At 36.6% G+C, this 144,179-nt stretch overlaps 3 protein-coding genes across 9 annotated transcripts; 2 read left to right on the top strand and 1 right to left on the bottom strand.

Annotated features, from left to right (window-relative positions):
- Nucleotides 1–6,095: 6,095 nt before the first annotated feature.
- On the bottom strand, nt 6,096–6,563 carry LOC131146651 (uncharacterized). The gene has a single exon (XM_058096385.1). The coding sequence runs from the start codon at nt 6,561–6,563 to the stop codon at nt 6,096–6,098; it is 468 nt and encodes a 155-aa protein (XP_057952368.1).
- Nucleotides 6,564–19,542: 12,979 nt separating this feature from the next.
- On the top strand, nt 19,543–20,548 carry LOC131146652 (MLO-like protein 3). The gene is made up of 4 exons (XM_058096386.1): nt 19,543–19,616; nt 19,734–19,907; nt 20,021–20,078; nt 20,184–20,548. The coding sequence occupies exons 2-4, from the start codon at nt 19,755–19,757 to the stop codon at nt 20,546–20,548; spliced, it is 576 nt and encodes a 191-aa protein (XP_057952369.1). The 5' UTR covers nt 19,543–19,616; nt 19,734–19,754.
- Nucleotides 20,549–20,983: 435 nt separating this feature from the next.
- Nucleotides 20,984–112,799, top strand: LOC131146093 (uncharacterized). 7 transcript variants are annotated; one of them, XM_058095389.1, is made up of 21 exons: nt 20,984–21,430; nt 21,540–21,668; nt 22,054–22,221; nt 22,315–22,398; nt 25,280–25,330; nt 27,244–27,300; nt 27,382–27,464; nt 36,141–36,264; nt 36,343–36,402; nt 41,930–42,175; nt 42,458–42,541; nt 42,674–42,821; nt 46,112–46,239; nt 57,510–57,557; nt 58,068–58,198; nt 58,438–58,520; nt 73,354–73,457; nt 73,886–73,956; nt 103,912–104,174; nt 104,757–104,917; nt 106,604–106,840. In XM_058095389.1, exons 1-20 carry the CDS (start codon nt 21,152–21,154, stop codon nt 104,915–104,917), a joined length of 2,502 nt encoding a protein of 833 aa, XP_057951372.1. In that variant the 5' UTR covers nt 20,984–21,151; the 3' UTR covers nt 106,604–106,840. The 7 variants fall into 7 exon arrangements, with proteins under 7 accessions (XP_057951372.1, XP_057951370.1, XP_057951374.1 ...); XM_058095387.1 differs by having other exon boundaries at nt 103,912–104,213; nt 106,604–106,718; XM_058095393.1 differs by having other exon boundaries at nt 21,293–21,401; nt 103,912–104,213; nt 106,604–106,718.
- Nucleotides 112,800–144,179: the final 31,380 nt, after the last annotated feature.

Consider the following 144,179-nt stretch of genomic DNA (forward strand, 5'->3'; position numbering starts at 1 on the left):
GCCAACATGCATTTAGTATACAGAAAATAACCAGTTTACTAAGCAGATAAACACATTTATGAAAACATTCTTATTTTACACTCACACACACAATAAGCCGAGGATAGGGAAAATTACCCACTCATACAAGCAGCTTCCCTCTGCTCTAATATCATTACTGCTATCGAGGTACTCACCTTTCTCAGTAAGCCCTCGAAGTTATCTCATTAATTAACTATATTCACATAAATTAACAGATATGCATATAAGACACTCCCTGTGACAAACACGTCACTTACATTCCCTTGACAAGGGTTGTGTGGCCCGAAGGCTGGACTAATGTCCTTGGGGATCCACCCAGACAGTAGTCATCTATACTCTCCGCTAACATACTCCGCGAGTACACGCAGCTCCAACTTTTGGTCTGATTGCCCTCACCCAAGGGTGCATTCACCTCACGTAGACAAATCGGAAGGTCACCCTACATCTCTCAACATAGGTGTGGGCGCACACGGTCACATAACAAATATCTAACAACGGTACCGTGCTCACACTACACTGGTTCCCAGGGTTCCTAAAACATATCATACAATTTAAATAATAGAAAATATCATTTAAAATATCATTTCACATATATTTCTTGTTATTCCAAAAACCCGGCCCCCGACCAAAAAAACAATTCGGCATATAGCCTTCAAATAAAACTCGGCCCTCGGCCATCAAATAATAATCATGACCCTTGGCCAACCAAACAATACCCGGTCACTGGCTGTTAGTTCAAACCCCTGCATTTCATAAACAGTTCCAGTATTTTCATAAGCATTTTCAATATTTTTTTCGCAACAATTCTAGTATTTCTCAAACAATTCAGTATTTCAAAATCTCAAATCTAGATATACAATAATCCATACAAATTAAATCATCTGCCACACAAATTTTCACATTTTAACATATCCATATAAATAAATAAACTTTCCACCGTTCATTTTATTTAAAAATACCATACCATATATCCTACGTTTGTAAAACTCATTTTGAACGGTTGGTTTTCAAAATAACCTTTAAATTCCCAAATAAATAAATAAATATATAAATTTACACCTCTATAAATTTATATAAACATAATAGTTAAATGGATTCAAATTTCATAAAATTACTGGCTTAACTAAATCCCCTTACTTGATTCCTGAAAAAGCCCGCTAATACCCCAGCCTAAGCCCCAGACGTTAAAAAAAATCCCTGAGCCCTGAAATTCAAATTTCACTATATTATTCGTCACAATCCCTAGAACAATTTTCCCTATGTTCTGAATACCCTAAATAGCTTAATAAAAGCCTAAATTATTAAACTTACTCCCGATTTAGGATTGGTACCCCGGAACTCCAATTCGAAAACTCGCTCCGACTAGATTGTAAAGAATCTCCCCACGAGTCTCCTAACAATTTTTGTTTGTTAATGGGGCTTATAATTTAAAAGAAATTGAGGTAAGTTTGAGATTTGGCCTTACCTCAAGAGATATGTCTACACCGCTCTCACGACAAATTCGCTTTAGTAGAAATGTTGGTGGCGGCGAGCAGAGTCCAACGGTATTTTTAGATTTTTGATCAGTCGAATAACGAAGATGAGATGGAGGAGAGTGGGAGAGAGGAGACCAAGAACACGTTGAGACACTGTCTCTGCGTAGAATGAGAGAAGAAGAAGAAAAGGAAAAAAAAAATGTTTCCTAAAGGATTGATCCTTCAGGATAACCTTAACTTATATATATATATATATAAAATATATTATATTATATTATTATTATATATTAATAATAATAATAATAATAATAATTTTATTTATTTATTTATTATTTTAAAAAAATTTTAATTTTAATTTTAATTTAATTTAATTTAATTTTAATAATAATAATTTTTTTAATTTAATTTCTTTAATTTTTTTTTTTTAGGATGACTATATTCTCCCCTCCTTACAAAAATTTCATCCTCGAAATTTGTTAACTATTACCAATTATCTCCTTAATTCACGATCCCTATCTATAGAAGAGTCGGTAGCCACCCACATAGCGGTTCTGCCCTAAGTTTATTAACTACCCTCACTTATGGCGGAGGAATACCGTAGTTACAATGGTGCCTTTGGGAAATTACAATAATATCCATACAAATTTTCCCAAAAACTATCCACAATTAAAACTATACAAAACTAACCACACAACCTACTCTAATCCCTCTTTATACAACCATACTCTTACCAGTCTGGCACTAGTCCTCGCTGAACAGCTATGGGTACTTCTGGCATATCTCCATTTCCAACTCCCAAGAAGCCTCCTCAACTACATGATTTTTCCACAGCACCTTCACTAACAGTATATCCTTAGTACGCAGTTCCTATATTTTCCGATCCAAAATCTGAACTGGTACCTCCTCGTATGCTAGAGTATCCCCGATCTCCAAAGACTCATAACTGATCACATGTGAGGGGTTTGGAATGTACCTCCTCAACACGGACACGTGAAACACGTCATGTATCCTAAACAGCGCTTGGGGTAGTGTTATCCTGTACGCCGTCGAACCAATCCTTTCCAAAATCTCGAATGGCCCAATGTATCTAGGGCTCAACTTGCCCTTCTTTCCATACCTCATCACTCCCTTCATCGGAGCAATCCTCAAGAATATCATATCCCCTATTTCGAATTCTAGCTCCCGTCGGCTCGTATCCGCATAACTCTTCTGCCGACTTTGGGCTGCTTTAATCCTTTACCTGATAAGTTCGACCTTTGCAGAGGCCTGCTGAACAAGTTCTGGTCCCAAAATCTGCCGCTCGCCTACTTCATCCCAGTACAACAAAGATCTGCACCGACGACCATACAAAATCTCATATGGTGTCATTCCAATGCTGGTCGGGGGACTGTTATTGTATGCAAACTCAACCAATGGCAGATATCGGATCCAACTGCCCCCAAAATCTAACACACATGCTCGTAGCATATCCTTGAGAATCTGAATGGTTCGTTCGGACTGTCCATCCATCTGAGGGTGAAATGCAGTACTGAAAGTGAGTTGAGAACCCAACGCTCCCTACAAACTCTTCCAGAAACAGGAAGTGAACTGCGGATCCCGATCTGAAACGATGGACACGGCCATGCCATGTATTCTGACTATCTCCTGAACATAGAGTTCTGCTAACTTATCCATGGAATAACTGGTTCTAACCGGAATTAAATGGGCAGTCTTCGTCAATCTGTCAACCACTACCCATATGGCATTCTGCCCATATAACGCTGAAGGCAATCCCGATACAAAGTCCATCGAGATATGCTCCAACTTCCATGTAGGGATGTCCAATGATTGAAGTGGTCCCGCTGGCCTCTGGTATTCTACCTTCACCTGCTGATATGTCAAGCACTGACCCACAAATTTAGCAATCTCCCTCTTCATGTTACTCCACCAGAACATTTCTCGCAAGTCTCTATACATCTTCATGCTACCTGGGTGAACGGTATAGAGAGAGCGGTGAGCTTCCCCCATAATCGTCCTCTTTATTTCTGCGTCATCTGGCACACACAATCTAGTGTGAAATCTGAGAACTCCATCCTCAGCAACATTAAAGTCTGTGTGCTACTCATCCTGTAACTTTTCTACAATCTCCACCAACTCTGCATCTTTTAACTGATCTGTTCTGATTCTTTCCCATAAAGTCGGTTGAACCACCATACTAGAAATGAGTGCCTGATGATTCCCTTCTACCAAATCTACACCCAACCTCTCCAGGTCCATCACGATATGATGAGAAGCCATAACTGCTAAGGCTGACGTACCCCCAGATTTCTGACTCAATGCATCGGTTACCACGTTCGCCTTTCCTGGGTGATAGCTAATGGTGCAGTCGTAATCCTTTATCAACTCGAGCCATCTGCGCTGTCTCATATTCAACTCCTTTTGGGTGAAGAAGTACTTGAGACTCTTATGGTCAGTAAAGATCTCACACCTTACACCATAAAGGTAATGTCGCCAGATTTTCAATGCAAACACAACTGCTGCAAGCTCCAAGTCGTGCATAGGATAGTTCTTTTCGTACTCTTTCAACTGGCGAGACGCATATGCAATAACTTTTCCTTACTACATTAGAACACAACCAAGTCCCCTTTTTGATGTGTCACTGTAAATTACAAATCCACCCTCACCTGATGGAAGGGTCAACACTGGGGCAGTGACTAGACGCTGCTTCAATTCCTGGAAGCTCTGCTCACATTTGTCGGTCCAGTCAAATTTCATATTCTTCCTCGTGAGTCGTGTCAAAGACCCTGATAATCTGGAGAACCCCTCGACAAATCGGCGGTAGTATCCGGCAAGACCTAGAAAACTTCTGACTTCCTGCACGTTCTTTGGCCTTGCCGAGTTAACTACAGCCTCCACTTTGCTCAGATCCACTGAAATCCCTTCCTTGGTTACCACATGACCTAGAAATGCAACCTGCTCTAACCAAAATTCACATTTCTTAAGTTTAGCAAATAACTTCTTTTCCCTGAGCACCTGAAGTACTAGTCTCATATGAGACTCATGCTCCTCAAGGATCCTTGAGTAAACCAAAATATCATCTATGAACACAATAACAAACTGGTCTAAGTACTCGTGGAATACCTTGTTCATCAAATCCATAAATATTGCTGGAACATTCGTCAACCCGAATGACATAACCAAGAACTCGTAATGGCCATACCGAGTCCGAAAAGCAGTCTTCGATACATCATCTGATCTAACCTTCACTTGATGATATCCAGATCGCAGATCGATTTTAAAGAAAATCTGCATACCCTGAAGCTGATCAAACAAGTCGTCAATTCGGGATAATGGATACTTGTTCTTCACTATTACCTTATTAATCTCTTGGTAGTCGATGCACATCCTCATCGACCCGTCCTTCTTCTTCACAAACAACACTGGTGCACCCCAGGGTGATACACTCGATCTGATAAACCTCCTGTCTAGAAGCTCTTGTAGTTGCTCCTTTAACTCCTTTAATTCAGCTGGAGCCATTCTGTATGGGGCTTTGGAGATTGGTGTTGTACCTGGGATCAAATCAATTGCAAATTCCACCTCCCAATCAGGAGGCAATCCTAGAAAATCCTCTAGAAAAACATCAGAGAACTCCTTTATCACTGGGATATCTTCCAACTTGAGTTCCTCCTTTGGCACTTCCTTCACCATTGCAAGGTAACCTTGGCATCCCCCCAAAAGTAACCTCTTTGCCTGGATAGCCGATAGGATCCGTGGTCCTGAACGCACACACGACCCAACAAATACAAACTCCTGCTCCCCAGGAGGTCTGAATACCACCTCCTTCCTACGACAGTCAATGCTCGCGTTGCTGGATGCTAGCCAGTCCATGCCCAAAATAATATTAAAACCATGCATATCAAGGACTATCAAATTAGCAGGCAACACTCTCTCCTGAATCTCTAATGGATAATCCCTGATCACCTTACTACATACTAACACTGACCATGTTGGTGTGCCCACTACTAACTCTGTCTCTAATAGTTGAACCTCTAACCCACATAGTTTAACAAACCCCCGAGACACAAACGAGTGGGTTGCACCTAAATCAAATAATACAATGGCACTATCTAACAGTATGGAAAAAATACATGTCACCACATCACCGGCGTTCTCCGCATCACCTGGCGTAAGGGAGTATACTCGCGCCTGAGCCGCACCCCATTGGTGACCACCTCAGGGTGCCTGGTTACCTCCTCAATACTGTGGCTGTGGCGGCGCGTAGTTCAATACCGCATGACAATCTCGCATCTGATGTCTCACCTCTCCACACCAGTAGCAAACAACTGATCCTCCATTGCACTCACCCCAATGCCTCTAATGGCATCTGGAACAGATAGGACGTTGGGGACCCCCCTGATGACCTCGGTACCCCATCTCCTATTGCTGGCCCGAGAAACTGCCAGGCCGCTTCCATGAGCCCTGGCTAATACTGGTTTGAAACCCCTGAGGCAAGGGCCTCTTCTTCTGGTTCACCACTCTCTCCCCCTCCTGAATGCTGGCCTCAACCGCCATGGCCCGATCTACCAAATCAAAAAAGCTCTGAGTCAATAACGCCACCACTTATGCGCGTATACTCTGTCTTAGTCCCCTTTCAAACATCCGTGCCTTCAGCGGCTCATTCGGAACCATGCGTGGAGCAAAACGGGACAACTCCACAAACTTGACCGCATACTGCCGCACAGTCATGGGCCCCTGAGTCAGCTGTAGGAATTCTTCAACCTTAGCTGCGCGGGTGACAGCGGGGAAATACCTGTCGAAGAATACCTCCTTGAACCGGCTCCAAGTGACAACCTCCGGTTCTGGGCGCTGCTCTTCCACCATTTTCGCCGATCGCCACCATCTCTTTGCTTCCCCCACTAGTTTGTAAGTGGCATACTTCACCTTTTGCTCCTCAGTACACTCTAACACCCCCAACAGCTCCTCTATTTCCTGAATCCAATCTTCGGCTACGATCGGGTTCGGTCCACCTGCAAATGCTGGTGGGTTTGCCTGAGTGAACTGCTGAAATGTGCAACCCCTATTAGCCATTGGCTAATCCTACTCTCTAGAGTCCCTCTTATTTTCCTTTTTAGCCTGCCGCGCAATATTTCGCAGCACTGCTGAAGCATCAGCATCATCCTCGCTAGAGGTATCTCCTCCAATCACAATATCTTTTCCCCTAGAATCCATCCTATAAAATGGGACATACTCCGACTTAGAAATTTCACATTAAACATAATTAATGCAAATATGGAATGATGGAATTGATATAATATACAGGTTCTAATTAAATAATTTATATTCTAATTCTATCACAAAAACATCGATGTAAAAATCTTCATCCTAGCGTTCACTTCACACACATACCCACTCATCTTAACATTCCTACCTAAATTTTCTGAGTTCTAGTCCCTCAACCCAGAAACGAAATCATCGATGGATTTACCATGGTTTTCTGAAACTCATGACTGATTCAGAAAATCGTAAAAGTCCATCAAAAGATTTCTGCCTCCAAGCTCTCAGGCCAAAACTCATCTTAACCTACCCAATCTTATCCCTATCTTATGTCAACCTATACTCTGGTAATTATCAATCCTCAAAGTCTACAAAACCTAACAAACCTAGGCTCTGATACCACCCGTAACAACCCCGACCCGTCACGTGGGCCCGGAGTGCTACTTTAGTGATGTCAGTGTACCTGATACCTTATTCATCAAATATAAAATACACATACGTAGCGGAAATAAAATATAAAATCCTCAAATTACATTACTAGAGTTCTAATTATCTTTATACACAAATATATCCATTTTCACATAATTACATCCTATAAAACTAAACAAAAATAAAATCTCTATCTACACACTACCTACATAAAATTCACACCACTAGCACGGCTCCTCTAGCCTACTAGACCCGATCTATAGGATTTCCTGAAAAGACAGTTTGTAAAGTAAGGAAGAGGCACAACTCAGTAAGGGAAAAACTAAGTTAATGTCAGTGTGTGGCCAACATGCATTTAGTGTATAGAAAATAACTAGTTTACTAAGCAGATAAATACATTTATGAAAACATTTTTATTTTACACTCACACATACAATTAGTCGAGGATAGGGAAAATTACTCACTCATACAAGTAGCTTCCCTCTGCTCTAGTACCATTACTGCTATCAAGGCACTCGCCTTTTTCAGTTAGCCCTCGAAGTTATCTTATTAATTAACCATATTCACATAAATTAATAGATATGCATATAAGACACTTCTTGTGACAAACACGTCATTTACATCCCCATGGCACGGGTTGTGCGGCCCGAAGGCTAGACTAATGTCCTAGGGGATCCACCTAGACAGTAGTCATCTATACTCTCCGCTAACATATTCCGCGGGTACACGTAGCTCCAACTGCTGGTCCGATTGCCCTCACCCAAGGGTACATTCACCTCACGTAGGCAAATTGAACAAGGTCACCCTACACCTCTCAGCATAGGTGTGGGCGCACACGGCACATAACAAATATCTAGCAACGATACCGTGCTCACATTACACTGGTCCCCAGGGTTCCTAAAGCATATCATGCAATTTAAATAATAGAAAATATCATTTAAAACATCATTTCACATATATTTCTTGTTATTCCAAAAACCTGCCCCCAGCCAAAAATTCAATTCGGCATATAGCCGTCAAATAAAACTCGGCCCTCTAGCGTCAAATAATAATCATGGCCCTTGACCAACCAAACAATACCCGATCACTGGCTGTTAGTTCAAACCCCTGCATTTCATAAACAATTCCAGTATTTTCACAAGTATTTCCAGTATTTTTTTCACAACAATTCTAGTATTTCTCAAACAATTCAGTATTTCAAAATCCCAAATTCAGATATATAATAATTCATCCAAATTAAATCATCTGCCACATAAATTTTCACATTTTAATATATCCATATAAATAAACAAACTTTCCACCGTTCATTTTATTCAAAAATACCATATCATATATCCTACGTTTGTAAAACCCATTTCGAACAGTTGGTTTTCAAAATAACTTTTAAATTCCTAACTGAATAAATAAATAAATATATAAATTTACACCTCTATAAATTTATATAAACATAATAGTTAAATGGATTCAAATTTCATAAAATTACTGACTTAACTAAATCCCCTTACCTGATTCTGAAAAAGCCCACTAATACCCCAGCCTACGCCCCAGACGTTAAAAAAAATTCCTGAGCCCTGAAATTCAAATTTCACTATATTATTCGTCACAATCCTTAGAACAACTTTTCCTAAATTTTTCCTAAGTTCTGAACACCCTAAATAGCCTAATATAAAAGCCTAAATTATTAAACTTACCCCCGATTTAGGATTGGTACCCCGGAACTCCAATTCGAAAACTCGCTCCGACTAGATTGTAGAGAATCTCCGCACGAGTCTCCTAACCATTTTCGTTAATTAATGGGGCTTATAATTTAAGAGAAATTGAGTTAAATTTGAGATTTAACCTTACCCTAAGAGATATGCCTACGCCACTCTCACGACAGATTCGTTCCAGTAGAAATGTTGGTGGCGGCGAGCAAAGTCCAACGGTATTTTTAGATTTTTGATCAGTTAAATAACGAAAATAAGATGGAGGAGAGTGGGAGAGAGGAGATGAGGAACACGTTGAGACACAGTCTCTACGTAGAATGAGAGAAGAAGAAGAAGAAAAGGAAAAAAAAAAATGGTTCCTGAAGGATTGATCCTTTAGGATAACCTTAACTTATATATATATATAATCTATTATATTATATTATTATTATTATTATATTATATTAATAATTATTATTATTTAAAAAAAAGATTTAATTTTAATTTTAATTTATTTTATTTTATTTTTAATAATAATAATTTTTTTAATTTAATTTAATTTAACTTTTTTTAATTTCTTTAATTTTTTTTTTTTTTAGGATCACTACATTTACGATCAAACAACTCCCACTTGTCCTCGTTCATAGATGCTGACTTATCCTTTAAAGGTAAGTGCAACTCCTTCCCAAACAAATAATCTTCAATCTGCATCTTCTATAAGCCGAAATTGTTGTCGTTAAACATTTCGATCTTTGAGCTCTTTTCGTTTGACATCTTGATTCGCTAATGTAGAGATGAAATTAACTCAAATGGATAGCACGGTTGGATCCAAAACGGTCAAAAACCTTAGAAATGATTCAAGTCGTTCAAAAAACGGACCCAAAATAACTCTAAAAAACCTAATCAAAGATCATGTCAAACCTGGTCAACGATGCTGATGTGGCAGGTGCTATTAACGTGGCGCTGACGTGGATGGTGTGGGGCCCACTGCTGACGTGGCACTGTAGAACCCCCTTCCTGGCAGATTCTGTGGGCCCCACTGTGGGCCCCAAAAGCTAGCTCATGGGGTGAGACTTTCCCTCACACTTAATAACTGACCACCAAGCCTCTTCCACAACCAATGTGGGACAAACCCCAATAATCTCCCCCTCACACATCAGGCTCCAAACTCCTCACGAATTGGGTTCAGGCTCCAAACACCGCACGAATTGGGCTCACCAAATTGGTGGCACCATATGCCCAGCATCCCAAGGACAAACGATGGGCTCTAATACCACATGTTAGGACCCTGTGAGCAACCAGAAAAATTAAGACACCAGAAATTTACGTGATTCAGTCAAAATTGACCTACGTCCACGGAGCACACCACAATTCACTTAAACCGCCGGAAAAGAAAATACAATTCTCTCAAGCCTCTCTTCTCTCTTCCTCACACTCTCTTCTTCCTCTCTTCGCTCTGTGTTTTTCATCTCTCCACAACTCCTCTATTTATAGGTAGCTTGGAATCAATCACAATAAATTACAAAAAATAAAATTTAAGGAATTATATTTATCAAAATTAAATGGCTGCGGATAACATCTCCAGCTTACAGCTCACGCGCCTCCAGCTCAATTCACACGTCTCTAGCTCAACTTACGCGTCTCCTGGCTCCAGCACAACACCACCTGTGAAATAGACCCTATGTACTCACCATTATCTTTTTTCAATTTAGAGATGTGGTTCCCGGCAGAATTCCTTTTTAATAAGGCATAAAAGAATTTTGAGCTTCTGTCACTGTTATTCAAAAATCTGGTCTTAAGTTGTTGTCGAAGAAAGCTTCTGCTTGCCTTCTCAAGCCTTCCAGCTTACTCCCTCAAAGCCACAACAACCCTTTGTAATTCAATATTCTCAAGATCATCATGGAGGCACTTCTAAACATCCACCAGATCATTACAAGCTTTCACAGCTGTACTGGAAATATGGGAAAAGTGTAGTTGATTCAGCTCCTTTAGAAGGCCTTTAAGAGCTTTTAGTTTCATAGCAAGCCTATACAATTTGTACCCTTCCACTTCACTGGTCCATGCCTTGCTTACCACTTCCTGGAAATTGCAGTGGTTGCTCCGCAAATTAAAGTATTTAAATGGATTCTCCCCAAGTCCTCCTCTTCTAGTAAAGTGATTATACATGATGCATAATCTGAATAGATGTCAGGTAGTTGAAACAGCACGTGAGTCTATATACCAGTCAAAGACCATTCCTTATTTGCCATCGCCCTGTCAAGTTTACTCCAAGTCCTTCCATTAGTCCAGGTAAGGAAGCTGCCAGATGAGTTTAGATCATTTAGCTCACATTCATGAAAGCATTCCTTCATATCCTTAACATCATAAGCACATACTTCCTTCCCATTTCTCCTTTCATTTGGGCTCAGTACATTATTAAAGTCTCCTAACAGAATCCAGGGGCCTTTATTGTCCTTTAAGAATTTATAGAAAGATTGCCACATCAGTCTTCTATCAACTATTGTATGAAATCCATATACAAAGCTTACATAGAAGCTTTTGTATGAAATAAGGCATCTGATAGAATAGTGGATAACTTGAGGGTTGCATTCTACCACTTCTAACCTTACCTTCGGTGGGCTCCATATCACAGCAACTCTTCCTGCAACATGCTGACTGAAATTATTATATTAATTCCAATTTGCAAAATTCTTCTTCATCAGATCTTCTAATTTATTGGGAGACAATTTGGTTTCTAAAATTCCAATTGCATCCAGATTATTCTTTTTTAATGAGGTTGGCAACCCCATTATGTTTCAGGGGTTATTTAAAACCCCTGATGTTCCAGCTGGCCACCTTCATTTTGCTTTAGAAGGGGTTTTAACCCGTTCTCAAACTTCAGAGGATTATACTGAGTATTCTTACCTTTTTTTCTTTTTCACAACTGTAGTAAATCCCTCCTTTTTTTTCTTTACCTTTTACAGCTTGCTCCACAGACTCCTATTCAGACCCTTTTCCATTCTGTTTTTCATTGCCCCTACTGCATTCATTGATCTTTGCTTCTTTGTCATGGTTAGGCTCCCGGAATCCAATAGGTGGTTTGCATGTTGTATCTTCCTTTGGATCCATCTTACCACACTCTGATGAGACCTCCTCAATCTCTTTATCAACATAGCTAGGAGTGCCTTTGCTGCCCTCTTCTAAGTCCTCTGAAGGATCCTCCTCAACAGAATCTGACTTATTGGTACCAACATTTGCTCTGACATCTTCCCGATTAGGAGCTTCACATTGTAGCCCATTACTGTTACCAATACCCTCTTTCTCCTTATTCCTCTTTACATTGCTGGTCCCTGTCTTTGTCCTTTCAGTTTCTGAAATTTGTACAACTCTTTTAGGTTTGTATTGAAGGCCTGCGGGCTTTTTTGGGGCTTCCCTAGTGTTACAGAAGGCTGCAGAATGTCCCAAAGCCTTGCATTTAGTGCAAAATCTTGGTAGCCCCTCATACACTATCTCCTGGGTTATTTCTATATCATCTGGCAGCAGAACATTCACTTTGTATTTAATGTCTTTAGAAAAGTCCACTTCAACCATTGCCCTAGCATAGGAGATCCTAGCTCTATTTGTAGTGAGTTTATCAATACACAGCGGCCTCCTAATCTGAGAACATATTCTCCCTATTGTGCTTGGATGACACAACTCAAAAGAAAGGTCCTTCAATTGAACCCATACCGGAACAATAGTTCTCTGCTCAATCCCAAACTGGGAAAATCTAGGCATTCTCTTTAAAATAAGAATTCTTCCATACATATTATAAGGTCCATTTATAAGTACCTCATTGGCATCTTCTTCTTTGAGGAATTTGAACACGATCCACCCTTTACCATGCTGTGCAGAAACAAACTTAACTCTCCAAGATCCCATCAAATTTTTTAGAGCCTCTTTACCAGGAAATTTGCCCGTGATATACCCCACTAAATGTTTGTTCACAATACCTTCGGAGCTGTACATCTCAACTTCTGAAATCTGAACTTTCTCTTCACAGGCATCAAACACTGGCAGAGGACCACAATTGGCAGGGTCTCTATCTTTTTGCAAACAATTCTGACCATGGAACCTTTTTATTGTTCATTATGATCATATTATCGTCATGGCTATCAGATAACTTTTGTTCACTCACCTTAGGGACAATGGGATTTTTATCAAAACCTTTATTAGTTTCAGGACTCAGAGCACATGCTCGAGCCATGGCCACAACGTTATAGGTATCATTCAAGTCCATTTCATCTAACTCAGAGAATGCCTCATCACCCCATTGAATCCTCTTTGGATTCTCCGCTACACAGCACTCCTCTTCTTCGTTTCTAGAGGAGTCAGAATTTGATGAATCCATTACCTCCATCGAGCCTCTGTTAGCCATCAGTGAACTCCCATCCTTCCTTTTATTTGCAACCTTTACATCTTCGTCCTGGTTCCGATCACCCAGCACACCCCTTGTATCTCGAGGAGCCCCCCACAGCATCTCAGAAGATTTCATTCCGCTCGAAGAAGCTATGGTTCTCTGTGAAGCCAGTTTTGATAGTCTTTCGAACACTGCCATTTTTTGACCATGATTCTTTTTACTCCACTTGTTCTAGTTGCCACCTTTGATTGCTATGAATTTCAAAGCTAGGTTCCTTTCTTCCTTCCTCTCATCTTCTCTGGAAACCTTATCTGCAACCCTAGGATGACCCATGGCTACACAGAACCATACAAAATTCAAAATGACTTGGGCGGGAAATTGTACTCAACAGATCCTCGATGCACCCGAATTGATTAGGGTGTTAAACTCCTTCTTCGATCATACAAGAAGCTTTAGAAATTGTATCAATGGTCTGATTCAGCCTCAACTCCAAACGATTTCTGAATCTCGAAGCTTCACGAAAAAACAACTCCTTTCCTATTTCTCGGGTACAGCAAATCTGCACTCACAGTCTATAATCAACCCATTAACTTCAGGATATCCTACACAAGAATCCAATTCAACCACAATCACAGTTGATTGTGAAAGAATCACACAACGACGAAAGAAATTAGCCCTACAATCTCAATCCACGGACATGCACCTTCTAGCTTCTCTCTCTAACAATTTCATACATCATATTATTTAAATCCAATACAACTCAAAACTCACTCCAAATATGAGATGTGCGCGTGTGTTTTTTTTTTTTTAAGAAAACACTTTTTATAAGTATTTGCATCAATAAGTAAGGTTTAGTTTATACTAATATAAGTATTTATTTTCAAAAGATACTTTCTTAAACTAATTTTTTTTATATAAAAATAAGTATTTTTATAAAAAACTTCTCTAAAAAATATTTATCTAAAAAAATACTAAAACTAAATAATCTCAAATAACTTTTTGATAATTTTTTTCCAAATAAATACTTTTTTTTTTCCTTCCCGACAACCCTAAATCGGGAAATGAAACAACATGTACACAGAATGAGTAAATGTCGAGAATGCTATAAAAGAACGATTTTTTTCCCAATTTATCTTTTTTTTTAAAATATATTAAATAACACATTTTTTGGGAAAATAATTTCTGGAATAATTATGACGTAATCTCGTTACTTCAAATAGAGCGCTACTTGAAGTAGCGAGATTTGTCACGTGTCATTCCGAGAATTATTTTCTAAAAAAAAAGTGTTATTTAATATTTTTTTTTTAAATGATAAAAGGGGGAAAAACTCGTGACACGAGATCAATTGGGCAAGCAGATTGAGTCAAACTTAAGAGAGAAAGAAAAAGAGAAAGAGAATAGACAGATAGTACCTGTTAAACAGATTAGCTGCCAACTGTGATTTAGTTAGATTTACAACATATTAATGTAACTTAATTTAGTTTGTTATTCTTTTAGTTTGTTAGTTTTTTTTTTTTCAGATTCAGTTATATATTTTCGGTTGCTGTAATATTTTTGATGAGAAATGAGATTCAGAATTTTCTCTCTCGCTCAGCAGTTTCTTCACATTCAGAATCTCTCTTCCTCGTTCAGATAATTCTTCACATGGTATTAGAGCTTTTAGAGAAATTCTTTTCTTATGGCTTCCTCTGCAACTCCTTCGGATACTTCTTGTTCTCCTATTAACTCCAATGTTGATCCGAGCTCAAATCCTTATTACTTCCAAAGCAGTGATGGTCCAAACCTGCATCTGGTAAATAAGGTTCTTACTCAAGACAACTTTCAAACATGAAGCATGTGTGTAACAATGGCACTGAGCGCCAAAAACAAGCTGGGATTCATTAAGAGAACCCTGGAAGTTCCTCTCTCTTCTGATGTGAATTATACCACCTGGAAACGAGGTAACGACATTGTGAAATCATGGATTCTCAATTCACTGTCTGACGATGTCTATTCCAGTGTGATGTTCATCAAATCAGCAAGGGATATGTGGATTGAACTTGTAGATTGATTCTCCTTGATTAATGGACCTAGGATCTTCCAGCTACAGCAATCCATTTCTAATTTGACACAAGGTCAGATGAATATTGTTGATTACTTCACACAATTAAAGTCTTTATGGGATGAACTGATGAGTTATAGGCCAATTCCTGAAACATCTCCTGCTTCTTTGAAAATCTTGGTTGATTATCAGAATCAAGATTATGTAATGAAATTCTTGATGGGCCTGAATGAGTCATATGGTCATCTTAAAAGCCAAATCCTTCTAAGCAATCCCTTACCTCCTATAAACAAGGTGTTTGCATTGCTCGTGCAAGAAGAGAGGCAAAGGGAGATTAGTTCAGTGATTATTACTGAACCAACTGCTATGCTAGGAAGAGCTACAGGAAATCAAAGAAATAAACAGAGTTATGGGAAGAAAGACAAACCTGTGTGTTCCCACTGTGGACTTCTAGGACACATGGCTGAAAAATGTTACAAATTACATGGGTATCCTCCAGGCTATAAGTCAAGGTACAAGCCCAATGCTCCTTCTGCAAATCAAGTAATCTTGACAACCAACACTGAGCAATCTAGTGAAGTGCAGCAACTTCCATTCACTAAAGAACAACTTAGGCAGATTATGGCAATCATGCATCCTTCACCTGAAATACAGCTACAGCCCTCAGTTGCTCAAGTTATTGGACCTTTCACCCACAGTACAAGATCTTTTTCTGAAGATCATCTCTTCTCTACAATGACAGGTATTCCTTCTTGTTCATCTGCTGTTTGCACTCAAGGCAGAAAGCAAATTAGTCTCACATGGATTATTGACACCGGAGCCACTGATCATATGGTAAATTCTGTCCATTCTCTCACTACTATAACAACTTCCATCAACACATCTGTGAAATTGCCTACTAGTGCTCTTGTTCCTGTTACACACATTGGAACAATTCGTTTAACATCTAATTTGCTGCTCATTGATGTTCTTGTTTTTCCTTTTTTTGCTTATAATCTAATCTCAGCTAGTAAACTTCTTAAATCCATTTCTTGTTGTATCATTTTTCATGGCAAATATTGCTTCATACAGGACCTACAAAAATGGAGGATGATTGGATTGGGTGAAGAGAAGGCAGGTCTCTATCATCTCCTCAATAAACATTCAGCTATGTCAGTTTCCAATACAGCTTTCAATAATAATAGCTTACTCACTGTACCTGCTTCATTCTCTACCAATACTTCTGATTTTGATTTTTGGCATTATAGATTAAGACATCCATCCAAGCTTAGACTAGATTTTCTACATAAATCTGTCCCTGAAATAAAAGAATCAAATTCTGATCATTGTAATATCTGTCCTCTTGCTAAACAGCAGAGGTTATCATTTTCAAACAGCAATAATAAGTGTTCAATTGCTTTTCAACTTGTGCATTGTGATATTTGGGGACCTTTCTCTACTAAATCAATTGATGGTGCAAGGTATTTTCTGACCATTGTAGATGATCATACTCGATGCACTTGGCTATACTTAATGCAATCTAAGGCACAAGCCAATTCTTACTTGTAGTCTTTTGTTACTTTTGTTGAAAATCAGTTTCATTCTATTGTACAAGCCATACGTACTGATAATGGTGCAGAGTTTCACATGCCTAAATTTTTTATTTCCGAAGGCATTGTTCATCAAAAATCTTGTGTCTATACACCACAGCAGAATGGTGTTGTTGAACGAAAGCATCAACACATCCTTGCCGTTGCTAGATCTCTTCGTTTTCAGTCCAATTTACCTCTTCATTTATGGGGTGAGTGTGTTTTGACTGCGGTTTACCTCATTAACAGATTACCTACTCCAATTCTCAATAACAAATCTCCTTTTGAGATGCTGTTTCATAAAATTCCTTGTTACTCTCATCTTAAAGTTTTCGGTTGTCTTTGTTTTGCATTTACTATTTCACATGGTAGGACCAAATTTGATCCTAGAGCAAAGTCTTGCATATTTTTTGGTTATCCTTATTCTATAAAGGGCTATAAATTGTTTGATCCACACACTCAAAAAATATTCATATCTTGAGATGTTGTGTTTCATGAGCATATTTTTCCTTTTCAGAAATTTTCTCATAATCATTCCCCTGATATTCCTCATCCCATTTTATCAACCTCTATGTCTTTTCCATCTTCTTCCACTCCCATTGTCAGTCCAAATTCATTCACATCTGCTCCATCTTCCCACAATCCAAATATTACATCAGATCCAATTGAAGCTTCTGTTGATTCTCCAACTGATTCCAATGTTTCTATTCCTTCTATTCCTTTGAGAAAATCTTCCAGACAAATTCGATCTCCTTCCTACCTCCATGATTATCATTGTTCTCTGCTTTCTCTGAAAAATCATTCCAGTTCTGCCACTATTGTTGGTCCAGGTTGTCCTCATGACATTCATCCTTACATATCCACTTCCAATCTTTCTCTTGATCATCAAGCTTTTGTGTCCTCGGTTACCAATCTCATTGAACCTCAATCTTATAAAGAGGCAGCTTTTCATCCTGAATGGAGGAAAGCAATGGTTGCTGAAATCAAGGCTCTAGAAGACAATCACACCTGGACCTTGATTGAATTGCCTCCTGGGAAAGTTGCTATTAATAATAAATGGGTTTACAAAATTAAGTTCAACTCTGATGGCACTGTTGAAAGGCCCAAAGCTCGGCTTGTGGCCAAAGGTTTCACACAGCAAGCAGGCTTGGACTACACAGAGACTTTTACTCCTATTGCTAAGTTGGTCAGTGTTCGTTGCATTCTATCCATTGTTGCTATCAAAGGCTGGCATCTCCTTCAGTTAGATGTCAATAATGCTTTTCTTCATGGAGATCTTCATGAAGAAGTTTATATGCGTGTGCCTCCTGGATTTGATAGCAAGGGGGAGAATATTGTATGCAAGCTAAACAAGTCTCTTTATGGGCTCAAGCAAGCATCACGACAATGGTACTCCAAATTATCCGCTTCTTTGACAGAATTTGGTTACAAAGAGTCACTTGCAGACTATTCTCTCTTGACTAAGGGTAATGGTGAGTCATACACTGCTCTCCTAGTATATGTAGATGATGTGATTTTGGCAGGAAATGATTTACAGGAGTTTAAGGATTTGACACACTTTCTACATCAAATTTAAAATTAAAGATCTAGGAGAATTGAAGTACTTCTTGGGAATAGAAGTAGCAAGGTCTAAAAGAGGTATTTCCATCAGTCAAAGGAAATATGCCTTGAACATTCTTAAAGATTCAGGTTATATAGGCTCTAAGGCAGTCAAATTCCCTATGGAGCAAAACCTGAAGTTGACTACAGAAGAAGGGGACTTACTTGAAGATCCCACTGCCTACAGAAGATTAATTGGGAGGGTGTTGTATTTAACCATTACAAGGCCAGATTTATCCTATGCGGTTCAAGCTCTAAGTCAGTTCATAGACAAGCCAAGGGTACCTCACTTAACTGCAGCATATCGGGTGTTGAGATATATTAAAGCTACTCCTGGTCAAGGTCTGTTTTTTTCAGCTTCTTCAGACTTGCAGTTGAAGGCCTTTTGTGAGTCAGATTGGGCAGGTTGCATAGAAACTAGAAGATCAGTCATAGGTTGCTGTGTTTTCTTGGGAAATTCTTTAGTTTCATGAAAATCCAAGAAATAGAAGACAGTTTCTAGATCATCTGCAGAATCAGAATATAGATCCATGGCTACTACCGTTTGCAAAGTAACTTGGCTGATTTCATTACTTAAGGATTTAAAGATTGAACATACAAGGTTAGCCTTGATTTTTTGTGACAATCAAGTAGCATTACATATAGCTGTTAATCCGGTATTCCATGAGAGAACAAAATATATAGAAATAGATTGCCATATAGTTCGGGAAAAATTACAAGCTGGTGTTATCAAGACTTTGCAAGTTACTTCACAAAATCAGCTAGCGAACATCTTCACGAAACCTCTTGGACTTCATTCCTTTGCTACATTACTTTCCAAGATGGGTGTAATTGATGTTCATACTCAATTCCATCCATTTTGAGGGGGAGTGTTAAACAGATTAGCTGCCAGCCGTGATTTAGTTAGATTTACAGCATATTAATGTAACTTAATTCAGTTTGTTATTCTTTTAGTTTGTTAGTTTTTTTTTTTCAGATTCAGATATATATTTTCAGTTGCTGTAATATTTTTGATGAGAAATGGGATTTAGAATTTTCTCTCACTCAGCAGTTTCTTTCACATTCAGAATCTCTCTTCCACGTTCAGATAATTCTTCACAGTACCTTCACCGGTGCAGCTTTTATGGTTTCCAATTCCCAGAGTTGGTGTCATAAAATTGGTCAACGGTAACTCTATTCAACATTTCTTCTTCTTCATTCTTTGAGTGGTATTATTTCTTGCGAGCTCGGGGTCTGTTCATATCGGATGCGTACCGAGGTTGATTAAGCTTCTTTCAATTGCAGAGGAATTAATTAAAAGGATTGATGGCGGTAGCAGGAGGGGGGAAGCTGAGCAGTAGTAGTACTGCTTCTACTCGGTCGCTGCAAGACACACCCACACGGGCGCTGGCCACCGTCTGCTTCGTCTTCATCTCCGTCTCCATTTTCATTGAACACCTCATCCATCTCCTCTCCCATGTAAGTCCCATTTATATGTATCCACACGCATACACACTAACACTAATAATGAAATAATTACATATAACTAATTAATCAGAAGGGGTTTACATAAAAATGAATTAATGGTGCAGTGGCTGAAGAACCGTCGGAAGACATCACTGTTTGAAGCCGTGGAGAAGCTTAAATTAGGTAGAACCTCTCTCTCTCTCTCTCTCCCTCTCTCTCTGTATGTGTGTGTGTGTAGAGTTGGATGTGGATGACTGAGTTAGGTTGGGCATGGTGGATGTGGTGCAGTGCTGATGCTGTTTGGGTTCATGTCACTCATACTGGCTGTCAAGAGACCCATTTCCAAACTTTGCATACCCAACAAGGTGGCATCCACCATGCTTCCTTGCCGCACCCGCTTACTCCAATCCCATACCACCAAAGCATTACCACTTCTGCGACATCATGACGATGATGATCAGGACTACTACACAAGGACCAACCAATACCAGTTCCATCATTTAACTTGTCCCTCCTCCATGGAAGGACAATTGGCCAGTGCTACTATTGCTGACACCAGTAGCAACAAAGCCTCTGCAAATTACTGTGCTTCCAAAGTTCGTCCATACCCTTGCTTCTTTAATATAATTAATTATTTAATGATCAGCAGATAGAGAAGTTATTGATCAATTGGGTTATTGTTTCTGTTAATAATTTTTTTTCCTTTTTTAATGACCGGGTAGCTGAGACCCTTCTAACCTCCTTGTCAAATCGAGCATAAACTATTTAATGTTAATTGGAGAATGAGGAGGAGAGACCTTCAATTATTCCTCAGTACATATAATATATATTTAATGTTAACGCCTACCAATTAATTTATAGAGCAGAAGCACAAGAGAACAGGGCTGGGTGGGTGGCTAGCTAGCTGGTACATTTCCGATACGACAAAAAACTTTGCTGAAGAGAGGAGAGGGTGAGTAAGTTTTTTTCCTATTTATTATTTTTTTAAAAATATATTAAATAATATTATTTTTTAAAAAATAATTCTCGAAATAACGTCAGTGTTATTCCGAAAATTAAAAAACTCATAAAAGAACTAGCAAATGCAGCCTAAATTCCAAGGTTCCCAACCGCAATCCCAATTCCCAAACCCCCAACCGGATATTGTGTGTGGCACCGAAGCTTGTGTCTCTCTAAACCCCCAAGGCCCGAATTCCCTCCGCCTTCGCCACCTCAAGGATCCCGCTACTTCCTTCAAGTTCAAGAGCAGACGCAGCATGCTTTCGTCCGAAGTAGTTGGAAACCGCAGCATCATCACCGTTGCCACCATACCATTACCTTCACCTGCCAGTCCAAGGCCTGCCCCTAGTAGTAGGTCTGTCCGGTTCAAGACTCAAGCCTTCGTCAACCTGCCCTTCTCCTCAGTTTCAGTTTCAGGGGACGGTAACAAGAAATCTTCCGTCATTCACGACAGTCTCAGGCTGCTGGAATGGGACAAGGTCTGCGACTACGTAGCTTCTTTTGCCGGTACTTCCTTGGGTCGCGAAGCCACCAAGGTCCCCTCCCGCCCCGACCTGCCCCTCTCCCCTACAGACTCCCTGCTTCTTTGCTTCTCTCAGGGATCAGGCTCTTTAACTTCTTGTGTTTTCTTCTTTGATTTGCCAGGCCCAGTTATGGAATCTGAATAGGACCTACGAACAGAGTCTGAAATTGTTAGATGAAACCACTGCCGCCGTGCAAATTCTCAAGCACGGCGGTTGCAGCATGGACTTCTCCACCGTTGACGTTGTTCTGGTTAATAATTCGCTACCCTTTCAGTTTTTTACTAATCATGGTTACCTCCACACGAATCAATTACCCAATTTCCTGATGAGCTTATGGTCTTCCTCAGATTGGTACTCGTTAATAATACTGAGCCAAATTAACTTAAACCTGGCAGATCGCAAAAAATATTCTTCAACAATATTCGGATTTATTAATTCAAACGGGAAAGTCTCAGTTCCCAATTCTCACTTTTGAAGTTAAAATATACCACTCTTTGCATTATATAAATAGGATATTTTTGCCATGGGATTTTCCTTTTATTGCTTTCATCACCATAACACAGAGAAAAGATGGTGTGAAAATCTTAGATACCTTTCAAAGTGCTAAATGATGGTATGTTTTCTCATCTTCAAAGGTGAAATCAGCCATCCAACATGCTCGGAGGGGTCTACTGGTGGATGGCAAGGAAGCATTGGCTATTGTAGCATTGCTAAATTTTGCCAAAACTTTGCAGTACAATCTCAAAATTGCAATCAAGGAAGATGCAGATTGGTACAAACGTTTCATGCCTCTCACGGAAGTGGTAAACATAAATTTGAAATTTTATCTGATCACACTTATGTCCATATAATTGAATGATCTGTTGACATTGATTCTTTTTGTTATTTATTTGCAGATAACCAAAATGATTGTAAATCAATCATTAATTAAGTTTATACAGGAGGTCATAGATGAAGATGGCTATGTGAAAGACTCTGTGGTTTGTTCTTTATTGTCATGTTGAGTTTCTAGCTCTATTTACGTGGCTCTATACATCCCCAAAGCTACATCATTTTATTTTTTTGTTATTGGCAAAAACAATAATTCTTTAAAGAGGGGAGAGAAGAGAGACAAATAAGAAAGTGAAAGGGAAGAAGAGGGAAGAAGAAGGTGGTGGAAGAAAGACAAGAAGAAATAGAAAGAAGAAGAAGAGATGCTGTAAGCATGGTCTTAAATTTCCTTGAAATTGCGAAATTTCCGTCGAAATTTCCGATTTCTGTCACCCTTGAAATCGAAATGGCAGTCGATTTCTGCCTTGCATAATTTCCATCGAAATCTCAATGAATCATCTAAAATTTATCGAAATTTGAAATTTTAGCGAAACTTGTCGAAATTTTAACCATATGATGAAATTTTGTCAGAATTCAAATGAGAAATTTAGGAGTGAAGTGAAATTTCTATCTTAATTTATTTTATTGAAACAAAAGATTATTACAAGTGCTTTTGAAATTATATGAAAAAATAAACTTACAGTAACATTTTATTTAACCATTGTCTAAACTATCATTATTTGTGTACTAAATAATATTTAAATGATTTATGAATTTCATTTGTATTAACTGAATATGTTTAATGTACATTATCTTACAAATATGTTTAATACACATACTATTTTACAACTTTTCCACCTCCTACAAAACGTAGATGTATTTAATTTGTAATATATTAGTCCTAAAACTTATATTATTATGTTTGTTAACCATTTCTAAAGTTTCACAAACAATTCCATGCTTTATTACTAATTTCCGTTATTTTTTCAAATCAAAATTGAAATTGACATTGAAATCGAAATTTCCGTACTTTTGGAGCTTCGAAATTTGAGTCGAAATCGAAATTTAAGACCTTGGCTCTAAGTAGAAAGAAGAAAGAAGAGAGGGAAATTCTGATTAGATTCAACGTATGCCTAATATCTATGCAAGTTAAAGCTTGATATACATTGTTGGCCGGACCCACACCTAACATCTTGGTAATCTAAAATGGTATTAAAGCTATGGTTGCTAGGGGGTCTTGGGTTCTAGATTTGTTGCCCATGTTTACTGCATGGTGGTTAAAATTGTCTTACTCCCTATATGGGTGTTAGTTATTGATTGTCTATCTCTACATGTGCAATCCGTCTGCCGTGTGCCAAAAGTGATGGTGGTGGTCCTCTGTTGGTGACAACCCAGTCATGAAATAATATACATTACATATGAGACATGATATCCAAAATTCTAAAACAGTGTATACATCCAGAAGATATAGCTGTTAAACCATCTTGTTAAGGTTCTAAGCCACCAATCCTTGAGAAACAAAAAATGAAGGACCTAGCGTCTTCCACTGCACAAAAAGCTAATTGTGAGAGTGCTACTCAAATCTCTTTAAACTGCTGCAGCCCAAGTGCCACATTTCGTTTGTGACTTGAATCTCATGAGCCTTTGCTAGGTTGATTGCCACCACGTGTGGCCTAATAATCTCTAGTAACTGATTGGGAGTGGAACCATTGACCTTGGCTCTAATACGACTTATAGGTCTGTGTGCCGCTTTACGATTATCGCTAATAATAAGAGTGCTACTTAAGTCCTGTAAATTGCAACAGGCCAAGCACCATGTTCAATTGTGACTTTACCTACACCTCTAGACTCGACAACTTGACCAATAAAAGAGACATATCTCCTGTATTTCAACAGCTCTTCCATCCCGCCCTCAACAACCTAAAGAGTGGTGAGGGGGGTCAAAGCACAAAGCTTTATTTCCTTCCTATACAAGAATTTATACTCTGCTGCGTGCGCACTCCCAGCCCTTACCGGAGTGAGGCCAACAAATGAAAAGCCAAATCATATGGGTTTTTTTTTTTTCCAAGGGCAGTGTAATTGGATGTGGTTCACAGATTCAGCTGCACAGTTTCTTAACAAAACATTTATTCACCATGATCTGCCCCCGTTTGGGTGAGTTGTCGGTAACTACCCAAGCGAAAAAAGCAAGTTTGCTTGGCACTGCTGTATTTTATATGGCTTTCCATTGAAAATTAGGCTTTCCATCATTGCAGTTCTTCTGGTCTAGATCTTTGTAAAAGTTACAGCCTTGTAGATACCATTGTTGCTCAGCTTTGCTTATGTTTGTCTTGGCCTTCATGGCTCACTACTATATAAAACTGATACACAAACTGCTAAATTTCCAGATCTGATTCTTAAGCATTCCTTTCAAAAGGAATGTTCCACTCCCATGTCACCCCATCTTTTGTTAAAGCAAGGCTAGAACTAACCAAAGTGTTCCATTTTGGGCAAAGCTAGTGATTCAGAAATGGGGTTATTAATGGGATCCCCATCTTCTTTTTCCTTCAGCATGGATGCTACAATGAAGCCTTAAGCTTGAACCTTGTTTTCCCACAATTGACAAGGTCTCTAAAGCCACTACATTTAAGCCACATATTTTCAAAGCGGTAGGACCCCATTGAATTCCACCCATGTCAAGTTGGATAAGACGGTGATTGGAAATTGCGCCCCTTCCATTCGTTTCTTGTCCCAAAACCCAGGGGGCATCTCATTTATTATATTAATTTCACATTGATTTCCTTTTTTGTTACATATGTTACACACATTTTTTCCATCTTCATGAAAACATGTTTCTTTTCCTCACATCTCCGATCTCTCCCTCTCCTCTTCTTTTTCTTGGGTCATCTCATGCATCTCTTCTTTTGTGCCACAATAATTGCTTATTTTGTGTCATTTGTCAAACTAGCATTTGAATTCTTTTATTGGTTAAACCATAAGTGAACATCTATGCTGTGTGTTTTCTTCTTTACCCTTGTTATGAATTATCTAAATTTTCATCTGTTTTTTCAGAGCTCCAACTTAAAACAAGCACGCAATCAAGTGCGGACACTTGAAAGAAAGGTAAATTCCTTCTTCTTTTTTTTCCCTAGTATTTTTCTCTTTAACTGTTGCGGTTTTTGGTGGTTTATTTTGTTAGGGTAATGATTTATAGGAATGTGGGTGTAAATGCGTCCTTAGTTTGGAGTAAAGAATCATTCTTTTCTCCAACCTAATTTTTCTGGTTGCTGGTGGCTTTCTTTGGTCTGAATAAAAATTTGTATTTAAGGCTCTCTAAATACCCTTCCTAGTCCCCACACTTATACTTGTGCGTTGTCCACTGAGTGATGTGTTTGTATGTTTAAAAGGAGAAAAAGAAAAGAGGCTGACAAAGTGAATATTTGATCATCTAGAAATATGTCAAAGAAGAAGAAAAAAGGTGAGAAGAACTAGCAACATAGAACCAAGAATTGCCAAACCTCAATAATGAGTGTAGTTCCTAAACAAATCTTTTGGATATTCACTCCTTGAAAGATTTGCTGGATTACATATAAATTTGCATCATTTGGATCATTTAGAGGATTAATTCAAGAAACAACAGTGGATGTTAGCCTTATTTGTAAATTTGAGAGGTCTGAAGGGCTTTGCAGGTCACATTCAATCTATATATATATTTTCGATTCTTTGATTGCTAAGTTTGTTAAGAGCATTGAGATTTCAAGAATTCCCATATGAAACTGGGAAAGGACTAAGGATTTTGATATCACTATATTTGTCTATTTTGAAAGGGACTTTATTGAGGATGAGAATGAGATAGATTCTCTCCAATCACTGGACACTACCATTTGCCACCTGTAGAGGATTTCATGCTTGCACATTTTTGACACCCAACCTATTGGAATGTTTGGATGTGACTTTGTAGATGAAACCACTAAATAACCTTCGACTTCCTACGCCCCCGCTCCAGCTCTGCCAAAAAAATGATTATGCTATCTCTTTCTTTTTCTCAAAGGGAGTCTACTTGCATTAGTATCCCCACTTTCGTATAATGGAGAGCGTCATTATCTTATCTTCTTCAAAACTGCATGCTCATCTAATGGATCTACATTATTTGTTATTATCTTTATTATTGATAATAAAAAACATGTATTTGTCAAATTACCACTTTACCTAAAAGCTTAAGCTGTTAGTTATGGGCCAAAAATGTATGTCAAGCTTTGACATTCCCCTACACGGGCATCTTGATTGCATGGGGAGAGAGACATTAAATAACCCATTACAGAAAATAAGATAAAATTTAACCACCACATAATAAATGCAGGCAACATGACTAGAACCCAAGATCGCCTAGCAACCATAACTATAATACCATGTTAGATTAGCACTTTACTTAAAATCTTAAGCTATTACGTTGTGGTCAATAACATATATTAAGCTTTAAATAATATTAAGAGAGAAGAAAGGGAATTAAGCTAAAGGAGGACTAGAAATCCTTAAGAAATAAAAAAGTAAAACAATAAAATACAAAAAGGCAAATCAAAGAACCTAACACAAACCAACTAAGAAAGCCCTTTCTTAAACCCTTTCTAATGTAATTGATAGAAGATGATAAAGTAGCCAAATCATGCTAAATCTTTCTCCCTATGCTTTATAAAGTAGCCAAATCACGCTAAACCTTTCTCCCTTTGCTTTTACTACAATCTAAACGAACTTCTTTCCCTCTTGGATATGTGTACCATAATCCCATCTTGTCCAACAATTGTTGTGCTTCCATATCCTTTCCATTAACCTATTATAAGTTTGCGTCAGTGTTGCTGGAGCTGTTAGGACTTCTCACTAGATAGGAAATTTGGAAAATAATGTGATGCCCATTGCATATATCGTTAGGAAACACTATGAATTCATAATTTCTCCAAATTCTTCTTAATATATGTTTTGATATTATGTATATATGGTTTTTGGTTTATTTCTAACCATGTCATAATATTTTTATGTAGATATATTTGTTGATGGGCAACTTGATAAATGATGATGTGCATAAAACATCTCCTCTGGTCAGATGCACTTGATCGTGGGTTTATTTTTATTGTATCTCCATGGTTTTTGCCCTAATGATTGTTCTGATATTGGTTTAGGAAGTTCGTAATGTTGATGGAAGATTATGTATCAAATCTGATACTGATCAGCCTAGAAGTTTGAAGGGCCTATTGTTGTCTAGGTGAGATGTTGCATATTCACTTACAGTTACATTTATAAAGAATCCTCTAGTTGACTACTTATAGGTACCATTCACATTCATTTTATGTACCATTCATTGCTTAAAAGTGTTGAAGTATTGGGTAAATTGGAAGGTCTAATCACAATGGTAGGTCTCCCTTTATATGGCAAGTACATAACAATGGCCATAATACACCTACGCACTAACTCACGCTTATTAAGAAAAAAATAACACAATGCTCAATGACTAGAGGAATGAGTGACACTCTCCCTCAAGCTGGAGCATATATGTGTCATGTGTTCTTAGCTTGTTGCAAATGGATATAACATGATCACCGCCAAGGATTTAGTGATTAATCAGCAAGTTGGAATTTAGACTTCATGTGAGTAGTTGAGTTGAGTTTTTGCACAAGTTTCTTCCAAACAAAGTGACAATCAAATTTAATTTGTTTTTTCCACTTAAAGATTTAGATTGGAGACAATATGAATAGAAACTTGATTATCAGACATCAACGCCATTGGTTGAGAATGTGGAAACCAAGTTCTTCCAACATGTTCTTTAGCCAAACAAGTTTACATGTAGTGTGGGCCATGGCTCAATAATTTGATCTTAGGGTTTGACCCATCATAGTTTGTTTTACCCTTCTAGGAGACCAAGTTATCACCAATAAAAATACACTACCTTGTTGTGTATCTCCTATCGGAAGGTGACCCAGCCAATTTGTGCCCATATATCCTTGAATGTAAGTGTGACCATAATGCTAATATAAAAACCTCTCTTGTGTGCACTTTTGATGTATCTCAAGATACAAATGACTTGATCCTATGATTTGCTCTTAGAGAATCAAGAAAACATTTGTTATGAAAGATATATCTGCTCGAGTAACTATAAGATAGTTGAACTTTCCAACAAGTCTTTGGTATTGTCTAGGTTCAGCCAACAAGTCACTCACATTTGGCAATAACTTGCTGTTGGGATTTTGTTAAGAGTACTGTGTAAATTGGAAGACCTAATCATAGTGATAGGTATCTATCTTCCTTTATTTATAATATATGCCAACTATATAATAGTGATCATATTACCCTTACTAACTCACACTCACTACTACAACAGTAACATACAATAGTAATAATAAATAACTAGACTAACTAATTAACACTTGCCATAATCTGAGCATAGATAGAATATGCTCCTAGCTTGTTACAAATGGATTTTTGTTGAGTCTCCTTGAGGCTTTAGTGAATAAATCAGCAAGTTGGAATTCAGATTTCATATGAGTCATCTAATGAGCTTCTGTACAAGTTTCTCCCTAGCAAAGTGACTATCAAATTCAATGTGTTTCATCTGCTCATGAAGACTGGGTTGGAGGCAATATGAATAATAGCTTGATCATCATATATCAACTCTATAGGCCAAGAATGTGGAAAACCAAGTTTTCTAACATGTATTTTGGCCAAATAAACTCACATGTAATGTGGGCCATGGCTTGATACTATAACTATGCACTTGATCAGGCCACCATAGTTTGTTTGTTACTTTTTGAGGATAACAAGTTACCACCAACAAAAACACAATACATGGTTGTGGATCTTTTGTCGGAAGGTGACCCAATTTGCATTTGTATATCTTTGAAGACAAGTGTGATATAAGAGACTTATTCCATGTGCAGGTTTGAGGTATCTCAAGATACGAATGGCTGCATCCTAGCGACTTATTCTCAGGAATTAAGAAAATGACTCACCATACTTGTTGCAAAATATATATTAGGTCAAGTAACATGCTCTCCCTCTTTTCCTCCCCCCTCGTAGCCCTTGGTTTTGTCTTATGTCTCTATCATTCAAAGGTCTCCTGAAATGAAGAATCTAGAATACTGGAAAGCCCCTTCCATTATCCACAAAGAAAAAATTAATTTTGTTTGGCTCAAAGCATAATCTAAAAAGACACACAAATCATTCACAAGCCATGGGTCTTCCAAAAACAAATATGGGATCCCCTCCCAATTACAAATTTAGTGTGAGGGGTAAAAATAGAGTAAATTTGGGAAATAGAGCTCCATGGACTCCCCAAAGAACATCTCAAGCTTTCATTGGTATCTCACCCATTCTCATCCAACCCATACTTAATTTGAATAACTCTATGCCATAGGGAATTATCTTCCAAGGGGAAGCACCACAACCATTTAGCTAAAAGAGAAGTGTTTTTAGACACCAAGTTACCCTCCTCCTTTTTTAAGGTTACTAACTTTCGCCCAATTTACTAAATGGCCCCTATGACTCCCCAGACGTGACCACAAAAAGTCCATTATAATTCTCTCCAACTGGAATTCTAAAAACAAATAAAAAATACAGAGGGATACTAGAGAGACAAGCTTGGATAAGCGTTATTCTATTTCCAAAAGAGAAAAGGGCACCTTTGAAATGTCTAATCTCTTCGTAATCCTCTTCATTACTGGATACCCTAAACTCGCCCCCTCTAAGATTTTTCACCCAATGGAACCCCTAAACAAGTTAGGGGCCATTCCAATAAATCACACCCATTGTTTGTTGCCCAAACTCTAATCCTCTTATCAAGGACATTTAGGGCTGCTAAACCACTTTTCCCCATATTAATCTCGAGCCTTCAAACTCTCTTAAAAGCATTAAAAGTACCCAAAATTCTTCTAAACAAAAGATTATGGTCGTCATGAAAGAAAATGGTATCATCAAACCGCCCCTTATTCCCCACACCTATTCCTTTAACCAAGCCTTTTCTCAACCACCCTATCCACCATCCTACTTAAAGTAGGTCTTTCACCGCAATATAGAGACCTTGTCGGCTTAGATAGTTGATCTGACTGCGAAGTTGAAAGGGATGGTTCTTGCTATGGGAAACTCTTAACACTCTAGGATTTAGCTAGACCAAGGTACCAACAGCCAGGACTTATGGGGGTTCTTGTGATGCCAAGGAGTAAGAGAACTTATTGTTTGACATGGAGCAGTACTTTTGCACTTGGAAGACAGACTCAGAACAGGTGAAAATGGATATTGCAACTATGTACTTGGTTAGTGACACTAAACTGTGGCGGCGTGCCAAGTACGATGAAATTGAGAATGAACGCTGTGTAGTTGATTGTTGAGAAGACTTGAAGAGAGAACTCAAGGCCTAATTCTTTCCTGAGATTGTCGAGTACAATGCTAGAAAAAAAGTTGAGAGACCTCAAGCATACTGGGTTAATAAGGGAATACGTGAAACAATATCTTGCTTTGATGTTGGATATACACGACAACATATTGGGTCAATTAGGGAATACATGAAACAATTTTCTGCTTTAATGTTGGATATACAGGACATGTCGGAGAAGTACAAGCTGTTGAATATGCTCGGCTCGTGACGCTCCCCCACTTATGCGATCGACGTCCTCGTAGACTTTGACGTTAGGTCCTCTTTAACTTTGTCATTGAATTGTTGCATCTCTTCTACAAGAATATAGCTGATTTCTTCATCGTCAAGGCCTTTACACTTCATTAAGAACTCCTGCCGCTTATTCCTTGAGGATGTGAACTCTTTGTCTACGAGGATGTCTTCAACTTTTTGTCAGTCGGGTTGCACTGTCTTCACCTTTGCTCTGGTTGATTGACTTATGCTTAGGATCTTCGGTGTTGGCGTTGAACGAATTGAGGTAGCTGACATGAAATACGAGATGCACTTTCATCCAAGCCAAAAGGTCAATTCTGTAATAGGCCTTCCTGACTTTGGTCAAGATGGGGACAACTCCTTCATATTTATGAAGTAGTCTCCAATCTCGTCCTCTTGGTGACTTGATTTGTTCAGGATTGAGCTTAACAAGCACCAAGTCACCTACGTTGAAGTGCTGCGGTCATCTTCCCTGATCTGCCCACTTCTTCTCTACTTTGAAACTTTCTCTATGTAGGCTCGGGCTATCGTTGCATTTTGTCTCCATTCTTAGGTGAAGATGTACGCTGTGGGACTCTTTCCTCTTTACGACTCATTCATTGTGTGAGGTAATAGTGACTGCTGTCCTGTAACAAGGTCAAAAGGACTTTTGTTGGTTGTTGAGCTCTTTTGGACGTTCAAATAGAACTGAGCCACATCAAGTAGTTGCACCCAATTCTTTTGAATGACATTGATGAAATGATTCAAGTACTCTTCTAATAGCCTATTGAGTCTCTCTGTTTGTCTATCTGTTTGTGGATGATAGCTCGAAGAGATGTCAAGCTGTGCTGAGAATTCTAAAAAATTATGTCCAAAAGTTGTGGTGAATCTTGAGTCTTAGTCATTGACGATATCTTAGGGAACACCCCAATACTTCACGATATGCTTGAAGAATAGTTGTGCCGTCTCCTCTGCTGAACAGTGCTTTGGTGTGGGTATAAAAGTACCATACTTGAAAAACTTGTCTATAGCCACAAGTATAGACCCTGCTTCTCCCACTTCGGGCAAGTTGGTGATGAAGTCCAGTGAGACACTTTCCTGTGGTTTGGATGGTACTGGTAGGGGCTCCAGCAGCCCTGCAGTCTTCTTCCGCTCCACGTTGTTTTGTTGGCAGGTGAGACAAGTCTGGGTATAATCAACCACATCATCACGCATGTGTGGTCAATAATACCTTTGCTGTAGTAATACCAAAGTGCGCTGCCATCTTGGATATCTGGCCCACATTGTATCATGACACTTTCTCAACAATGTCTTCCTCAGTTCTCTAGCTCATGGCACAAAGAGCTGACTACCATGGATCATCAGCAATCCGTCTTCCATCTAAAACTGACGTGCTTTCCCCTCTTCTGTCAGTTTCATGAGGTTTTGCGCAACTAGATCTTTGGCTAGGTTCTCCTTGATGCGCTCTTGCATCGTCATGGTAACGATACTTAGCGTCAAGTGTGTTACCATTTGTAAGGCTGCCAGCGCGGCCTTCTTGCTCAGTACATCAACAATGGGGTTCATCTGTCCCACCTTGTGCTCAAATGAGAAATCAAATTCTACCAAGAATTCTTGTCATCGGCCTTGGGTTTTAACTTCGGCTGTGTGAAGAAGTGGCTAACACCGTAGTTATCCGTTTTCACCATGAACCTTGACCCAAGTAGATAATGCCTCTGCACGTGGAGACAATGGATCACCGCTAGCATCTCCTTCTCTTGAGCTGTGTACTTCCGTTTTGCTTCACAAAGTTTACGGTTCTCGTACTCAACAGGATGCATCGTCAGAAAACCACAGACTGACAGAGGAACAGCAGCTGCAGTAGCATACTAGAAACAGCAAATCACCATGGAAACACAGCTCCTGCCAAGGATGCTGCACAACCTAACCCAGAGAGAGGGTGTCCTTAAAGGATTCTCAAACCAGAAAATCAGATTTGTGGGCTCATTAGGGGAATAAGGAAAAAGAAAAAGAAAAATAGAGTACCATAATCAATTCAGAGAAATCAGATTTGAAGGAGATCAATGTTCTGATACCAAGTTGTAGAGTTAGAGATGGAGGAGAGAAGAAGAGATTGAGAGAAGAGAAGAGGAGAGGAAGAGAAAAAGAGTGGAAAAAATTGAGCAGCAGTTTCCTGGTGTGTATGTACTGCTCCAGGTCTTCCCTGTTATATGTTTTTTTAATAATAATAAAGTCTTAAGGACAACTGGACAACAATACCCCCATTAACACAACCTAATTATTAAAATTGCATGTTCCCTCTAACAAAATCAATACTAATAATTTGTTGCAAATTAGAAGACCTTTGAAAGCTTAATCTCTAGATGTTTTGTTCTGTGTTATTTGAATCCTGAGTCAGCATCTCATTTGTTCTTACACTGATTTTGCTTGGAGCATGTGGAATAAATTATTTGGTGTGTTGAAAGAAGCTTTGGTTTGTCCAGCGTTGAGTGTTGGCTATTTCTTTTGAGGGTTTTGGAAGAAGGAAGGATAGGGTTGCTCTTTGGAAATGGGGTATATCTGCAGTGCTGTGGGGTTTATGGTTGGAGTGCAATGCACATATTTTTTCAGGGGAAAAATTGAATTGGCAGCTGGTCTGGGAGAACTACTGGGCCTCTTTATGGCGCGTTGGCTTTGAATGCTTTGAGGGAGCAAGCTTTTTGGAAATTCAGCAAGATTGGAGGAATTGTTTTGCTTTTATATATATATATTTCGAGGTACTTTTTTGTGTGTGTTTTTTTTAGTTCCTTTTTTAATGGATTTCCCAAAATTTTGATGGGAGATGTTTTATTCTCCTCTTTGTAAATTCTTCTCTTTTTAATAAAGTCTCTTCTTTTGCTATCAAAATAAATAAATAAATAAAAATAAAAATAAAACATGTAAAAATATAAAAACATGGGAAACTTTGGAAAAAGTATAATGAGGCAAAAAACGATGCAAAAAGGGTTGTTAGTGATGCTAGGGCATGTAAACGAATGAATGACATCCTATTGAAGTTTGGAAATGCTTAGGTGATAACTGAATTATTTGGTTATCAAATTTATTTTACACAATTATAAGAACTAAGAACATGCCGGATTAATGGAGGAAAAAAGCTTTAATACCTATTACCTGTATACAAAAGTAAAGGAGGTATTTAGAATTATAATAAATATTGTGGCTGCCCTTTTTTTTATTGTGGAATTAAACATGAAGGGGAGCTTAGGCGCAATGGTAAGGTTGTCGCCGTATGACCTGGAGGTCATGGGTTCGAGGCGTGGAAACAACCTCTTGCAAAATTGCAAGGTAAGGCTGCATATTGTAGACATACCAATTGTTGAGTTTGTTGTTCTGAATATGTTCATTGATGCTAACTTTGAAGTCAAGTCTATGTTTTTCCAATGGAACATTGTTTTTTGTCTCATTCAATCATTGGCTTTCGAAGAGTCCAAGTTTGCTTATCCCTTTTGATCCCTCCAACATTTCAAAATTCGAGGCCTCCAAATTTTTCTAACTACAGGAGAGTTGATGTAGGACAAGAAGCAAGACCTTTGGGATGAGCCATGTTGGAGAATAATTGATAAGAATAGGGTTGAGGGATTAATTAGTAGTTTAATTGTATTTTTATTATTATATGTGTATTTTGGGGGCTTGTTTGTAGTATTTGTGTATTCTAGGGGTATGTTTGTAATGTTATGTAGTTTTAGGGTTTTTTATGTAATTTCATGTGAAGAGACTTTCTTATAAATAGTGTGTGGAAGCCCTATTGTAAGTAGTTGTTGATGAATTTGAATTGTACTCAATACCATATGTTTGTGTGTACCTCTTGGCAACCAATTGAGCCTTAAGCCGCTCAATACAAAATTTAGACTTGTCTTTTAACAAATAGATCCAGATGATATGCGAAAAATCATCCACAAAAGACACAAAATATTGATGACCAATTAAATTTTTGACTCTGCAGGATCCCAAATATCTGAATGAATTAGAAAAAACAATGATTTACTACAACATTTTATTTTGGAAGGGAAAGATGTTTGAGCATGCTTTCCCAATTGGCACGTAGAACACTTAGAGTGAGAAACATACTTGCATGGGAAAACTTCTTCTAGTTTTTGAAGAGACGGATGACCCAAACAAGCGTGCCACTGATCAAGAGAAACACCATGAGTAGAAATTGAGGAAGTGGTGTGGCAAGAGCTAGATCTGCTACCACCACCATCAAGATAGTACAAGCCATCCTTCTCAAGCCCTCCACTATTCCTTTTCTTAGTATGGAAATCCCGAATAAGACAATGAGAAGGAAAGAAGGTCATAGGACCATGATGTGATTTTGTTAATAGACTATTTGATAGTAAGTTCAAGGGAAATTTACACAAATTTTTTTTATTAGTAAAATTTAAGCAGATGTAATAGAAAGGAAAGAGGCATAGAAATAAATGAAAGAATATCGCCACAACTTGAAACCAGTGTAACTGAACCATTAGCCAAAGAAACCTTAGAGTGTAAAATTGTGGGTTTCAAGGACAAAAATATCCCCACTCATACAACTTAATTACTAAAACAACTTATTTTCTTATAACAAAAATGAAGTGTAAATACCCTGAGCCATGACCTGTCATCATTGTAACACCTAGAAACAGTTATCCTTGAATTGGAAAGATGCATTGGAGTGGACATCACACATAAAATAAAAGACAGTCAAAGTGAAATAAAGTTCTTCTAGAGTGAGTATTGTGATCTAAAATATGTGCAAAGAATGGCCATAACTGAAATGAGGATGTCAAATAAGCGCTGGTAATATGGGAAAAGATGGAATATGAAATCATTGTTTAATGTGAGATGGATATGTGGATATGCCTGCTAGAGGCAATAGATTCATGGAGGGAAGAGAGACTTAATTTAGGTGGATGGTGCTGTAAGGGTAGGAGAAAGATTAACAACAATGTGGATGGAGATAGAAAAAATTAAGGATTTAAAAAGTGTAATTTACAAGATGTCTAAATTGAGCTGAATGAGGGAAAAAATTTATGTAATTAAAGCCAAATAGTACGGATAATGTCTCATTGTACTTATTACAAACAACCTGCCACAATGTTTTTCCATGTCATTTGATATTTTTGATTTTCAGAACAAATAGTTGTTTTTCAAACCCATACATTTCAGGCCTTGATAATTTCACATAATGTGCACACACACACATATACATATTTGGGCCCAAGATCTCTTCATTTGTTTGAATCTCTGGAGTTGATTCCATTCCTAAGAGGTACTATACTGTTCTAGTGGATCAGGTGTTGGAAGCATAGTAGAGCCACTCTTTGCTGTTCGATTAAATGATGAGTTGCAACAAGCAAGAGCACTAGTTGCAAAGGTTGAGGCTGATGTGTTGTCAAAGTTAACCGCAAAGGTTGTGTCAGATTAGTTGGGTCATACTTATTTTTATAGTTTTACTGTTCATGTTTTCACGCTGCTTTTTTCTACACAGTTACAAAGGGATCTTAATGAAATCGAAGCATTATTGGTCAATATTATTCAACTGGATGCGGTGGGTATCTGCCTTTCAGCCACCAGTTTCTAGTCTGTCATTCTTTGTGTGTGTGTGTGTGTGTCTTAGAGGAATGCCATTTGTATTTGGAGATTCCATGTTTTTTTTATTGCTGATGTTCAAATTACAGGTTATCTTGTCTTTTTTATTTTTCCCACTTTTGTTTATATATATTCTTCACAGAATTTTGAGTTGAAATAATTTCTGAAAGGAGAAACAGGTGTTAATTATTGACATTGTTAGTGGTTTGGGGATGAACTTGATGGAGAGGGTAAAATATTTTCTTGCTGGTTTATCTAGTTCATAATTAATTTATATTTACTTCCATGGTTTAAGTCTTGTTTGAATTGCTATTTGGATAGGTGGATGAAAAATCATGTATGAATACATCTAGTTTAAATATTATTCCTAGGTTGTAAGCTATTTAAATTGCAATTTAGATGGGTACATGAGGGACCATTTGATTTATTGAGACAATTTTGGGAAGATGTGGATGGTATTATACAAGGGATATCAGGGACTGAGAAAATATTCGTAGGAGTAGATTTGAATGGGCACATTGGATGGGATAATAAAATTTATGAGGGGATAAGGATATGGATATTGAGATAAAAATGAGTTTGGGGATATGATCTTAGACTTTGTCATGTCATATGATTTTATTACAATGAATACTTGCTTTATGAAGAGAGAAGAACACTTAATAACTTTCAAAATTGGTCAAAATAAAAGTCAAATATATATATTTTTAACTAGGAGGGTTGATCGTTTATATGTAAGGATTATAAAGTCATCCCAAATGAAAGCTTAACTACACAACATAGAGTTTTAGTGTTTAATATATGTATTAAAAAATGGAAGAGAAAAGATAAAATAAATTAGTACAAGAGAACTAGGTGGTGCTTGGTGGAACCTAAAAGGAGAATATATAATAAAATTTAGAGATAAAATGATCAAAGATAGTGATTGAACAATAGAGGATGGTGTAGAATTTGGTATAAAACATGACAAAAATGTAGAAACATGGAAAACATTGAAAAGTATAAAAAGGCAAAAAAAAAAAAAAAAATGCAAAAAAGATTGTTACTGAAGCTAAACATAGATCATTTAATAATTTATATGCTAGATTAGATACAAAAGAAGGGGAAAAGAGACATATAAACTTGCTAGAACCAGAGAAAAAATGAGTAAGGACTTAGGTAATGTAAAATTTGTAAAAAGTGATGATGATATTGGTTTGGTTAAGGAAGAAGACATAAAAGAAAACGGTAAAGTTACTTTAGCAAGCTATGTATTGAAAACCAAATTGAAGGCTTAAAATTATAATTGACAAATGAGGAAAAGGCTAAAACTATGAGATTTATTTGCGAAATTAGAGTTAACAAAGTTAAGTTTGCATTAAAAAAGATCAGAAATGGAAAAGCTGTAGAGTTGGATAACATCCCAATTGAAGTTTGGAAATGCCTACGTGATAATGGAATTATATGGTTACCTAATTAATTTAACACAATTATAAAAACTAAGAAAATGCAAGATGAATGGAGGAAAAATACTTCAATACCTATATAAAAAAATAAAAGAGATTATCAAAATTGTAATAATTATTGTGGAATTAAGCTTGAGTTATACAAATGAAATTGTGGGAAAGGGTAGTTGAACAAAGATTAAGGTTTGAAACAAAAGTCTCAAAAAATCAATTTGGTTTTATGCTTGGGAGATCTATTATAGAAGCTATATATCTTTTAAGAAGATTAATGGAAAAGTTTAGGGGAAAGAAGAGGGACTTGCATATGATATTTATTGACTTAGAAAAAGCCTATTATAGGGTACCCAGGGAAGTTCTATGGTGGGTTTTAAAAAAATAAATAAAAAGGTGTATGTAGTAAGTATGCTGATGTCATTAAGGATATATAGGATGGATTTGCGTTAGGACTATAGGTGGAGAGACTAGGGAATTTTCAATCACAATAGGTGTACATCAATGATCTTCTTTGAGCCCTCCTTTTGCTTTAGTGATGGATGAACTGACTAGGTGTATCCAAAATGAGGTTCTGTGGTGGATGTTGTTTGAATCTAAGTTTGAATTGTGGAGAGTTGCTTTAGAATCTAGAGGCTTTAGGATAGGTAGAAATAAGAATATATATATATATATGAAGGGCAGCCTGGTGCACAAAGCTTCCGCATATGCGGGGTTCGGGGAAGGGGCGGACCACAATGGATCTATAGTACGCAGCCTTACTTTGTATTTTTGCAGGAGGCTGTTTCCACACCTTGAACCTGTGACCTCTAGGTCACACGGCGGCAACCTTACCATTGTTCCTAAGCTCCCCTTCAAAAAAGACAAAAATATGAAATGTAATTTCATCATAGGAGGAATATTGAGACAATATTAAACTTGATGATGAATAAATCAATAGCACTTGTAGATTTTGACACCTTGGATCTTTTAAGCTAGTTAAAAAGAAAATTGAAAAAGATGTAATGCATATAATTGAAGCAAGTTGGGTAAAATGGAGAAGTGCTTTGAGTGTCCTGGGTTATCATAGAATACCCTTGAAATTAAATGGGAAGTTCTATAGAATGGTTGTAAGACCAACTATGCTTTATGGATTAGAATGTTGGGCAACTAAGACACAACATATCCAAAAAATAATAGTTGCCGAGATGAGAATGCTAAGATGGATGAGTGCTGTAACGTTAAAATATAAAATAAGGAATGAACATATTCATGGTAAGTTAGGTGTAGCTAGATAAGATATGAAAGAGACAACTTAGGTGGTTTGGACACTTGCATTGTAGGCCAAACAATGCGCCAGTGAGAAAGAGTGAGGAGATAGTAAGGATTTAATAGCCTTGAATCTATCAAATGAAATTGCCTATGATCGCATAAATTGGCGGAAAAGGATTCATATAGTTGACCCTGCCTAATGGGACTCAAGGTTTGGTTTGTTGTTGTTGTTGTACTTACCATCAAGAAACAAAAGTGCATTTCCAATCGTTCTCTCAGAAATCCAATTTCTCCTCTTAGGTGGAATGAAATTCCTAAGGAATGAGAATTGCTTTCCCATTTCTTCATTATGCCCTTCAATAAGCATGGGCCGCATGGCTTCAATTTCTAAAGCTTGGAGATTGAGAGGTTTGTGTGAATTGCATCAAGAAAAGTACATTAGATCTTAAGTAATGTAAAATTTAAGGTTCTTTGATGATTGGTTAAAATTTAAAGCTCAACCCTTCGTGCCTCTTGTTTCAAGCATTACTGATTTGCTGAAACTTAGCGAACATGCTTCATAATATAAGCCATTAGAGGGTCACTCCACACGTGGCATGTGAGGCTGTGTACATCATACCCTCCTAGGTTCCTGATGTGGTGTGCGTGCCTTGTGCATTAGGTGTTTGTCTTTATTTTGCCTGCTTTTATTTTTTACTTAATATTTTTCTTTTTTGCAGTGACTTAATTATTGAAATTTTTATTCAAAGGGATGCAAAGAATTCTTTGAGAATGATTTAAGAGCAGTTAGATGGAAACAATTTGTGACTGATTAGTGATCGCAATGTAGAGAAATATATATATTTTTTTGATAACAAAAGACTATAATTTACAAAAAGGAGAAAAAGACTTCTCCTTCAAAATTCTGGAAAAATCCTGAAAAATAAACTAAAGAAAAAAAACTGGATTCCTCCATTCTTGCTGAACCAATGAAGAACTGACTCCCTTAAAGTAACCAAAGCCAACACAGGATAAAGAGGCCATGTAATGAACCTTCTCCCAAACCAGCTTGCCAATGCAATTTTCTCCCTGAAAAAGTCTCTGCATTATGCTCCAACCATAATCCCCACAACACTGCAAAAATACCGCATTTCCAAAGCGCAACCCTCTCCTTCCTTCTTCCATGCCCTTCAAAAGAAATAGGCAACAATTCCTCCACCAAACCTGGAAAACCCAAGATTCTCCCATCACACTTAATAATTTATTCCAGATTTTCCAAGTGTAATCACAATGTAAAAACAGATGGGGTTTTGTTTCAGAATTCAAATAACAGAGCATGCGGACATTTGGATATAAGTCCTTCAAAGGTCTCGTGACCTGCAGTGGGTTATTATTATTGATTTTATTAAGCACAATCATCCAAATGAAAGCCTTATTTTTTTCTGGGGGTACTTTTGCTTACCTAATAAGTGGATATAGGGAAAAACAAAAATTGGAATGGGTCAAAAACTCAAAAAATGATTTACAAGAATACACCTCGCGTGATCCAAAGCCCAAGACCAAGTATTCCTAGCTGAAGAAAGATGACAATTGTTCAATAATGACAACAACGAGGAAAGTTCCAACAGCTCTCTGTCATTAAGAGATCTTCAGAAATGAAAGTTCTAAGAAACTAGAGGGCTACTCGAGTCAGCCACACAGAAGGAAATCATACTACTTTGCCCTCAGCTCAAACTAAAGAGGCAAGGAAAAGATGTGGCTAAAATAACATTCCCCAACCATGGATATTTCCAAAAGTTAATCTGAGAACCTGTCCACATTACATATTTAATGAGAGGAGTAAATAAGGGATAAATTTGAGAAATAGATCTCCATGGACTCTCCAATGAACTTCGCAAAACTAACATTGGTATCCCACCCATTCTCATCCAACCCATACTTACTTATAGTCACTCTATGCCAAAAGGAATGATCTTTTTGAGGAAAATGCCATAACCATTTAGCTAAGAGGGAGGCTATGTTTTTAGATGCCAATTTTCTTGGATGCAGCCCTCCTTCTGATTTAGACCTGCAAACTTCTTCCCAACTTACTAAATGATCTCTAAAACCCTTGACTCCAGACCACAATAAATCTCTTATAATTTTCTGAATCTTGTTAGCAATTCCCACTGGAATCCTAAAAGCAGACAAAAAGTATAATGGAATACTTGATAGACAGAGTAGGATGAGGGTGATTCTAACCCCAAAAGGGAAAAAGAGCCCCCTTCCAACCGTCAAGACTCTTGGCCACCCTCTCTGCTACTGGATTCCAGAACTCTGCACATCTAGGATTGCCCCTCTGAAGGAATGGTTAAATAAGTCATGGCCACTCCAAAAGACCACATCCCACAGCAGAAGACTGCTCCCTAACTCATTCAACCGGCACATTAGTATTTGCTAAACCACTTTTCCCCATATTTAATTTAAGCCCCAATACCCTCTCAAAGACTTAGAGGAGCAATAGATTTCCTTAATACAATAAATTTCCAATGTGGAACAATCTCTTTTATTTTGATTGGGAACATTTATTGCTTCTGGTAGAAGGAATTTTGTGCAATTGTATGCAAAGGCCCTTGTGGCTATTTATTTATTTATTTTAATTTTTTAATTTTTTATTTTTTCTTCAAGCCAGTCTCAAATGGCTTTCAGGAAACTGGTCCTAAAGATTTAATTTTTTTTTTAAATAAACGGATTACTGAAGTTAGATATCCTTGTATATATTGTTTTACTTATAGTTTTATTTGTCTATTTCATATTTGGAATCTCGTTTTTAATGTGTAGATCAATGCTCGAGCAATCTATAGTCTTTCTTATGGAGGTACCTGTCCTGATATAACTTTCCCAGAAAACAGTAGCGCATCTTTTACTGGCAGAGGGCCGTTATCAGGAAATGAAGCTTTGAAGGCTTCGCACCCAACAGAGAGGGAATGGATGCTGTATCTTCCAAAAGCATACCATCCTATTTTAGTTTGGCAGCATCATCAAATTCTGCAGAAGGCCAGGAAAGATCTTCATAATGCTACTGCTGTAAGTCATACATGCAACTTAATTGATATGTAGCAGTCTGAATTTTTTCTCTTCTAGTATGTTCCAAATTATTTACCATGGCACATGATTCAAGATGAAAAGTTTGAAGTTTACGTGATGTCAATTTTTTCCTTCTAATTTGGACTGCTACTGCTTCTATGCAAGGACTGGCCTTCCGTTGGCTTGCTGTTGGTTATTATTCATGTCTCAAAGAACCATTAGGTGTAATAGTTAGCATTGTGCTCGTTGAAAGTAATTATACTTGAACTCTTCTGTTTTCAGGAAATTAGATGGAGAAAACTACAAGGGGTGAACATGTCCCAGGATGAAGAAACAGATGCAAATCCTTCCCATTTGGAGATGCAGGTAGCCTTTTGCAATTATGATTGGTATATATCTTCACTTATTTTTATTTATATTTTTTAACTTTTAAAATCATGCATCTCTCAATTTGTAAAGGTTTGGTTTAAACTTACCAGTTCCCTTAGGAGTTTTCAGGTTAGCACATTGGAGCAAGCTCACCCAGTTCCAGTTGATTTTTTTATTGCTCATGATACTCGAGTATTGATTATAACAGGCCCTAATACGGGGGGCAAAACCATTTGCTTGAAGACAGTTGGATTGGCTGCTATGATGGCTAAATCAGGTTTTTACTACCTTATTTGTTGAATTTTTCTTGATCATATTTGCTTGAAGGCAGTTGGATTGACTGCCATGATGGCCAAAGACAGTTGCATCTCCTTAATCAATTTTGCTATATAGCTGGCCGATTTGCATAAAATTGCTGTCCCATGAAGGAATCTTTCAAGGATAGAAAATTTCCAGTATTAGGTAATCTTAAAAAAATTCTTAGGGATGACAAAAATTGCTTCCTGAATACCTCAACTAGATTCTTATAAGACAAATATCAAGTCAGTGTGGTATGTGATGCCCAGTCTTTGGTATCATGTGTAAATAAAGGTCTACAAGTGGTGGATGCGAAGTGAAATTCTAGATCTTCTTTATTGTAGGTCAATGCAAAGAGGGAAGGAATCCTCACAACAACCTGCAGGCACCGCCAATCATTATCTGAATCTAACATTTGTACAACTGCGTATAAATCAGGAAATAAACTCAGTAGAAACAAAAAATTATGGAAAACTGGATTGGAAAAGCAAGCATTTCTTCAGATTATGGATCCAGATCTTGACTGAAAATCTGTAAAAGGATCCAGGTCTTGAATTGTAGTCATTAATTCTTAGCTGCCATATGTATTACAATGTTATATATCTTATATTAGTTTTGTTTTGTTTTGTTTTTATACGAAACAGTTATGAAAGCAGTTGGATGGTGATTCATGCTATGAGGGCAGGGAAATCCCTGGAATTAGGACATGGATGGAGAAACAAAAATTATTCTATCTTTGTCGCTGAAGGATCCAAAGGCCATGGGTGGTTTTGGTTTGGGAAAGAGTTTAATGTTTTGGTGAGCTCTTGTATGTCAGGCATTGATGGAATTGATTGTAAATGGAGGAATGATAATCGATCCTGGAATGAAATGGTATCAGGTAAAACTGATGCCGATGGAGTTCCTTCGATTCCTATGCTTGGTGCCTGCTTTATTCCTAATGATGGAGTTCGCAATGCACTGGAGGTGGCGTGTGCTCAGTGTGGGGGGGAAGATGCAAGAGGAGACCCTGTAGACAGCTCTGCACAATCAATTGACGTCGCTACAGGAGGAGGTTAGTCCTGAAGCGACTAGGGTGTTCTGGATGAACGATGGAATGATGAAGGTCGGGTAGGCTGGGCCTGGGTCTTTGATGATTAATTTAGACCTGGGCTGGTGGTTTGAAAGCAGTAAAGGCATTCTAAAATTTCTGCTGGGCCTGTTGGTTAAGGAGGTTCAAGAGCAGAATTTTGATTCTATATTGGTCCAGATTAGAGAGTGGAAAATTCAGCAAGGTAAATCATAGGTGGGCCAATCGGAAGGGCATGCCCAAATGCTTAGTCAGGATTCCCATCATAAAGAAGGCCTTCTTAAGAAAACTTGTGAGGCCCAACACAAGGTTATGGAAGTCGAGGCCCCTCCCATGCTTGATCCCATCATTGATCTGGTCCATTTCCTTGGCTACTCACAGAAGTCAGATAAGGAGGAGATGGATATACAACCAATTGATGATTTCCAAAATGCCTTTCATTTTTTCAAGACAAACAAAAAAGTACTCAGCATTCAGTGTGTCATCAGGATCATTTTAGTATGGTTTTGAGAACAGTTCGGGAAGAAATTGACGATAATAACATAAGCATCAGATCGGTGGTTGATTTTGGTTTTGCAGAGGGGTTAAGACAGTGGTATATCTGGGAGAAATAGAAAAACAGAAAAAGGATTGGGTACAAAATCTGATGTTTCAGGTTTTAATTCTGAAAATCTAATGGCCCTAAGGTCTATATGCTTGTTGGAAGGCTGCTTTGATGGGTGCAGAAACGAAGAAATAATATGAACTATGAAGAGAAGAGAAAGCAATTTGGTGAGATAAGGCCAAAGAGTACAAGGAGAGATTCTGCAGGGGAGTTGAGTATCGTGGAAGATGCACTAGATAAAAGGAAGGATTTAGGAAGTAAAGGAGTTTGCAAAGGAAAGGAGGTCTAGCATTGGGGAGATTTTTTTGATAATGATAGTGATGACTTTAGGTTACATTTGGTTTGCGGATGCTTATTTCCATGAATATATTAGTTTCAATAAGTTAGGTACAATTAGATATATATGAAATTATATTGTTACTATGAAGCAAATAACAATGTGAAACATTTTATTAGTCTATAATAAGGAATAGACAAGGAATAATTATTCCTAAATTTCATTATGGAGATGTCTATTCCTTTCTTATTACATGTTGAATGAAATAATTAGGAATATATAAGGAATAACTATTTCCTTAATTCCCAAAATTTAAACTATATTTCATCTTATTTCAATGAATAGCTATTTCGACGAACCAAACAAGCCATTAGTGCATTAGAGTGTGATAGGGGTTTGTTGTTGGATGAGATTCGATAACAATATGGTTATGTTTCTCATTCCTACAATGATATTGGGGACCTATCATACGTTCATCCAGCCCTGCTGGAAGGATTGGAGAGGGTGTCCATTTTTGAAGACAATGGATTGGTTAATAATGTCTATTTTTGAAAACAATGGATTGGGTAATAACTTGTAGTGCAATGATGGAATTTTACCTACACAAGTGGAGGTGATTCCTAGGAAGGATTTAGTAGCCAAGAGATTAAATAAATTGGATTTAAAAATGTGTGATGTTGGAGGAACAAAAGTGCATTTTGTTGGGGGTAAGTAAAAAGTGAAGAAGTGTCAAATGGAGCTAGGAAACCTTAAATGTTCAATGACTTATGATGGGAAGGGATTGAAAAGGGATTTCCTTGGTTAATTGCTCTTTTTGCCTTATTGTTTTATGTTCTTTTTTATTGCTTTTTCTTTTTTTATTTCTTTTTTTTGTATTTTCTGTTTTATTTTTTTGGGGCAGATTTCTTGTCGGCTTACATTATAATTCCTCTTTCTTAATCTAAGACACGTTCTTTTATTTTCCAAAAAATAAACAGTTATGAAAACAATGGATTAATGAGGGGATGAATAACCTGAAATTCTTGGTATTGAGAAAACAAACAATTATAAATGGAACATTTATAGCAAAAGGGTAAGCTTCCAACTGTACATTCCAGTTCGCCCGCCCTTGTCTAAATGTTGTGGTTCATATACCACTCAAATGACCTTATTACATGGGGAAGGGATATAAAGTTGCCTATATTCATATTAAATTATCTACCATTTGCCTAGTGGCATTTAAGGCTTGGTTTGTTGTTGTTGTACTATTTGCTTATTATTTTCCCCAGTAAGCTGCTTCCTTCTGTTGTTTTGACTTTAATAATTTCTCTAATATTGCAGGCCTTTATGTTTTAGCTTCTGAGCCTGTACAAATCCCTTGGTTTGATTCCATTTTTGCTGATGTTGGTGATGAACAGTCCTTGTCCCAATCTTTGTCTACCTTCTCTGGCCACTTGAAACAAATTAATGTGAGTTGTCTAGACCATTATCCAGCAGGGTTTAACCAGCGCATATATTTTATTTTCTTTTCATCTCACTGAAACTATCTTGGAAAGTTGCATGCTAACCATTCTAAAGCCATTGACTTGGGGAACCCAAGTTCCAAGCAAGGTTTGGAATTTCGATTTCCATTAAGATTTTGAGGATTCAAAATTACAGAAATTTCTATGAAAATTTTCAATGTTAATGTCAGTTCAATTTTACTTTTAAAAATGATGGACATCAGTAATTGTTGTAAATTTAGAGATGGAGGAGAGAAGAAGAAAAGAAGAGAAGAAGAGAAGAAAAGAAAAAGAAAGCAAGAGAAAGACTAAGGCGGGAGTTTCCTGGAGACTTATGTACAGATCCATGTCTGCCCTCTTATATATTGATAATAATAAATGTCTTAAGGACAAAAGTACCCCCACCCGCACAACCTAATTGCTGAAATAATCTATTAACTCCTCCTTAAGCTGGAGGCGTATAAATATCACCCAACCCCAGTTTTTCAACTATTAGACAAGGTGGGCTTAAATAAAGGCTTTTTGAAAGCATCACCTAATTGATCTGCAGATTTCACAAAAAGGAGTCCTCACGACCTTCTGCAATACAACATCCCTCACAAAATGACTATTAACTTCAATTTGTTTTGACGTCTCATGGATATTGGATTGCTAGCAATATAAATGGCAGCTTGATTATCACAAAACATATCCATTGGCTTTGTTACTGAAATCCCCATTTTTCACATAAGAGATCTTAGCCACATAAGTTCACTCACAGTATGAGCCACAATTATTTTGCTTTAGTGCTGTATCTTGTTATAGCATAGTTGTCAAATTGAAGTTTGAGTCGTACCTCGAAATTCCAATTTTCGGAATCGAGAATCGAGAATCGTATTGAATCATAATATTCAATATAAATTTCAAAAATCTATTCTAAATGACATGCATATATTCAACAAACAAGCGAAATAGTATAATACATTTAAACTTCGACAATAAAAAGATCTATTTCATCTGTATGCTTTCCCTGAACAAACAAAAAGTAAGAGTATTAGTCGGGAAATATTAATAAAAAAAAAATTGAACTTTATGCTGTTTAAGAGAATGAACAAAGAAAAAATAATAAAAATTGAAATTTTGGTGTTTATCAACAATTAAAAAAACTAGTAATATTTCATGCATATTTTTTCTTGGTTAAAAGAAAAAAAATAATTAACCTAAAAAAGTGATAATAATTGAAAAAATTGCTAAAAAACCAACTTTTGAATCTTAACAACATAATGAAACAAGAGTAGCACTTTAGCTGGTGAGTGTTCTACCATTTTCTCTTAACGACAGAACACTTCAATCCTCCTAGAGTGAAGAATAATTTTGTGAAGACAATATAAGACTTAAAGTTGTATTTTTTCCTCTTTTTTAGCACAAAACTAACATAATCAAGGAATGGAAGGTAATCATGTAAAAATAAAAGCAATAGAAGATGAAAGAAATGTAGTTTCTAGGTTTCTAACTAGTTGGGTTTTTTAGGATATAATAGTTGTAGAATCGTGTGAATTGATAGATTTTGATCGAATCATTAGATTCATAAGGGTGAATCGATAAATATTGCTGTGATTCTATTTGTTTGTTTTTTTTTTAAAAGATTCTATAGTAAAATTTTAATCGATTGGTGTAGAAGTGATACAAATCACATGAATCAAATCGCGAATCATAAGGTTCCAATAGCTATGTGCTATAGTAGTTTGTTTCTTGCTACGCCAAGTAACAAGATTACCTCCCACAAATGTACAATATCCAATAGTAGACCTTTGATCTTCAACTGAGCTAGCCTAATCTACATCAGAGTATCCCATGACCTCAATTTTTTTTATTACATTTATATATCAAACCTTTGTAGGGAGAGCCTTTGAGATATTGCAAAATCCTACGACATCCTAATGTGGTTGTTTGGGATTTTCCATAAACAAACTCACCACCCCTACCACAAAAGATATGTCAAGTCTAGTGATGGTCAAGTAGATTAGTCAACCAACTTCCTATATTGATTGTCTTCAAATTCCAGTCCAACATCTCCAGACCGTTTCATGTTAGCACTTAGAACCCATAGGAGTATGATTTGCAGACAAAGACTGAATGATTAGAACAATACCGGATGAAGCCAAATGTAGAGACCACCACACTAAATTTGTCAACCTAGGCTCAAGGAGACTACGTAAAACCATAAATGGCCTTATGCAACCTACATACTTTACCATCCTCATTCCTCCCTTTGAGCAACATACCTCAGGTGGTTGCTCCATGTATACCTTGTTAGGTTACTATTTTACCTAAAAGGTTAAGTTGTTAGGTTGTAGTTTAACAATGTATATAAAGCCTTAACACTCACCCGCCCATACAACCTCACAGCACGTGGAGGGATAATTATAGGGAATTTAATACTTTTTAAACACCACACAATAAACTCACGCAACAAGACCAGAACCCAGGACTTCCTAGTAAGCAGCTTTGATACCATGTTAAATATACCACTTTACCTAAAAGCTTGAGCTGTTAGGTTGTAGGCCAACATTGTATATCAAGCTTTAACATGCCTCTTCCTACAAATCTTCATATTAAAAGGCATTATTCGTATCCAATCGGTATAAGGGCTGATGTAAATTAATTGCCAATGAGATCAACACGTCAAAAGAAATTATTTAAGCAATAGGAGAGAAGGTATCAAAATAATCAATACTATCTGTTTGCGTGTACCCCTTGGAAACTACTCGAGCCTTAATCCATTCAATAAAATCATCATTAAGATATTTAATAGTGTAGACCCAAGGACACCTTACCAACTCCTTACCGGGAGGAAGATCCACCAAGTCCCATGCCCCTCAATGGTCAAAGCATCCATTTCTACATCCATTTCATGCTTCCACCTAGGGCCAGGGAAAAATAATGAATGATGTTTGATGAATAATCCCTTTAGCCAAGCAAAAATACTAAAGCTCATTTTGAAAAAAATTGAAGTGCGTTATAAGATTGAAAAATTTGAATGCTAACGCTAAACTAAGTTTTTATTTCCTTGTAGAATTGAGATACATTCAAAAATTCAGACCTATCTTTTAACAAATAGATCTAGGTCATATGTGAAAAATCATCCACCAAGAACACAAAATATTGATGACCAGTCAAATTCTTGACTCTATGGGCCCCAACTATCTGAATAAATTAAAAAAAAACAACAACAATTTACTACAAAATTCAATTCTAGACGAAAAAGATGTCTTAACATGCTCCCTAACCGACACATAGTGCATTCAAAACAAGAAACAAACTTAAACATGGGAAAAACTTCTTGTAGTTTTTGAATGGATGGATGGCCCAAACGAGTGTGCTACTAATTAAGAAAACACCATGAATTGAAATTGAGGAAGTTGTAAGACAAGAACTAGATTGACCATTATCTTGTGATTTCTTGCCTTGTATGCATGGGATGGGTCCATCTCGTAAATAGTAGTATAGATTTTATGCTTTGAGTATGTGTAAGCCTTAGTGTAAAGTGGGAGTATGACTTCTTGGACATTGTGATGTTTCCTAGTGACAAAGTTAAAATAGTATATAAAACTTCTTAGCGGAGTGTGAGTGTTTATCTATCTTTTAAAACTCATTAGATTTTGTAAACATGTTTAGCCTACTTGCTTCCCTCGCTAAACACACATTTCTTACGGAGGTGGTGTTAATGAATTTCGTTGCTTTAATGTTTTGCACTTGCTTGCCATTTGCTTTCATGAATTTCTTATTGCTTTTGCTTAATTGTTGCGTGTTTTTGTGGTGAATTGCGGTAACTTTGGCTAACTTGTCAAAAAAAAGTGCTTTAGCTAGTGCCACATAGCCCTTCACAAGGTTTGAAATGTTTGGTTCATAATAGTTGGTATGAGAGCTTGGTTAATTGTTACGTGAATTCAGTTCCCTTCGTATTGTGAGATAGTGTGAAGCTTTGGTAAGAGCCAACCTAACCAATATCAAAAGAATTGAACCGCTAGATGTGCAGGTTGAGACAACCAACAATGTGGTTGTGGAGATGGCCAAACTTGTTGAATATGTTAATGCATTGAGGGATTACAAAAGCATCATTAGGGTTCCATGGTGGGGATGCCAGTGGACCTCCACACGACAATAGAAACTTTATAGGCTTAGATAGTTGATATAAATGCCAAGATGAACCTAATGGTTCTCGCTATGGGAAATTCCAATAATATGGAGTATGGAAGAACAAAGGTACCAAGGCCCAGAACATATGGGGGTGGCCATGATGCTAAGGAGTTGAAAAACTTCTTATTTGACATTGAGCAATACTTTCGTATGGTGATGACCAACTTGGAGGAGGCTAAAGTATACATGGAAACAATGTGCTTGAGTGGTGATGCTAAGCTGTGGCAGTGTACTAGATACGATGAAATTAAGAACAAACACTGTGTAGTTGATTGTTGGCAGACTTGAAGAGAGAGCTTAAGGCCCAATTCTTTCTTGAGAATGTTGAGTAAGATGCTCGATGAAAACAATGAGATCTTAAGCACACTGATTAAATTAAGGAGTATGTGAAACAATTCTCTACTTTGATGTTGGTTATTCGGGACATGTCGGAGAAAGGAAAGTTGCTCTATTTTCTTGAGGGGTTGGAACTGTGGGCAACAGTATAAATTCATCGACAAAGAGTTTAGGACTTGCCAACTGCACAAGCTACTGCAGAATGCTTGACTGACTACACCAAAGAGAGTTCCACAATTTCCAAAGAGGATGGCAACAGTGGAAACAACATAATATTTCAAGAAGGGCAACCCCAAAAGGGGAGGAAGAGGCTAAAAAAGTGTGCAGTTCTGGTTAGAAGGCAGGTCGTTGATGACACATGGTAATCGACTCTTTGTGCCCCGAGTTGGACATTTGAGGAAAACACTGCTAAGAGAGTGTCATGACACCTATGAGCAGGTCATTCAGGATGGTATCACACTTTGGCATACTAAACCAAAGGTATTACGACTTCATATACGTGATGAGGTGGTCGAGCATACCTGAACTTGTCTCACTTTCTAGTAAGATAAGGTAGAGCGGAAGAAGATTGTAGGGCTGTTGGAGCTTTAAGTACCAACGAAACCATGGGGCAATGTTTCACTTAACTTCATCACCAGCTTGCCTAGAGTTGGAGATGCAGGGTCTATTCTTGTGGTTATATTACCAAAGCATTGTTTGACAAAGGAGATAACAAAAATTTCCTTTAAACACATTGTGATGTTTTAAGGTATTCCCCAAGACATTATCAATGATCAAGACTCAAGATTGACAGGCAACTTCTAGAACAAACTCTTTAGAACCCTTAGTTCACAATTTGACATCTCTTTGAACAAACCCCTATACACAGATGAAAAAACAGAAAGATTCAATAGGCTACTAGAGGAGTACTTGCACCATTTCATGACTGCAAATTAGAAGAATTGGGAGTAGCTACTCGATGTGGCTCAGTTTTGTTTCAATGCCTAAAAGAGTTCAACAACCAATAAGAGTCCTTTTGAGCTTGTTATAGGCCAGCAATTGTTATTACCTCACATAGTGGATGATTCGTATAGAGGAAAGAGTTTGAGAGCATACACCTTCACTAGAAAATGGAGACAAAATGCAAAGATCACCTGAGCCTACTTGGAGAATGGAGAATGCTTCCTAGAGAATGAAGAGGTGGGTAGACTAGGGGAGAAGATTGTTGCTCTTCAACGTGGGTGATGTGGTGCTTGTTAAGCTCCATCCTGAACATATTAGGTCTCTACAAGGTTAAAATAGGAGTCTTCTTCGTAATATGAAGGACTAGTCCCCACCTTAGCTAAAGTTGGGAAGACCTCTTATAAGGTTGATCCTTCAACTTGGATGAAAGTGCATCCTATGTTTCATGTCAACTGCCTCAAGTCATTTAACGCTGATATTGAAGATCCAAATAGAAGTTAGTCAACTAGGGCACCACTAAAGAGAGTGTAACCTGACATAAGAGAAGTTGAAATCATCCTTGCAGACAAAGAGTTCACATCATCAAAGAAGAAGCAGGATGAGTTCTCAGTGAAGTGGAAAGGCATTGGAGATGAAGAAATCAACTGGATTTCAGTAGGAGACTTGCAACCATTTGCGGTCAAAGTTGAAGAGTACCTCGCGTCGAAGTCAACGAGGATGTTGACTGCATAAAAGGGGGAGAATGTCATGAGCCAAGCTTGTTCAAGGCATTATGCTTGCCTATGACCGCTTTCCTTCTGTGCAGGGATGGGTTATTATCATGTAAATAGTAGTATAGGTTTTATGCTTTTATGTGTAAGCCTTAGTATTAAATAGGCGTATGACTCCTTGGACAATTTTATGTTCCTAGTGTCATAGCTAAAATAGCATTTAAAACTCTTTAGGGGAGGTTAAGTGTTAACTCCGCCCGTGTTGCACTTAATGTTCTAATTTTTTCACACACAACCGGTCCCAAGCCTGGGTTAAGGAGGAGGGTTGCGTTAGGTAGCTGACAGCCAGCGTAAAATTTGTTAGATCATTATGATATGAATCCTTACCGAATATTTGCTAGGGCATCCCCTACGAGCGACGCGTTGCACTTGAACCACCTGGGTGTAGCGAAAAATGGGCGAGGGTGGGCTAGGTCGTCGCCCCGAAGCGACGCACTGTGTCGGTGCCTGGGTACGGTGTCAAATATGCGAGGGTTCCTGCATCATTCTGGACGTGGGCAGGTAAATACGTTAGTTCAGGAAACTAGGATTAGATTAGCCACTTGGAATATAGGGACACTTACGGGTAAAAACATGGAAATTGTGGATGCAATGATTAGAAGAAGAATGAATATAATTTGCCTTCAAGAAACTAAGTGGGTGGGGGAGAAAGCTAGAGAAATCGATAAATCAGGATTTAAACTTTGGTACATTGGAAAAGAAAAACATAAGAATGGAGTAGGCATTATTATAGACAAAAACTTAAAAGATAGTGTTGTGGATGTAACTAGAGTAAGGGATAAATTTATAAAAATCAAGATGGTATTAGGACAAGAGATAATAAATATCATTAGTGCTTATGCTCCTCAAGTTGGCTTAGCAGAAAATCTTAAGAGACAATTTTGGGAAGATATGGATAGTATTATACAAGGTATACCAGGGACTGAGAAAATATTTATAGGAGGAAATCTGAATGGACACGTTAGAAGAGATAATAAAAATTATGAGAGGATATGGATATGGAGACAAAAATGAGTCTGGGGAGATGATCTTAGACTTTACTATGTCATATGACTTTAGTATAATGAATACTTGCTTTAAGAAGAGAGAAGAACACTTAATAACCTTTAAAAGTGGACAAAATAGAAGGCAAATAGATTTTCTTTTAACTAGGAGGGTAGATCGTTTATCATGTAAGGATTGTAAAGTTATTCCAGGTGAAAGCCTAAGCACACAACATAGAGTCTTAGTGTTGGATATATGTAAAAAAAAATGGAAGAAAAAAGATAAAATAAACCAGTGTAGGAGAACTAGATGGTGGAACCTAAAAGGAGAAAATATAATAAAATTTAAAGATAAAATGATCAAAGATGGGGATTGGACCTTAGAGGATGGGATAGATACAAATACTCTTTGGAATAGATTAGTTAGCTCTATTAAAAAGATAGCGAAAGAGATTTTAGGTGAATCAAGGGGAAGATTCTCAAATAGCAAAGAAAGTTGGTGGTGGGATAAAGATGTACAAAAAATCATAAAGACAAAAAAAATTTGGTATAAAACGTGGTAAAAATGTAGGAATAGAGATAACTTTGAAAAATATAAGGAGGCAAGAAAAATGCAAAAAGGGCCGTTAGTGAAGCTAAATATAGATTATTTAATAGTTTGCATGATAGATTAGGTACAAAAGAAGGGGAAAGAGATATTTAAACTTGCTAAAGCTAGAGAAAGGAAGAGCAAGGACTTAGGAAATGTAAAATGCATAAAAAGTGAGGATGATATTGTCTTGGTTAAGGACGAAGATATTAAAGAAAGATGGCGAAGTTACTTTAGTAGGTTGTTTAACGAAAACCAAATAGAAGGCTTAAACTTAGAATTGTCAAATGAGGAAAAGACTAAAAATATAAGATTTGTTCGCAAAATTAGAGTTAACGAAGTTAAGTTTGCACTAAAAAAGATGAAAAATGGGAAAGCTATGGGACCGGATAACATCCCAATTGAAGTTTGGAAATGCTTGGGTGATAACGGAATTATATGGTTAACTAATTTATTTAATACAATTGTAAAAACTAAGAAAATGCCAGATGAATGGAGGAAAAGCACTTTAATACCTACATACAAAAATAAAGGAGATATTCAAAATTGTAATAACTATCGTGGGATTAAACTTATGAGTCATATGATGAAACTATGGGAAAGAGTAGTTGAACAAAGATTAAGGTTAGAAATGAAGATCTCAGAAAATCAATTTGGTTTTATGCCTGAGAGATCTACCACAGAAGCTATTTTTCTTTTAAGAAGATTAATGGAAAAGTTTAGGGAAAAGAAGAGGGACTTGCATATGATATTTATTGACCTTGAGAAAGCATATGATAGGATACCAAGGGAAGTTCTATGGTGGGTTTTAGAAAAGAAGGGTATATGTTGTAGGTATACTGATGTCATTAAGGATATGTACGATGGAGTAATGACTAGTGTAAGGACTATAGATGGAGAAATTGGAGAATTTCCAATTACCATAGGTGTACATCAAGGATCTGCTTTGAGTCCTTATATTTTTGCTTTAGTGATGGACCAATTGACTAAGAGTATTCAAAAGGAGGTTCCATGGTGTATGTTGTTTGTAGATGATATTGTATTAATTAACGAAACTAGGGATGGAGTAGAGACTGAGTTAGAATTATGGAGAGAAGCTTTGGAATCTAGAGGCTTTAGGATAAGTAGAAATAAAAAAGAATATATGAAATGTAATTTTAGTAATGATAGGAGGAATATTGGAGACTAAGTTAAACTTGATGATGAAGAAATAAAGAGCACTTGTAGATTTCGATACCTTGGATCTATTATGCAAGTTGAAGGAGAAATTGAAGATGATGTAATGCATAGAGTTAAAGCAGGTTGGGTAAAATGGAGAAGTGCTTCAAGTGTGCTATGTGATCGTAGAATACCCTTAAAATTGAAAGGGAAGTTTTATAGGACAGCTATAAGACTAGCTATGCTATATGGATCGGAATGTTGGGCGACCAAGAAACATAATATCCAAAAAGTAAAAGTTGCTGAGATGAGGATGCTTAGATGGATGAGTGGTATAACATTGAAAGATAAATTAAGGAATGAACTTATTCGTGGTAAGTTAGGTGTAGCTCCTATAGAAGATAAGATAAGGGAGGGACGACTCAGATGGTATGGACACTTGCAACGTAGGCTTATAGTGCACCTGTGAGGAAGAGTGACCTAGTTATTGTGGGGGGCAGTAGAAGGGGTAGGGGTAGGCCTAAAATAACTTGGGAGGAGATAGTGAGTAAAGATTTAATATCCTTGAATCTATCAAAAGTAATGGTCCATGATCGCATAGATTGGCGGAAAAGGATTCATATAGCCGACCCCACTTAGTGGGACTAAGGCTTGGTTTTGTTGTTGTTGTAGGGGAGGTTAAGTGTTCATCAGTTTTGTAACACTCACTAGATTTTGCAAATGTATTTAGCCTACTTGCCTCCCCTACTAAACTCACGTTGCTTACAAGAGTGTTGTTAATGAATTACTTCGCTCCAATGTTTACCACTTGCTTGTGATTTGCTTTCATGAATTGCATACTGCTTCTGCATACATTTCATTCAACTACTATGAATGTGTTCTTGTGGAAAATTGCAATAATCTTTAGTTGACTAGTTAAGCAAGAGTGCTTTTACTAGTGTCGTACGACCCTTCACAAGTTAGGAAGTGTTCGGTGTGTGACACACTAACACTTAGTGATGACTGTTGAACAAGTGGGAATTACAATAAACAAAGGATTTAGAAGCTAGAGGGCAAGAATAATAGAGAAGAAGAATTTTTTTAAGGGGGGATGGGGGGCTGAATGCATAAGAATAAATTTTGATAAATTTGAGGGCCAATAGATTTATGGTCATTGGAAGGCGACTCAAAGGGGTGTGGAATGAGGAAAATATATGAAGAGAAGAGACAACACTGTGGTGAGATAGTGCCAAAAATCTTAAGGAGAGATTTAAAAAGGATAGTTAAGTATTATGGAAGATACATACATACATATATATATATAGATATATCCTATGAAGGGTTTATCCATGTTATAGGGCTAGCAAAGGAAAGGAGATAAAGAAATGGGGGAACCTCTCTGATAATGGAAGTGTGGACCTTAGTGAGTTTGGTTGTGAAGGGGGGACTGCTTTTGGATAAGATTTGGGAACAATGTGGATATGTTTTTGACTCTTCTGGTGTACTTGGGGATTCATGGTTTGCATGTCTTTCCCTGTTGGAAAGATAGGAGGAGGTTTCTATTTTTAAGGATGATGATTTGGTTTATAAACAATAGTGTAAGGATGGAATTTCGCCTACACCTATGGAGGAGATTACTAGGAAGGATATAGAAGCTCAAGAATTAATGGATAAAATGGAATTATAAGTGTCTAATCCAGGAGGAAATGAAGTGCGCCTTAATGGGGTAGAAAAAAAAAATGGTGGGGTCAGAGGGAATTTGCTAATTTGAAGTGCTCGGTGAACTATGACAGAAGGGGGTTGAAGAGGAGTTTTCTTGGTTAATTTTATTTACTTTGGCGGAAAAGGATTCACATAGTCGACCCCACCGAGTGGGACTAATGCTTGGTTTTGTTGTTGTTGTTTATTTCATTATTTTTTTCTTCTTTCTTTCTTTTTTTTTTTTTTTTTTGATTTTGATTTTTTTGGTGGACTTCCTACTCCCAGTGAGGTTGTAACTTCTCTTTCTAATACATCTTTTTTCTTCTCAAAAAAATAAAAATCAGGAGCATATGTTATCCTTCCCATTTTCCTTATTTTTTCTTCTTGTGCTCTTCTTCTTCTTCTTCTCTCTCTAAAACTCTTTTAACAAATTTTTTTTATTTGGGCATTATTGTCATCAGAGTGACAAAGGGATAATAGTTGAAAGAATCCTTGATAATTTACTAAAATTTCAATGTTAACATTATTATGGTGCGAATTATGCTTTTTGTAGTATGAAAAATCACTGTTAACTTGCTGAAAATTTTTTTATTTATGCAGGACATTCAGGCACAATCAACAAATCGGTCATTGGTGCTGCTTGATGAAGTATGTGTAATATGTCTTGCAATTATTTTCTTGATTTGGCATTTTGTCACTAATGACTGTTAGATAGTTTTCCATATTGTGATTGTCAGATTACCATTTTATGGAAAAGCTTAAGCTGTTAGGTGTTGGGCCAACAATGTATATCAGGCCTTAAGACTCCCCCACACGTGCAGCCCAACAGCATGTGGAGAGATAAACAAATGATAAACAACACTCATTATATGGAATAAGATAATTTTTAACAAACAAACAGTAAATGCGGGCAACAAGACTTGAACCCAGGAACTCTTTGCAACCTAGCTCTGATACCATGTTAAGAGTACCACTTGACCTAAAAGCTTAAGCGGTTAGGTTGTGCAGTAAATAATGCATATCAGGCCTTAATAGTGACTATCACAATTCAGAACCACTTCTATTTTCATGGGGTCACTGATGGAAAGGGTAGAGAGAAGTAGAGTAAAAATGGTATGCTTTAGGGAATTTAATTTATTATTCCTTTGCCTATGACAGGTTGGTGCAGGGACAAATCCCCTCGAAGGAGCAGCACTGAGCATGTCACTATTGGAATCTTTTTCTCAGGCAGGTGCCCTGCTGACAGTAGCTACAACACATCATGGCGAACTCAAAACCCTTAAGTACTGGTATTTAATGGTTAATATAAAAGTGGGGCAATTTCTTTGCACAATTATAGTTTGTAAAAATAAATTTAACTGTAACCAAGTCTGTGCTTGTAGTAGTAAAATTTTAATTTCTTTGCACAACTATAGTTTGTAAAAAGAAATTTAACTATAACCAAGTCTGTGCTTGTAGTAGTAAAATTTTATATTAGCTTCTTTTAAAATCTCAAGAACACGCCTTCTGATAATTTTTTTCTTGGCAGTAATGGTGCCTTTGAAAATGCGTGTATGGAGTTTGACGAAGTGAAGTTAAAGCCAACTTATAGGATTCTTTGGGGAGTTCCAGGTTTTTCTCTCAAATATTTGTGACTTGTATGTCTGGGCTGACTAATTGTATGCTACCTTGGATTTTGATTTCATGTGTAATGTCAAATTTTCTTTGTTTGTTACTGAACCTGTGAAGCTCTAAAAAGTCTATAAATGACTTTTTCTCCTTTTTTTGTATCTAGCTTAGTATATATAGTATCATAAGCTCTATGTTTAGCTTCATTGATAGTCTTTCTTGCATTTTTTCTTGCTTCTTTATATTTTTCAAGATTTTCTATATTTCTACAATTTGGCCATATCTTATACCAATTTTTTTTTGTATTAACAGCTTTTTGGACTGCTTGATCCCACTACCAACTTTCTTTACTATCCAAGTATCTTTTTTTTGGACTCATAAACCTCTTTTGCTAATCTTACGATAAAATCCTCCACTTACACTCTTTGTTCATTTTATATTTGAATTTTACTATATTGTCTCCCTTCAAGTCCCACCATCTAGTCCTCTTGTGTTGATTTATGCTACTCCTTCTCTTTCATTCTTTAATATGTATATCTAATACTAAGACTCTATGTTGTGTAGCCAAACTTTCACCTGGGATAACTTTACAATCCTTACAAGATAGACGGTCCTTGTTCGTAGTTAAAAAAAAATGATTTGGCTTTTATTATACCCACTCTTGAAAGTTATTAAGTGTTCTTCCCTTTTTATAAAGCAAGTTTTCAATATAACCAAATCGTAAGACATGGAAAAATCAAAGATTGTATCACCGGACTCATTTTTATCTCCATATCCATGGCCTCCATGTAATTCTCTTATCCTATGTTATTTTTCCCAATGTGACAAATCAGCTCCTATGAATGGCTTTTCAGACATCTAAATCCCTCGTAAAATACTATCCATATCTTCCCAAAATTGTCTTTTCAGATTTTTTCCTAAGCTCATTTGGGGAGCATATGCACTTATGGCGTTCACTATCTTTAGGCCTAAAACTAACTTGATTGTAATGATCATGTCCCCTATTCTTTTAAAATCTACTGCATTATCCTTTTGGTCTCTATCGACAATAATACCCATCCTGTTTTTATGTTTCTCTTTGCCAGTGTACCAAAGTTTAAATCTTGATTTTTCAATTTCTCGTGCTCTCTCCAACCCATTTCGTCTCTTGAAGGCATTTTCCTTCTAAACATTATTTCCGCTATTTCCATACTTTTTTCTTGTAAGAGTCCATATATTCTAAGTTGCTAATCTTATCTTAGTTTCTTGTACTAACTTATTAACCCTCTCACTTTTATACTGACCCGGTCTACTCCCTTGATCTAGGTGATTTTGGTAAGAAGTCATGATAAAAAAATATTTGACAAAGTTTTATGTTGGCAGTCAGCTACCTTACACAACCTTGCTCCTTTATCTAGGCTTGGGATCGGCTGTGTGTACAAAGACTTTGTGTTACACAAGAAAAGAAAACGTTTGCGTTTTTTTTTAGCAAACTTATTTCATAAAGACAATTGTCTAAGTTACACCCTACAACTAGTAGGAACTACTTACACAATACAATGCATTAATTTTTTTTTTAAAGCATACAATTTTGAGTGTGCATCCAAGCTAGACTAATATCCACGCAATAGAACTTTTTGAAAAAAAATAAAAAAATAAATTGTTATATTCCAAGACTTGCAAATGAAAACAGAAAAACACAAAAAACAAATATTAAGCCTAGAAATCCTAGACACAAAATAACCATAGCTAACCAACTATTGAAAAAAAATTAATAACAGTAATAAGAAAAGAAATAACAAGAGAGAATAAGATCTCACTAGTGGCTAAAGCTAAAAGGTGAAGACAATTGCTTGAAAAATACCCAAGGGATAAACTCTTATAGTTCAAATTCTATTCGTCATATTCGATTGTAAATAATAACTCTTTAAATCATATATATTTATAGACCTAACAGGCTTATGAATCAAGTAAAAAAAAAATGAGGAAACCTTATAAAACTAAACTTGTTTCCTAATATCTAGATGCATAAAATCTTCTAATTTATAACCTCATAAAAAATGCCATTATAATATATGAAAAAAATATAAATTACAAAAATAACTCAAAACTGACTAACTGACTCCAAATGCCTTAATCTTGCTCATATTTGACCTCCTAGTATTTGGTTTCGAATTTGAAATGTTCAAAGGATGAAGAATTTAAGATCAAGCAAACTTTTAGTTGAGCAATATAGACTATAGGCTTTAGAAATAAATAGTGTAAGTGGACAGAGTCATCGAACACAAATATATTTGGAATGATAAGTTCCACTTCTCAGTCATGTCCTCAACCTTGAACTCAATAGATTTACTCACCACTAATGGCTTAATGTTTGTATTTTCAACCGTCTTGAATTTGCTTTGTGGATTCTTTGCACTTAGTAGTCAATTTTGGCACATATCTTCGCTCCTTAGACTTTGTTGCTAATACAACTAGTTGCAACTCGGATTTCGACATTGGATCACTAAACATCTTGATGCAGGACCAACGCCCATCAATTTCAATTCTTAATTCCAATCTACCCAAACCTAGTACATAAGGGCCTATTACAGACTTAAAATGCTTGAAGATAAGCTAACTAATTCAGGAAAGCTAAATAAACTACAATACTAGTTTCTAAAATAAGCATACCCTATAATCTTGAAGATATGGACTTTTTTATTACTTTAAATAAAATAAAGGAAAATACAATAAAATTTAGTAAATTATAATAAATCTTGTTTGCATGTTATGTTGCATCCTTGTGGATCCATTCTTTTCTTCTCCAATAATAAACTCTTTTCTATGATTCTATCAATGTTGTTGTTAACTTCAGCAATATTTGATTTTGCTGCTGGGGCACTTTGCTCTTTTTGTTGTGGTAAATGGTTTCATAAAATTTAGTAAGCATTTTTTGTGGATCAGTTCTAGAATATTTTGTGTGAACACGCCTCTTCCAAGCCCTAATTCCCATGACTGTTGCGTGCAAAATCTTCAATGGATATGTTTTCTAATGTTCCTTGGGCTTTAAAGGGCATATTTATAAAACTTGGAGTCAAACTAGCTGTTTTCTGCCTGTTAGAGTCAGTTCTGTCCATTAGAGTCAGTTGAAGGTATATACTCATCCTACTTTGCCAATAAATAAAATCATTTCTGTTAAAGATTGCTAGTTCAATGGTGTAAGGCTCCTCAAATGAGTAACTAGAAACACTCCAAAGTTAGATCGTACATACGTGTAATGTTACTAGAATATAAGAGTTTGGCATAATCCCAAATCTCCTTGCATACATCCAAATGCATGCAAATCCGTGCAATTTGGGTTCCATTGAGTTCCATAATAGGGAGACAATCAATGCATCTTCTTGAATCCACAATTCTTTCCTTTTTTCGTGGAGAGGCCTGAATTAAAACAAGTGTTCAGATTTACCTAAGCTTGTCAAATAAATCTTGACAGCCCCACTGCACATAATTCTTTCCATCCAACTTCTTGGTTGTTATCTGCGGCAATGGCCAAGCAAATATATGCTTGGGATTCAAAGACCCCATCCCAACACACACAAACTTGGATGAAGGATAACAAGGTTAATAGTTGAAACAACCAAAACAACCACGAGCAAAGTGACCACCACAAACGAGTGACAGATAAACCAGTGACTGCTACAGCCCCAAGAAACCAACACAGCCCTAACGGTACCAAACAACCATTAACAAATTTCCATGAGTGAACAATTGAAAAGGTTAAATATTTGAACAAAATACATGATCAACAACTTAATATTATGACGTATGGAAGTATTTAAGACATTTTGGAAGAAATTTGTAGCAAAAACATTGCTCAAAGAACTCTCACCCGCTTGCACGTGGACATGGAGCTGCTGGCTTCTGGCTGGCACGTGGCAATGTGAGGTATCCTTCGGTTGTGATATTTTGTAGAGTAGTTGATTGGTTCTGTGGGTAGTTATGTGGTTGGTTTTGCAAAATATGAAGGGTCTCTTTGAGTTTCTGAGCAGGATTTTTTGCGGAAAATACAGTATTTTGCGGCAACTCCTAGACTTATTTCTAGTCTTTGCTGACATGGATGATTTTTCTACAGCGGCTGGTTTTTGCCTAGGATTATGAGGTTTAGGGTTTGGTTTGGTAGCGGCTATGCACTTAAGGGTTTAGGTTGGATCTTGCTGCAATACCATGTAGAAATATTTGGTGAATTGGAAGATCTTGTTAGATTACCACTTTACCTGAAAGCTTAAGTTGCTAGGTTGTGGGCCTAGAAGGTATATCAAGCCTTAACACTCCCCCGCATGTGCAGCCCCATAGCGCATGGAGAGACATGTGAAATTACACCTATGATAGTGAACACAATAATTTTTTATTTAAATGCAGACAACAAGACTAGAAGTCTAGAACCTAGGACCTCTTGGTAACTAGCTCTGATTCCATGTTAGATTACCACTTAATCTAAAACCTTAAGCTGTTTAGATTGTGGGCCTAGAAGGTATATCAAGCTATAACGGACCTAATTATGATATATGCCTCACCCTCTATTTATAATATACATGAAGTAAATGAAAATACCTCAATACTCTTTCTAATTCATGCCGGCTAACATAGCAATAACACATGCTAAATGACCAAAACAATGAGTAACAACCAAAATAATCAGCAACGTTATCCTCAACCTTATTACATCCCATGTCATCCATGATATCTGCAAATCTAAATGCAAACATTTCCGTTTCGCTCCTTACCCTAACCTCCAATAGGCAAACTTCCTCTCCACTTGAATTTTTCACAATTAACATCTACTCCAGATTGCTCTCTTGATATCACATCAAGAAAAAGATTTATCACACCCAAACAACCCACTATTCCCATCAACACCCCTTTGCCTCTTTTCCCCTTTGCAGTCAAATCTAATCGAAAAAGTGTTGGTTGCCATGGATCCTATAAGACGGTTAAGTCAAGAATTAGGGTAAAGAACTAATAACAATTGTCAGCCAAAGTGGATACTAAGTGGGGGTGAATTTGGTTTAATAAAAATTAAATACTTGATACCAAATTTTAAACTAGTGAAACAAATCAAGCAACCGCACAAATATAAACCAATTAAATTAAAGAGATCCCCGCCTATGTCCGCTCTCTCAAGGTCAACCAACTTGAGGTTCCGTTACTTCCCTTTCTTTAATAGCTGCAGGGTCACCAATTACACCCCTTGTTTTATATGGAGACATGGAAACCAAATACAATCCCCTTTCTTTAGTGGAGACAAGGAAAACAAAAACAAAGAGAATACAATAGAAATTTATCGCCACAAAGATGGATGTATAACTTGAAGCATAACAAATAATAGTCAAAGGATATGCAAGATTATGACACCATAGTTTTGGTGTCTCTCTCAAAGCAGTGTTTTAAAAGGCAAAGGTGTAAGATGAGGCATTTTACCCCTAACGACATGAGGCGTGAGCCTCAAGGTGTTGAGGCGTAAGATTTTTTAGAATTTAATTTTTTATTTAAGAAACATAAAAAATAAATTATACATACTACGAATCATATGAATGTTATTTAATAATTAATATAAAGCATTTTCTTTAAATTTTACCCCTAAAAATAGCTTAAAAAGTCTAAGCTCAAGTGAGTTGTAGGGCTATTGGCCATGAATTATAGGGCCATTGCCACGTGCCCATCCAAGCTTTAATATTTGACTCCAAACCCATTGCCTTTCTTGGTAAAAAGAGTTGATGCGGTCACAACTCTCTCTCTCTCTCTCTCTCTCTCCTCTCTCTCTCTCTCTTTGAAGTGAGATAAGTTTGCGAATAGTGATGATTTTTCATGAAGTAGTTGAGTATTGAGAAGAGACTTCTACTTGAAGATTCAAAGCAGCTGAGTGCCGAAGAGAGAGGCTTCTGTATGAAGATTTGAAGCAGTTGAGGGTTGAAGAATATCGAAAATTGGAATTAGGTCCTCGATGTGGGAAAAAGGTCGAGAGAGAAACCCAGTTGTGCTATCGGTGGAGAGAGCAACCTAGTTGTGTATTCGTCGATGCCGTGGAAGCTTTTTTTGCTCCGTAATTTGCACAAACAATGGGGTCCAAAATGCGTACGCCTTGTCTCTTCAGGCGTGAAATGCGAGTTTTTCTAGCTAAGGCATACACACAACTCCAAAATGTGCATGCCTTTTGGGACTTTCGCCTTTTACATTATGCCTTGGGGTGTTTTACCCTCAAAATGCATCAAAGCGTGCATTAAGAACTTCTTTTAAATCATTGCTCAAAAGTGAGCAGTTTAAGGCACAGGAGATATTAAGAGAGAAAAGAGAGTTTGGGCACTTGAAAATTCAATATCAATATGATTTCTAACATTCCTTGGGCCTTAAAGAGCATATTTATAAAGCTTGGAGTCAAACTAGTTGTTTTCTGCCTGTTAGAGTCAGTTCTCCATTCATACTGGTCGACCTGTATCTCATTGGCCAGTTGACTGAGTACTAGCCGTTAGAGAGAAAAAGTGAGTGTTGGTGTGGCTAAAAAGCAGGACTGGTCGACTGCTTGCTTAGGTTGGTTGATTGCTAAAGCTTTTTGCCTAGACCGGTCAACTGCTCTTCCTGGTCGGTCAACTGGGCCAAAACAATCTTAGTTTTGCTTCAAAATTTTAGATTAAGTGTTATTGTGCCATGACCTCTTTGTTCTTAGAGAAAAATTATAAACCAATATAGTTTAGGGAGAAACAAGTTAAAAATAAGACTATAAATAACGTTTTCAATTTCTCTCAATTCTTCAATTCTAATGGCTTGAACCTGTTGAAACACAACTTAAATACAAAGCCATTAGTACACAATAGTTTGTCATCATCAAAATCAGTTTAATGAAACCTTGGGCTAACATGGCTTATCACCATGATGCCTTTTCTGGGCACTAAGTAAGCACACTGAGGAGTGCTCAGGGGCGTGCTCTTGACATATTCGAGGGGTGGCTTGGGCGAGGTTGTACGTCACTCTTGATGTGGAGGTTTGAACATGCACCCAAGTTCGCCCTTGGGTATACTCTTGGACGATGCCATCACGTACCCGATTGGACTACTGATGGATGTTAATCCTTTTTATGCATGTCACGAATAGCATATGGTGTCATTTCCCTTAGCTCTAGCTTGTGGGTGGCAAGTGGCAAGTGCTTTTACCCATTGATTGTGCTGTTAGTACTTGTCGTTTGTGAGTTTAATGCTCTTACTGCTCAAGTCATGATAGTTTGATGACTGATAAAGGTTGAGATGCCGTGAGACTTGACCCTTGAATTGAACATAGTAGGGTTCCCACGGATGAGGATGTGCGTTGCCACTTAGGCGTGACTTTGTCACACATTAGGAAAGTTTAAGGCAAGGGTGATTCCTTATGGCCTTGGGATTTTGTCACCCCATGACACATAACCTCTTTATTCATTATAGTGGATTTGTTTGACAGTCCCTTAAAAGTTGAGTTGCTCATCCTATTTTTTGCACCTACCAACATTGATGTTCATTGATAACTCGAATGCTATTATGCCACCTCCCAAATTTAGTGATCTGGCAGAAATTGAGTGGGGTCATCGTTAGATGGAGTGTCCCAAAAAGTGCTTTGCCAATGCACGTGTGTGCTTTGCGTCTCTCACCCTAAGGAGTGTTTGGAGGGTGAGAGACTTTCAACTATAATAAGTTTGGTTACTAGCCTATGCAAAATTTTGGCTATGGTTTTGTCTAAGATGCTTCAAAAGGTTTTAGGGAAGCACAATCAGTTTTGAGCAATTTGCCTTTATTGATCAAATAGATTTTAGATGTAATTTGTGTTGCTAATGAGATGCTAAGAGGAGGGGAGGGAGGAAATGAGTCGAATCTGGATTAGAGTATCCCATAATATTACAATTTTTATGACATTTATATACCAAACCTCTACTAGGAGAGATCTTGAGATACCAAAGAATCCTATAAGTAGCATTTCAATGTCATTGCTTGGGGTTCTCCATAAATTTACTACCTAGTCATACAGTAAAGGTATGCTAAGTATAGTGGTAGTTAAATAGATCAACTAACGATATTGAAATTTGTCCTCAAAATCCAATTCTTACAAAAATCTAAATAGCTTCTTGTTGGGATCCATAGTAGTATATTGGTTTAGCTCCCAACATACCAGTCTCGTTCAAGTCCATGTTGTATTCTCATTGAACATTATACAATCTCAACACTAAGGAAGTACGTAGATTGCTCAAGTCCTTGATTTGTGATTTTTCTTGGAGTCAATGTTTGACTCTAGTGATGATGATATCATTGACAAAACCTACTAGAAAGCACCATGCTAAATTTGTCAAACAAGGCTTGAGGAGCCCATTTAAGACTATAAATGGCCTTGTGCAACCTAGAATCTAGATACCTTCTTACCAGTCTCCTTGTAATCAACATACCTCTGAGGTTGCTCCTTGGACATGTTCTTGCAAGGAATTCTTAACATCCAAATAGTATGAAGGTCAATCACGATTAGCTGCTATTTAAATCAAAACACAGAGGAAAAAAAAAAAAAAAAACAATTGGGCATTGGGAAAGATCTCAAAATAATCAATGCCATTTGCTTGGGTATGTGTCTTGGAGACCAGTTGAGCTTCAATTCTCTTAATAGAACCATCAAGAAGATATTTGAAGGTATAGACCCAATGGTACTTAACCAACTCCTTACTAAAAAGGAAGATATGTTAAGTCTTTGTCCATTGATTAGTTGAGGCATCCATTTCAATTGAATGCTTCTACTCAGGACTAACAAGAGCTTAAATATGTGAAGAAGGAATAGAAATGAAGGAAACAAACATGGTAAATGGGCACACAATAATAGGATGATAAAGAGAAAAAAATTAACTTGAAATTGGATAAGGAGCTAAAGACTGTTGAGTGCGAGTTCTAGGACCTTTTTGGTTAGTTGTGGGTGACTTGACTCTAAAAACACCTTAGAGAATAACTATCAAGTATAAGAGTGTCGGCAAGTAGTAATTAAGGAAGTCCCTAAGTCATCTCTTCAAGGAACGGTATGGTTGAATTCCAAGTTTAACTATTATCCAAAAATGAAGGAAATTAAACTCTATGTTTAACTGACATGTTATTTACAATGGAATGGGGTTTCCAGACATGATCCGAAGATGGTTCTTTTTCTTGATTTTGTATGAGATTGTAAATTATCTCCTCAATGGAATAAATGAAATTTAAACGCAGCATGTTTATAAACCTAAGTAAGACGCAAAACTTAATTACGTAACAAGTTTAAAGTTCACGCGCCGATATCCTTGTCACCTGACAACACTATTTTTGTCCCTAAATTATAAGAAATTGAGGACGTGTGTTGAATGAATAATGATTATCCTTGCTTTGAGTAGCTAAACCACATTGAACAACATTACCTAATTCCCTAATTCTAACAATAAACAACCAAATATAGTGTTCATGCTCTGAAGGACATTCTAGCAAACACCCTGTGTGCAACCTTGTTACTTAACTAAATCTTAATCTCCTTGTATTTTAAAACATCCCAAAAACACAAATTAAGCTTAACACACTACGCAAACCCAACGCAACAAATATAACTCATTCAATGATTCACTCAAACACTAAAATAAACAATAACAAAATTAAACAAACAAAATAACCCTACGTTTAAACATTCAAACAAAGAATAAAAAAAATAAGAACTTCATTAATCAAAACAAATTCAACCATAAATTATTCAATCCAACATTAACTTAAACAAAACAAACTCAATCCAACAATAAATCCAACCAAGGTATTGAAATAAAAATTAAATTAAAGAAACAAAGAACAAAAGATGGAAGAATGGAAGAAGAGGAGAGAAGAGATTGTAGCGTGGCCGAATGGAGGGGTTCCTCTCTAGGTTCGGCTGCTGCAACTCTTCAATCTGCAGCTTCAAAAACTCCCTTCAATTGCCTTCAAAATAAGCCTCAAAATGAAAAACACAAGAACAAAAACTAGGAGAAAGGAGAGGAGAGGAGGAGAGAAGAGAAGAAGAGGAGAGTCTAATCCATTTGATTACACAAGGATGCTCCCAATTCCCAGCTGTTCGCTGCCCTCAACTCATGGCCACCAAACCTCCTAAAACTCACGGCCATACCTAGCTTAAAACAATCCTTTTCTTGCCTCCCTTGCTGCCCTAGCCGTGTTTCTCCTTGTTGTAGGTGCATGGGCCTATTTTTGGATAACCCATGTAGCTTCTTTTCTTCATAACATGGCTGCCCTTGCAGCCCACACAAATGTGCACATGACCAGCACTCGTTAAAACATGTTTTCCTTCCCAGAAATCAGCCCTAGCCATGTGGACTCTCCAAGTAGGTGCATGGGCCTATTTTGATGGCCCATGTGCCTTGTTTCCTCTCAAGCATGGCTGCCCTTGCAGCCCACACACACATGCACAGCCCTTTTAATCTTTTAAAACTTTAATACAACCAATATTACCCGCATGGGCCTTCTTTACATGGCCCATGCTCTTGTTTCTCTCATATCGTCATGGCCCCTTGATGAAATTAAGATCCTTCAACTGTGTCATCCTTGTGCATTCCATGTCCATTGCTTTAAAATGCTTGGCCTTCACCCTATTCCTGAGCATTGCCTTGCAATAATTAAGCACGAATGTCGTAAATTTATGGGTAAAGATAGGATAATTATCTCAATATCATCAATTGAGCTCAATGTTAAAATATTGGACATAATTAGGCATTTAAATAAAACTGCAATACTTGATTGATGCATTTAAACACCTAATTATGCAACTTTGATGCGTAATCAGTGGGAAAATCCAAGTCAAGTTAGGATGAATCTCCAAAACCAAAAGTGGGATAGCATAGGACAGGGTGGCTACATGGTGGTGATGGAGTTATTACCTCATCAATTGTTTCTCTACTTCGGTGGTGGATTAGAAAGAAAGTGGAAAAATAGAGGAATAAAGGTAGGAACAGGAGGATTAGCACACAAGGGGAAACACTAACTCATTTGACAAGGTCAAAATATTTTCATTTAAGGAACAACACTAGGGAAATTAGGTGCCCCTTAACCGGGGAAAAAAAAATCAGATCCATTAATCTTAAATTTCCATGAAACTGTTTAAACTTTCATTGAAATTTCCACCACCATCCTCGAAATCGAACTTACTTTAAATATCTATTTTAAAATATTTAGGTCAAAAGTTCCAAAAATCATTTGAAATTTATTGAAATCAATTTCAGAGAAATTTTCAAAAAATTTGACTATTTGACAATGGAACTCATCTTGAAATTTAAATTTGAGATTCAGATCCCAAAATTGAAATTTCTCTTTTGTTAAGCCTTCTTTTACTGGAACTACATAGTGTAGCAACAATAATATGAGATATAAGTTTCATACTTTTGAAATATGATGCAAAGTTGAACTTAAATATTTTGTTACAACATTTGTTAGACCTTTTATTATCAAAGCTAGCTACATTTGCATAATAATTAATATTGAACTCATTTATGAATTTCATTTCCATTAATTAATTATATTTAATATGAGTATTGTATTATAGATATTGCATCTTATCTGCCAAATACTTTTCATTAATGCAGTTCATTTATAATATTTTAATTTTAAATCTTGCATTTTTATGTCCATTAGCAGTTTTTGAAGTTTGATAAGTTCCATGCCCCACTACCAACTTCTATCATGTTTTAAAATTGAAATCAAATTTGACATCAGCATTGAAATTTCCTGTTAAAGGCTTGATATACATTGTTGGCCCACAACTTGACAGCTTAAGCTTTTAGGTAAGGTGGTAATCTAACATGGTATCAGAGCTGGTTACCAAGATGTCCTGGGTTCTAGTCTTGTTCCCTGCGTTTATTGTGTGATGTTTAAAAATTATTGTACTCCCTGTAATGGGTGTTATTTATCTTTTTTTATCTCTCCACGTGCTGTCGGGCTGCACATGTTGGGGAGTGTTAAAGGCTTGATATACATTGTTGGTCCACAACCTAATAGCTTAAGCTTTTAGGTAAAGTGGTAATCTAAAAGACCCATTTAACAACATGAGGAGAAAACTTGTCAATATGAACAAAGCATGTGCATCCAAAGCTACGAGGCACAACAGAGAACATTGAGTTCAGTATTTGCCCCCATGACACTCTTAAGGGCATGCTGTTAATCAAAAAGGAGAGTATTAGTCCAAAAGGTTTTGGGAACATGCATATGAAAAAGCAAAGACTATTCCATGTCATACAAATATCTATTTTTCTTTTTGCTATTGCATTTTTCTGAACAGTATGTTTCCAAGCAAAAAGACCAAACCCGATTTTTGAATAAATTGAGATGCATTATCAGATCTAATTCTCTTGAGTATTAGTGCCAAAACTTTTTTTTTTCCCTAGTGGAATTGAATAAATATATTAAGAAATTTGAACCTATCTTTTAACCAATGTCTTAATCTTGATTTCAACTAAAATTTCAAGCTTCGAAAGTACGGAAATTTCAATGGAAATGAATATTAATTGAAGATCATGATCGAGTTAGCTGAAGTATGCGAGCACAAGTGATGTGGGCATTGTTAGATTACCACTTCTCCTAAAAGCTTAAGCTATTAGGTAATGGGCAAACAATGTATGTAGAGCTTTAATACTCCCCCACGCGTTCAGCTTGATAGCACATGGAGAAAAGAACACATGATATATAACACCCATAATAGGGAATATACACAGAAAATGTGGGCAACCAGACTAGAACCGATGACCTCCTAGTAATCAGCTCTAATAGCATGTTAGATTGCCCTTTACCTAAAGGCTTAACACGCATTTTTCTATTGGAATGTGTAACCAAACTTGAAACATAGAATGGAAAAGGATGTGAGGGCAGCCAACTAATGCTAAAAAATTAATGTGGGTGGGCTTGAATTTTCATTGCCCATAAATCTGGAATACTGGAAGGTGCGTCTTTTGTGTAATCTATCAGATCATCTTGGTAAATTGTAAGAAACAATTGGATTTTGTAAAGAATGGGCAGTTTTGGAGGGGCGGCAGGATTCTTGATAAAACAAGACCAATGTTGGTAAAGCCATCCAACTCATCTTTGGTTGTGAAAGGGATGTTTATTTCACCTCAAAGACAACAAGGAGATAAAATGTTCATTTTAGAGAAGCATTTCTGTGTGGTGGTAAGTTGAAAATTTTGTAACATGAATTTAATAGTAGGATATAATCATGGTGTCTGTTGTAATTTCCCTGGAAATCATCCACCCAACCTGCTTTCTAGTTGCTGCTTCATGCATCCTCTCTATTATTATTTTTTTCCATTTAGTTATATAAACAGCCTCTGTGGGGTAAGGTTGTGTAGATCTGACCCCTACGTACCATATTTTTTTGGAGCCTTGTGCTCTAGTCTGCTCCTTTTGAACAGAATTCATTTAATATACTTGTGATCATGGTCTTAAATTTCCACGAATTTGTCGAAATTTCCAATTTCTATCACCCTTGAAATCGAAATGGCAGTCGATTTCCGTCTTGTATAATTTCCGTCAAAATCTCAACAAATCATCCAAAATTTATTGAAATCTCGAAATTTTAGCAAAACTTGTCAAAATTTTAACTGTACGATGAAATTTCGTCAGAATTCAAATGAGAAATTTAGGAGTGAAGTGAAATTTCTATCTTAATTTATTTTATCGAAACAAAAGATTATTACAAGTGCTTTTGAAATTATATGAAAAAATAAACTTACAAAACATTTTATTTAACCATTCAAGATTCATGTCTAAATTATCATTATTTTTATAATAAATAATATTTAAATGATTTATGAATTTCAGTTGTATTAACTGAATATGTTTAATGTATATTATCTTACATATATGTTTGATACACATACTATTTTACAACTTTTCCACCTCATATAAAACATAGATGTATTTAATTTGTAATATGTTAGTCCTAAAACTTATATTATGTTTGTTAACCATTTCTAAAGTTCTCAAATAATTCCATGCTCTACTACTAATTTCCGTTATTTTTTCAAATCAAAATCGAAATTGACATCGAAATCGAAATTTCCAAAAATTTCTGTGATTTTGGAGCTTCGAAATTTGAGTCGAAATCGAAATTTAAGACCTTGCTTGTGATTCACTGGGTAATGCCACATACTTTGTGGGAGGATGTTGAGGCATTGGGGATTGAACAAGAAGATAATAATGTTCTCAAGATGTAATACTAGTGTCCTGCATAATTTTTACTTAAAATTAGCCAACCATTTTCTTGTTGCTGTTTCATTGAGATTTTTGTTGTTTAGTTTTAGTTTTAGTTTTAGTGGACATTTGTTTATTCGATTTTGGATTCACTAGACAGCGCCTGATACTATACTGTTTTTTGCTCCTGTTCATCCCTCTCTCTCTCTAATCTTTAGATGCACAGGGATTGGTTGTTAATAAATAAAGACAATGATCTACAATTTTTAAGAATTCAAATTGTACTTAAACTTTTAATGCATAGTTTATTAATTATCAGAGCAGTTTATCCTAGTTATGCTTAGTTAAAACTCTTGATGGCAATGTCATTCCTTGGTAAATGTTGAAACTGCAAACTCTGTGAAGCATGTCTAAACTTGAGAAAGGTTTTGAGGTGTGCTTCCACCTTTCAAAGTGTATTTCCCTCCTTCCATATGCACAGCCTATACTTCATTGTTTTGTGTTAGATTTTGTGTTGTGCCCAAGACTTTCTTGAAGGTTTTTATTTTCCCTGGTTTTCTTAATGAATGAATTTATGGTTGTTCAGCATTTTCTCTTTTAATACATGAAAAGTAGTGTAAGATTTTTTTTTTTTCCAATTGTAGGGCGTTCAAATGCAATCAACATTGCTGATAGGTTAGCTCTGCCCAAAAAAGTTTTAGATAATGCTCGTGAATTTTATGGAACAGCTAGTGCAGAGATTAATGAGGTATGATCTCATAGAAACACATTTGAGCAGCCTGGAGTGGTTTATAGTTTTTAATCTTGTTTTAGACAAGTCCTTATTTTTCAATTAGTATGCATGAGCAACCAAAGAAAAGTTAAAAGGACTTGGGATTTTTTTTTCCAAAAAACTTTGCCTTCATCTTCTGTTTGTTTTCAGGTACCATTTCACTTCCGCAATTACTAGGAACTGCTCATTTTTCTAAAATATAAAGTATTGTTATTATCTTGGGTTCATGATTTGAGGTCAAAATAAGTTTATAATAGTAAAGGAAGTAATTTATTATTTCTTATATAGATACATAATTTTTTACCAGCATTGGAGTTAGGAACCAACTTCTGTCATGAGTTGCACACTTTTGCATATGTTTTAAACTTTTTCATCATCTAGTTTGTAATTTATTGTTAATGCAGGTGATAATTGATATGGAAAGGTTCAAGCAAGATTTTCAAGAGCATTTTAATGAAGCACAGCACTATCTGATGTGAGAATCATTTGCTCAGAGAAAGTAACTTCTTCCATGGAGTGTAGTTCTTTCGATATTTGGTATAGTTATGTAGTAAGCATTGTTGAGTCTCAAAAATCAAAACTACAACCACAAATTGAAAAGCTTCGAGTACTTAATATACGAGATAGAGACCAGCAATATTGCTGCCTTTCCTTCAGCTAAATTGTTTCATGCCGGTCAGTGAAAAAGGCACCTTTATAGTTTATATAAGTGTGCAGAATTGGCCCTGCTGAGAATGAGATTTTAAAGTATTTTGAGGCCATCTTAAAGAGATTAAAAGCCTTTTGAGTTTGGAAAGCATTTTTGTCCATTTTCAGTTTTCCATAGAATTACAAAAATGCCACCTTATCATGGAATATAAAACTCTTCTCTACAACTTAAGAAGCCCCAAAAGATTGAGACTATAATTGTCAAATTTCTTCAACTGCGCGAAAAAAAAAATATTGAAGTATGAAAAGATATTGGCATTGTGCAAAGGTCAATGAATAATATATGAAGAAGTAGTCATTGGCCATCACTACATGATGTAGATTATACAGATCAGAGAGGGAAAGAACAAATTATATTTGACCGTGAAGATGTAACAGGAACATTGATAAAGGTAGAAAATCTAGGCACGATTAAATAACATGCAACTCTTAATAATTTATAGGCACAATAAACATTGTTATTGATTATTAGTTATTTAGTATTATTACCCATGTTAGTAACTAATGGTGAGTGAAGATATTGTGGTCATTATGACATAATTAACTTATATAGTTATATATATTTTTTGATCAGCAAAGAAACTTTATTAAAGACGAATTGGGCATCATGAATATGCCACTAAAGTATAGTGCAAATAAACAAAAAAACAAAAACAAACACCAGTCACTGAAGTACATCCAGGATATCCAAAAAAAAAAAAAAAATCGAGGTCCCTCTTTGGCAACGCCCAATGCCGACTAGAGATCATGGAAAACCAATTATCTTTAACGACCTGCAGAGAAGAATCCGTCCCATCAAAGGCCCTTTTGTTTCTTTCTTTCCAAAAAATTGCAGAAAGGGGGGGGGGGGGGGGCGGGTGGGGTAAGAGTAAAGACTCTCCTTTTGAACTTATTGGTATAGATCCCTTTCCAAGCCCAAATCTCATTCTCAACCTGGTGCTGCACAGACCCATTTTTGATTGATCAAGGAAACAGCCAAACTCTTTGACATTCCTGGTCCAGGAGTAGTGGAGAAGGATGTGATTCACAGAGTCTGCTTCTTCGAGGAACAGAAAACACCTATTCATGGTAGAGAAGCTGTTCTTCTGAAGGTTGTCATGGGTGAGGATCTTCCCCAGAGCAACCCCTCAAGTGAAAAAAAAGAAAAAGAAAAACCAACCTTGAAAAGGCCTGCAGTTTTCCAAATGGGCTTGCAAGGAAAAGAGCTAATGCATTCCATGCAGCTAAGGTTGTTGAAATCGGACTTGACTGTGAAAATTCCCTCCTTGCTCAAGGACCACTTGGTATTGTTGGAGGAGCCCTGACCCTAAACATTGTAAAGGTTGCTGTAAAAATCAATAAAAGTATCAACTTTCCAGTCAAAAACATTTCTAATCAGTGGAATGCGCCAAAGGTTCCCATGAGTTGAGCATTCCTGGTGATGGCAGATGAGGGCATTTTTGTCGCAGGCAAGTCTATAAATAGATGGGAATGAAGTGCTAAGTTGGGAGCCACCACATCAGACATCGTACCAAAAAAATACCTCACAATATCCCACATAAAAATGAATGTGAGAAAATAAATTCTCCCACCCTTTCCTAATGAATTTCTAGACACTAGTACCATAGTCATCAGTCGCCTCTTTGGAGGCCCAGCCATTGTGATGAAGGCCATATTTAGAAGCAATAACTTCCCTCCAAAAATGATTCTTCTGAGACATGAACTCCAAAGCCATTTTCCCAAGAGTGCCTTATGAAAAAGGAGAAGGGATCTAAGACCATACTGTTAACTTGATATCAGAGCATGTTCCTGAGACCTAAATCCTGTGCCATAGACATTGTCAGGATGAGCCCTAAAACCCTAAATCCTCTATATATCTGCCACTGACGAGAATTGCTAGCACCATTGTAGACCTAAAAACCAGCTAAGAGTTACTAGAAGACAAAATAGGCGAAAATTTCCTAGACTATATTGCCAACATGGATGCCAAAATTTTGGGAATTGGAGGTGGTGGACCACAACAAAAGACTAGATCCCATTGATTTGAGGAAATAAAATAGGTGTACAACATGTTATAGTTGGACCGACAATGAGACACTCACACTAAACAACAAACACCCTTACACACTCTGAATAGCTCCAGCTAGTGTTTCTAGATAGAAATAGAGAGAATTCTATAGAAAGTTCTAGAGAGGGGTAGAGAATTATCAAAAAAATGTTCCTAGAAAGGGAGAGAAGGAGAAGTTTCTAAGGAGAGAGGGAATAAAATTCTAGAAAGAGACGGAGAAATAATTCGAGAGAATGTGTCAATGCGTCAATGCTCTCTAAACACTCCCCCCTCAATGATTACTCTCTCTCAATGTCATTGTAGAAGTCATACCAAGTTGCTTCCTAAATCCTTCAAACTTGACACCATTTGAGTCCTTTGGTAAGTAGGTCTACAACTTGGCTTTCAGTCTTGATGTACTTCATATCAATCTCTTTTTGCATCATTTTCTCTCTGATGGAATGATAATGCACCTCCACTTGTTTAGTTCTAGCATGGAATATAGGGTTCTTTGCCAAGCATGTTGCTGATTGATTATCGTAGTATAGTAGTATTGAATAATAAATTGGTTGATGAAGATCCTCCATTAGTTGCATTAACCACATACTTTATTGTGCTGCCATTTTTGCTGCACTGTACTCTGCCTGAGTAGTTGATAGTGAAACTATTGGTTGTCTTCTACTGCACCAATTGATTGCTACAAAGCCAAGATTGAACATGTACCCAATAGTCGAACGACGTGTGTCATGATCACAAGCATAATCTGCATCACAATACCCTTTATTTTCACTTGTTCCTGCTTTGCTATATAAGAGCCCAAAGTCGATAGTTCCTTCACAAACCTTAGAATTCGTTGTGCTGCATCTAGATGAGTCTTATTTGGTTTCTGCATGCACCAACTCCCCACACTGATTGCAAATGATATATCTGGTCATGTCATGTAAGGTAGATTAATCCTCCCACTATTTGCCTATATATTGTCACATCTTCCAAGTTGTTGCCTTCTACTGACCAAAGTCTTGCATTGCTTCCATTGGAGTGGCAGTTGATCATCCCAAATTTTGTAACAGATTTTTTCCATTCTTTTGTTGACATAAGAATAATCATTCATTAGTTTGCTCCACCTCAAGACCAAGAAAATATTTAAGCTCTTCAAAATCCTTCATTTGGAACCAAATTGAAAGATTAACTCTGGTTTGATTTATCTCCACTTGATCATGTCCATTGATTATCGGATCATCAACATATATGAGGACTATTGCCAATCTTCTTCTTTGGGCCTTTATGAACAAGTTTGAGTCTTCTAATAATACGGAGTAGCTGCTCTGCATTATGAATTTTTCTTACAATACCAGGCTTTTGGTACTTGCTTCATAAAATGATTTCTTTAGTTTGCACACAGTCCTTATGCTCCTTGCTCTCAACCCGTTTTGGTTGTTTCGTATACATGGCTCTATCCAATTCTCCATGCACGAATGCATTCTTTACGTCCATTTGCCAAAGCTTCAAAGAGTTGCTGGCTGCAAGTGCAAGCAAGAAACATATGGTGGTAATTTTTACTACTAGGCTAAATGTTTCATCATAATCTAGCCCATATTTTTGAGAGGATCCTCAAGCCTATCAGTTGATCCATCAAGCCAAAGCTTTACTCTGTAAACCCATTTGCAAGATATAGCTTTCACATCCTTAGGCATTGGCACTAAATCGTAAATCTTGTTTTGTTCTAGTGCTTGAATTTCTTCCTCCATTGCCTTCTTCCGTTCTATCCTCTATGATGCTTCTTCAAATGAAGTTGGTTTTTGTACTCCACTTTCTTCAGTAAAAGCTGCATTTGCATATTTGGGATTCGCCCTTCATTGTCTCGTGGACCTGTGAAGCTGTAGCTGAGGAGCTTCTTCTTCATCCAACCTTCTAGTTGACTCCACTGATCTTCTTCAGCAACCATATGATGCATTCCCGTCTACCATGGGCTTCTAGATTTTTCTGGAGACTCAACTCTGGATTCTTATCTAATTTGACCTTCCAGGGGTTCAGCTTCTTCAACACCTTAAGGCATATGCCTTACCTCGCCAGAGGTAAAAACACTTAGCCTTGCACCTTTTCACTTTTTAAAACATTGGTTGTGCATGTGCAACACTGTAGGAATAATTGTGGTATTGTTGGAAGCTGTTTGTCGGTGCTAACTGAGTTTTTTAGGGCCAGAAACAGTGTTATGTTGCTGTATTTGTGATTTGTTCTGGTTGTTTATCTTGTTTGTTGCGTGTCTGTGACTTGTTCCAATGATCCAGGTTATGTGTGTTGGGATGGAGTTTATGAATCCCGAAAGTATATTTCCTTGATTGTTGGTGCATGTACAGCCAAGAAGTTGGACCCAAGGTCTTAAATTTCGATTTCGACTCAAATTTCGAAGCTCTAAAAGTACGGAAATTTTGACGGAAATTTCGATTTCGATGTCAATTTCAATTTTGATTTGAAAAAATAACGGAAATTAGTAATAAAGCATGGAATTCTTTGTGAAACTTTAGAAATGGTTAACAAACATAATAATATAAGTTTAGGACTAATATATTACAAATTAAATACATCTATGTTTTGTAGGAGGTGGAAAACTTGTAAAATAGTATGTGTATTAAACATATTTGTAAGATAATATACATTAAACATATTCAGTTAATACAAATGAAATTCATAAATCATTTAAATATTATTTAGTACACAGATAATGATAGTTTAGACATGAATGGTTAAATAAAATGTTACTGTAAGTTTATTTTTTCATATAATTTCAAAAGCACTTGTAATAATCTTTTGTTTCAATAAAATAAATAAAATAAATTAAGATAGAAATTTCGCTTCACTCCTAAATTTCTCATTTGAATTCTGACAAAATTTCATCATATAGTTAAAATTTCGACAAGTTTCGCTAAAATTTCAAAATTTCGATAAATTTTGGATGATTCGTTGAGATTTCGACGGAAATTATGCAAGGCGGAAATCGACTGCCATTTCGATTTCGAGGGTGACGGAAATCGGAAATTTTGACGGAAATTTCGACAATTTCAAGGAAATTTAAGACCATGGTTGGACCCAAAGAATTGTGTAATGCTTTGAGATTGTCAAGATCTATTTGACAGGCTTAGGCTAATCACAACACTAGTTTAAATTAAGGTCCAATGGCACTACATGGAAAGAAGTATGGGTTATTTCAAACTCTTATATTCCAGCCTTGGAGTACTTTTAATTACAACAAGGAGTCACAAGGTGCTTCGTAAAGATGAACTCAATTGCAAGGAACTCAACACCGTGCAACCCATAGCAGTCAATGTCAATGAGACCCAAAAGTGAAAGGAGCAGATGATAGTCCTTTGGTTCTTAGGGGGGTTGAAACCCGAGTTTGATGTCATCTGGTCCCAGATTCTTGGCAATGTGGAGTTGCCATCTCATGTCCTTTGCTTTCTCTAGTACCTATTCCTCAACCCCTTGTTCATTGTTTTAATCTCTAGCTTCAAGAAGATTGCTTTTTTGTGCAAAGTGATTTTAGTTTTCAACCAAGTACTCACCGAAGTTCCTAGGGTGGTTTGAGTGGTCATGGCGAAAGGGATGGACATGGTAAAGGCCCCCCACACAAGTTTACTCATTGTAGAGGAGGAGCTCATTTGATCGAGCAGTGTTGGGACCTTCATGGTAAACTGCCACACATAACCAATGCAGCAACCACTGATTCCATTATCCCTTTAGTGGGGAGCAACATACTATATATGTTTTAGTGGAACAATATTCAAAGTTCTATTAGGCATCCCAGTGAGCTCAGCCCTTTGCATCTTGCTTAGATAAATAACTCTACAAGATCACCCCATTTCTTTTCCTTTTCAACGTGAATTCCTCCGTTATCCTTCTCTAATCCTAGCTTTAAATAGTTTTGAGATTCCTCAACATAATAACTAGTCTCTTTTTTAAGAGCTTCTCACGTTCTTGGTGGATTGTAGACAATGTTTGTGCTCCTTTATATCTGTTGAAATATTTGGTGAATTGGAAGACCCAATCACAATAATAGGCTGCACTCTCTATTTATAATATATATCAAGTATGTAACAATGACCACAATACTCTTATTAACTCTTGCCTACTACAAACACACCACAACACATGCTAAATGACCAAAATAACAATTAACGACCAAAATAACCAGCAACACTCCCCCTTCTACTGGAGCATAGATATCATGCTCCTAGCTTGTTACAAATGAGTTTAACATGAGAACCCCTCAAAGCTTTTGTGCATAAATCTGCAAGTTGCAATTAATACTTCACACGAGTGGATGCAATGAGCTTCTACAAACAAAGTGACAATCAAGTCCATAGATCAAGAGTTTGGAAACTAGGTTCTTTCAACATGTTTTTTAACCAAACATGTTAACATGCAGTGTGAGCCGTAGCACGATACTCTAAGTTAGCACTTCACTTCGCCCTTATCACCAACAAAAATACAATAACCGGTTGTGGATCATCTATTGGAAGGTGACCCAGCCCAATCTTCATTTGTATATCCTTGAATATAAGTGTGACGTTGATCGTGATATAAGAAACCTCTTGTAGAGTCCTAGGTGCACCTTTGAGGTATCAAGAAGCAAATTGTAATCAAGAAACTAGATCACAACACTTATTGGAAAGATATATCTAAGTGTGACAGTTCATTTTTTCCCAAAAGTATCTGACATCGTCCGAGGTCAGCTAACAAATTACCCATATTTGTCACTAACTATCAAGATTATCCTAACAATCCAGTCTCATCCAAGAGGTCAAGAACGTACTCCCTCTGCGACAAAATGGTTCCTATGCAAGACTTGGATACTTCTATACAAAAGAAGTATTTCATGATCCTAAATCTCTAATCAAAATTTATAATTTAGGCATCAGACACCTTAATCTTCATCACCAATAATCACAATATCATCCACATACACAGGTTGAATCCTATTGGACAAGATACGATAATGAAATACAAATTGCTCACTGTTGAAGGCCAAACTCAAGTACTACAGTACTCAATTGTCCAAACCATGCTCTTGGGGACTACCTTCAGCCAAACAATGATTTATTGAGCCTACACACTAAGGTTGACTCCCTCTGATAAACCTAGGTGGTTGCTCCATATAAACCACTTGAAGCTCGCAATGTAGGAACATATTCTTCATATTTAATTTATGCATGGGCTAATAACACATGGTGGCTAAGGAGATGAGAAAAGGAACTAAGACCAAGCAGTATGTGTCTAAATAATCCAAACTCTACACCTTAGGGTGAGTTTGGCCCCCTTTCTTGTTCCAACTTCTCCTTTTTAAAAGCAAAAGTTGGGTATAACGTGCTTGTCAAACAACTTTTTCAGCATTCAAATGCCAACTTTCACCTTTTTGAGGGAGCTTTTAAAAGCTACAGATTTGAAGTTTTTAAAAGCTAAAATCTATCTTTTCCCTGAAAAAATATTTTATTTCATTATTATCCTTGTTTTTTTTTTCAAATATTACATAACTATCAATGCCTTAATTATATATATATATATATATTAAAAAAAAAACCATACCCATTTTAATCATTTTAAATACTTTTAGGCACCTTACAACTTTTTTACCAAGCACTCAAAGTCTACTTTTTCTTTCTAATATATATATATATATATTAAAAAAAAAAAAACCATACCCATTTTAAATACTTTTAGGCACCTTACAACTTTTTTACCAAGCACTCAAAAGTCTACTTTTTCTTTCTAATAGTTCCTTTTTGGCAAGGGAGCCAAACAATTTTTGCAACAATGTCAATCACCTCCTTTTCATTAGTTCCTTTTCAAAAGTCACAAAGGGGTCAAACTAAGTCTAAATGTACCCTTAACAACAAGGTGGGCTTTCAAATGAACCAAAAAACCGATTGACCTTCTTTGTAACCCATTAACAACCAAGTACAAACTTACTACAAGGAAGAGGTACCAATTCCCAAGTACCATTATCCCCTAATGTACCGTGTCTCTTGGACTTCCTTCATCCAAAATGGGCTAAGGCTTCAAAAAAACACATTTAGGGAGAGTGGCAAAAGAAAGAGCATTGACAAAGTAATAATACTAGAGTGATAAGAATTCATGGAAAATGACATTAGATATGGGATGTTGTACAAAGGAGCATCTACCATACTATTCTAAGTCTTTGAGCACTCTTGACCTCAATGATTCCCTTGCTTTTTAGATGAGGAACCAAAGACTTAGTCGTGGAAGTTGGAAGAAGCTCTCTTCCTTTCAGTTATTGTCATGTTTACACCTGCAAATTAGGACCATCAAGGTGATGAGGACTCAAACTAGATGAAGATGTAGACGGGTGACTAGGTAGAGATAATGTTCCAAAATCAGGAAAGTTCGGAAAAGCAAGGGACTCATTGAGGTCAAGAGTGCTCAAAGACTTAGAATAGTATGGTTTAGATTCAAAGAAGGTAACGTTGATAGAGACAAAGAAATTATGCAAGATAGGATATTTGAGTAGATAAGTAGCCTAGAAAGACACATTTTAAACATAAGAATCCAACTTATCCACCCAAGGGTTAAGTGATGAATAAAGAAGACACGCTTGAATATACATGGAGGTAAAGAGAATAAAGGAGCATTTGGGAAGAGCATAGAAAAGGAATTTTCCAAACAAGAACCATGGATGGCAATCCTAGAATCAGGCTTAAAACGCCAATTTACCTTTCCATAGCTCAATCAACACTTTAGGAACATCCATTTGGTAAAGTAGGGTACAAGCGAATTCAAGGATGTGTTTATTTTTCCTCTCTACAACTCCACTTTTTTGTGGAGTGTAGGCACAAGATGACTAATGGGCAATACCAGAATTAGTTATATAGGTAGTGAATTGGATACTAAAATGCTCCTTAGCATTGTCTCTATGAAATTGAATAGAAAATTTCAAATTGAGTTTTTATTTTAGAACAAAATGCAGAAAAGATATGAAACAACTTAGAACTATCCTTGATTAAATAAATCCAAGTCATACATAAATAATCATCAACAAAGGTTACAAAGTGTCCAAAACCTAACTTTGACACAACTCAATTAGGACCCCAAACATCTTAATGAACTAATATGAAAGGGCTTACTGCCTATTTATTGACTCAAGAAGCAAATGGCATGTGATGATGCTTACCACAAGATTCACACTCAAGGCTAGAATTTTAATTCTTTTGTTCGTGTTTCTAGCTCGATGCCTCACCTCCGTCTAGATGCCTCATATCCGTTCATAATTTTCAATGAAAACACTCTACTAAAATAAAAAATCTTCCCTATGTATATATATATACATATATATATATATATATATATTCTAAGGGTCTCAATGGTCTCTCTCTCTCTCTCTCTCTCTCTTGCTCTTGCTCTTGCTGTCATTGTTGCTCTCTTTCTCTCCTGCGAAAGTAATCCTTTGTCCATGAATCTATTTATAGGAAGGTATGGAGGAGAATCTCCTCAATTTGCTGCAAATCAAAAGCAAGACTTTCAATCTGCACTTGCAGAAGATTGGGGAAGGCGGTTTGTTCATTTAGAGGAGAGATCCCAAGTCAAAAATCGGTGGATCAGCATCACCCTTTAGTCGCAAGGTGGGTGTGTGATTTACCTCCCTTAAATTACAGCTTGGAGAATTTCTCTTGCCACAAAACATTTGGTAGATTGCATTTCTGGGTGGCAAGTAGATTGAGTAGCAAAGGGTTTATATTCATTCTTTTTTTTTTTTTAGAGGGGGGGGGGGGGGGGGGGGGGGGAGGGTAGGGGGATGAAAGGGGAAAATTGACTCTTAAGAATAAGGGGGAAAATGGACGAGGGCTAAGGGGCGGGAGCTCAAGAGCAAAGGACTGGGCTTAGAGTTGGGTGAGCGGGGGATTATACACATTGCATGGAATTTAGGTCAGTTGTTGGGTGCTATTAGGCTTGACCCAAATGTATATAGAGGGTAGCTTGCTCCAACTAACTTGTTTTCTTCAAAGCAGGCCCAAGACAAATCTCTAGCTTTGCAAGGTACTTTATTTAGATATCAAGCCCAAAGTCCATTCAAGAATTCCATTGAGAAGCCCTTGGTGTCATGTAAATCACCTTATAACCAAGCCCAAAGTTTGGAAGAGGTGGCTGCAAAGATGGGTAACAACATAAGTGGGCACGACAAACTTGGTTTTTGGTTGAGTGAGGAAGTGGAGAAGAAACATCATCTTGGTACCTATTCTATGATAGGGGGATATTGTATGTATGAGCAGCACAAGAGGTTAATCGGTGGGCAAACAGATGGAGGAATGGATTTACTGAAGATAGATGAGTTTACTGATGGTGTTCATGGCTGTAAGGGGGTTCTAATGGAGGATTATTATTTGACGGTTCAAAACAAGAATTAAGATGATGCAAGCTTTAGTAACAAAAAGGCAAGGCTGGATGGGGTAAAGGAGTCCTAGGTTGCTGATAAGGCAACAACATTTAGGGTTTATACTTGTGGAAGGCAAAAGAGCAGGGAAATTATGGATTACTTAATCGGGAAGAGTTTGAAGCCATATAGGAGCCTAGTTAAGCTCCTAAAAAATGTAGTGAGGGTAATTTTTACATTGAAGACTTAAATGGAATGAATGGAATGAGCATAGTCTTAAATAGAAAAGTTAGTGGGGAGACTTCATTGGAGAAGAAGAAGTAGGGAGACATATTAGATAAGAAGGGTGATTTGGTTAGTTATGGGTTCATGAACAACTTGGTTATGGATCAGATGATTCTGATTTTATAGGGGCTAATTTTTCATCTCTAGTGGATGATCTAAAGGTAGTTCTTGGATTGAGGAATGATGAATTAGAAGGGGTAGAAGATAAGATTGAGAAGAATGAGATCAATATTGATTTTGTATCTCATATTCAACACATGCTGTATAAAAAAGGTATACGCGGGAGCTCAAGAGCAAAGGACTGGGCATAGAGTTGGGTGGGTGGGGGATTATACACATTGCATGGAATTTAGGTAAGTTGTTGGGTGCTATTGGGCATGACCCAAATGTATATAGAGGGTAGCTTGCTCCAACTAACTTGTTTTCTTCAAAGCAGGCCCAAGACAAATCTCTAGCTTTGCAAGGTACTTTATTTAGATATCAAGCCAAGTCCATTCAAGAATTCCATTGAGAAGCCCTTGGTGTCATGTAAATCACCTTATAACCAAGCCCAAAGTTTGGAAGAGGTGGCTGCAAAGATGGGTAACATAAGTGGGCACGACAAACTTGGTTTTTGGTTGAGTGAGGAAATGGAGAAGAAACAACATCTTGGTACCTATTCTATGATAGGGGGATATTGTATGTATGAGTAGCACAAGAGGTTAATCGGTGGGAGAACAAATGGAGGAATGGATTTACTGAAGATAAATGAGTTTACTGATGGTGTTTATGGCTGTAAGGGGGTTCTAATGGAAGATTATTATTTGACGGTTCAAAACAAGAATCAAGATGATGCAAGCTTTAGTAACAAAAAGGCAAGGCTGGATGGGGTAAAGGAGTCTCAGGTTGCTGATAAGGCAACAACATTAAGGGTTTATACTTGTGGAAGGCAAAAGAGCAGGGAAATTATGGATGACTTAATCGGGAAGAGTTTGAAGCCATATAGGAGCCTAGTTAAGCTCCTAAAAAATGTAGTGGGGGTAATTTTTACATTGAAGACTTAAATGGAATGAGTAGTCTTAAATAAAAAAGTTAGTGGGGAGACTTCATTGGAGAAGAAGAAGTAGGGAGACATATTAGATAAGAAGGGTGATTTGGTTAGTTATGGGTTCGTGAACAACTTGGTTATGGATCAGATGATTTTGATTTTATAGGGGCTAATTTTTCATCTCTAATCGATCATCTAGTGGTAGTTCTTGGATCGAGGAATGATGAATTAGAAGGGGTAGAAGATAAGATTGAGAAGAACGAGATCAATATTGATTTTGTATCTCGTATTCAACACATGCAATATAAAAAAGGTATACACTAGCAAACTTAGAAGAAAAGGAAGTTCGCTTGGATGAAGGCATAATCAAGGCTAGGAAAGGGCAATATAAATTGAATAATTTGCATTGTTCCATCAAATACAATAGGAAAGGTATGAAAAGAGGTTTCTTAGGTAGTGTTTTGTTTGGGCTTAAGTAGGGCCTTAGGTGGAGGGTAATAGTGGTTTGGATTGTTGGCAATTTTGGTTCGAGGTGGTCTCTTTTTTCTTTTTTTTTTTCTTTGTGGATTCGTTATCCTCTACTGCTTGTGCATTCTTTCTTTCTTAATATATCTTCTTTTATTATTTGGAAAAAAAAAAAAAACCACTTAGGTCTAGGTGCAAAACTCAAAAGTAGGAACTAATTTGTTAACTTCCATAATGAAGGATGACCAAGACAAGACTGGATTTGGAGTGGTGTTGTAGTAGCAGCGATAGAAGGAGATAGCAACTCAAAGTGTTAAAGTCTACTAGCTTCACGTCCTCTGCTAATTGTCTCCCTCATTTTCAAATCTTGATTGACAACAAAATCAAGAAAGAACTTTACAAAACAATTCATGGATTTTGAAATCTTGCTAATTGACGTAAGATTGAAGGGAACTTGGCAATATACAAAACAGAAGAAAGTGAAACTAAGTGGGATTTACTGAACAAATTGAATACTTGTGCCAGAATTTTCCCGAAGTGATTTGCCATTGTTCCTATTCCTTTAATGGTAGTAGTGGACCCATTAGCTATGATAACACAAGGTAGGCTTTCACAACATTTGAGGGTGGAAAAGAAATACCTGTCATGCAATTAGTAGCAACCAAGGTCTTAAATTTCGATTTCGAAACTCCAAAAGTACGGAAATTTCGATTTCAATGTTAATTTTGATTTCGATTTGAAAAAATAACGGAAATTAGTAGTGAAGCATGGAATTCTTTGTGAAACTTTAGAAATGGTTGACAAACATAATAATATTAGTTTTAAGACTAATATATTGCAAATTAAATACATCTATGTTTTGTACGAGGTAAAAAGTTGTAAAATAGTATGTGTATCAAACATATTTGTAACATATTGTACATTAAACATATTTAGTTAATAAAAATGAATTCATAAATCACTTAAATATTGTTTGTTATACAAATAATGATAATTTAGACATGAATGGTTAAATAAAATGTTACTATAAGTTTATTTTTTCATATAATTTCAAAAGCACTTGTAATAATCATTTGTTTCGATAAAATAAATGAAATAAATTAGGATAGAAATTTTGCTTTACTCCTAAATTTCTCATTTGAATTCTGACGAAATTTCATCGTATAGTTAAAATTTCGACAAATTTCACTAAAATTTCAAGATTTCGAAAAATTTCGAATGATTCGTTGAGATTTTGATGGAAATTATGCAAGACAGAAATCGACTGCCATTTCGATTTTGAGGGTGATAGAAATAAAAATTTTCAACAGAAATTTCGACAATTATGTGGAAATTTAAGACCATGGTAGCAACTCAATCTATAATCCAAGGATGAGAGCAAGAAAAATTGGGCAAGAGGCAAGTTGTAGGGTTGCCTATTTGAGCAAGAGATGCAATTGGAAGAGATGTTTGTTGGGAATGGGATTCTTGATACTATTGGAAAATGGAATACTCTTCCTCTATGATAGATACAAAATGTTGCTCCCCAATCAAGCTCGAAAGTGTGGAATTTGTGATGGCTGCAAACGAGCCGAGCCAAGCCAAGCTTTAACGTGTTCAAGATCAGCTTAATAAACTAAATGCTCGGCTCGGCTTCGGGCTCAAATAAAAACAAGCTCAAAAATATGAGCTCGATCTCAGCTCGAAAATAAAACTCCAAGCTTGGGCTCGAGCTCAAGCTTGATTCTGTTTGCCCACACTTGACTAAACAGTCCAAAATTTAAGAATAGCCTAGAAAATGGACACAGTTTTAAGGCCCATTAGAATAATTAATGGGATTTTGGGAGGCCCAACTACAAAACAAGCAGCCATACCGAACCACAGTCTATGAATTCATTGGTGGCTATGAATTAATGGAGGTTGCTTGGAAGGGTCTTCCCTTCTTCTAGTCGATGTGGGACAAGGTGTTTGAGCTAATACTTTTTCTAGTGAAGGAAATGCTCAAATTATTTGAACTAGGATTATAAAGAGTCAAGGCATCGATTATTTTCCCATCCAAAATACTGCTCATCCACATTTTAAGGCCTATTATAATAAACTCAATCTTTCAATCTCTCGAGTCATTCTCTTCGAATTCTGCTCAAAAACTCAAATGGAACTCAAACAACAATCTCATCACGCATCCAACTCTCCTAGTCATAGAATCTTGCAATACAATGGTAGAATTGAAGCAAATTCAAGCTAGCATATATGACCAAAATTGGCCTAATCTTGTCCTTCCATGCTCTTGTTGAGTGCAGCAACATTCTTTATGCTCATCTTCGCTTCACCCAAATAAAAAATGTTTAGATGTCGAATACTCTAATAAGGGGCTACTATAAGGCTAAAATTCCTATTATGGGCTTTTCTTTGTTTCGCCAGATGGTTAGAGAATGTGTTGTTATGAAACAACGAGCTTCGTGCTTGCACTCAAAGCACGTGAGAGATTACAAGAATTCTAGGGTGAATAAATCCATTCTAACATTTACAAGGTGGGTTTTGTTTCTTATTTGCTGGTGCAAAATGGGTTGATCCATTTCTATCTTGAGAATGGGTGTTTGAGTTCTATGCGTCAAGTGTTTGATGAAGCTTTGTGAGAGACGTTTCTTGGACTGCAATGATTGGTGAGGTGTATAGAAGAGTTTTTCTAAGGAGGCAATGAAGTTATTTGATTTAATGTTGTTAAGTGGTGTTGAGTCTAATGAGATTACTAAGATTATTGTACTCTCAACATGTTGTCAAAAGAGGGACATAAATTGGAGTAAATCTATGCATGAATATAAAGACTAACACAGCCAAACAGGTGCAAATTTCTGAGCTTATTATCAAGCCTAATCAGGATGTTCATGAGTCAAGCCCATCTGTGCTCAAGCTTAGCTCGTTTGCTAAACAGGCCTGAAAATTGGGCTTAGGTATCACTCATTTGTGTAATAAAAGCTCCCAAGCCATTCATGAGCAGTTTGGTTCATTTGCAGCTCTAGTGGTGGTTATATTGGCAACGCATGGTGGTTTACCGTGAAAATCCCTACACTACTCAAGCAAGTGACCTCTATGTTCACACTGAATGCTTTTGCAAGAGGGACCTCTACCACATTAATTCATTCCACCATGACCAATAGAACCATGCCGAGATCTACTGTGATTGCTTTATGAAAAAACCAAATCACCTTGTGTAACAAAAGCACTCTTCTCAGAGCTGGAAGTTGAAATACCATAAGTGTTGCATAATGTGTACTAGAGAAGCACAAAGAACACAAGAATAAACATCAGCAAAGGGCGGAAACTCTCCACTACGAAGAATTTGGGACCAAACTGTCTTAAACTCGAGTTTTGAAATTGCTAGAACCCCAAAGAATATTCATATGCTCTCATTGCTTTTGCATCTCATGGACATCAGCAATCATGGGTTGCACAATGTTAAGTTCCTTATGGATGTGCTTCATCTATTCCAAGTACGGTGTAACACTCTTGTCTCCCTGTTGTAACCAAGGTCTTAAATTTCGATTTCGACTCAAATTTTGAAGCTCCCAAATTATGGAAATTTCGATTTCAATGCCAATTTCTATTTCGATTTGAAAAAATAACGGAAATTAGTAGTAAAGCATGAAATTCTTTGTGAAACTTTAGAAATGGTTAACAAACATAATATAGGTTTTAGGACTAATATATTACAAATTTAATACATCTATGTTTTATATGAGGTGGAAAAGTTGTAAAATAGTATGTGTGTCAAACATATATGTAAGATAATATACATTAAACATATTCAGTTAATACAACTAAAATTCATAAATCATTTAAATATTATTTATTATTAAAATAATGATAATTTAGACATGAATGGTTAAATAAAATGTTTTGTAAGTTTTTTTTTTCATATAGTTTCAAAAGCACTTGTAATAATCTTTTGTTTTGATAAAATAAATAAAAGAAATTAAGATAGAAATTTCACTTCACTCCTAAATTTCTCATTTAAATTCTGATGAAATTTCATCGTTTAGTTAAGATTTTGACAAGTTTTGCTAAAATTTCGAGATTTCAATAAATTTTGGATGATTCGTTGAGATTTTGATGGAAATTATGCAAGACGGAAATCGACTGCCATTTCGATTTCAAGGGTGATAGAAATTGGAAATTTTGACGAAAATTTCGACAATTTTGTGGAAATTTAAGACCATGGTTGTAACTAGAAACACTCCAAAGTTAGATCGTACATACGTGTAATGTTACTAGAATATAAGAGTTTGGCATAATCCCAAATCTCCTTGCATACATCCAAATGCATGCACATCCGTGCAATTTGGGTTCCATTGAGTTCCATAATAGGGAGACAATCAATGCATCTTCTTGAATGCACGATTCTTTCCTTTTGTCGTGGTGAGGCCTGGATTAAAACAAGTGTTCAGATTTACCTAAGCTTGTCAAATAGATCTTGACAGCCTTAGACCACTGCACATATTTCTTTTCATCCAACTTCTTGGTTGTTATCTGTGGCAATGGCCAAGCAAATATATGCTTGGGATTCAAAGACCCTATCCGAACACTCACAAACTTGGATGAACGATAACAAGGTTAATAGTTGGAACAACCAAAACAACCACGAGCAAAGTGACCACCACAAACAAGTGACAAATAAACCAGTGACTACTACAGCCCCAAGAAACCAACACAGCCCTAACGGTACCAAACAACCATTAACAAATTTCCATCAGTGAACAATTGAAAAGGTTAAATATTTGAACAAAATACATGATCAACAACTTAATATTATGACGTATGGAAGTATTTGAGACATTTTGGAAGAAATTTGTAGCAAAAACATTGCTCAAAGAACTCTCACCTGCTGGCATGTGGACATGGAGCTGCTGGCTTCTGGCTGGCATGTGGCAGTGTGAGGTATCCTTCGGTTGTGAAATTTTGTAGAGTAGTTGATTGGTTCTATGGGTAGTTATGTGGTTGTTTTTGCAAAATATGAAGGGTCTCTTTGAGTTTCTGAGCAAGATTTTTCGCGGAAAATACAATATTTTGCGGCAACTCCTAGACTTATTTCTAGTCTTTGCTGACATGGATGATTTTTCTACAGCTGCAGGTTTTTGCCTAGGATTATGAGGTTTAGGGTTTGGTTTGGTAGCGGCTATGCACCTAAGGGTTTAGGTTGGATCTTGTTGCGATACCATGTAGAAATATTTGGTGAATTGGAAGACCTTGTTAGATTACCACTTTACCCGAAAGCTTAAGCTGCTAGGTTGTGGGCCTAGAAGGTATATCAAGCCTTCACACTCTCCCGCTTGTGCAGCCCAATAGCACATGAAGAGACATGTTAAATTACACCTATGATGGTGAACACAATAATTTTTTATTTAAATGCGGGCAACAATAATCCATGATCGCATAAATTGGTGGAAAAGGATTCATATAGCCGACCCCACTTAGTGGGACTAAGGCTTGGTTTTGTTGTTGTTGTTGTTGTAGGCAACAAGACTAGAACCTAGCACCTCTTGGTAACTAGTTCTGATTCCCTGTTAGATTACCACTTAATCTAAAACCTTGAGCTGTTAGGTTGTGGGCCTAGAAGGTATATTAAGCTATAACGGACCTATTTATGATATATGCCTCACCCTCTATTTATAATATACATGAAGTAAATGAAAATACCACAATACTCTTTCTAATTCATGCCTACTAACATAGCAATAACACATTCTAAATGACCAAAACAATGAGTAACAACCAAAATAATCAGCAACGTTATCCTCAACCTTATTACATCCCATGTCATCCATGATATCTGCAAATCTAAATGCAAACATTTCCGTTTCGCTCCTTACCCTAACCTCCAATAGGCAAACTTCCTCTCCACTTGAATTTTTCACAATTAACATCTACTCCAGATTGCTCTCTTGATATCACATCAAGAAAAAGATTTATCACACCCAAACAACCCACTATTCCCATCAACACCCCTTTGCCTCTTTTCCCCTTTGCAGTTTGCACAGCATGAGACCCTTGCCTAATATGTCCTCTTTTGTTTGTAAAAGATGCATTCCCACCATCAGAGTATTGTGAGAACTGCACTGCTTCTTGCAGTGACTTTGACTAGAACCAAAGCGATATGGGCCTTGTGCACCTCACCTCTACTTGAACCCCCAAAAACAGAACCCCCTGGCCCGAACTTAGGCTACATTTGGTTCTAGAAATAGCTATTCCTAGAAAATAGATTGAATAGTATGGAATACAAGGAGAAATTTGGGAATAGAGGTCAAATTTATTCCTTGTATATTCTTTCTTATTCTGTCCAACATGGAATATGAAAGGAATAAACATTCCCATGGTGAAATTTGAGAATGATTATCTTGTCTATTCATTGTTATGGATTCATAAAAGAAATTTTATATTGTCATTTGCTTTATGATAATAGCGACCTAGCTCCATGAATGAACACCTTGTTGGACTCCTTCACCTTCACCAAGATTTGGTTATTTTATGTATGCAACATCCTTACTACAATTTATTTTGTATGTTTTGACAATAGCCCTAATGCATATTTCTTGACCAAATATATACAAAATCACAAAACATGGGCACTGTGTCTTCCTCCCAACCTATAGTGCCATATATAGGTATAACATGTCTTTTTAGAGAGTTTAGCAAGTACAACTTTCTTTCTTTTTTTTCATAGAAATAGAAAATTTATTAAAACAATAAGGATAACATGCAATGAGGAGGACAAGGACTCCTCAAACACAAAAGGAAAATAAAAAACAAATAAATAAAATACAATCGGCTTAATGAAGCCTTCCAAATGCACTTAACCTCCTTAAAACAAACTCCCTTGAAACAGCCTATGCTAAAAGCCCAAAGAGATGCCAAATACTAAATCCACTCTTAAAATAAAGTTATAGACAATTTTTTTTGGGACATGATAGGGGTGTTCCATTCCAATCAAATCCCTCACAAAGCTGCCAGTAGAACACACCTCTGCTACCTACCATATTTCTTACTCTTCCCAAATCCTGAAAAAGAAATATACTCAAAAGCTTCTCCACCCACTTTGGACACACCCAAACCTCTCCAAACAGTCCAAATACTCCATTCCACATGTCCCAAACAAATGAACAATACAAAAAAACAAATGGAAACAGATTCTGAATTGCTACATCACATAAAGCACACATCAGAAGACAAAGCCTTAGTAGACCTAATGAGGTGACAAAAAAACAACAAAAAAACCAAGCCTTAAGTCGCACTAGGTGGGGTTGAATATATGAATCCTTTTCCGCCAATTTATGCGATCATGGACCATTTCCTTTGACAGATTCAGGGATATTAAATCCTTAATTACTATCTCCTCTCAAGTTATTTTAGGTCTACCCCTACCCCTTCTACTGCCCGCCATAGTAAGTAACTCACTCTTCCTCACTAACGTACTATGTGGCCTAATTTGCAAGTGCCCATACCATCTGAGTCGTCCCTCCCTTATCTTATCTTTTGTTGGAGATACACCTAACTTAATGTGAATATGTTTATTCCTTAATTTATCTTTCAATGTTATCCCACTCATGCATCTAAGCATTCTCATCTCGGCAACTTTTACTTTTTGGATATTCTGTTTCTTCGTCACCCAACATTAGTAATCCATATAGGCATATAGCATAGCTGGTCTTATAGCTGTCCTATAAAACTTTCCTTTTAATTTTAAGGGTATTCTACAATTACAGAGCACACTTGAAGCACTTCTCCATTTTACACAACCTGTTTTAACTTTATGCATTACATCATCTTCAATTTCTCCTTCAGCTTGCATAATAGATCCAAGGTATCGAAATCTACGAGTGTTATTTATTTCATCATCATCAAGTTTAACTTTGTCTCCAATATTCCTCTTGCCATTACTAAAATTACATTTCATATATTCTGTCTTATATCTACTTATCCTTTAGCCTCTAGATTCCAAAGCTTCTTTCCATAATTCTAACTCAACCTCTAGTCCATCCCTAATTTCATCAATTAATAAAATATTATTTGCAAATAACATACACTATGGAACCTCCTTTTGAATACTCTTAGTTATTTGGTCCATCACTAAAGTAAAAAGATAAGGGCTCAAAGTAGATCTTTGATGTACACCTATGGTGATTGGAAATTCTCTAGTTTCTCCATCTATAGTTCTTACACTAGTCATTACTCCATCATACATATCCTTAATGATAGCAATATATCTATTACATACACTCTTTTTTTCTAAAACCCACCATAGAACTTCCCTAGGTACTATCATATGCTTTTTCTAGGTCAATAAATATCATATGCAAGTCTCTCTTCTTTTCCCTAAATTTTTCCATTAATCTTCTTAAAAGATATATAACTTCTATGGTAGATCTCCCAGGCATAAAACCAAATTGATTTTCTAAGACCTTCATTTCTAACCTTAATCTTTGTTCAACTACCCTTTCCTATAGTTTTATCATATGACTCATAAGTTTAACTCCACAATAGTTATTACAATTTTGAAATATTTCCTTTATTTTTGTATATAGGTATTAAAGAATTTTTCCTCTATTCATATGGTATTTTCTTAGTTTTTATAATTGTATTAAATAAATTAGTTAACCATATAATTCCGTTATCACCTAAGCATTTCCAAACTTCAATTGGGATGTTATCTAGTCCTATAACTTTCCCATTTTTCATCTTTTTTAGTGCAAACTTAACTTCATTAACTCTAATTTTGCGAATAAATCTCATATTTTTAGTCGTTTCGTCATTTGACAATTCTAAGTTTAAGCCTTCTATTTGGTTTTCATTAAACAACTTACTAAAGTAATTTCGCCATCTTTCTTTGATGTCTTTGTCCTTAACCAAGACAATATCATCCTCACTTTTTATACATTTTACTTTCCTAAGTCCTTACTCTTCCTTTCTCTAGCTTTAGCAAGTTTAAATATATCTCTTTCCCCTTCTTTTGTATCTAATCCATCATACAAACTATTAAATGATTTGTATTTAGTTTCGCTAACGGCCTTTTTTGCATATTTTTTCGCCTCCTTATACTTTTCAAAGTTATCCATGTTTCTACATTTTTGCCACGTTTTATATCAAATTTTTTTTGTCTTTACGGCTTAATGAGGTGAGACCCAAAAAAAAAAACTGACACTTACAAAATTATTCACTGAAGAATCCTAAAGCCACTCTGACATCCCTTCTGTTAGAGATATGGTGATCCTACAACACAAGAAACAAAGAACAAACCTCTTCCAACTCCCTATCATTCCAGTGCTTAAGAAAAAGAATTACTATCTGAAATTAGAAAGAAAGAACTGACAGCATTATAAGGGCAAGCAAAGTAGATTTCCCGCCCAAACAACAGGGCATGGCTTTCATCTGTTTCTAATTAACCTGAAATTCTTAAAAAAATAGGGTGATCAACTACAAGATCAGTAGATAATTAGATATCTTTAATCTACCCTTACTCATTCTTGGATTCCATCATTTAAGAAGTAATCATACATGTACATATATATATGCATCACAGTCGTAACCATAATCATCATTATAAGGAATCTCTTTAGCAAGAGTTGCCATCATTAAACAACAGTCACAAACTTTCCTATATTTTCCACAAGAATCGATTAAATACAAGTTAATATGTTTCTCTTGATGAATTCTCTTTTTACCAAAATTCCTAGATGAATAAAATGAATTCTCTAATTTTTCTGCATTTTTCCTGATCTTTCTGAATTTTCTGCAGAATTTATCTCTCTTCCTTCGTCTCTCTCTCTCTCTCTCTCTCTCTCTCTCTCTCTCTCTCTCTCTCCTCTTCCTCTTGCCTTCTGTAGAGTCTAGGGTTTATGACAATTAACTAGTGTGTTTGCTGGAAGTAATAAAATCAGACCGCTTTGCTACGGAAGTGGTAACTGGTGCTGTAAGGGTACTGCCAGGTGTTTCTTCCCCAAGTGTCCAGCTCTTTGATTTTTTCTTATTTTGACCCCAAATTCTTGTACCATTGTATTTTTAGCATATCCATTTTAATTTAATCTCATTGGAGCCCCTCCGACCATTGTTAAATTCAATAACAATGGATTGCTTATCAACTTAAAGAGTATACATTGATTTCCTCTATCAAATCCATATATATATATATACAACAACAACAACAACAACAAACCTTATGGCCCACTAGGTGGGGTTGACTACATGAATCATTTTCTGCTAATTCACTCAAACAAGAGCATTTTCCTCTATTAGATTAAGGGATGTTAAATCCTTCCTCACTACCTCATTCCAAGTTATTTTAGGCCTACCCCTACCCCTTTTCATGGCAGAAACAATAACTAACTCACTCCTCACAAGTGTTCTACTAGGCTTGCGTTTCAAATGTCCAAACCATCTAAGTCATTCCTCCCTTATCTTGTTTTCAACTGGTTTTATGCCTAAATTATTACGTATATGCTCATTTCTTACTTTATCTTTTAATATTAAACCACTTACCCACCTTAACATTTGCATCTTAGCAACTTTTACTTTTTGTAGTTGTTGTTTCTTAGTTTCCCAACATCCTGAATCATAAAGCATAGTTTGCCTTATAGCCGTCTTATAAAATTTTCCTTTTAATTTAAGGGTATTCTACTATCACACAACACACCTGACGCACTCCTCCATTCTATCCAACCTGTTTTAATTCTATGTACTACATCTTTAATTTCCCCTTCAACTTGCATAATAGATTCAAGATATCTAAATCTATTAGTGCTATTAATCTCTTGATTATCAATTTTAATCTTCTCTCTGTTGCTACTCCTTACATTACTAAAATTACATTTCATATATTATGTCTTATTCCTAGTTATCCTAAACCCTTAGACTCTAATGTGGCTCTACAAAGTTCTAGTTTAGATTCCATTTTGCTCCTACTATCATCAATCATATATATGCTTAGCATTTATTCAATATAATAGGAAATGCAAATAACCATGCAAAATATGCAATTCAATTAGGTTTAAGTTGAATTAAATGATAGTGTTATCACAGAATAGCCCTCCTAAGCATAGAAACTAGAGAGTGGATCATCATGGAGAGTTTAGAGGTGTTAAAAGATGAGGAAAAGCATCATAGGAAGTAACATACCCTTCCCCAAGTTCTCCCATTACTAGATTTTAAAATCATCCCCAAAAATGTAATTCTATACAGTAGTATGGGTGATGCGACCCCTTACCTCAATGCGCCGTCCATTCTATTATAGCCCAAACTTTTATCTCCTTATGCCAAAGGGGCTCAATTTCTATAGTAAAACGCCAAAATGACTCCATTCTAAGGAAATTTTCTTAGACAGTGGACTTCAATTGCCAAACATCCTTGAGACCTAGTGCTCCTTTGTCTCCCAACCATGGTCTCAAATTTTGGTTGAAAATCAGACTTCATGAGAGCTTGAAACAAAATCAAGTTTCAAATTCTTCTTCCAAAATTTCGGTAAAAATTTAAGGAATTTCTTGACTTTTAGGTAGAATTATCGAAGTTTCAAAAACGTAAAATAGACACGGAAGAAAGCAGATATTTTGGGGTTTATTAAATTTTGTTTCTGTTAGAGGTTATTTATGTCTTTTAGTATTATTATTATTATTTTGTTAGTATGTTAATTAGTGAGCGCTAGTAGCCCAGTAAGGATATTATTGTCATTAGAATGTATTTGATTTGTATTATAAATAGAGGGAGAGACCTATCTTCAAGTTAGGTCATTCATTTAATCCAAATTTCAACACAATATCAGTGCATGATCCAACCTAAACCCTATCATACTCAACCATAACCAGTAAACACCTTCCCGTTGCTGCTCTTCTCAGATACACCTTCACCCTTAATTATATCACAAAACCAACCATATAGCCAAAAATAAAACCCTTTGAAGTGTAACCCAACAAAACTCCATCACCAAGAAGTGCCCCATGCGCTGCTATGCACCAGCCAACTGCCAGCAGTGCCGACCCCACCACTGGCGCATGAGAGTGTTTCCTCCCACCTTTTTCTGATTTTTTCCTCTGCCATGTTATGATTCCTTCTCTAGACCATATTATCAAGCCGTTGGGCATATTTTTTGCTCTAAGATCCAACCGTTTTTTACCATGCACTCATGGTAATCCTTTAGTTGTTGTTTGGGGTTCGTAAAGGCTTCTTTGTAAGTTTCTTGGAGCAGTGGCAGTGTGTGTAAGTTGAGTTGTTAGGTTGTGGCAGTGCTATATCAATTGGTAAGTCGTTCACCTCATCTGTGGTTGTGTCGGTGCTTCAGTTTGCAATTGCCCCAATTAGTTTTGATTGTTCTTCTTGGTTGACATTGGTGGGGCTACTAGTTTGTGAGTGTCGGGACGGATTCCATGAATCCCAAAAACATGTTTCCTTCCTTGCTGCCAGAAATAACAACTCAAAAGTTGGATGGAAAGAATTATGTTCAATGGTCTAAAGTTGTTTGGGTTTATTTAGTAGGATTAGGAAAATCTAGCCACTTGCTCCAATTTGATCCTTATGAGAAAAGAAAAGAAATGTGGATTCAAGAAGACACCTTGATTGTTTCCCTCTTGTGGAGTTCGATGGAGCCACAAATTGTTCAGTTGTGCATGCATCTGAGTTTGTGCAAGGAGATTTGGGATTATGCCAAGCTTCTATACTTTAGTAGCATTACATGTGTATATGATTTATCCCAGCAGTAATTTCAATTACTACAAGGAGATAGAAGCATTACAAATTATTTTGGAGAGATGAAGCATATTCATGAGGAGCTTAAACGTCATGCAACCTATAACTGCCTTCATTCATGAGATGCAGAAGCAGAGGGAGCAAATGATAGTTCTTTGAGTTTTAGTGGGCTTAAGACCCGAGTTTGAGGTAATACAGTCCTAGATACTTAGTTGTGCAAAGTTGCCATCATTTGCCGATGTTTATTCTTGTGTCCTTCATGCTTCCTTTAGCACACATTCTCTTGCTCTTGCATCTGGCTATGAGAGGACAGCTTTTGCCACACATGGTGATTCTAGTTCTCTACCAAACAACTACAATAGTTATCAAGGTGATTCAAGTGGTTGTGGTGGTAGAGATGGATGAGATAGAGGCACTCCCCGCAAGGGACTCATTGTGGACGAGGTAATCATATCATTGAGTAGTGTTGGGATCTCCACGGTAGACCTTCACATGTTTCCAATGTAGCCACCACTGACTTCACACATTTTGGGATGGCCAATGCAACCACCACTGGCTCCTCACTTTTGGGGCTGAGTAGGGGGCAATGTACTATATCCATGTCAAAGGAAGAGTATTCCAAGTTCCAGCAATATCAAGCGTCACAATAAGCTTCCATTCCTATTGCATCTTTGGCCCAAATAGGTAATCCACCAGCATGCTAGTTATCTAGTACTTCTCGTCCTTGTCCTTGTGTCAAAGACTCCACCACCACTGATTATATCATAGGTATTCCTAATTTCTTCTTTAGTCTTCAATATCTAGTAAATTTACCTTGTGTTACTCTTGCTGATGGGTCCACCACTACCATCAAGGGAATTGGGACTATAAATCCCACTTCTTCTATTTCTCTTCCGTCGGTTTTGTATATTCCCCAAGTTTCCTTTCAATTTTATGTATGCTAGCAGGACGATTAAATCGATAAATTGTTTAGTAACGTTCTTCCCTGATTTTGAGGTTATTCAAGATCTAAAGATGAGGAAGATGATTGGTAGATGGCGTGAAGCTAGTGGACTTTATCACTTTGAGCCGCTATCTCCTTCGATCGCCTGCACTGCTGCTGCCACACTCTCCAAACTCATTGTTGCCTTGGTCATCCTTCAATGGAAAAGTTGAAATGTAGTTCACAATTCACTACTTGTATGACTCAGTTTGGTTTTGTCCATCAATCACCATGTGCCCACACTCAATAAAATAGGATTGCAAAGAGGAAAATTGGACATATCCTTGAAATCACTCGCACCTTACTTTATCAATTGCATGCACCTAAAGTGTTTTAGAGTGATGTTGTACTAACTACTTGCTATCTAATGAATAGGATGCAATCCTCTGTTCTTTGTGGGAAAATTCACTACTCCATTCTCTTTCCTCATTCACCTTTATTCTCTCTCCCACCTAATATATTTGGGTGTGTGTTCTTTGTTCATCAACTAACTCCTGGGGTGGATAAGTTTGATCCTCATGCTATAAAATGTGTCATTCTATATACTCAAGGGATATCATTATTATAGTTCTACGCTGCATTGTTGCTTTGTTTCTGCATTCTTACCTTCTTCGAGTTTACGCTACATATGCCTACACCCAGTCCATGAATGCTTAAGAGCTCAATGAGTCTCTTCCTCTGCCTAATCTTTCGGATTGTAGTTTGTTGTCCTTACCAAATCGACCATATGAGTCTCCATGTAGTTCAAGTCCTTCTCACCATCTCGATCGTCCTAATTTGTAGGTGTATTCACGATGATGACTCCAAGGAAAAGAGTCCCCTCTAGCTTATGCTATCACGCCTTTGGTTTCCTTGTTTGATGATCATATTTCCCATGATGTTGATCTTCCTATTGTTGCTCAGAAAGGTAAACGCACATGTACCCACATCCCATTTCCAACTATGTTTGTTATGACTTTTACCACCCTCCTATTATTGTTTTGTTACTGTTCTATCATCTGCTGCCCTTCCTAAATCTGTTTCAGAAGCCTTTGCCCACTCTGGGTAAAGGGATGCCATTGTTGAAGACATGAATGCTTTATAGGACAATGGCACTTGGGACTTGGTATCTATACCTCCTAACAACTCTATGGTTGGTTGTCACTGGGTATACATTGTGAAAGTAAACCCTGATGGTTCTGTTGCTCGTCTGTTACTAAGGGTTTTACTCAGGTGTATGGTTTGGATTATTTTGACACTTTTTCTTCAATTGCCAAACTTACATCCGTTTATCTGTTCATCTCCTTAGCCACCACTTGTCACTGGCCTCTGCTTCGATTAGATTTGAAGAATGCCTTCTTGCATGGTGATCTTGTGGAGGAGGTTTATATGGAGCAATCACCTAGGTTTGTTGCTCAAGGGGAGTCAGGCTTAGTGTGTCAACTCGAGAAGGCACTATACGGTTTAAAACAGTCTCCAAGAGCATGGTTTGGTAGTTTCAGTGTTATAGAACTTGAGTTTGGTCTTCGATGGTGTGTAGTGGATCATTCTATGTTTTATCGTCATACTTCATCAAGTAGGATCCTTCTTGTTGTGAATGTGGATGATATTGTTATTACGGGCAATGACGATAAAGGTATTTAGAGTTTCAAACTTTTTCTATAGACTAAGTTTCAAACCAAAGATTTGGGACCATTGAAATACTTCTTGGGTGTAGAAGTATCTAGATCTTGTATGGGAATTGTTTTGTCACAAAGGAAGTATGTTCTTGATTTGTTGGATGAAACTGGATTGTTAGAATCCAAATCAATTGATGCACCCATGGATCCTAACAACAAGTTAGTGTCAGATATGGGCGATTTGTTATCTAATCATGGATGATAACAAACATGTGTTGAACAGCTGAAATATCTCACAGTTACTCGATTGAACATATCTCTTTCAACAAGTGTTGTGAGTCAATTTCTGAATTTTCCGAGGACAAGTCATTGAGACGCAGTAATTCGCATCTTGAGATATTTTAAAGGTGCACCTGGTAGAGATCTTTTATATCGTAATTAGGGTTACACTTATATTTATGGATATACAGATGCAAAGGTTCGCCTCCTGATCGAAGATCCACATTCGAATATTGTATCTTGGTTGGAGGTAATTTGTTTTCTTAGAAGTGCAAGAAATAATATGTGGTGGCCAAGTCAAGTGCTGAATTAGAATATAGAGCAACGGCTCAAACTACTTGTGTAACTTGTCTGGTTGAAGAACATGTTGGAAGAATTGGGTTTTCACATTATCAGTCTATGAAGTTTATATGCAATAATCAAGCTGCTATTCTTATTGCCTCCAACCAGGTCTTTCATAAGCAAATGAAACACATTGAAGTTGATTGTCATTTTGTTCGTGAGAAACTTGTGCAAAAGCTCATTTCTACTGCTTATTTGAAAACTAATATGCAGCTTGCTGATTTGTTTACCAAAGCTTTGGACGGTGCATGTGTTAAATTTTTTTGTAACTAGCTAGGAGCATATGATATATATGCTCCAGCTTGAGGGGGAGTATTTGAGATTATTTATATCTTTAGTATTATTTTTAAATTTGTTAGTATGTTAATTAGTGAGAGTTAGTAAGGGGTATTATTGTCATTAGAATGTATTTGATTTGTATTATAAATGGAGGGGGAGACCTATCTTCAATTTAGGTCATTCATTTAATCAAAATCTCAACAGTTTCTACATTATTCACAATCATATATTCTAATATTTCCCAAATTTTTGTTCGCATATTTACGTAACTTATTCTAAGTTAATGGTGTTTCTTTTATTCAAAATTGAAATTTCTAACAATATCAAAATTTCTGTAGATTTTGAGACCCTTGAAATTTCCATCTAAATCAAAATTTTACTCCTCATTCCCAACTAACTAACTGACCCACAACCACCCTCGTAGTGGCATCAGTGCCAACCAAAGAAAATGCCTCATTGTCTTCTTAATTCTCCCATCAACACTCACACGTATGCTAAACAAGGATAAAAAGTAAATACGAATGCTAGAATGGCTGTTTGCTCTTATGCTTTTACACGTGTTATTATGGATTTAAGTGAAAATATTACACAATTTGATAAAGAACACATTTAGATCTTTCTTGGTAAAATTATCTTTAATTTCTTAATGATTGTTTTAGTAAAGAATAGTATAAATAGAATAAAAAATTAATGGACTATTGAAATAAGTTTGCCAGTGGTAATTGTCAGAATAGGTGTCAATTAGTTTTGGGATATGCAAAATTCAGAAAACTTTATTTGGAATGGGAAAAATTTAAGCTTGGGATTATGAAAGACTTTCCCTTTATGACTACTTCAGCTGAGAAACTTTCAACAGCGGCAACTGCATAAAATCTCCCATAATCCATAAGACTATTGAGTTTTGATAGTTTTCTAGCAGTCCAAAGACATTTTGTTCGGCGTAAGGGAAAAACTAAATTCTGGAAATATTTAGGGAAAACAACAGCTTAGTGATATTCTTGCACCACTAATATACTTTGTTGATTATCATCATGCACTTCCTCTTTTTGTATCTCAGTTTGCCAGTAAACAGGTTAGACTCATTGGCATCATTAAGCTCATGTTATGTAAATTCTTTAGTTTTGTGGCTTGTTATATTTTTCATGTTAGTGCTGAGCAACCCAATCTGTCTACACAAAACTTTTTTTATGGGGAGGGGGAGGGGGAGGGGGGGCACTTTTGTTCTGTTCAGTAAATATTTCTTCACAAAACCTGCTTGGCAACAACAAAATTATGATTTGCTTTTAATTAGTGTGATCACATCTTTGGAGCTCTAGACATGAATCCAACTTGTATGTATTTATGATTGTGATAATAGGCTTTCAAGAGATCTTTATGAAAATCTGTTGGTAACTGAGAGGAAGATTATTGATCATGGCACTGATCAACTACGCATAAAAATGCAAAAACTATGTGAGGCTGCAACTACGGCACATTCTTCCTTCCAGGTCAAAGCGCGAAAGCTCCGTGCATCTGCAACCCAACCTTCCAAGCCTCAGACAAGGGATAATATCCAGCAGATATCAGCAATAAATAGCCAGCATACTACATCCGATATCAATGAACATTTTACATCAGATGGTGAATTTTCCATTAACATTATCAAGCAATTTCCGTCAGGTATTGATCATAAAGTTTTCTTTATTTTTATTTTTTGAGATGGATGATTATTTATTGGTAGGACCACCTTGTGGCATAAGTGTCCTGCCTGTAGTTGAAAATGGTGGGGGGTGGGGGGGACCCAAGGAGTAATTTGCACCTACTAGAATTTGAGAATATCTTGTAATTAAGAATTCTGGCCCTGTTTTGTTGCAATTCAGCGTTTCATCCTGCAACTAAAGAAAACATCAATAATGTTGCTAAATGTCTATTTTCATCATGCAAACTAAAGAACTTCTTACATGTGTCCATTAAATTTGCTTTTGTTTTTCATTGCAGTTAGTGTTTTTTGGTCTCTCTCACCAATCTCTTCAATTGCTGCTCTCTGTTTCACCATTTATCTTGGATTTCTACTCTGCCCTTCAATTTCTACTCTCTTTTGTTCCTTCTTAATTTACACTCTCTACATTTTCCTCTCAACTTCTCCATCTACCATACAAACCAGTGCATTGACCATCTATACGTATTATTAATGAGGTATCTATTCATCTATTTGCATTGCAGAGAAGAGAATTAAACTACCCAAAGTTGGTGATGTGGTGCATGTTTCTTTCCTTAAAAAGAAAGCCAGAGTCTTAGAAGTGGCACCGTCTAAAGAAGAGATGGTAGTACAAGTGGGTAACATGAAGTTGAAGTTAAATCTAATCGACATTGAAACCCATTAGGTAAGTAAGAATGGAAGTACGTCTGCTTTGATGCATAAATTTATTCTTAATGCACAAATAGATTAGAACAGGCTTTATTCTTGCCCTTTTTGCTGCTGTGATGAGTGCTCCAACATGTTGAGAGTTTATTTTGGTCTATACTTCACTCCAACCAAGCTGAGAAGTATAATAGTCATGGTTGGATGTATTCAGCTAGATCTTTACTAATTAAATATGTCGTAAGGTTAGACATGGAGATGAGAATAAGAGAAGGAGAAAAGAATAGTGAAAAGTCAGGGCAATAGTTTCCTGGAGCATACGTGCAGCCCACGCCTACCCTCTTATATGTTAATAAATGACATGAAAGACAATATTACCTTCCATTCATACCACATAATATTAAAATAGAATACTCTCTTCTAATACTCACCGTAAAGTTGGGGGGTGTATAAATATCACCTAACCCCAGCTTGTAACATAAGACAAGGTAAGCTTAAATAAACAATGTATACCAAGCCTTAGACACTCCTCTACAGATGCAGTAGATTGCATGTGGAGAGAGAAACAAATGATGATAACATGTTATAGGTTCAAGATAATTTTTAACCACCACATAATAAATGTAAGCAACAAGAATAGAACCCTAGGCCTGCCGGCAATCATCACACTAATATCATGTTAGATTATTACTTTATCTAAGGGGGTGTTTGTTTTATCTAAGTGGCCTCTGGATAAAGGTTATATCTAAATTGATTTACTAAATAAGTGAATTGTTTAGACATCAGAGCATTTGGTGGTGGTTTTTTTTTTCAAAATTCCACAAATAGTACTAGACATGGAAACATGACTAATTCAGATTCATAGGTCTCTTTTCCAATTTTATCCCTTATAAAAAATGAAAAAAAAAATCAATATCCAACTGATTAAAATAAAAATAATAAACATTATTTTTGTACAACAATAAATTTTATTATTTTTATTTATAATTATTAATTAAATATATGATAGGAAAATATTATTTATGTTAAATTAAAAACTATAACTTGTGTAATTGCTTATTAATTTATCAAATATTTATGCTTCTAAGAGTTGAGATAGTTTTAAAAACAACACATTCGGATGTTATATACCAAATAGGAAAAAAATAATTCAGACTTTAGATTCAGTAATTGGTTTAAGCTCAATTCAAAACTAGTTGACAAAATCATATTTGAATTCAGTACTTAACATTTAATTTTACCAAACTTCGCCTAAAGGATTAAGCTATTAGGTTATGGATTAACAGTGTATATCAAGCTGTAATAGAGTCCTTGTAACTATCGTTTACAGAACATCCTTCTCAAAAATGATAGTCAACTTCAATGTGCTTTGTCCTATGTTGAAAAAATGGGTTGCTAGCTGCATAAATGGAAGCCTGATTATCACAAAAATTTATATGAGTTTTGTTCCCATGAATTCCATCTCCAACATAAGAGACTTAACCACATATGCTCACTCACAAAGTCATAGCTTTAGCACTAGATACTGCTATACTAGTTTGTTTGTTGTTACGCCAGGTAACAAGTTACTCCCTAGATTATAGCATCCATAGATTGTTGATCATCAACAAAGCCAGCCCAATTTGCATTAGAGTACCATGCGATCTCATAGTTTCTATTACATTTATGTATCAAAAACTGTGTCACGAGAGCCTTTGAGATGTCACAGGATCCTACAAACAACATCCATTGTGGCTATTTTGGATTTTCCATGAAGTGATTCACCACCTGTGCTGCAAATTGTATATCCAAGCCTATTGAGTCAAGTAGATCAACTTGTCGACGCTTATATCAACTAAATGTCTTTGAAGTCCAATCCAGCATCCCTAAAACACTTCACATGGGTTCCATAGGAGTATCAACTAATTTAGCTCCCAGCATACCGGTCTCGCTTTGCAAGTTCAAGGTATGTTTTCATTGAGATAGATTCAATTCTTTCTTACACTGCACAATCTCAACATTTTCCTTGCTTTTGCAAAAAAGCAAAAAAAGAAGAAGAAGAAGAAGAAGAAGATTGAATGATCAAAGCAGCGCTAGATAAGATTGATTGATCAAGGTAGCACCAACTGAAACTATTGATGGTTATTTTAGTCATTTAGTATTATTAGTATCTTATTGTTATGTTAATAAGTGAGAGATAGCAAGGGTATTACAATCATTAGAATGTAAAAAGTAATGTACTTAATATATATTATAAATAAAGGAAGAGACCTATCATTGTGTTTGGTCATCTGTTTTACTCCAATTTTCAACTTGGTATTAGAGCAAGATCCATCCTAAACCCTACCATCACCACCAAACCAAACCCTAAACCTAACTATCCTATGCAAATCAACCAGCAGTCTAGGAGGATCAACCACATTCATACAGCCTAGAAACTAATCCAAGGATTTCCAAAAAATTCTCTTGCTGTCGCTGCCCTTCTCAGAACCTCTAAAATCCTTCCATATTTCACAAACCAACCATATAATCAACAATAGAACCCTCTGATCTATAAATCTGTATAATTCCATCGCTAGAAACCTCTTCACACGCCCTCAAGCGCCAGCCGACTGCTGGCAACGCCGCGCCGATCCCACCCACCAGCACAGTAGACGCTTTCCACCCACCTTTTTCTGCATTTGTTTTATAAGATATCTTGATAACTTCCATAGACCATAATATCAAGCTATTGGACATGTTTTTTGTTCAAAAATCCAACCTTCTTAAAATTTTAAGGGAGGTCAGCATCTTTTTGTCAAATTTCAGGGTGATTAATGTATTTTGCCCTTGTATTTTTTGTCATCCTTAGGATTTTTTGCAAACTAGAGCATTTAAATAGGTAATTTTTTTGTTAGTTTTTGAAAAAGTAACACGGCACAGAGGAAGGAGAATCAGCGGGAGATGCTCAGCGATATAACAATTAACAAGTGTATATTCTTTTATAGGAATTGTGATTCTCATTTACAAAGCTCGAATTGTGCCTGCACTCACACAGAAATACTGCAGTAGGAAACCTAAGATCACCAAGCCTCTACATGTCCTCGCTGTAATAACATTTTTTTTTTTTTTTTTTTGCAATAGAATTTTAAAAAACAAACACACAAGCTTCAGTTGCTACTTCAGCCCGTTCTCAATGGATTATATAAAACAACAGTTTTTCTTTTCCCTATGGCAAATTAGGAAAAAAATATTAAAAATTAAACCAATTTTTGACCACCAAAAAACAGGTAACTGTTTTTGCAAATCAATCAGCTCAATTCGGGTCAAACAATGTTAAAATCATATTTTAGTATTGTTTTTTAGGAAATTCATAAGGCTTGATAGTCGAACTGGGATAGCCAGATCACTAGAAATGAACATGTGAACACTCATGTGGAGTGGCGTATGCTAACATATAAACTAAAATGTGGGCCTTGACCCCTACAAAACTCAAGGTCGACTTTGAATGCCACAGTTTGCCTTTCTCTGAAACAACTCCATATGATGATATGTTGAATCTCTTAAGATCATTAGTAGCATAGGAAAAACAATTTCTTAAATGCTAGAATGATATTGTTGTGCACGAAAATAGTGGGCAGAAACCGTTATGCATATAATGCATTCATTTGCATATAATGTACACACTTCACTTCAGAGTACACATGAAAAGTTTTGTGATAGATGAATTTATAATCCATCGTGAGGAACACAACATCTAAAGAGCAAAATGAATAAATAAATATGTAACACTTGAAAAAGAACACCCCATCAACATGTTGTATAAAAAAAGAATGCAACTAGACATAAGAAGTTTTCAAACTTAACATGTTCATGCTAATAACTAGTTTAGGTAATATTAATCCTTTCTTATTTATATAATCTAGGAAATTTTAAAGTTTGAACCTTTATTCTGCATTTGGAAGTATGAGTTTTGGACCTTTGATTTGGATTTATATGGATTTGGACAAAATTCATTATAATTTTGTATTATATTTTATCTAAATTCAAACAAACCCAAATTGAAGACTTCTCCCAAGCATAGTGTTAGTCTACTAGAGATTCACTGTAAAATATCAAGACTATTCACAAAATGGGAAATCATTTTATGCTAAATTGGTTAAATCTATCATACGTGCATTTATATATTACTAAATGTTCCAGTGCCTAAGGATGTATTTTCCATTGCAAAAATAAACTCTAGAATGAAAATATTAAATATCTCATGGAAATAAGGAAAGAGTTTGCATTTAACAGAAAAACTAGGTTCCATAATCATAAGCAGCACAAACATTTCCAGTCAACTATTAGAACAGCATTATAGAATAAAGACTTTCTCTTTTTTTTTTTTTAGGTCCAATATAATTTGAATTGAAATGCTAGATATAGATAGATCATATTCGATAAATTATCTATCTTGTCTTGCCAATCAACTTCTCTTTTTATTTTTTTCAAAAACAGCCTCAACGAGTAGCTACTTGGCAAAGCCATATTATTCAAGCAATTAAAATGAAAAGAATAATTATAACCAATCATGGGGTGCACAAAAATCCCAGGTTCAAAGAAGCTAGAATGAAATGAAATAAAACTTGAATGAGCAATATAAAGAAAAAAAGTGGCAAGTTTGATAGCGTTCAGTTCATACATATCAATGTATAATGAAAATAATATCTTTCTCTATCCATGAACTTTTGGGTAGGGTCGGGGGGAAATAACAAAATTTTGTAGGTTTGCTTCATTGGTTAATTTTCATTGAGTTGTGTATTTCTTCTGTTATGAGAACATAAGTTATGCAATGTTTTCCTTTGTGTTGTTAAAAATATATATATATTTGATCAATTAATGTAATATATGAGGTTGTGTACACTTGATTATGTTAACCTGCATAAATTTCATGTCTTGCATTTTGAATTTACATGGATTTAGATAAAACTCATTATAATTTTGTATTGTATTTTATTCTATTAAACATAATGTATAGTTTTAGTCCCACATCGGAATGTTAGGATAACCTCACTCTCTTGTATAGGTATATATATACATCTCCAAGTTGTAAGCAAAATACATCAAGTGAAATTCACTTCCTCTTGTAAAGTTCTCTTTCTTTTACTTTCTTCTTGGTATCAGAGCAAGGTTGGGTTCCTTTTTTAAGGTCCGAGTTCTCCATTGAGTCGTATGCTCGACACTCGCCATATATGTGGAGCTTGTGCATAAGAAAACTTCATTGGTAGTAGATTGAGTTGTATGCTTTGTACTTGCCACCTTTAATGGATCTTGTATATCAGAAAACTCAGTCTACTATTTTCCCGATACCTTCCGGCAACTTTCCCAACAACTTCGACGATTTTTTGGGCAGCTTTCTAGTGAATTCCTTGCGGCTCCAGCGACTTTTCCGGCGATTCCGATGCCTTTTACGACAACTTTTCGGGGAATTTCCGTCAAGTTTCCGGCAACTCCGGCGACTCTTGATAGACTTTCTTTAACTTGTTCTACTAACCACCCTATCTCTTAGTATCTTTCTTATCAGGATATTTCCTCAAGTTATCAAGCCTTTTTGGGACAGGTTGATGCTATTATCATACCTCGCTCGATTCATGAGGGCCTCTAGGACCCCAAATGGGCTGCCGCCATGCGTACTGAGATGGACGCTCTACATCAGCAGCATACTTGGGATCTTGTTCCCCTTCCTTCAGGTGCATGCACGGTGGGCTGTAAGTGGGTGTTCACAGTTAAGCACCTTGCAGATGGTACTGTTGATAAGTATAAAGCCCGCTTGGTGGCTAAGGGTTTTACGCAGATTCCAAGTCAAGATTTTCATGCTACATTTGCTCATGTGGCGAAGCTCACTACTATTCGCCTCTTGATATCTTTGGCGGCTTCTTTCACTTGGCCTTTATACCAACTTGATGTCAAGAATACCTTCTTGAATGATGATCTTACTGATACTATTTACATAGATCCCCCTCCCGGTTTTTCTACTTAGGGGGAGTATTCTGGCAAAGTGTGTAAATTGTGCAAGTCCTTATATGGGCTAAAGCAATCACCTTGTGCATGGTTTGAAAGATTCAGTGATGTGGTTCTCTCAATGGGATTTATTCAGTGCCAATCAAACCACACTTGCTTTATTAGGCGTCTCTCTCATGGTCATTGCACTATTATCTCTGTTTATGTGGATGATATTATTGTTATAAGTAATGACTTGTCTGGAATTGCTCAGATTAGAAAGGACTTGGGAGACACCTTTGACATCAAGGATCTGGGACCTCTTAAGTATTTCTTGGGCATTGAGATAGTACGCTCCCGCAAGGGCATTTCCCTCTCTCAGCGGAAATATGCCCTCGATTTCCTTATGGACACTAGTATGTTGGGATGTCTGCCTACTTCTACGCCCCTGGATCCGAATATCTCTCTTTCTGCAGAGTCTGGTGATCTATTGACAGACCCTTCGATGTATCAGAGACTTGTTGGTCACCTCATCTACTTGACCAACAGCCGATCTGATTTGGCCTATGCAGTGAGCCTATTAAGTTAGTTCTTGCATTCTTCTCGAACTTCACATCTTGATGTTGTCTATCACATCTTACGGTATGTGAAGACCTCACCTGGACTGGGATTGTTCTATTCATTTGGAATACAATTAGGTATTTCCGTGTTTACTGATGCTGACTATGCTGGGTCCAAGACTGACAGACGATCTACCTCAGGTATTTGAACTTTCAAGGGTGATCATCTTCTTTCTTGGAAGAGTAAAAAGCAAGCGGTGGTTTCACGTTCTTCTGTTGAGGCTGAGTATCAAGCTATTGCACAAGGTACCTGTGAGATACTATGGCTGCGCTCTCTCCTATTTGAGATTGGCTTTCTTGTGACAGACTTTTCTTTCTTGTTTTGTGACAAGAAGTCTGCTATATCTCTCTCTTCTGATTCAGTTCTGCATCAGAGGACCAAGCATATTGAGATGGACATTCTCTTCATCAGGGAAAAAATTCATTCTAGGATTATCTCTCCCCACTTTATCTCCTCCAAAGGCTAGGTTGTTGATGTCTTCATCAAGTCTGTTGGCCCAGGTTTATTACAAATTGCTATCTCCAAGTTTCGACTTGTCAACATCTTCGTTCCAGCTTGAGGGGGAGTATTGAACATAGTGTATAGTTTTAGTCCTACATTGAAATGTTAGGATAACCTCACTCTCTTGTATAGTTTTATATATATATATATATATGTCCAAGTTGTAAGGAAAATACATAAAGTGAAATTCACTTCCTCTTGTAAAGTTCCCTCTTTTTTACTTTCTTCTTATTCAAATTCATACAAATTCAAATCTAAGATTTAAACTCTAAATTTGCAGTTAGGCTCGTTAAATTTGTTGTGTTGCATTGATCTATGCACTGGATTTGCCAGAATGATTTGTGGAAATATTTAAGAATGAGCTTAAGCTCTCTTGGTCCTCATGGATCATTACAGGTGGAGTTGCTTTTGCCTTTTTCTACTTTTTATTTCCTCTTTTTCCTCCATGGATGCATAAAAGATGACGAGCATCTAGGACTATGTCTCTCTTTTGTGCATGTTTTTAACAAGGATATTTGTATCAAAATTTTCATTAAAGACAATTGTGGTGTAAGCGACTTATTGGCATGCTTTATAATATTGTCTCCCTTTTTCTCAACAGGAAACTGGAGCACCCAAACTTGGGATGATGATTGGAATAGCTAGAGAAGCTTTTTTGTTTGATCGATGCTTTTGTGCCGGAAAATTAATTAATATGGTTTTAGTTTTTTTTTTTTTTTTTTAAATCTAAGAGATTAAAGTTATGAGGACGTTTTTTGTGCAAAACTCAGGATGCTTTTGATGTAACATATATGACTGACTATATTTTTAAATTTTAATAACTAAAGATGGATGTTTAGACATTTTCTTTATTTGTTTTATATTTAAGATGTTGAGGCATTCTTTTGATTTTATTAGTACGAACAAAAAGGACAAAAGACATTCACTTCTCTTAAAATTTAGTAACTAGGAAACATAAAATTGTGAGATTTTGGACTAGACAAAACCTTAGACGACACCTTATTCATTAAAAGAAAGAGAAAAAAGTGCAATTTAAAAGATAAAATTGGATATCTACATCTACCTAGGTCGATCGTTCCTGGCAAACCAACCCAGAATAGTCCATATTTGTTTTTATTTTTCCACTTTAAGTTCATTTTTGTCAAGTCCATGTTTTTAGAGAGGCACAATATAAAATGCATTACAATTTGAGAGAAATGAATACAAATATAATAAATAAAATCTTAAAATTTTTTCTCAATTCTTCAAATCTAACGAGTTGGCATGTTAAATATATCTTAATTAAACACAAAACCATTAGTATAAAATAGTTTCTTATCAATAGTTGATTAAAGTAACCTTGAGTCTAATAATCTCTTCCTTTTCAATGATTATAAATTATTTTTAAAAATAGGAGCAAACTATCAAAGTAGTAAGAGATTTTTAATTAAACTCAATCAAATAATGTATATTCAGTCAATTTGCACACAAGTTCCTGTTTTTATACTTTTTCTCCTTTGACATCATCAAAGCCGAAAAAATAAGGGATAATATATCATTTATAAGTATCTTTATTTTAGAATAATATTTTCAATAAAGATCTAGTTTATCCACAACATGTTAACACCAAATATGTCAAATTGCTCCACACATTCAAAGTAAAGTCAGAAATTTGCATGGTTAAAAATTATGATAAAGAGTTTATACAAAGTGTTGCACGGTGATAGTTATTTAAAAAATATGTGTGATTAATTTTAAAATTCCCATGCTTGAAAATATTTCTTCCCCTCAAAAAGGAAAAGTTGGGGGTATGTATTTTGCAAAAATAATTCAAAATTTAAAAATTAAGTTTAAAACAATGTAAAGCCAAACTGTTCAATAATTCTACGAACTTCAAGAACACATATTTTTATATGATCAATATTCACGAGAGATCTACAAACACAATCAATGGTAATGTTGCTCCTTTAAGACCAATTGATCACGAGTTCGAATCCAAGAAAACAGTCTCTCGCATAAAAATAGGGGTAAAATTATATACACTGACAACCCTCCCCTTACCCTTGCAAAGTGGGGAGGCTCGTGGCCCTTCCTTCTATATACAAACACAACCAAAATATTCAATGTTCAACAAAGGTCATGATTCCCAAAATGTCCAATTTCCACAACAATTAAAATCACAAATATGCATACCAATAAGATATTTATTTTTCAAAAAAAGTATTCAGTGGTGATCAATATCCTCAAAGTATTCAAAATGCTCAATTCAATGTATTTGACTTCCACAATGATATATTTAGTATGCTCGCAAGATCACAAAATGAGAAAAAAAAAATGACATGATATGCAATTTAGAATGCTCCCCCTAAAGCAATACATATTTTTTTCGCCAATGCATATCCATTTTTGCAAAATTTTCAACATAATTTCTACACATTTATCTCAACCAACCATTCATTTGCAGCTCAATATAATTATAACCATTCATTTATCCCACTGGCGCCTTATGTGCCTTGGATTGCATTCCACATGCCTCCGAACCAATCTTACCTCCCACATCTTGACTCTATTCGGATCCATCCCTACCCTAGATGATCCTTATTGGCCTCGGTCACACACTTAGGCCTCCAACTGTTACCACGTTAGGAGAATTAGTTTCACGTCTCGATTTTTACGATGTTGCTCACCCAGAGTTACGAACCCGTTGGCTTTGATACCACTTGTTAGGTGGTCTTGGGTCTTCTCAACCCCAAAAGTTAGCTCATATGATGAGGTTTTCCCTCACACTTAATAACAGACCACCAAACTCTTCCACAACTGATGTAGGATAACCCCAACAATCTCCCCCTCACACATCAAGTTTTAAATCGGCGACCCCACATACCTTGCATCTTGGGGAGAATGCTGAATCATGACTTTGATACCACTTGTTAAGACCGAAGGAGCCCATGGGTGGACTTGATACATATGGGTGAATACTAACTTGATCAAAAAGCTTAAACCTATTGCGTCTTGGGCCCAATCATATATATAAACACCCATCATCTGTTGGGCTTTTTGTGGAGCCTAGTTATGTTTTGATTTGGATGACGACCCGATTTCTATTTAATTAGAGATTTCTATCCTAAAGCTTAGTCCATGGAGTGAAGGCCCAAGTTGCAACGCTCATGGACTAAGAGGTACAAGACGTACTTGTGGGGGTTCGGGGGCAACGCCCCCAGGGAAAATTTTTGGAGCCCATTCGGAACGGAACCCTAGGCGCAACATATAAAAGGGTGCTTTCGGGTGATTAGGGTTTTTGTGGTTGTATCCGCGAGAGAGAACGAGAGCGAGAGAATTGTATCGCCACACTCTCTGTGCTTTCTTCCTAATAATATTAAAATCCCTGCAACTCCGTGGACGTAGGCAAAATTGCCGAACCAAGTAAATATTGTCTTGTGCGTGTGATTGAATTTTTCTTTGGCGTTATTTTTTCTCTATTTGTTTCTCACAGGTTTCGGGAATTTGTTCGTATATTCCTAACATCATCCACTCAAATTTTCTAATTTGGAACAAACTCACAAGTGAAATTTTCAACAAAATTAACAATAGAAAATACATGAAACAAGATCAAAATACATCATCACAACACAAAAATGTCCAGATAAGTAAATCACATTTGAGGTGACGGAGGTGGCTGGTGATGATGCATCAAAAATTGCATCATCTATTGAAAATAAAGTTGTTCATCTATGCAGTGAGTCATTTCCCGGTGAAATGAGTAGGTCTCTCAATCCATGATACCGACTTTAGTACGCAGATATTGTTGCTTAACAATGATGATATCCATCTGTCCTTTTATGTGTTGCTACTCCATGCTCAGATCCTCCATCCAGCTGGTCAGATCGATCATATCATTAAGGTTAACTCCATCATCATCTAAGTCAGATTGTAGAATAGGATGGTCTAGATGCATGCAATATGAATTGGAGCAGCACATACCATTTGTTTTAAAACGCAAATAGTCAATCTCGGGACCCTAAAACAATGGAAGAGACGAGTAAAGAACATGTCATAGGGCAATCATTGAAGTTGCCTAGAGAAGGAGGAGGAGGACTCTAATGCGCCCATCGCACAATTAAGGATAATATATCCTAGGTTTAATCGAGTGTGATGTATAATAGTGTATATTATTTTGGTCTGAAAGCCGATAAGTGCATCAAAATGACCCCACTGAGGAATGCCATTATGGCCAATGATAAGGGTAGTATTGCGATATTTGGGGGTAACTAGGTGGTCTTAAAAATGCGATCAAATGCGACATAAACCTCGTCTTAGGAAGGAAAAAGGGCTAAAAAACCTCAAGTGGAAGGTTTATATACAAAAATTGTTAATATTGATCAAGTTACAAATTAATTCGTGATTAACTACTATGCTTTGGTTTTGGACCCTAAAAGAGAAAGATTGACATTCTCAAGAGATTTTGATGTTTTATAGAATTTCCAAACAAGAATGGAAGTTACATACTCAAAAAGTGACAAAAATGGTTCCCAACCAATTTCTCTAAACATCTTAGAAATATGAACAATAATAAGCTGAGGAAGGCTAACTGCCTTACCATTAGCCAAGAAGAGAAGAGGGTGTTGAAGAATGAAAAATGCTTAGATTTCACTTCATCATAAGGAGAAGGAGGAGGAGGAGAGGGAAAACTTGAGGGCAACGATGGGGATTGGGGGCGACGGGCATTCTTTTGTGTCAGTGTCTCATTACGCCATCTGTAAGGAGCTTCACTAGTAAAGGCCATTATTCTTGAAAATAAGCCCATCAAAACATAGAGGAGTAGGTGGGGAATAGTTTTTGTGGATAGATTTTAGGGAAAATGGAGTTTTTGAGGGCTAGATCAATAGGGGATGAAGAAAAAGATGGGTTCCAATATGAAAGAGAGTAAGGGAAAGTGAGAAGTATGAGGTTTTCATGTTTTAAAAAATCCCTCATCGACAGGGTTGTTGGCTGCCTGTGGAGGCTAGTCAGTCGTCCCATCCTACTTCCATGGGTAGTCGACCACCCTCCCATTTTGATAAACTCCGTTGACTAAGTGTCCTAGACCAATCTATTGCCCTACCTAAAGAGAAATTCCACCAAAAATATGGTTCAGAGACAAGGGAGGTCTAATGAAAAAGGAGATAAACACCCAACAAACACAACAAAAACAATAAGTGACCAAGAATAACTTGCACCATAAAGATCAAACGAGTACAAGTCAAGTTTAAAACTCATTTTCAATAAGCAGTTTTTTGGTAAAAAAAAATGGTATATCACCAAGCTAATAAAACAAAGACATCTCCTTTTGCACAAAATCTTTCGTAAGATGATGGAATTATTTCAATTATTCTTATCAAAGTGTTCAAGGAAAAATTCAAATTTTTAGTGAAAATTCAAATTTTTAGTGAACATTTCAATACAAGAATTCAAGTTCAAAAATTTGTCAAAATTTTCATATTTCCGCAAGCATAGCAACAAGATGCCAATTTTCCAAAATTTATTCAAGCAAACACATTCAAATGTCATTAATTGAGATTGTTTCAAACAATAGAACATATGATGTATCAATATTAATTTTATTTTAATGAAACCTTACGTTGACAAATTGTCCAATTTGATTTACAAGACCCACTTACCATCATAATATTCAGCATTTTCAATTTTTTGCAAGATTTTTAATAAGCTATATATTCTAAAACAAGAAGATATCCAATATGCTCAACTTTCATAAAAATCATTGAGGTATTTAAAAAATTCATGCATATCCAATAAAAAAATTTATAAGCTCAGTAATGGCATGTTCACTTATCATAACAAGATGTTCATAATCTACAAGATACTGAAACAAGCATCCTCTCCAATTGCTAAAAAAATTATTTATTCTCAAATGTTCGTAACAACCCAAAATTTCACATACCTCGTATCTAACTTCAAATGATAGCAATAGATTTGCACAAAATATCATATAAACAAGTATGTCCAACATACAAACAAATATAAGTATTTTAAGGGGAAAAAATAAACACAACTTAAACTTTTTATTTCCTTTTGTAGGATGAAACCTTGGGAAAAAAACAAATACTTTTAATAAGTTCAAGGTTCAAAACCCCAAATAGTTTCATTTTTGAAAAGTTATATTCAACTATTTTTCAAATTTAAGGATATTATCATGTGAAGTCACTTTAGTTCCTTTTGGTACCATGTTCTTTTAACACAAGCATAAGAATTTTTGCTTTAGTTCCTTTTGGCACCTATATTCTTTTAACGCAAGCATAAGAAATGCTCATTTTTAGTTTTGTCAAATATGCCATTTTATTAGCAATCTTGTCAAGTTTTCCTTTACTTGTGCAATTTTTGAAAGAATATGATTAAGATGTTCAACTATTTTTTTCAAAATTTCATTTTTCAATTTCAAATCATTTGTAAGAGAACTAGATGCAATCTTAACTTTCAAAACCTCATTTTTCCTTTCTCAAAACCTTATTTTCATCAATCAAAATATAACGACCTGAAATTTCATACCATTTTTTTTTAACATTCTGCAAAATAAAATGCTTTGATACCCCTAATTATATCTGCTATAACATCTCAGGCCCCGAGTGGGCACTAAGGAAATTTCCTGTTTACAGAGTAACATACCCATGCAGCGGAAAACATAAAGTCATACATCCATATATACAATATCAGAATCCAATATGAAAGTGAAGTAGTTATCCCAAGAAGCGGGTGAATTGGGTTATTAGAAAATTTTTAGTTCCTTTTAAGGATTCCTTGAATTATTTGTTCAATACACAAGCAAAGCTTAAATGATTCAAACAATTCACAACCAATACTAAACACACCACAAGTTAGTAAAACTTTAAACAAACAATCAACTAAGTTATGTTTCAAGATAATCAATCAAAAATACTCAGTTATCCACAATTTTGGAGCTCTTGTGGAATTTCAACTTTTGCTTTGTAAGAAGCCCTATAAGTAATTGCAAGTCCTGTTTTTTAATGGATTTAATTGTGCTCTCTTAATTAAGATTTTCGCAAATTAATCAACGTATTCCCTTGAGGATTTCCGCAAAAGGTTAATTGAAACGTACTTTCTTAGTTATTAAGAGTCTTCTATTAATTTAGTGTTGATCCCTGCAGCCTGCACTTATCATACACAAGAATATATAAAGTGCTGAAATTTAGAAGAGTAGGGAAAGAAAAACACCATGATTTTTATGAGGTTCGGCTTATTCTCAGCCTACGTCCTCGCTTTTGGTCAATACCACCAAAGGATTCCACTATGAACGCTTCTTTCCAAGCGGAGCAAACCTTTTACAAATCCCTCTTTTTTAGGAAGAGAAACCTCTCCAAACGATCAACCCACGCTTGGTTCAACAATCCAAATCAGCCTTGAACCATCAAAGTACAACAAGAAGAGAATAAGAATCTGTGTACAAGAACACTCTTAAAACAGAGCAAGTTTGCACAAGTCAGAGCACTAAATATACTTCAATCGAATATTAAGATAGAAAGTATGAAGCTCAAGATTAGATATCACTGGAGGTTCTTTAGGGATTGATAAAACTCAGTTGTAGATTAGAACCGTGGGCTTATGAATCAGCAATAATTCAGTAGAATTCTCCCAACAAGAGTGTGAGCAACAGTGAGCTTTGTGAGAGATTGAAAGTAGGATGTTTGATTGTATGCTTGGTGATTTGATTCCTTGGGTTAAAGGAGTATTTATAGACTTTTTAGGGCGAGTTTTCTTGTTTCCCAAATTACTTGGAGAGTCCACCAAGTTTTTATAATGTTTAGATTTGAACAACTAATTTTTAGAATTTTCCTGTTAAAGTTCAAAATTTAAATTCCCGTAAGGTCAGTCGGCTGAGTCACTCGACTGGGTTAGTTTTTGTATAGGTCATTGGCTGGATAGGCGACTAACACCATTATGTCTGTCTAGAAATTAATTCATTTAAATGTCAGTCGGCTGACTGGACATCATTCAAAATGGTCAGTCGGCTGGACAGTCCCTATGTCAGTCGACTGACTGAACTCAGGTCAATTTTGTCAGTCGGCTTGACAATTTAGTTTAAAGGTTTTAAAGGTTATGGAAGGTCAATCGGCTGAGCAACTTTTTTTTTTTAATTTTCAAAAACTTTCAATTTTAAGACTTTGTTTGAAAAACTTAAATGTGACGTTTAAAAATCATTTTCTAAGGTTTTCAAAAATTGGTCTCTAATCTTTGTTGCATCCTAATGAGTTTCATATATCTATATAATATTGAATTGAAGTACTTACAAATGACTTTCTAAACATGAACTCATTTAGCACTAAGTCTTCAAGCTCTTTTCCATCTCTTGAGGTTCAGCTTCAAGTCCCAATAGACTTTGAGCTTTCATTTGATTGGCTTTTATTGTTAAGCTTCCTCTCGTGATAACCATGTGAGCCCTTTGATTGTTCAATCTTGAAACATTATCACTTATCAACACATGTTAAGATATTCTTCATTTGTTATCATCAAAATAAGTTTAAAAAGCCATGTAGGCCAACACAGTATTATCCCAAAACATACATACATAATTATACATCATCCCAGCATCTTCTACCCAAACACTCTTGAATACTACTCAAAAATACAATTCCCCTGATAACACTTATCCTACAAACAGGGTAGTGTAAACGACCTCTCTACCTGCGAGCCTACTCTGCTTGTTTAGTTGGATTACTTGAAAAATGTTAATTTATTGGGATGAGACAACGCTCAGTAAGAAGAAATATGTTATTATTACTAGTGTGTGGCAACTGAGTTTACATAAATAATTTACTAATAAATAACTGAACTGAGATATCATGTAAATACTGTGTAACTCACACCTATATGGCTTAAAATACAGCTGTGTTATCTGAGTTTTCTATATATTCATACTGCTAAGAATATAATATATATCTGCTGTTATTTTGTAAATCTATATATAAATAACTGAGTAATATCCCTGGAAATTTGTATGTCATGATTTAACCCCTCATGACAGGGTTGTGCGGCCCATAGGCTGGACTTAACTCTGGTTGGCCTACCAGGATAAGTCACCTGAATACTTTACCAATCCTCAGTCTGACCTTTACTACAATTCCTCCAAAGGCACGGTACTGGTATCTACCTCGTCAAATCAGCCTCCTCAACCCAAGAATCTAGGGAGACTGCAATCCCTCCATAGGCACGGTAGACGGAATCCACACACTATCTGAGATATATGGTTGTACTTTAATCTAAATTAACAACGGTACCATGCTCTGCTGACTGAATCTGTCTGAAATAATTAATCTGACTGAAATAATTCATCAGGGATCTGCTTATGTATAATACTAATATATATAATTATCTTGTTGTTTCATCATGATTGCAAAATAACCATAACACTATAAATCTGATCTGAAATACTGTAATATCTGACTAAAATAACTGTAATATCTAACTATAATATCTGATTGAATAATCTATAGTATCTGAGTGTTATGGTTTTGAAAAATCATGAAATTATGTAAATACTATAAAATATCTGTCTGTAAAATATATATGTCTGTATAATATCTATCTATAAAATATATCTATCTGAATAGTATTTGTCTGTAAAATATATCTATATGTATAATTCTATCTGTAAAATATATTTATCTGAATAGCATATGTCTATAAAATATATCTGCCTACATAATATCTAATAAAACTTATTTCTGTGCAAAAATACTGTAAATCATGATATTCCAAAATTACATAAGCACTGTAATGAGCAAATACCCACTTATGCTACACAAATAATAAAACTTATATTCTGAAATCTGTAAAATTATATAGTTTATACCATGTATCTTAATAAACAAATACTATACTTTACTAATAAATTTTTTTCTAAATTTACTAGCATAGCATATTTCCCTTACCTTGACTAACTGAACCCGTTTATTGGTACTAATTCATAATTCCATAATCTTGAAATTATACACGTGTATAAATATATATATATATATATATATATATATATATATTCCTATCAAATAACTAAATTCCCTAGAATAAATTTTCATACTCATATTTCCTGAATTATAAATCATTCATTATCTTACCTGATTTCTTGGGAAGACCCTCTAGGTTCCCTAACCTGCTTGCAGTAAAAGCCCCAACACCCTGAATTCACAATACCCACATAAATCATCCCAAACACTAATATGACAACATCTACTACTAAATTTGGGTTCAGAAAAACCTAAAAATCAAATAACCCTTAAATAATCTACTTACCCTGATTTTGGGATGGTTCTCAAACTTTTAAATCAATCTTTTGCTCTGACTAGGTTGTAGAGACTCTCCCTAGGATCATCGTGGTAGCTTCTGATCATCAAACCAAGGAGGGAAGGGGCCGAAAATCTAGAGAGAAGTGAGAGGAACTGAAAACTAGTGTGTGTGTGTGTGTGTGTGTGTGTGTGAGAGAGAGAGAGAGAGAGAGAGAGAGAGAGAGAGAATTGGCTGATTTTTCTATCAAAAATCTGATTTTGTGCTTATATAGATGGTTGGCCTCGTCGACGAGACCAAGAAGAAGGTTCGTCAACGAACACATAACCCTCGTCGACGAATATCAGGCCCTAAAATTAGCCCCCTCGGTAAGTTCTCATCGACAAAATTTGTCTCCCCGTCAACGTGCCCAAGAAGACTACTCGTTGACGAACGTCCTGTGCTCGTTGACGAGACTCTGCTGAGTCCCCCTTTGAAAGTCTCTTTTCTCTCCTTCATTTTATTATTTAATTTCTATAATTATCCGGGTTACTACATTCTCCCCTCCTTATAAAATTTCATCCTCGAAATTTGCTATCTGTGTTATATATTGTCATCTGAGGAAAATTAGCAACTTATTTTATTACTTACTCTCACTTATGGAGGAGGAATATCGTGGTTACATTTAGGGTTCTGGGAGATTACAAATATATATATAAAAGAAAATTCTCCCAAAACCAAAATACTAACTATCCTATATTCTACTATACAACTTATACATCAACTATTCTGTTCAATATCAAAATAAAACTTACTATATTTGAACTGCTGTTGTTTCTTCCCTGACTATAATTGATCCCCACTAAAAAAATGTGGGTATTTCTATCGTATCTCCTCTTCTAACTCCCACAAGGCCTCTTTCACTGCATGATTTCTCCATAATATCTTTACTAATGGAATGTTCTTAGTACGCAATTCATGATCTTTTCTATCTAAGATCTGCACTGGTGTCTTCTCATATGCTAGTGTGTCTCTAAGCTCTAACTCCTCATAGATAATTACATGGGAGGGGTTTAGGACATATTTTCTCAACATGGAAACATGAAATATGTTGTATATTCTGGATAGAGTTGGTAGTAAAGCTAGCTTGTAAGCTAATGGACTTACTCTTTCTAGTATCTCGAATGGGTCAATAAACATAGGGCTCGGCTTACCCTTCCTCCCAAATCTCACAACTCCCTTTAATGGTGCTACTTTCAAAAATACTTGATCTTCAACATCAAACTCCAATTCCTAACGACGCGTATCAGCGTAACTTTTCTACCAACTTTGAGCTGCACTAATTCTATCTTTAATTAGTCAGACTTTATCGTACACCTGCTGTACCAACTCTGGTCCCAGAACTCGCCTCTCACCTATATCATCCTAGTACAAAGGTGAACGACACATCCTACCATACAACACCTCGTAAGGTGTCATGCCGATGCTAGCCTGATAACTGTTATTATAGGCAAACTGAACCAGCGGCATATACTAGGTCCAACTACCCCCAAAATCCAGCACACATGCTCGCGGCATATCCTCCAATATCTGGATCGTTCTCTCTATTTGACCATTAGTCTGAGGATGATATGTCATGCTGAATGATAACTAAGACCCCAAAGCCTCCTACAAGCTTCTCCAAAACCATGATGTAAAACATGGGTCACGGTCTGAAATGATGGATACTAGCACTCCATGTGGTCGAACTATCTCCTGAATGTAGATATCTGCTAGTCTGTATATAGGGTATCTAACTTTAATAGATATAAAGTGGGCTTTTTTTGTCAATCGGTCAACAATCACCCAGATAGCATTCTGACCATGCAATGCTGGCGATAACCCAGTGACGAAATCCATAGATATGTGGTCCCACTTTCACTCAAGAATGTGGACTGGCTGTAACTGTCCTGCTGGCCTCTGGTGCTTAGCCTTTATCTGTTGGCACGTCAAATACTATTGTATGAATTCAACTATCTCCCTCTTCATTCCGCTCCACTAGAAAGTCTCTCGAAGATCCCAATACATTTTAGTGCTACCTGGATGTACTGTGTACAAGGATCTGTGAGCCTCCTCTAAAATAGCCCTCCTAATCTTTGCATCTGTAGGAACACATAGTCTGCCACGGAACCTCAAGGCTCCATCATCAGAAATACTAAAATCTTCTCCCTGCCTGTCCTGTACTTTCTCTATCAACTCTGCCAATTCTTCGTCATTCTTCTGGACAGCTTTAATTTTCTCCTACAAAGTAGGTTGTATCAAGAGGTTGGTAATGAATTCCTGGTGATCACCCTCTATCAACTCTACGCCTAGTCTCTCCAAATCTATCTGGATGGGGTGCTGAATCCTCATTGTTGGCATCACTACTCCTGTGGCTTTCCTGCTTAGTGCATCAGCCATCACGTTTGCTTTCCCTGGATGGTAGCTGATAGTACAATCATAATCCTTAATGAGTTCTAGCCATCTTCTCTGCCTCATATTCAAATCTTTTTGGGTGAAGAAACACTTTAAACTTTTATGATCAGTGAAGATCTCGCATTTCCCACCATAAAGATAGTGCCTCCAAATTTTCAAAGCATATACCACTACAGCTAACTCTAAATCGTGCATAGGGTAGTTTTTTTCATACTTCTTAAGTTGTCGTGATGCATAAGCAATAACTCTTCCATGTTGCATTAACACGCATCTAAGTCCCTTCAAAGATGCATCATTGTATATAATAAATCCTTCCTCCCCTGATGGAATAGACAGTATCGGTGCAGTGATCAACTGCCGCTTTAACTCTTGGAAGCTCTGCTCACAATCATCGGTCCATTCAAACCTCACATTTTTCCTCGTGAGTCGTGTCAATGGACTAGATAATCTGGAGAAACCATCTACAAAGCGTCGGTAATAACCTGCTAGACCCAGAAAACTTCTGACCTCCTGGACACTTCCCGGTCTCACCCAACTCACTACTACCTCTATTTTACTCGGATCAACTGATATACTAACCCTGGAGATCACATGCCCGAGGAAAATAACCTGCTTAACCAGAATTCATATTTCTTAAATTTAGCATATAGTTTTTTTTCCCTCAGCACCTACAAAATCAATCTCAGATGATCTTCGTGTTCCTCAAAACTCTGTGAGTAGATCAGTATAACATCAATGAATACAACAACAAACTGGTCCAAATATTGATGGAACACTCGATTCATTAAATCCATAAATACTGCCGGTGCATTTGTCAACCTGAACGGCATCACCAAAAACTCGTAAAGCCTATACCTAGTTCGAAAAGCTGTCTTCGAAATGTCTTCAGCTCTAACTTTCACCTGGTGATAACCCGACCGAAGGTCAATCTTAAAGTAGACCTGGGTCCCCTAGAGCTGATCAAATAGATCATCAATTTCGAGAAGAGGATATTTATTCTTGACTATCAGTTTATTTATTCCCCTATAATCTATGCACATCCTCCCATCTTTCTTTTTCACAAACAGAACTAGTGCTCCCCAAGGCAACATGATAGGTCTAATAAATCCTTTATCCTGCAACTCCTGCAACTGATCTTTCAATTCCTTCAGTTAAGGACTAGGTGGGGTAGGCCCATCATACTTACAGACTTATGTTTGATCTAGCATGGTCGGCCAGTCATTGCTAAGTCCCGCCTTTGGGCTGCATAACCTAGTCATTTGGGGGTAAGACATGACATCACCTAGCTATCCATCCTAGGTGTTATTTTAGTATTGTACAATTATATAAGATGATTTTCATGTACAAAAATCCAGTATGCCTTATTATGATATGATAAATCATGTTTTACTCAGTTTTGCTATAGAAAGATTTTACCAAATATGCTTATTATACTGTTTATGTAACGACCTCAAAATTCTTATCATTTTTTTTTTTATATGTATACAGTAAACATTCCTACGCAGCGGAAACAAAAAGCATATCACTATTACAACATAACTGTACAATACCAGAATCCAATATATACAGGTCATATCCATACAAAGTAAACCCCTCTATCCTCATCTTTCCCAAAAATACAACTCGTCAAAAACTCACCCAAAGCCCAGGGGGATCTAAATACCCTCTATCCGCGAGTCTGATCTGCTCGCCCAGCTATCTCACCTGAAAAATGGTAATGTAATGGGGTGAGTCGATGCTCAGTAAGTGGAAATATGCTATCACTAGTGTGTGGCAACTAAGTTAAAGGTACTTTAAAATATAGCAACTGAACTGTAATGCAACAATCTATAAAACATATCTTTCAAACATATCTATCTTTCTTAATTTAAAATACACTATATTGTCTGTACCTTCTACTTTTCATACTGATATATATCATACTATTCTCATCATATACTGTAAAACTGTAAATATATATATAACTGTGCTTTTATCCCCGGGACTCTGTACGTCATGATTTGACCCCTCATGACAGGGTTGTGCGGCCCGTAAGCGGGACTATATCTGGTCGGCCCTCTAGATAAGTCATCATACTCTACACTATCTCAGCCCGGCCAAACTGCATCCTCTCCTAAGCTCAGGACTAGCTACTACTTCGTCAAACCGGCCCCCTCAACCTAGTGTACTGGGGAGCTGCATACTCTCCGAGCACGACTGACGGTACCCACATACTATCTGAGATATGTGGTTGCACTCTATCTGTATCTAGCAACGGTACCGTGCCCTGTAATCTGTATCTGTCTATGTAACTTTCCTCAGGGATCTTATACTATATACATATATATACTCTTTTACTGTTTTCATCGTGTTTCCAAAATTACCATAACTCTGTCTTTCTGTACTGTAAACACTATATCTGTAGCATCTTGATGCTACCTCTGTATATCTATCTGTGTATTCTGTATCTATACTCTGTCTGTGTTCTGTATGTTATGGTAATAGGAAAAACATGGCATGTTATAACACTGTATATATGTATATACTGTTCTGTAATAAACTGCAATATAAAATACTAATCTGAGTATCTGTATACATGTATTTGGATATATGTATATAACCGTTTCATGAACTATTCATATAAAACTGTATATGCATGTACATTTCTCCGCGAATATAAATCTATCTCTGTATAATCTCATATGCTGGAAAACCATATCAAATGTATATACTATCTATATCTTTGTATTTAGTATAATATGATGTTTCATAACAACTGTATAAATTCATTCTTCACATGAAAAGTCTACTTAGGCCACACAAACATTTATGCTCATTTTCTATAAAAACTGTATAATAGAATGACATAAAAATATGCTTATAAAATCTCTATTAACTCTATTAAAACTCCTAGCATAGCATATTTCCTTTACCTCAACTTTGAAAAACCCCTATAAAAATCTAGCTCTATACCCACAAGATTCCTAACCCAACATCCTTGAAACATAATGTCCCAGAACAAATATTATTATTTTTCCGCCTACGTCATTTCTTATAACTACCATAAGGCCAAAAACTCAATAAAAGACCTTACCCATAATTTGGGATGAAATCTAACTTCGTTTTCCTGACGATCCGCTCCGGCACTCTTGTAGAGAACTGTGCCAGGAGTGTCGTGGTAGCTTTGGATCGTCGATCCGGCGACTGGTGGGATCGAAAACGAGAGAGAAGGGAGAGAAAGTCGTAGGGAGAGAGAGAGAGAGATTTCGTAAAAAATGAAATTTTTCCCCGGATTCTGTATATATAAACAGGGGATTTCGTCGACGAGACCTTGTGTTCATCAACGAGTCCTTCAAAAATTTCGTCAACGAGACCCTATATTCGTCGACGAAATTCAGGCTGCCTTAGAACCCCTCTCGGTAATTTCTCATCGACGAACACAGGGCTTCGTCGACGAAATTCTGAACGCCTTCGCCAACGAGACCCTATGTTCGTCGACGAAGCTTGGAAATTTTTATGAGATTATTTTTATTTAATATTATCTCCAAAATGCAATGTCGTCGACGAACGTAGTCTACGGCCTCCTTCTGTTTCTGTATCTATTTTTCTCTCTCTTTAATATTTGAATATGGTTATTTTATGGGTCGTTACAGTTTATATGTATAACACAAAAATACTCATGATGTCACACATTGATGTTAGTTTATTTCCCTTACTGAGAGGTGTCTCACCCCAGCATTTCAAACATTTCAGGAAATCTAGGTAGAGGAACAGATAGAGCTCTGTGACAGTAGAGTCCGATCGAGCTACCCTGTTAGAAGGGTGAGTTGTTGAGTTAGGGTTAGATTTATTTTTGGGAAGTGACCCTAAGTTACTTTTTTGGTCTTTTGATGGATGATTGTATATATAACAAATTTAGTAGGACTCTGGTATTGTGATTGGTTGGATGACATGTTTGTAAGTTACGTTTCCTACTGTTTAAGTATCAGTGTTAAATGACAAGTTTATCTGTGGTACCCATAGGTCCAGGTTGATCATGATTACATCAATTTAGTAGATGTTAGAGTTACTATGAGTATTTATTATGGAAAATATATATATATATGGTAAAATAGGCAGGTCGTTACACTGGTAGCCAAGGTGAGTGTTTGACCTAGGGATATATGTTATCCCCTAGAGTTTTGATTGATTTTTGGGAGTGTGTTAGATATGTATATGTATATGGATGTTTAGTACTATGGTTATTTGTATACTGGATGATTTGTATATTGACTTCCGCTGATAGGATTGTTATATAAGTTTGACTGATTACCCAGTATCCCACTTCGAGTCGGGCGATGCTAATACGATATCAGAGATTCTAACGTGGCCGATGTGTGATTTGAATATTATTATTTAATGAAAAAAAATGGTATGAAAATTGAGGCATCGCATTGGCAGTTCTTCCGTGTACAGATGAGTAGAAGGTACTGTTTGCAACATTTAAGTTGATTGCGGAAGCTAAACACTGGTGGAAATCCACAAAATTGTTGGAGGAGTAGAGACCTGACCCTATAGAGGTGACATAGAGCCGCTTCAGGGAGATATTTTTTGAGAGATACTTCCCCGCTACTGTTAGAAGTGTGAAGGCAGCAGAGTTCTTGCACTTGAAGTAGGGGCAGATGATGGTACAACAATATGCAGCCAGATTTGTCGAGCTATCCCGCTTTGCCCCATATTTGGTGCCGGATAAGGAAAAGATGGTGAGGAAGTTCAAGGAGGGCCTAAGACAAAGTTTGTTTGAGCAGGTAATAAGCTTTTGGGTCCAGACTTTTGTAGAGGTAGTGGATAGAGCTACAGTGATTAAAAATGGCCTACAAAGGGGCACTGTAGCACAGAGCCGGGGAAAGAGGCCCGTGCCACCAGATTTTTAGGCAGGGTCCAAACGAGGGCCTTGGAGGAGGCAGGATAACAGAGGAGGATGGATACGAGGAGTGGGAGATCGAGCAATACAGGGCAGACAGATGCCCCCTCTTTGTCCCATATGCTACAGGAGACACCCGGGGGAGTGTCAAGTCAGGGAGATTATTTGTTATCGATGCCATCAACCTGGGCATATGGTGAGAGACTGCCGAGCACCGCCAACTGTCGTGCCTGTTCCTAGACCATACAGAGGAGGTCACCAGGCACCTTGAGGCGGACAGCAAAAGAATACCGCGTCGGCACGATTTTATATGTTGACACCAGGAGATGTGAAGGCGACAGGAGATGTCGTGACAGGTACTATTTTAATACTGTCATATAAAGCTACTACCTTGTTTGATTCAGGGGCAACTTATTTTTTTATCGCCTGAGAATTTGTTAAATTTTGTGAGATAGAAACTTAGCTGTTTGACATTAGTTTTTCAGTTTCTACACTAACTGGGGCAGTAGTGTTGTGTAGGAAGGTACTCAAGAACTGTCTAGTTTGTATTCAGAGGAGGTCTTTATCAGCTAACCTGGTGGTTTTGGATATGTATGAGTTCAAAGTGATTATGGGGATGGATTGGCTAGCTGCTCCCTATGCCAGTATTGACTGTCATCAGAGAGTAGTAGTGTTTAGACCTCCAAGAGAATAGGAGTATAAATTTGTGGGGTCATGTGTGCGCACCCCACCATAGTTATTATCTGCTATTCAGGAAAGGAGGTTGTTGTTAGAGGATTTTCAGGGATATTTAGCTTATGTGAAGAAAGTATTAGAAAAGGATTTGAGGTTATAGGATATCCCGGTAGTGAGGGATTTTCTTGATATTTTCCTCGAGGATTTGTCAAGACTACCTCCCGATAGTGAGGTAGAGTTTACTATTGATCTAGTTTCAAGGATAGCGTCGATTTCAAGAGCGTCGTATATAATGGCACCGACAGAATTGAATGAATTGAAGGAATAGTTGCAGGAACTGTTAAACAAGGGGTTTATTCGGCCCAGCATGTTGCCCTGGGGAGCACTGATATTATTTGTGAAGAAGAAAGATGGGTAGATGAGAATGTGTATCGACTACAGAGAAATTAATAAAGTGACTATCAAGAATAAGTACCCGCTTTCCCGCATCGATGATTTATTTGACCAACTATAAGGCACACGGACTTTCTCAAAGATAGATCTACGGTATGGGTACCATCCGGTAAAGGTCAGAGTAGAGGATGTTCTAAAGACAGCATTCAGGACTCGGTATGGCCACTACGAATTCTTGGTTATGCCATTTGGACTGAGAAATGCTCCTGCAGTATTTATGGATTTGATGAACCGGGTATTCCACCAGTATTTAGATCAGTTCGTGGTAGTATTCATTGACGACATACTAATGTATTCAAAGAGCCCAGAGGAGCACAAGGAACATCTGAGGATAGTGCTTTAGGTGCGGAGAGAAAGGAAACTGTATGTGAAATTCAAGAAGTGCTACTTTTGGCTAGAGCAAGTTACCTTCCTTGGGCACATGGTATCTAGGGGTAGTATTTCGGTGGATTCAAGCAAGATCGAGGCGGTAGTAAACTGGGTGCGACCTAAGAATGTGTAGGAAATCAAAAGTTTCTTGGGGGTACTACTATAGATTTGTTGAGGGTTTCTCTAAATTGTTGAGTTCTTTGACGAGATTGACCAGGAAAGGTGTGAAGTTTGAGTGGTCTGATGAATATAAACGGAGTTTCCAAGAGTTGAAGCAGTGGCCCATCACTGCACCGGTGTTAACGATTCCTTCAAGAGAAGAGGGTTTTGTGGTTTACAGTGATGCGTCACATAAAGGGCTCGGATGTGTTTTGATGCAGCAGGGGAGAGTGGTAGCATGTGTGTAACGCCCCAACCCTCTAGGTGGGCCCGGAGTGCTACTATACATTCGTAACTTACATATCCTTGATACCATACATATCCAACCCACCCAAATAAGGGAAATCAGGTGTTTCATACTGATCTTCATAATCATACACAGCGGAAAAACATAAACATACACCTTCTAATATTAACTTACTAGAGTTTCTAAATGTTTCCTCACATACATCCATAAATACTAAAACATAATCTGCTATTAAAAACTAAAAAAGGTAACTTGGCCAAAGCCCAGTACATATATAGGAACTTATATAAACTATCAAAACAATACACCCTAGAATCCCTCTAGCAGTCTAGGACCGGTTTCTTGCAGGACCTAAAATAAGATTTGTATATTGGGGTGAGATACTTCTCAGTAAGGTAGATCATATTACATCAGTGTGTGACTTCATGAGTTTATTCTAGTATAAAACATTTATATATTTAAATCATTCCCAATCTTATAATATAGAAGATATATATACAATTCCTGCAAAAGATAATTCGGCACATTACAAGAGAGAGTTCCTAAGATTAGGGTAAGGTACAAGCTCATACACTGTACAATCCCTTTGCTCGGTACTCGTCGCTATGACTTTGCCCATTTTAGTTTCTAAATTATGTATATGCATATTGAACTCATCCCAACTGTGAAACATCTTAATAACACCATTTACTTCCCCTATGGTAAGGTTTATGCGGTCTGTAGACCCTAACTAGCCCTGGTGGCAACCACACTAGTCGCGTACTTTTTCTCTAGCCCAACTTGGCCTTCACCATCCTGGCACGTAATCAATGGTCCATCGCACCAATCGACTACACATAGATACCCACACTCAAGAATAACGTGTGGTTGCACTATATCTCTCTTTCTAGCAATGGTATCGTGCTCTCTTAGTAACAAGCTTTTTAAGGCGGTTCATATATCATACATACAATTTATAACATAAGTATCGTCACCTGTTTTCATTCCATAAAGCATTTAAGCAATTCCAATATCTTTCACAATCTCATTCATTTTTTCTTTTACTCTTTCATTCATTCTTTGGTAAAAACCAGCACACAACTCTCGGTTTAACCCTATACATACATCTCTCAGTAATTAACCGGTATCTCTTTTATACAATTCCTGATAGCAATTTGGAACTCCAGTTCCCATATCTCATACTCATATTTCTCATTTCAATATACTTACATTTAATATCTCATGCCACACTCATTTGGTTTAATATGCAAAAGTATAGTAAATGGTTCGTAAAATATCATTTAAATTGAAAACAAGGGTTTCAAGCATCTCCTACTTTAAGTTTAATACAAATAAAGGAGTTTTTAAAAGATTGGAGACCACACCCCAAAACCCTAGTTTTTACCAAAACCATAAAATCGAAAAACCGACAATTCCATTCGGTAAAATTTTCCAAATAAGCAATCATATCGTACATATAAACATAAACTACAGTTCTGCCTGTTTAGATTTCGAAAATAACTTATGTAAACAAATCCCCTTACCTATTTCCTGAAAAATGATCTGAAATGGACGAAAACCTGAAACCCTAGCTTTTTGAACCGACCAAACAATGAGATCCTACGAGCTGGGGGAAGGGAGAGAGAACCAAGGAGCACTAACGGAGAGTTCCCACAGCTAGAGAGTGAGAGAAAATTGAAATCCCTAATTTTAGAGAGAGAGAGTTGAGAGTTATATAAAAAAAATACATAACTTAGCTCTTAAGTAATTATAAATATCTCCTCCAAGATATTTATATATAAATATCTAAAAATATCTCCTCCAAGACATTTATTATTATATTTATTTATTAATTATATATATATATATATATATATATTTCGGGTTACTACAATATGCCTCTTGATAGTTGAAAGAATATGAGAAAAATTACCCTACCCATGATCTGGAGTTAGCAGCGGTGGTTTATGTGTCACGCCCTGAACCCGCAGATGGGTCCCAGGTGTGAATACAGTAACCTAACTTGTCTCTGTATCAATTGAAACATACATGATACAATACCAAGTGAGGGTCCGACCCCATAGAGTATACGGATGCCCTTAAAACATAAACATACACATCCATACTCATCAGATACACAGCGGAATATGGTCTTTCTATACATGTACAGTACCATACCAGAGTCTATACAAAGTTAAAACATACATTCCCATAATTACAATACATACTCCGGGCATCTACAAAAACCATTCCGACAACCCGGATACAAAAACTCGTACCTAACAGGCACTAGTAGTAGGTTATATCAGTGTGTGGCATACTAGTGTTATTTTACCTAAAACATAACACCATACAATACGATACAATTCAAAACATTTCCATACAGTTCTAATATATTCACAAATCCATTCCAGTACATACGATACCCAAACATACGGTCAGTGTTGTCACACTAATACATAACTACGCTATGAAACCCGAAGCTTCACAACGATTACATTGCCAATACGATGTAGCTCACACTAATGCACAACTACTCCATGAAACCCAAAGCTTCACAGCGATTACATTGCCATTACAGTGTAGCTCTCACCCTCGGTGACCAACCAGGATACATAGTGATATTTCACACCCTCGGATATAGAGCCGGACACTTTCACCCACGATTTTGACACCGGTACATGGCGCAGCATACGGTAATTAGCCGCCACATAGCTGTTTTGGCGTATGGTAATTAGCCGCCCCTAGGTGATTTCATAAAACCTGGAATCATTTTTAAACTCACGTTTCTATACTCATCAGCGTACAGTAATTAGCCGCCACATAGTTGTTTTACAAAATACCTAAAACAATTACATACAACCATACATACCACACTTATTTGGTTTACGGCAAATCATATCGTTTTCCAATTCAACTATACAGTTTTATACAAATATGGATAACAATCATCTCAATAATACAGTTTAAAAAAAACAGACAGTTTGCCAAACAAAGCAGAGATGATACCCAAAATTTCCAAATTTTCTCAAAAACTGTAACCCGAAAATCCCGTATTTTACCCGATAGATTTCCCCAAATAAGTTACCAAAACATACATACGATCGTAGCCTATAAGCTTATCGATCTCGATTTCAAAAAGTAACTGATATAAACTGAATCCCCTTACCTTAACATGAATTCCAACTACGAACTCTACAGTCCTCAAAACTACGAACCGAGACTCCAAAACCTACAAACCACAGTACAACACATGCTTACAACTCATACTACTACACATATTTCGAATCAGAAAGGAAAATCGAGTCTTACCTCGATTTTGGTCTGAAACCTGAAACTGCTCGAAACGAGATTCTGATCCGTTAGAAACGTAGAGAATCCTTCCCTGATTCTTGCAGTAAAGTCAGATTTATAAATCTAGCGACGAACAGCAAAGAAATCAAGAGAGAGAGAGAGAGAGAGAGAGAGAGAGTGAAGATATTAAGCTAACTTAGCTTGGAAACAACCCATTTGGAAATTTATAGCCCTTTGACTTAGGTGAATTCGTCGACGAATTGGCGTCCTCGTCGACGAGTCTGCCATTACCTTCGTCGATGAGATGGTGGCCTCGTCGACGAGCCGGATATTTCCAATTTTTTTTGAACCTCTTAGAATTTCCTCGTCAACGAAGTCTGCACAATTACCTTTTTACCCTTCTTAATCAATTTAGTCCATTTATCATGAATCGAGTTCTTACAATAACGCTAAAAATTTGGAGAAATTATCTTTATGAGAGTAGGTATGAAATTTTTACTGATCACAAGAGCCTGTAGTACTTCTTCACGCAGAAAGAATTAAACATGAGACAGAGGAGATGGTTGGAGCTGATTAAAGATTATGATCGCACCATCAGTTACCACCCAAGAAAAGCTAATGTGGTGGCTAATGCTTTGAGCTGGAAATCAGTAGGTTCATCAATATCTGTAGTGGTGATGCAGCATCCGATTTAATTGGATTTAGAAAGGCTTGGTGTGGAATTGTAGAGGGCGATCATCAGTCATTTATTGCCAATTTGGTATTACATCCGACCCTACAGGAAAGAATTAAAGCACCTCAAAGGAGTAATGCAGAGTTAGTAGAGCTTGTAGATAAAATACAGGATGGTTAGGAGGCAGATTTCAATATCTCATATGATGAAGCCTTGAGGTTCCATACTAGACTCTGTGTACCTGCTGACCCTGAGATTAAGAAAGTTATTCAGAAATAAGCGCATCGATCCCCGTATACTGTACACCCTAGTAGCACAAAAGTGTATAAGGATCTTTGGGAGTCTTTTTGGTGGAACAATATGAAAAGAGAGATCGCCAAGTTTGTAGAGCAGTGTTTGACATACTAGTAGGTGAAAGTTGAGCATCAGAGACCGACAGGAACATTACAACCACTTCACTTTCCTAAGTGGAAGTGGGAGCATATAGCAATGGATTTTGTCACAAGGTTACCACCTACATTACATGGACAGAACGCCATTTGGGTAGTCATACATCAATTGACAAAGACTTCCCATTTCTTACCTATCAGAGTTCACTACTCTATGGGCAGACTGGGAGAATTGTACATTCAAAAGATAGTTAGACTCCATGGCATGCCAGTGTCCATAGTTTCAAATCGAGACCCATGGTTCACATCTCGTTTCTGAAGGAATTTGCAAGGAGCCATGGGTTCTCAGTTATCGTTTAGCACAGTGTTCCATCCTCAAAACGACTGATAGACGGAGAGGATGATACAGATACTGGAGGATATGTTGTAAGCATTTGTGCTGGACTTTGGAGGCAGCTGGGTGCAATATATACCACTGGTTGAGTTTTCTTATAACAACAGCTATCAGGCTAGCATTGGGATGGCACCATATGAAGTGTTGTACAGTAGGAGATTCCGATCTCCATTGTATTGGGAAGAGATTGGGGAAAGACAGATATTGGGGCCAGATTTGATACAATAGACTCATGATAAATTCAGACTCATCAGAGACAGGATCAGGACGACACAGAGATGGCAAAAAAGCTATGCAGATACTCGCCGATAAGAGTTAGTTTTTGACGCAAAGGATTGTGTAATTCTGAAAGTGGCACCAATGAAAGGAGTTATGAGATTTGGGAGGAAGAGTAAAATGAGCACTAGGTATATTGGACCATTCAAGATTCTTGAAAGAGTGGTTCTAGTTGCCTACAAGTTGGTATTACCACCAGTCTTATCTAGAATCCACGACGTATTTCACATTTCTATGTTAAGGAAATACGTCCCAAATCCCTCCCATGTGATCAGTTATGAGGCAATGGAGTTTGATAATGTCTTATCTTATGAAGAGATACCAGTGCAGATTTTAGACTGGAAGGAACAAGAACTACGTACAAAAAGGATTCCACTAGTAAAAGTACTATGGCGCAATCATGTAGTTGAGGAAGTTTCATGGTAATTAGAGGAATAGATGCGCCAAAAATATCCACATCTCTTTAGTGGAGTTTAGAGCTGAGTCATTCAGAATAAAAGTAAATATTAAGGTATGTATGTGGGTTTGAATGGTGTATTGTAGCATAGATAGTATTTTTGGTTTTAGGATAAGAATGGTTTTTGGGGAGGTTTCTTTTGATGTACATGATTGTAATCTCCCAGAACCCATTTTCTGTAACCACAGTATTCCTCCACCATAAGTGAGGGTAATTAATAAAATTGGGATATTTTCGGTAAGGATGAAAAGGTGATGAATTGCAATTTCGAGGACAAAATTCTATAAGGAGGGGAGGATGTAGAGACCATTAATGAAAGTAATAAAAGAAAAGAAATGAAAGAGAAGGAAAAAGGAAAAGGGGGGTCAACAAGGGTTCATCGACGAACCAATGGTCTTCGTTGACGACTGTCCCTATAGGTCTCATCGAAAAAGTACATGTGTCTCGTCGATGAGCAGATACTGAGAGTCTGAGAATTTCAAAGAATGTAAGGTTCATTGACGAACCAGCCTCCTCGTCGACGAAGTGCCTTTGTGGTCTCATCGATGAATCACTTTAACTCATCGACAAAGCCTGGCCTATAAATAGGAAAGCCCTTATTTTTCAGTGTGATTTTCTCTCTCTTCTCACTATCTCTTTCTCTCTCTACCCTACGGTTTTCCTTCTCTCTCTCTCTCTCTCTCTCTTCGATTTCGGCTTCGTTAAAGCCCATTTTGATGATCAAGAACGCCACAAAGTTCGTGGGGAGATTCTCTACAACTTAGCAAGAGTGGATTGTTGGTTTGGAGTTCTTGGGTACTACTCAAAAATCAGGGTAAGTAAGTTATTTTAGGGTTTTATGGGTTATTTGAAGTATTCGGAACCTAGGAAGTGCTAAATGAGAATTATCCTAGGAGTTGAGTTGACTAATTTGGGGAAATGTGAATTTCAGGCTTTTGAGTTATAAACGCCGTGGAGTGTAGGATTTAGGGTGTTAGTGGACCTCTCACTAAGTTAGGTAAGGGGAATAAATTATAACAGTCATTTTGAGAATTTCTAGTTGAATTATTACATGAAAATGAAAATATGATATTTTTCCTGAAATTATTATGATATGAATATTAGATAAAATTGTGTGGCATATGAGTAATACTGAATTGTGATGTTTTGGGATTTGAAATATGTGAAATGATGGATTATGTTTTATTGAGAAATTTCAAAATATACAAAATGAGATATATACTATTATGAGAATGAAATGTGTATTGAAAGATGGGAAAGAAACAGAAAATGAGGAGAATATTTAAATGTGATATATACCATTATGAGATAAGATATGAATACTGAAAATGTGAATATGGGAATGTGAATGTGAATTGTGAATACTGAAATGTGAATACTGCAATGTGAATATGAAATGTGAATATTGAAATTTGAATATGAAAATATGAATATTGCAATGTGAATACTGCAATTGTGAAAGTTGAAATGTGAATACTGGAACGTGAATATGGATATGTGAATATTGGAATGTGAATGTTGCAATATGAATACTGAAACGTGAATACAAAATGTGAATGATTAAATGTGAAAATAAGAACCCTGATGGATGGATTGTGATAGAAAGCACGGTACCGATGCTAGCGGATGATAAGTGCAACCACGCGGCCTTGTGGAGAGTATGGCATGGTAGTCGAATGAGCCAGTGAAAAGGGTATTTTTCCCTCGTGGAGTTCGGACCAGGGTAAGGCAGGTCATTTGTACTACAGACGGGTATATAGATTGTTTATTTCGATCTAATCGAGTAGGCTAACAGCGGTTTAGATCTAGCCTTTAGGCCGCATAATCTCAACCATGGGGGGAAGCATGGCATGGAGGATATCCTTAGGGTAGCCATGAGTTACATATGCACATGTATTGGTTACTGAGGACACTCATGTGCTAGATGATGAAATGGAAATAGGAAAAGAAAGAGTGTGAGTTTATTAACATAAATAAATAAGGCGAAGTAAAACTCTCCACCTAAGGGCTTACTGAGTAAGGTAAGTGCCCTGATAAGTATCAGTTGCGGTCTCACCCGAGTTAATCGGGCAAGGTTATAAACAATATCAGAGCAGAGGGGAGCTACATGTATCGAGCTGTAATCTCCCCTATCCTCGGGAACTTTCGCTGATAAATATGGGTTGCATGTGAATGAGTTGAAAAATGGAATTAAAGCTTATAAAAGCTTGTGTTTTATATCTATACAATTATGAGTATATATATTTTTTTCTTTGTTGGTACTATCACTGAAATTAGAATATTATGATATAACGAAACTCTTATTGTCATACACTGTAAATAATTTATTTCGTCTTACTAAGATGTGTCTCACCCAAATATCTAATATTTCAGGAAATCATGACAGACCAAAAGATAGAGCTCCCAGAGAGAGGGGAGCCTACATTGTAACGACCCCAATTTATGTTATATTATTATTATTAATTTATTTTTTTTCCACATACTATTAGTACTCTGATACCATAAAAATGTAGGCAAAGTCAAACTCAACCCAGACCCATAAGTACCGGGGATTTACCTGCTTATACATACATGTCATCTAAGCAACGGAACTATAATATACCTGACTTATATACAATACCAGAGTTTCACCGTTTCTGCATATATTCATATATATACCCCAAAAATCCATCATGTCTCTAACACGATTACTTACCCTGCAACTGGGGTAATACCAACGAACTCCTCTATCACGAAGCTCGCTCCACTCGTCTGTCGGGATTTCCTGAAATAATTGTAATGCTGGGTGAGATACATCTCAGTAAGAGAAATGAACTAATATCAGTGTGTGGCAATGTGAGTTTTATCATATTATAAACATATACTGCAAATAATATAACTGTAATATTTATCTTAAGTTGTAACTGATAACACAAGAAAATTTGTATTTTTAAACATAACCTACTATATCATAATAAATTTTTGTATCGTTTAAATCATCTATTAAATTTTTATATTACTAATATATTATACCATGGATGTATAACTGAATATCATGAGTTCACCCCCCATGATTCGGGTTGTGTGGCCCGTAGGCTAGACTTAGCGCTGGCTGCCCTACCAGGTTAAGTCAAACATGACATATCTACGCACAATTGCCCACATATCTTGTGCTGCCCATCCTACACCTCGTCAAACCTCTAACGGGTCAGTACACAGAGGGTATCCTATTCACCGCCTACACTTCGGGGCTAATCAGCCTCCGACCCACACTTCTTGAATACTGTGGTTGCACTGTCAGCTATACAACAATCTGGTCCACCCATCCTACTCTCCGTCAAACTTCTAATGGGTCGGCACACAGTGGGTATCCTCTCTAAGAACTGGCTAGCTAGTTATGGTACTGTGCTCTTAACATACGTAACCATCGGGGTTTTGTTACTATTTAATACATTTCAAATAATATATATTTGTTCATAAATAACATTTTCATATTTCTGAAATAAAATATGGCTTTTACATATTTCTAAATAAAAGCTGAAATTTCATAATTTCTGAATAAACTGTCATATAAAATCTGGGTTTCACGTATTTCTAAATAAAAGTTGACATTTCATAATTTCTGAATAAACTGTCACATAAAATCTTATCATAGCATCTGCGTCGGATTATCATATCACGGCATCTACGCCGGCTATCATTACACGGCATCTGTGTCATCTATCATATCATAATATACTGTAAATATCTTAACTTTTGTACTGTTTATGATCTTTCTAAAAATTACTATAAAATCATACTCATTCTATGCAATATAATATATTTTGACATACTCTTATTTACATTAAACTTATACTCATGCCACACGAGTGAGTTCTACTCTATATTATACTATAACGTGCTATAAAATTTGTTTTCTCTGTTCAATACTAGTATTCCCAAAAACTACATTAATTTATTAATAAATTTCTGAAAATACTTGACTTAATCTATTCCCTTACCTGTTTCCTGATAAACTTGTAGAAAAACCTTAAATCACGCTTACAGCGTCTAGAATTCCAAACCCTAAAATTACATTAATGCCAGTTTAAACAACTCAAACCCCAGTGCATTACCATCTAACCCCTTTCCTAGATTCACATGTTCTAAATAACTACATAAACCCTAAAATAACTTACTTACCCTGATTTTGGGATGGCTCTCAAGAATCCCAAATCAGTAATCTATTCCGGCTAAGTTGTAGAGAATCTCCCCAGGATCAACGTGGTAACTTCCGATTATCCAAACGGGGAAAAACGGAACCGGATCTGAAGAGAGAAGGAGGGAGAACCTAAGTATAGAGAGAAAGTGAAGAGAGAAATGAATTTCTAGCCCAAAAAAATCTAATTTTTCGCTATATATAGGAGGTTGTCCGCGTGGCCTCGTTGACGAGACACGTGTACTTCGTCGACGAGATCTAGAAGGATGTTTGTCGACGAGAACCCTAGGTTCGTTCATTTTCCTTCTTTTCTTTTCCTTATTTCTTTTATTTTATTATTATTACATTTTTCAGGTCTCTACATTCTCCCCTCCTTTTAAAAATTTCCTTCTCGAAATTTTCTATTCATCTCTTGCACCAACCCTTAAAGATAAACATTAAAATTTTATTAATAACCCTCATTTATGGAGGGAATACCATGGTTACACATACGGTTCTGAGAGATTACAATAACTTACCAAAATTCTCCCAAAACCAACTATATCCTATAATCCAAACCAAAATTTATACATATATTATCCTGCACTGCATAAAATAAAATCGTAACAATACTTACCTTACCTGATCTATTATTTTACTTTTTTTGACTAATGCTGATCCTCATTGAACAGATGTGGGTACTTCTATTGTATTTCCTCCTCTAACTCCCACAAAACTTCCTCCACTGCATGATTCCTCCACAATACCTTTAGTAGTGGAATTTTTTGGTGCGCAACTCATGTTCCTTCCTATCCAAAACCTTCTTCATATGTTAAAGTATCTCTAAGCTCCAACTCTTCATAGCTGATCACGTGGGAGGGATCTAAGACGTTTTTTCTCAGCATAGATACATGGAATACGTCATGAATCCTAGATAGTGCTAGTGGTAAAGCTAATCTATAGGCAACTGGACCACTCTCTCAAGTATTTCAAATGTACCAATGTACCTAGGGTTTAGCTTACCCTTCCTCCCAAACCTCATAACGCCTTTCATCGGTGCTACTTTCAAGAACACATGGTCCCCTACATCAAACTCTAATTTTCGGTGGCAAGTATCTGCGTAGCTTTTTTGTCGACTCTGGGCTGCATTAATTTTGTCTCTAATAAGTCAAACTTTATCATATGTCTGCTACACCAACTCTAGCCCCAAAACTCGCCTTTCACCCACTTCATCCCAGTGTAACGAAGAACGGCATCTCCTACCATATAATGCCTCATAAAGTGTCATTTCAATGCTGGCCTAGTAACTATTATTATACACGAATTCAACCAGCGACATAAACTGAGTCCAACTACCCCTAAAGTCCAGCACACATGCCCAAAGCATATCTTCTAGTATCTGGATCGTCCTCTCCGTCTATCCATCCGTTTGAGGATGAAATGCTGTGCTTAATGATACCCCAACCCGCCATGTGAGCCTAGAGTGCTACTTTAGTAACGTCTGTGTACCTAATACCTTGTTTATCATATATAAAACACATATATGCAGCGAAAATAAAATACAAAATCCTCAAATTACATTACTAAAGTTCTAACTATCTTTATACACAAATATATCCATTTTCACATAATTACATCCCATAAAACTAAATAAAAACAAAATCTCCATTTACACACTACTTACATAAATTTAAACCTCTAGCCCAACTCCTCTAGCGCCCTAGACCCGATCTCTAGGATTTCCTAAAAAGATAGTTTGTAAAGTAGGGCTAAGACACAACTCAATAAGGGAAAGATTAAGTTAATGTCAATGCGTGGCTAACATACATTTAGCGTACAAAAAATAACCAGTTCATTAAGTAGATAAATACATTTATGAAAATATTCTTATTTTACACTTACACACACAATTAGCTGAGGATAGGAAAGATTACCCGCCCATACAAGTAGTTTCCCTCTGCTCTAATTCCATTACTACTACTAGGGCACTCGCCTTTCTTAGCAAGCCCTCAGAATTATCTTATTAATTAATTGTATTCACATAAATTAACAGATATGCATATAAGACACTCCCTGTGACAAACACGTCACTTACTTCCACTATGGCACAGGTTATGTGGCCCGAAGGTTGGACTAATGTCCTAGGGGATCCATCCAGACAGTAGTCATTTGTACTCTCCACTAACACACTCCGTAGGTATACGCAGCTTGAACTGCTGGTTCGATTGCCCTCACCCAAGGTGGTGCATTCACCTCATGTAGGCAAATCATACAAGGCCACCCTACACCTCTCAGCACAAGTGTGGGCGCACACGGCCACATAACAAATCTCTAGCAACAGTATCGTGCTCATAATATACTGGTCCCCAGGGTTCCTAAAGCATATCATGCAATTTAGATAATAAAAAATACCATTTAAAACATCATTTCACATATATTTCTTGTTATTCCAAAAACCTAACCCCCAGCCACAAAATACAACCCGATGTATAACCATCAATTAGAACTCGGCCCTCGGCCGTCATACCAAATTCATGCATTATTCACAAGCAATTCCAGTATTTTCGCAATAATGCCACTATTTCACAAACAGTTCCAGTATTTCAAAAACAATCTCAATTCCAGTTAAACAATAAATCCTACCAAATAATCATCGGTCACACGATTTTAACATTTAAACATAACCATACAAACAACCAAACTTTCCACCGCTCGTTTCTTTTCAAAATACCATACCATATATCCTAAGTTTGTAAAATTCATTTCGAACGGTTGGTTTACAAAATAATCTTCAAACTCTTAAATAAATAAATAAATATATTAATTTAATCGGTTCAAATTAAATAAAATTCTTGACTTAACTTAATCCCCTTACTTGATTCCTGAAAAGCCCGCTAACACCCTGGCTTACGCCCCACGACATTCCAAATATCTAAAACGATGAAATTCAAACTTCACTACATTACTTATCACAATCCCTAGAGTAACTTTCCATAAAATTCCCCTATGCTCTGAATACCCTAAATAGCCTAATAAAGCCTAAATTATTAAACTTACCCCCCGATTTAGGATTGGTACCCCGGAGCTCCAATCAAAAAACCCGCTCTGTCTAGATTG

This window comes from Malania oleifera, chromosome 13 (assembly GCF_029873635.1).
Source record: "Malania oleifera isolate guangnan ecotype guangnan chromosome 13, ASM2987363v1, whole genome shotgun sequence".
In the NCBI taxonomy this organism is placed as follows: domain Eukaryota; kingdom Viridiplantae; phylum Streptophyta; class Magnoliopsida; order Santalales; family Ximeniaceae; genus Malania; species Malania oleifera.

Excerpts from the sequence above, each read along its gene's own strand:
- LOC131146651 (XM_058096385.1), bottom strand. The coding sequence starts at position 6,563 with ATGGCTAATAGGGGTTGCACATTTCAGCAGTTCACTCAGGCAAACCCA.
- LOC131146652 (XM_058096386.1), top strand. The coding sequence starts at position 19,755 with ATGGCGGTAGCAGGAGGGGGGAAGCTGAGCAGTAGTAGTACTGCTTCT. Across the intron at positions 19,908-20,020 it reads TCATCCATCTCCTCTCCCAT|TGGCTGAAGAACCGTCGGAA; the intron begins GTAAGTCCCATT and ends TTAATGGTGCAG. Across the intron at positions 20,079-20,183 it reads CGTGGAGAAGCTTAAATTAG|TGCTGATGCTGTTTGGGTTC; the intron begins GTAGAACCTCTC and ends GATGTGGTGCAG.
- LOC131146093 (XM_058095387.1), top strand. The coding sequence starts at position 21,152 with ATGCTTTCGTCCGAAGTAGTTGGAAACCGCAGCATCATCACCGTTGCC. Across the intron at positions 36,403-41,929 it reads ATATTATTCAACTGGATGCG|ATCAATGCTCGAGCAATCTA; the intron begins GTGGGTATCTGC and ends TTTAATGTGTAG. Across the intron at positions 42,822-46,111 it reads TGCTATGATGGCTAAATCAG|GCCTTTATGTTTTAGCTTCT; the intron begins GTTTTTACTACC and ends CTAATATTGCAG.